At 36.2% G+C, this 144,179-nt stretch overlaps 5 protein-coding genes across 8 annotated transcripts; 1 reads left to right on the forward strand and 4 right to left on the reverse strand.

Annotated features, from left to right (window-relative positions):
• Positions 1-8,054: 8,054 nt before the first annotated feature.
• On the forward strand, positions 8,055-11,305 carry LOC120072801 (UDP-glycosyltransferase 73C3-like). Of its 3 annotated transcripts, none has more exons than XM_039025310.2 (2): positions 8,055-8,116; positions 9,763-11,305. In XM_039025310.2, the coding sequence occupies exon 2, from the start codon at positions 9,779-9,781 to the stop codon at positions 11,237-11,239; it is 1,461 nt and encodes a 486-aa protein (XP_038881238.1). In that variant the 5' UTR covers positions 8,055-8,116; positions 9,763-9,778; the 3' UTR covers positions 11,240-11,305. The 3 variants fall into 3 exon arrangements, with proteins under 3 accessions (XP_038881238.1, XP_038881236.1, XP_038881237.1); XM_039025308.2 differs by lacking the exon at positions 8,055-8,116 and adding an exon at positions 8,392-9,132; XM_039025309.2 differs by lacking the exon at positions 8,055-8,116 and adding an exon at positions 9,117-9,140.
• Positions 11,306-14,587: 3,282 nt separating this feature from the next.
• On the reverse strand, positions 14,588-73,044 carry LOC120074500 (ARM repeat superfamily protein). 2 transcript variants are annotated; one of them, XM_039027647.2, is made up of 51 exons: positions 72,735-73,044; positions 72,503-72,593; positions 72,360-72,414; positions 72,110-72,241; positions 70,680-70,751; positions 70,003-70,093; positions 69,801-69,896; positions 68,724-68,802; positions 68,566-68,629; positions 67,682-67,785; positions 67,282-67,387; positions 65,948-66,034; positions 65,010-65,087; positions 64,488-64,555; positions 64,309-64,408; positions 64,021-64,194; positions 63,812-63,901; positions 63,613-63,678; positions 63,362-63,457; positions 63,209-63,283; positions 62,727-62,786; positions 61,134-61,223; positions 59,730-59,851; positions 59,392-59,521; positions 59,230-59,309; positions 58,564-58,699; positions 48,446-48,527; positions 47,356-47,501; positions 47,196-47,276; positions 47,004-47,104; positions 41,324-41,562; positions 41,102-41,211; positions 40,826-40,954; positions 40,633-40,707; positions 40,426-40,559; positions 40,237-40,309; positions 39,770-39,901; positions 39,214-39,392; positions 39,012-39,134; positions 38,384-38,444; positions 38,218-38,313; positions 36,376-36,476; positions 18,916-19,021; positions 18,042-18,155; positions 17,872-17,946; positions 17,668-17,766; positions 16,183-16,254; positions 16,004-16,089; positions 15,803-15,896; positions 15,205-15,312; positions 14,588-15,122 (listed from the first exon to the last, which is right to left on the reverse strand). In XM_039027647.2, exons 1-51 carry the CDS (start codon positions 72,772-72,774, stop codon positions 14,970-14,972), a joined length of 5,151 nt encoding a protein of 1,716 aa, XP_038883575.1. In that variant the 5' UTR covers positions 72,775-73,044; the 3' UTR covers positions 14,588-14,969. The 2 variants fall into 2 exon arrangements, with proteins under 2 accessions (XP_038883575.1, XP_038883577.1); XM_039027649.2 differs by lacking the exon at positions 72,735-73,044 and having other exon boundaries at positions 69,801-69,888; positions 72,503-72,591.
• Positions 73,045-79,446: 6,402 nt separating this feature from the next.
• On the reverse strand, positions 79,447-80,119 carry LOC120074031 (histone H2B.3-like). The gene has a single exon (XM_039027005.2). The coding sequence runs from the start codon at positions 80,045-80,047 to the stop codon at positions 79,631-79,633; it is 417 nt and encodes a 138-aa protein (XP_038882933.1). The 5' UTR covers positions 80,048-80,119; the 3' UTR covers positions 79,447-79,630.
• A 21,885-nt stretch (positions 80,120-102,004) lies between these two features.
• On the reverse strand, positions 102,005-103,749 carry LOC120074278 (thaumatin-like protein 1b). The gene is made up of 2 exons (XM_039027351.2): positions 103,649-103,749; positions 102,005-102,887 (listed from the first exon to the last, which is right to left on the reverse strand). Exons 1-2 carry the CDS (start codon positions 103,701-103,703, stop codon positions 102,211-102,213), a joined length of 732 nt encoding a protein of 243 aa, XP_038883279.1. The 5' UTR covers positions 103,704-103,749; the 3' UTR covers positions 102,005-102,210.
• A 7,949-nt stretch (positions 103,750-111,698) lies between these two features.
• Positions 111,699-114,580, reverse strand: LOC120074277 (expansin-A9-like). Its single transcript, XM_090311492.1, has 3 exons — positions 114,297-114,580; positions 113,256-113,574; positions 111,699-112,129 (listed from the first exon to the last, which is right to left on the reverse strand). Exons 1-3 carry the CDS (start codon positions 114,535-114,537, stop codon positions 111,820-111,822), a joined length of 870 nt encoding a protein of 289 aa, XP_090167618.1. The 5' UTR covers positions 114,538-114,580; the 3' UTR covers positions 111,699-111,819.
• Positions 114,581-144,179: the final 29,599 nt, after the last annotated feature.

Below are 144,179 nucleotides of genomic sequence, written 5' to 3' on the forward strand. Positions count from 1 at the left end.
CTTTACATTTTCATTGCAAGTGACCACTCGCCCTTTTGCATATGCAAGGGTGCTAGGTGGTTTTTTGTTCAGAATGCACTATATGGGGATAAGACTAATCATCACATCCTCATACTCGGAGTAGTACTCTATAAAGTTGTTGTTGTTTCTTATTGCATTCTAGTCTACTACAATCTTTCTTTCTTTATTCACACTCACAAAAACTGCTTATGAAAACCTTTTTTCCAAACCCGTTTTCTAAAACCGTTTTCCCTAAAACGGGGTGGAGGTTACGAGAGGCACTCGATGTGCCACCGATAGTCCGTATTCGAATTGGTTGACTTGTTCGTGAGCAGGAACAAATGCCGCACAATCGCTAAGAGAAGCTCCCGAAAGAGCGATTGTGACAATTGGTATCAGAGACAAGTCGGCTCATAGAGGGAAAGATCAGTGATCATGTCGGCGACGAAGAACCTGAACAAGTCCCACGTGGATAGGTTGGTAGAGATGGAAGAGCAAATGCTCTACCTGAGAGAGGTCCCGGATAGTATTCGTTTCCTAGAGACTCGGCTACAAGAAGTTGCTGAGAAAGCCGATGGAATTGATGCGGTAGTGGGCCGCCTAAACAGATTACCCGTCAGAGAACTGATGATGAGGGTCGAGATCCTTGAGACCAAAACAGCACGGTTCGGCAGCTTTGAACGTGGCGATAGCTCATCGAGCTCTGTTGCCCACATAGAGGAGCACGTCGAAGAGTTGGACGGCTCCCAAAAAGCAATACTGCAGATGGTAACCGATTTTTCTGAAGACTTTCGGTCGGCCCTTGACGTCGTCAGAGCCGAGATAGTAGATGTGAGCGCAAGGGTGAATCTCACCATCCGAGTGATAGGGAACCAAGCCCCATCTAGGAGAGAAATGGCAGTAAGCAGAATAAAAATCCCAGAACTGAAACCCTTCTGTGGGGTGCGGGAAGCAAAAGCCCTGGAAAACTTTATCTTCGACCTTGAGCAATACTTCAAGGCGACAAACCCGGTGACTGAAGAGTCAAAGTCACACTAGCAATGATGCATCTGGCTGAGGATGCAAAACTATGGTGGAGATCGCGATTTACAGACATACAGGAAGGACGATGCATAATTGATACTTGGGATAGATTGAAACAAGAACTTCGCTCGCAGTTCTTCCCTGAAAATGTTGAGATCCTGGCTCGACGAAAACTCCGAGAGCTGAAGCAAAAGATAACATCAAGGACTACGTAAAACAGTTTGCAGGACTCATGTTTGACATACGAGATATGTCTGAGAAAGACAAGGTCTTTTGCTTTGTCGAAGGGCTGAAACCATGGGCGAAATCAAAATTATATAAACAGAGAGTACAGGATCTCCCCTCTGCCTATGCGGCAGCTGAACGGCTATACGACCTTAGCATTGACTCGCAAGATGTGAAGAAGCAGTCAACTTCCTCAAATGAGGGAAACAGAAACAGTAGTTCCAGCCCTCCCAGACCTGGGGGAGGAGACAAGAACACAGGGGGGACCGTAAACCATCCCAACCGAGATCAGGAAATAACTGGCGGGGGCCGCCGCAACAGCATAACAATTACAATCGCCCCTTGTCTTGTTTCATATGTAGAGGGCCACACAGGGCGGGCGAGTGTCCAAATCGGACCGCATTCAATGCTTTTCAAGCCACATTAGCCTCTAACTCAGAAGATAAGGCTGAATTAGGGGAGACAGTAATCGAGCCAGCTGCAAAAATTGAGAATCCCAGGATGGGGGCATTGAAATTCTTATCTGCGCTCCAGAAGAAAATGGGAAAGGCGACGTAGCCACTAGAGAGAGGACTCATGTATGTGGACTCTTAGGTCAACCAAAGATCGGCCAAGAGCACTATGGTCGACTCTGGGGCCACCCATAACTTCATGACTGAAACGGAAGCCCGCCGCCTGAACTTGACCTGGGAAAGAGATGTAGGGAAGATGAAAGCTGTGAATTCTGCAGCCCTACCGATTACGGGGATAGCGAAGAGAACTCCAATGAAGTTAGAAGACTGGAAGGGCCTCGTTGACTTCGTGATTGTCAAGATGGATGATTTCGACGTGGTATTAGGGATGGAGTTCCTACTTGAACATAAAGTTATACCAATGCCCCTCGCCAAATGTCTAGTCATTACCGGATCTACACCCACCATAGTTCAAGCCAGTATCAAGCAGCCAAATGGGGTGAGAATGATCTCAGCCCTCCAATTGAAGAGAGGCCTAGCCCACGACGAACCCACGTTCATGGCCATCCCGATAGAATCAGCTGAATCCACAGAAGAGAAGATCCCCCGAGACGTTCCATTTGTCTTGGAAGAGTATCGAGATGTCATGCCTAAAAGCTTGCCCAAGTCCTTACCCCCATGAAGGGGGATTGACCATGAGATCGAGTTGTTAACAAGGGCAAAGCCGCCCGCCAAGAATGCATATCGGATGGCCCCGCCAGAATTGGCCAAACTTAAAAAACAGTTAGATGAACTGTTAGATGCGGGATTTATCAGACCAGCAAAGGCCCCGTACGGAGCCCCAGTACTGTTTCAGAAGAAGAAGGATGGGAGCCTCCAGTTATGCATCGACTATCGGGCCTTAAACAAGCTCATAGTCCGCAACAAATATCCACTTCCTATCATTACTGACTTATTGGATCGGCTTCACGGCGCTAATTATTTCTCGAAGTTGGACCTGCGGTCGGGATATTATCAGGTGCGAATTACTGAAGGAGATGAACCTAAGACGACCTGTGTCACGAGATATGGAGCCTTCGAATTCCTCGTGATGCCCTTTGGCCTCATCAATGCTCCAGCAACTTTCTGTACCTTAATGAACCAAGTGTTTCACGAATACCTCGACAAATTCGTCGTAGTGTATCTCGATGACATTGTGGTCTATAGTGCCTCGCTGGAGGACCATCGACATCACCTCCAACTAGTCTTCGAAAAATTGAGGAAAAAACAGTTGTATGTAAAGAGAGAGAAGTGCTCTTTTGCCCAAGAGAGCATAAATTTCCTTGGCCACGTGATTGAGTGCAGTCGGATTGGTATGGAAGAGGGCAAGGTGGCCGCGATCAGAAACTGGATGGTACCATCATCCGTGACCGAACTACGATCCTTCCTCGGACTAGCCAACTACTATAGGCGGTTCATAGAAGGATTCTCAAGAAGAACAGGGCCATTAACCGGACTGCTGAAGAAAGATAGCCAATGGAGCTGGACTCCTAAATGTCAAGCCGCCTTTAAGGGCTTGAAGAAAGTGATGATTGAGGGGCCGGTCCTCGGAATTTCCGACGTGACCAAGCCATTTGAAGTTGAGACTGATGCTTTTGACTTCGTGTTGGGCGGTTTCCTCTTCCAAGACGGGTACCCCATTGCGTATAAGAGTAGGAAACTAAATGATGCAGAACGAAGGTATGCCGCTTCCGAGAAAGATATGTTAGCAATAATTCACTGTTTGAGGGCCTGGAGACAGTATCTCTTGGGGGCCAAGTTTGTGGTCAAGACCGACAACAACTCCATTTTTCAGTTCTTCAACCAACCGAAGTTATCGTCGAAACAGGCACGGTGGCAGGAGTGTCTAGCAGAGTTCGACTTCCAATTTGAACATAGACCGGGGAAAAGTAACCAACGGCCGATGCTCTTAGCCGAAAGAGGGAACATGCGGCCCTGTTCATGTTCGCCCGCCTACAAGTAAGTACGTTGAGTGCAACAGTACAAGAAACCGTCAAAACTCACTTGACAAACGACACAGTGGTGCAGGCCATCATACAGTTGGCCAAAGAAGGGAAGACACGCCAGTTTTGGGTGGAAGACGATCTACTATACACCAAGGGCAATCGCCTCTACATCCCTAGATCCGGGGAGTTACAAAGGTCACTGATGAAGGAGTGTCACGACACACTGTGGGCAGGACATAATAGTTGGCAGAGGACTTATGCCCTCCTGAAACAAGGCTACTACTGGTCAAGCCTTCGAGATGATGTCATGCAATTTACTAAGACTTGCCTTGTCTGCCAACAAGACAAGGTCGAAAAGGAGAAATTAGCGGGTCTACTGGAATCCCTACTTGTGTCCTCTAGACCATGGGAGAGCGTGTCTCTCGACTTCATCACCCATTTGTCCAAGGTGGGAGAGTTCGAATCGATCCTTGTTATCATCGACCGGTTCTCAAAATATGCCACTTTCATCCCAACGCCGAAAATGTGCATAGCCGTGATGACTGCCCAGCTATTCTTCAAACACATCGTGAAATTGTGAAGCGTCCCTACGAGCATTGTTAGCGATCGGGACGGAAGATTCACTAGGACATTTTGGACAAAATTGTTCAAAATATTGGGGTCAACACTGAATATCTCCTCTAACTATCATCCCCAAACTGAAGGCCAGACGGAATGCTTCAACAGTATGTTCGAGGAATATCTGCGTCACTTTATCGACGCTAGGCAGAAGAACTGGGTCCAGTTGTTAGATGTGGCTCAGTTCAGCTTCAATAGCCAGCAGAGTTCCGCGACCGGAAAAACGCCCTTCAAAGTGGTGTGCGGTAGACAGCCACTCATGCCACACTTGGTGGACCACCCTTATGTAGGCAAAAGTCCTCAGGCACATAACTTCACTAAAGAGTGGAGTAAAACCTCTGAGATAGCTCGCGTCTACCTAGAAAGAACGTCAAGAAGGATGAAGAAGTGGGCTGATAAGAAGCAGAGGGCCCTCGAGTTTCAAGCTGGGGACAAGGTTCTGATCAAGCTATGACCGGAACAGTTTCGTTTCCGAGGCCAGAGAGACCAACGGCTAGTAAGAAAATATGAAGGTCCAGTGGAGGTAATTAAGAAGGTCGAGAGAACCTCATATAAGGTTCAGTTACCCTCATGGATGAAGATTCATCCTGTCATCCATGTGAGTATTCTGAAGCCCTATCATCCCGATCCCGAGGGTGAATAACGAAATATGCTAAGGCGCCCACCAGTCACGATGAAGAGTTCCATTGAGAAAGAAGTTGTACAAATCCTGAATAAACGTACGCGCCGTATTGGAAGACCCAGACGAGAACTGACAGAGTTTTTAGTGAAATGGAAGGATCTCCCCAACGACGAAATTAGTTGGGAGTGAGCCGAAGATTTGAAGAATGCAGCTCCAGCCATCGCAGATTTTGAACAAGGTCGGTTGACGGGGACGTCAACCAATTAAGTGGGGGAGAAATGTCACAGTCATGTTTGTCCAGGGCTTGTTGCCCATGGCCGCATGCCCGATCCAACCCCCTTCTAGCATACTTTCATATCATGTATTGTATTAGCTTAGTTAGCTTGCTTTCTTTACATTTTCATTGTAAGTGACCACTCGCCCTTTTACATATGCAAGGGTGTCAGTTGGCTTTTTGTTCAGAATACACTATATGGGGATAAGACTAATCATCACTTCCTCATGCCCGGAGTAGTACTCTATAAAGCTGTTGTTGTTGCTTATTGCTTTCTAGTCTACTATAATCTTTCTTTCTTTATTCACACTCACAAAAACTGCTTACAAAAACCTTTTTTTCAAACCCATTTTCTAAAACCGTTTTCCCTAAAATGGGGGTGGAGGTTACGAGAGGCACTCGATGTGCCACCGGTAGTCCGTATTCGAATTGGCTGACTTGTTCGTGAGCGAGAACAAGTGCCGCACAATCAGTAAGAGAAGCTCTTGAAAGAGCGATTGTGACACCAGGCACTCCATTAAAGACTGACAACTGCACCCTTTGCACTATAGATATATTTCTATGTTTATTGGATATAACCAATCAACAGTACGATGACCCTTCACAAATCGCTCGTAAGTACAGCTGGGCTAAAATACCATTTTTCTCCTATAGTTACATCTAACTCATTAAGTACCATTAATCCCTCTAATGAATAATAGGTCATAGTCCCACTATGACTAAACCTCTCTTGGGCCAAGAGAGAGTATGGCGTCACATTGTTCAAGACCCAGAATCAGCCCTTAAGGGAGCAATTTATCTACTTATCCTTACTTCGGGGAATGAGTGAATTCCATCTTGTGTAGCTGAATTCCCAACTCCTCAATCAGACGAATCCCCAAAATGGTGGGCTTGTTGAGTTGGTGATCTGATCACTCTCACCCATGCAAATCAAAGGATCGCCCTCATAGGTAGAAGTTCACAACTCACTTAGGATTAAGATCATGTTACCTATGGTTATCCTAGTGAACTGAAAGTCTCTATTATGGAAGACATTATATAACGAGACTAAACATTTTGTGGTCCTATCTTATGCAAACTCCTTTGTATAGAATATCCCTAATCGCATGTCTAATATATGAATTATCAAGATCAGATCATTTGTAGCACTTTACAACATTTGTAACACCTACAAAACGGATCATACTCATAGTGTCACCAGGATAAGGTATCCAACCTTATCCATATACTATAGACCATTTAGGTTATCACTTAAACACGATCCCCTTGTATGTCTCCACAAACATGTTTTAAGTTAGAACGATAACCATGGATCTTAGTTTATTGGTTTGTGGTTAATGCAACTAAAACATCATTTATTTCATAGACAATGTGAACAAAATATCATATATTATAAATCACATAATGTTTGCTCATACAAGTGTTTACAAATTACAGGACTCTACGAGATTTAGGGCATCAATCTCAACACCCAGATGGTTCCAAAAGGCACTAGACAGTGCCAGTGCATTCAAGAAAGACCTGGACATGTCTAGAAGTATCCAGCCGGGTCTACACAATGCTAGAATGGGCTAAACTGTCCCAGACAGCCCCAAAAACCTCTAAAAAGGCCTAGACGGTGCCAGAACATGCTGGATGACTCTAGATGGCTCATGGACATGATAGAACGTCCCAACTCCAGCCCACATGTAAATGTTCTAGATTTCTTTGTAATGGTCTAGAATAGCTTAGGAAAGTCTAAAAACTTCTTGTATGTACTTAAAAGAGTGTAGAAAGGCCCAGTATGATTTAAGAACATCCAAGAGGCATTGAGAAGCCTCTAGAGAAAGTCATAACCAACCCTCAAGAGCAGTTTAAGCCTTTTAGGTCGGTGGGACAAGGCTATAAATAACCCACTATCCCTCATTTGTACACAATCAATGAACAATTGAGCATCAATAAAGCTCTTGACCATTCTCTCAAACTGACTCACTTGCTCATCACTCTTAAAACCTCTCTTCGTGTACCTAAATGCCTCCGATAGGCAAAAGCTCTTCATAAGGCTTACTTAGTGCTTCTTTGATAACAAGAAAACCCAAGTGTCGCACGTTCAGTTAGCTCAAACTCTAACCACGTGAGAATAGACTCACCAGTTTCCATGATAAATAAAAGATCTCTAGAGAATTCTCATAGAAACTTCACCATGGTGGCAACAAAAATTCACTGAAAAAACTAATAAAATGAAGACACAAGGGAGGATTGCGGCCACCTTGAAATGGAGAATGAAAACTTCGATACTATCATTCTATTTTTTTTTTTTTTTTATCATATTGAAAATGGACATAGGGCCAAAGAATAACAAAAAAGTTTGTATTTATACTATGAAAAATTGGTAATTACGACGTGAATAGATATATTTATAAAACTTTTAGTTATAATGTAAAAGGGTGTGCCTATATAAAATTTAGTTATTATGTGAAGTGATGCATCAAACCAAAAAGGTAGGATTTTTTTTTAGGAGATGTGTTCGTTTAAGGAATTATTATAAAAATTATGAAGGAATATGAAGGCAAAATAGGAATTCTCAAAAACTTTAGAAACAAAAAGAGAAGAAAAAGATTCTTCTCTTATTGTTTCTTTTAATATAGTATATAGATATAGATTATTGGTATGTTCTTGTTTTTTTTTTTTCTTAACCCTGAAATCTAAACCCTCACAATCGCCAATTAATGATATAAAATCAAAAACGACGGAAGAAATAAAGCACCACCGCATCGGTAATGTATTTCAATATGTTTGCTTTCTTTGAGAAAAATTCTAGTATATATACTCATCTTACTCATATTATGACGCATCATTAAAAAAATATATATTATTTTAATTTATGGGTTCCACACAATTGCTAAATACCTTTTTCTATGGCAAGCAAATAATTAAGGTAATATGATTTTTTTTTTCATATTAGTACTAAATATTTCTCTTTTTTTTTTTAGTCCAACCAGGTGAGGAAATGAATACATTGAAATTGATTACATTTTTTTTTTTTTGTTATCAATACTAATACGTTGCCGATATTTTTTCTAGTATGATGGAGTAGGAGATTTTAAATCATACTGCATATCGGTTGAGCTACTGATTTTGACATATGTAGATAGTATCTAAAAATAAAATAGTTCAACTAGTAATTATATTATAAAGAATCTAGTAATTAGTAACCATGTGACTAAACTTTGGACAAATTTCAAAAACTCATATTCATTTGACACATCATCAAATTATTTATTAAATGATTATTCATTTATTTCATGGATTCAATATAATTTTTAAATAGGACAAACTGAAAAAATCACTCCTCGAATTACAAAAACTACCCCTAAAATGTGGTAGAGTTGTATTTACACCCTCAAGCTTGAATTTAAATATTTGGCTCTTAAACTTCTACAAGTGTTAAAATTGAACCCTCAAACTTATAATAATTGTAGAAATTAAAACCGCAAACGATAAAATTTAAACCCTCAAACTTAGGTTATAATTTATTCAATTATGTAAGTTAGAAGGTTCAATTCAACCCAATTTTAATACTCATATAAATTTGAGGGTCTAATTTTTAAAATTGGAAGTTTAAATATGTAATTACAACTATCACCATATTCTAATGGTAGTTTTTGCAATTTGTCCTTTTAAATACTACTTTCGTGGCAAGCAATGAATGAAGGTAATATGGCGAAGTGAACTTAACACAATAGTAATTGACATGATTTTTCTCCATAAGAGTCGAAGGTTCGATCTCCTGACTCCACAATTATTATAATTGAAAAAAAATAGAAATTTTCTCGTACATTCTCGATTTTGGACGATGTACATGCACATCGAGACAAAAGGGTGGTAAGATTTAAATGAGCTTATGGGGAGTCCTCTTTATATCAAAACTAATCAGCTCTCAGCTTCTTGCAGGTAAGAAGGTCATCTCTTTCTCTCTCTATTTTCTTGTGCGAGAAAATTTATAGCTATTTTTCTCGGAAAATAATTGCCCATTAATGTTAATTCAATATGTTTGGAATTTGGAAAAAAAGCTCTTCATAGAATGGATGGAACAATCAAATAATATATTGTTTTCTTTTATGTGTTTAGATTTATTCATATCAATAGATACAAAAATTTTATCTATATATTTAATGGTAAAATTATATTAAAATTGAAAAAATTCGAAATTTAAAGATATAAATCAAATTGGTAAAGATTTGGAGGTATAATTTGAAACTAACTCACTCCATAATTTAGGTATTTATGATAATTAAACTCTCATCTTTGAATTAGAAACAAATCAATTCTAATAAATTTAATCCATAGACTAAAGATTAGCGACCTTAAAATCACATCATTCTAACAATTCAAATGAACAAGAATGATTTGATATACAATAAAAGTGGTTCTTAAGTAAAATTTTTTTGTACAACCAAAGATAAAAAATTTAAACCACAAAAATTACTAACATAATTCATATATCAATTTGTTTTAGCGATAAAAGTGATTTTAATCCTTTCCAAAGCTAAACCTTTTGTTTAATCATTGATGTTAATGTAGCAACACAGCAGCGGCAATGGCGGCGCCTAGACCTCACTTCCTTTTATTTCCATACATGGAGCAAGGCCACATAATCTCAATGGTGGATTTCGGGCGCATGCTAGCACGGCGGTGCGTGATCGTCACGTTCATCACAACGCCCCACAACGCATCCCGTTTCGAAACCATAGTCGACCGCGAGAGACATTCATTGGGTCTCAAAATCAGCATCATTAAGATCCAATTTCCATGGAAGGAAGCCGGATTGCCGGAAGGGACTGAAAATCAAGACCAACTTCCGCCGTCGGTGCCGGCGATGGAATTCATGGCCGCCGCATCATTACTTCAAAACCCAGTCGAGAAACTGATCGAAACCCTTTCACCACCGCCAAATTGCATAATCTCCGATGGCTGTTTACCCTTCACAATGAACATTGCTCGCAAATTCAGCATACCGAGAATCTCATTCCACGGTTTCAACTGTTTTTACAACTTAGTGATGCGAAATGCCTATCAAATTCTCTACACCGCACAATCCGAAGAAGAAAATTTCATAGTTCCAAATCTTCCCGATCGAATCGAAATCAGCAAAGCAAGATCCCCAACCCCAATTTCTGAAAATCTCAAAGAATTTGAAATCCTCTTAGGCAGAGCTGAAATGACAGCATATGGAATGGCACTGAATTCTTTTGAGGAAATGGAGCCTCAATACGTAGAGGGTTTAAGAAAAACAGTAAACAGAGTATATTGTATTGGCCCTGTTTCACTCTGCAACACGAACACCATGGACAAAGCAGAGAGAGGTAAGAAATCTGCCATTGATGAGCATTCGTGTTTGAAGTGGCTTGATTCACAAGAACCAAGCTCTGTTCTCTATGTCTGTTTTGGGAGCCTCTGTAATCTAATACCCAATCAATTGATAGAGCTGGCATTGGGTTTAGAGGCATCAAGAAGGCCATTCATATGGGCAATTAGAACAGGAGAAAAAGCAGAGGAATTGAAGAAATGGGTATCGGAAAATGGGTTTGAAAATCGGATTGAAGGAAAAGGGGTTCTGATTTGGGGGTGGGCACCCCAAGTTTTGATACTTTCACACTCTTCGATTGGAGGGTTCTTGACTCACTGTGGGGCTAATGGGATTCAAGAAGGGGTATGTTCAGGGGTGCCATTGGTGACTTGGCCTCTGTTTTCGGATCAGTTCATAAATGAGCAGCTTGTTGTTAATGTACTGAAAATTGGAGTGAGTGTAGGGGCGAAGTGGCCTGTGAATGAAGGAGAAGAAGATAAGTATGGGATTGAGGTGAAAAGGGAAGATGTTAAAGCTGCCATAGACAAGTTAATGGATGAAGAAAGTGAAGAGTCGAAAGAGAGGAGGAGGAGAGTGAAAGAGCTTGCAGAGAAGGCAAGAAGAGCTGTGGCAGAAGGAGGGTCCTCTTATCTCAATCTTTCATTGTTGATCAAAGACATCATGGAATACCAAAAATCGAGTGAAGAGTGAATTGACATTTCTTCTATGATATCATATAATAATTATCGATGAAATATAATGAAAATATCTAAGAAATAGTACTAATATGTATTATATAAATGATTCTAGTATTAAAAACTTTAAACATTTTCAATATAAAAAGAGTTAAAAAGGCTTATATTTTTAGTTTGATATATTTATAATTGGTTAAAAAAATACATTCATATTTTCATGCAAGAGAGATTTTGACATTGGTGTCACGTTGACATTTAAAATCTTGAATATAAATTTTAACTATTGTATTATATAGCTAGGTTGAAATGGACTAGTAGACTTCTCTAATAAATTATTTACTTAAACTCAAAATTCAAATATTCCATTGAATTAAACCATTTCCTCCCTCAGCAGTCCGCCTCCACCACAACCACATATTCATTTTTTTTTTATTTAAAGCAAAATGGGTGGAATCGAAACAAAATGGGTGGAATATAATTTACCTGAATGCCCGATGTCGAACAAAATGGGTGGAATATAATTTGGGATTTTCTGTCAAGACCGTCGACGTCAAAAGAGAAGGAGAACTGATCTGATGGAAGATGAAGAGATCATAAGCTTAAACGTGAAACCTGAACGGAGGTAGATGGAATCGGAACCTTCGTCGTTAACATCGAGGGACGGAGGGAGAATTGACTACTGAGGGAAGGTGAAGACTGAAGAGATAAAGATGAAGAGACGGATGGTTATTGCGTGAACGTCGAGTGAGAACTGAGGTCGGCTAAGGACTGAGGGAAGACAAAACCTGAAGTCGAACGAGTGGCTGAAAGCTGAAGCTGAAGTGAAGACGAAGACTCGAAGAGAATCAGAGATGAAATTGAAACGAGTGGCACAGTCCGAATCCTAAACGAATATATATATATATATATATATATAATTTTATATATATTAAAACGGTTCGGTTCGTTTAGTAACCGGTTTTCAAATTTGGAACCGAACCGAACCGTTTAAATTTGGTTTTAACACAAACCACATCAAACCGAATTTTTCGATTTTGTTGATAAATCGGTTCGGTTCGGTTCGATTTTGCAAATCGGTTCGGTTTAAGCGGTTTTACTGCCCACCCCTACTAATAATATGTGGTCAGCAATTGTTAATAGAACAAAAGTTCTCACCTCCAAAATAGCCCATGCCTCTATTATCTTCCTTTCTTCTTCATGACTCGATCTCATGGAAGAATCAATACTTAGAGGAAATTGACATGAAAGAGTGCTTCCACGACAAAAGACTGATGAAATCGAAGAGGAGAGGAGATATCAATCCATGAACATCATTGGCATCCAAATAATCAAAATAAAGAGACCTAAAACCAAAATCAAAACAGAGAAAAAGAAAAGAAAAAAGAAACAATGCGAAAGAAAACTGGGAAGCGAAAAAAATGATGCTAGACACAAAAAGGAGCACAAAACCGAAAATGAAGAATATAAGATGATGCATGATGTTCGCCAAAAGGAAGCAGTCATTAGTGGAAGTTGTAAGCCTTTTAAAACATAAATTCTTTATTCAAAATACGACTTAAAAAACCTAACCATTATAATCTTAGGGGCCATTTGGTTGGAGGGAAAAGAGGGTGGAAATGGGAATGGGTTTACAAAGCCCATGTTTAGTTGGTGGGATTTGTTTATTTATCTTGGAAAAGGAAATTCCAAAGTATCTTTTACTCACACAAATGAAAGAATTGCATACCCATTGAGAAGTGTGGGTTTTCATTTCTTTCGCTTCCTACCACGATTTTCCTTCCTTCCAACTGTGAAATCGTATAGCATTTTGTTACTCAGCGATCGTATAGTATTTTGTTACTCAACGATCGTGTAGCATTTGGTAAGCGGTCGTATAGCATTGGGTAGGTGGTCGTATAGCATTGGGTAGGCAATCGTATAACATTTTGTTACTCAGTGATCGTCTAGCAGAGCCCAGCGATCGTGTAACAGAGCTAAGCGATCGTGTAGCCGAGCTCAGCGATCGTGTAACATTTGGTAAACGATCGTATAGCATTTGGTAGGCGATCGTATAGCATTGGGTAGGCAATCGTATAGCATTGGGTAGGCAATTGTATAGCATTGGGTAAGCGACCGTATAGCATTTTGTTACTCAGCGATCATGTAACATTTGTTAAGCGATCGTGTAGCATTTGGTAGGCAATCGTATAGCATTGGATAGGCGATCATATAGCATTTTGTTACTCCGCGATCGTGTAGCGGAGCTCCGCGATCGTGTAGATAATTTAAGTGGTCGTATAGTATTTTATAAACAATCGTGTAACGGAGCTCAACGATCGTGTAGATAATTTAAGTGATCGTATTGTTACGAAATCGACAATTAAATAACACAAAAAAAGGAAACGTAGAGATAGAGAAGATCGACACACAGATATACATAGTTCACTAACAGTGTGTTAACTACGTCCACGGGTAGAGGGTTAACAGTATCATTAGAGAGAATGTTTTCAGAAAATTACATCATAACGGCGCCTCTAGGATTAGAGAGTTTATATAATAACTAAAAATAAATAAATATGTTGAATACGAATTCTGAATAGGTTTCGGGGGCGTTGCCCTTGAACCCCCACCAGGGTGCGCCGCCCTTGGACCCCGACTCGTTGATCAAGTAGTGAGACCCCCGTACTTGATTGTTTGAAGTGCTAACAAACAAATTCAAGGCATTTCAACAAATGCTTGATAGGGACAATCTCAATTTTTTTTTAATTCCCATATACTATTTCTAGACATTATTTTCTCATGCACAACTAAATATAGTCATCATTGATTCCCAGTAATTTTATTCCCACATATAATTCTTAGGTTGGGTATTGAGAAAACCTCAATCCAAACGCCTCTTAAGATGGTTAACAAGAAGAAGAGATAAATAACTAATTAAATTTAAAATATTAATTAAACACAAATTAATCTAAATTAACTAAACTACATTATACATGCTAACATGAGCCTAGCTCAACGGACATGAGACATACACTCTAGACCAAGACACCGAAGATTCACATCCTTCTATCCCAAATTGTTGTACTAAAAAACCCACATTATACAAATAAAATAACAATTTCCCTATATCCTTCTTCATCCCATCACTTTTACATCTTCTCATTTCTTAATCTCTTGTTCCAAATACTCCTAATTAATACTTTGAAAGAAAAAAAAATACTTTGGAAGATAACTTTGAACTATTTATTAACGAGCTTGTCAAGGTGTATTCGTTCTCCTGAAATGAAAAATTCTCTCACCTTGCACTAAATATACATATATATACAGATACAGATATTTTGGTTACACTAACAATGCTACAGTTGATTAGGGATATCCTTCCAAATGAGATAAAGAGAGTTCATTCAAATAATGACAAATCAAAACATTGCCATTTTTCATTTGTTTCAAAACCACACTTCCCTCAAAAGTTGAAATTCAAAGAATCACTCACTCCAACGTTTGCTTTCCTAAGCTCAATTACAAACAGAATATACATGATTTCAAAGAAAATCATATATACAACTGACCCCACGTACAAAAAAAAAATATTAAAAAGTCCAAATTACAAATTTTACAACTTTGATGACCGGATTGCCACAAAATCCATCCATGCTTTCTAAGGCGTGTGATAATTGTTGTCCTGTCCTTGCTAGAAACCTTAAATCACCATCATCAATCAAGAGTGTTCAGTTTGAGTTGTCAAGATTTATAATATAGCTAATGACCTAGCTCCTAGCCGAGTCTGCACGATCCATTCGAGCTGCTCGCCATGACAGTGAATTGGAAGATTTTAATAACAAGCCCAAGGCTGATAAGCAAGTTGCTCTTACAATTGCTTCTCCAGATCGACTCATCTTACCAACCAATAAACCAAAAACCTAATCGAAGTAATAAAATGATTTTCAGATACTACTGCAATGAATCTTAAACGTACTCAGTAACTGACAGTTGGAGAAAAACCTGCGTGTAGTGAAGGGACAAAATGTGTTGATCATCAGTCAGAGCAAGCATACTACTAGAGAAGTAAATAGCGTTTGCTTGAATCATTGGCCAAGGTGCATCGAAAGCCTGCCACAGCACAGAAACTTTCAAAATAATAACAAAAACTTTCATAATAAAGGTTAAGCAAAAAGACCACAAATGTAGTTTAACCTACCACTAGTACTAATAAAATAATGATATTATATAATTTTAATATTATACATATCTCAGCCCTGCCCTTTCCATGGTCAGAAACAGTCCACTACTCCATCAAAATGCCAGAAGCATTTTGAAAAAGGACCATGGAATTATATTGACAGAAACACAAAACAAGTTCAACAGCAAGAAATTCAAGAATGTAAATTATAATGCAACAAAAGCAAAAGGTGGGAACCGGAGAAATAATAATCACACACACACATATCTAGTATATATATATGATAGCATGGTCAAAGATGGTCTAATGAGATGAGCATGGCTGAAGACAGTCAAATCCCTAGACAGGTAATTGCCAGGAAGAAAATGAATTCCCCAATTCCATATATTCTCTTGAAGATATGCCAGTCAGAATGAAAACCTTTATTGTCGTTGCCATGTAAGAGTCGACCCTGGAGGGAAGGCACTGAGAAACTTGCTTTGAGAAATCACGGACAAAGTCTTCATAGTCATTTCTGAAAAGAGCCAATCAGGAATATATGTATTTCATTCCAATGTAGAAATCAATCATACTAAAATCTATTTCCAGGAGTAGGCAGCCATGTCAAACTTTATCGCTCACCGATGATCTGAATTGAAAAAATGCATATGGAAGAGGATAGGCAGCTCCTCCACTTCCACCAATGGGGCAATCCGCTTAAAAGTACTCTGTCCCCAAATGATAATATCAAATAAAGAGGGAAAAGAAACAAGAGGGTAGTATATGTTAAAATATCAACTAAAACGATTGTTAACCATTACCCGGCAAGCTTGACGAACACCAATATCATCATCATAAACATGCAACACAAGGCGGGGAATAGTTGCATGAACCTGAGGCCAAAATAGTTGCAAATAAATCTAATAGAGCAGGCCCCTAAAATACTCCACCAAAATATTTACACAATAAATGTGATCATATCCGTTACACAATACAAGATAAAAAGTAGTTCAAGAAATCTAGAAAACAAATTGCAATGTGAATAGCTCACACAAGTGATACCATAGAGAAAATGGGCATATAAGAGCTACAAAACAAATATTGATTTCTTAAAATTATTTTTTTCACTGAGAGGAATAAAACAAAGATGTTGCCAATACAAACAAAAAAAACTGTATCAGAAGGGATAAAGTAAGATATTCAAATAGAGAAAAGTGGTTCCTCAAGATTACGGGAATTCTATAGGAAGACAATGCAAGCAAATGCAATTCTAATGAACCTATTGGCCACTCAAACTCCTTTTCTCCGGCCTCCCTTATCTACATTACCCATTTATTGCGTATTCCTCCATCAACTAAATTCCACTTGTAATAAAACTGAATGGATTATAAACTTATAATCAGAACTCTCACCCCTCCTTACCTCGTGGGTCCCATAACCTCATCCATCGATGTGACCTATTTAAACCTCAAATCTTCGGAAGAAATGTGCATTACTTTGAGTTGACTTTTACCGTTCAAAATTTCATAAAGCAATGACCTGTTCAAGGATTGTGGGTGTGGGACTGCCATGGGACTCACATTTCTCTGATACAATCTAACACCTTCCATCATTGTCTACCACCAAAATAACTTTTGTTTCCTCTGAATATTATAATCCCGACCAAGATAACATTGTGGGTGTGGGACTGCCATGGGACTCACATTTCTCTGATACAATCTAACACCTTCCATCATTGTCTACCTCCAAAATAACTTTTGTTTCCTCTGAATATTATAATCCCGACCAAGATGCCTATTCTCCAAACTTCTCCATCATGAACAATGACCTATCTCATCCTCTCCCTCTAACCTCTATCTCGTATTTATCATCAAGTCAAATCACTATTACACAATAACCCCAACCGAAGTAGGAATATAATCCATTAATATGCAACGAAGAAACTGATTTTCATTGAAACCAAGCCATGACATATAGAATAGCTCTGTTAAAGTCTAAATTTTCTAGTAATTATCATAAATCACAAATGTAGAAAACAATAAAATAAGGAACAAATTTGTTCCAAAGAGAGAGAAACCACAGGTAACCTGGGTGGAAAATAAGATGGGAAAAAGAAGGGAAGCAAAAGGCAAGATATCAAAAAATAAGTAGAAAGAGATGACCCAGTGAATTGAGGGATGCTACACCACAAGCAGGAAAATGACGGGAAATTTTATTGAGCTTCAAAACATAAATAAAATTCAAATGCCAAAAGCATGTGATTGTTATCTCTTAATCTTAGTGGATAACTGTGGTGGGGGCAAAACCTGCTCAAGAAAAGCCTCACGTTGCTGCCCAACTCCATAGTTACTTAATACTCCAAATGCAGCAAAGGCATTAGCTCGTATAACCGTATTCATGCAGCTCTGTCAGATACAACTAGGATATTAGTTCGCAATATACAAATTCTTAAAATAAAATTACAAGTGTGTTGAAACACTTTATATTGGTTGAGGAATGCAGGAACACACTTGGAGATGGCGGAGCCGCACAGAGAGATTTAGCAGAATAGGTTCCACTGCATCATTGGGAGATGCTTCAAGTATCTAAGACAAGTAAATGGAAGTTGATAAATAAACAGAACAGAATTCAGAAAATAAGTAAAAAAGATTAGATGTTAAATTGAAAAGGAGCTACTAACCATAAGTAAGCACGACAGTGCAGTTGATTGCACAGATTCATCAACATCATCCAATAATGCTAATATTACACCCAGAACTTGAGCTGTATAGTGCAGAATTTGAATAACTGGTATCTGCAATTTCAAAGTTTTGGAGGAAGTCAACTATTCAAATTTGTACAAGAGAAGAAGCAATGCTAATGGGTTCACGATCCCTATTGTTCCTGTTTAGTCCCCTTCGTTTCGGAAGTGGTTTCTATTTCTACATCTGTTTCTTCCTCGCTTTCCCCCCTTTCCTCCATTTCCTCCGTTTCTGAGGTTTCTTTCAGTTTCCGCAGAGTTCTATTACTATTAATGGGTGGCTTCGCAATTTCTTATGGGCACAGGCATCCCAGATAATTCAGTCTTATGGTTCTTCATTATCTGCATATGGCCTGTTTTTCCTAGGTGCTCATTTTGTATGGGCTTTTAGTTTAATGATCCTTTCAATTGGCTAGAATCCGTTACTTGAACGAAACTAGATCTTGTGGAATCATATTGAATATTTGACAAGACATTCCGTACCTTGCTAAAAAACCAATAACTATAATTACGACAATGGGATGACAGGTTATAACAATAATAAGATAAAATGTAATGTAAACAAAATAATTATGACAATCAAATAAATGCAATATTATTGTATTATAGCCCTTAATCTTATGAGAAAGAAAGATCAGTAAACCATTCGTCTAGAACCAGATTCATATGTTCCAACAGCATAACAAAATTAAAGTTCATATCAAAGAAGTAACTGATAAAAAAAAAAATCACAACTCAAATCAAGATATTGCACGTCAATTCCAATTTCTATAACTGATCCATGACGGAAGTACCTATAAGGAAAATTGAATACCTGTACAAGTCCTCTTAAGCACAAACGTCTAACAGTTGCAGACTCATCAGATACATGTAGACAAAACACTTCAACAATTTGTTCTAACAGGGAGCCGGCCTGTCCACTACAATATCAATAGTATTCGCGAGTTAGAAGGCTGCATCAGATTAGAATAAAATTACTTGATCACTCAAAAATGACAAGTACATGCAAAGTATAAGGAAATGAAAAATCGAACACTCAAAAAATATATTGATTAATTTATGAATCTTCATTAAAATATAAATTTGTTTATTAATGAAAAAACCCCAAACAATTTTCATGAGGAAGACTAACTTCGATCCACAATTCCCTCAAGATCTTTTCTTTCATATGAAATGAATCTTAATGAAGATTAAAATGCAAAACAAGTTTGACCATTCCCTAACTGAAGATTAACAAAGGACTACAATTGAGTACTAGTATTTCAAGACACTCTCCATTTAGTTCATGTCTCATGCCAACAGAATGCTCATAATTTCCATGATAATATCTATGAGAGGTTCTCCATTTAATCCCTCCTCACCCACCTAGACCTAAACTTTTCTTTTTCTTTTTCTTTTTTTCTTTTGACTACATGATGCACCTTGACGGAGATCATAAACTCTATTCATTTCGCAGTATGTGATCATCTTAAACCACCGATCAACCCAAAAATTTAAATTGGTGGGTTATAGTATATCTAATTACATCAATAATTTAACAATTGCTCACTTGTGAGCTGAAAAATTTGTAGAAGACCCAACAGGTATAAATCAATATTAGATGGGAAGAAATGACATTATGTCGATTTGAATACAAAACCTCATGCCCTGATACCAAATAACCAATCAACCAAAAACTTAAGTTAATAAGTTCTAGTAAATTTAATTATATCAATACTTCAACAAATCATATGGTTAGCACCCAGAACCAAAAGCCTCAAATTTACTTTAGGTATTGTTGAAATATGATGCATTAGCTCTAAATTAGGGTTTATCCTCTTCTATTTATATCTGGGTTGGAGTCTCTTGTATGTTTGACATTAAAATAATAAGAAACTTCTCTATCATGGTTTTTTCTCCCTGTATTAGGGTTTTCCACGTAAACCTTGTGTTATCTCTTTTCTTCTTTACTTTCAATATGGTATCAGAGCAAGGTGATGAAACCCTAGCCCCAATAGAAGAAATTCAATCATCAGACGTGGTTGGTGATGGAGCAATAGTCGACGCAACTAATATGGCCATGATCCAAGCGGTCGTGGATTGGTATCTCCAGACAATCTTGAACCCAGTAGAGCAACAGCTAACTGAGCAGCAGCCACTGATGGTCCTCAACCCTACAGCCGTCGGAGCCGCGCCGTCGAGCAGCCGCGGACGACCCAGACAGCAGGCAATCCAATCCCAGCAAACGTGCCAGTTTTCGCAAGCCGCAGCAGGCGTTGGGCAGGTTCGCTTTAGCTTCCAGGTCGGGTCAGTCGATCACGCATCTATCCAGCAACCAACCGATCGTGTCCAAGCAGCTCCCGAGCCAGCTGATTGTGGTTCCTCCCAAGCCGTTCTCGCACCAGCCAGCCGCACACCCTTCAGCCGTAGCAGTACTTAGTCGTACATCTTCCAGCAACAGAGCCGAGGTGTTTGGGCAGTACCCGATTGAAGCCTCTTACCAGTTTTTTGGTTCCTTCCAGTAACAGGGGTCCCTCCCGAACGTGTATCCGGTTCAGCCTCAATATCGAGTGGGTGACTCTATGGGTGAGAATTCCATTCCCATCTCCTATAGGCAGAAACATTGAAGATCAGAGTCCCATGGGGAACTCCAACAGCAATTGGTAAGTCTCCAACAACAGATGGCAGTTCTTCGGACAAAACTGAATGGCCATGAGTCTTCCAGTCTTCCAATCTATTCAGAAAACCCAATAATAGTGTTTCCTACTCTACCTACTGCTAATTGTTAACTGGAACTTTAGGAAACTCTGCAGGAATGATCACGGGAGAGAAGTTGAATGGCCAACACTACTTCTCCTGGTCCCAAACAATTAAAATGGTCCTTGAAGGACGCCATAGATTTGGGTACTTAACCGGAGAAATACCGCGACCGAGCCTTGGGGATCCCCAAGAGTGGGTCTGGAAGGCAGAAGATTCTTTACTTCGGTCAATGTTGATAAGTAGCATGGAACCTCAAATTGGAACTATATTTAGCCACTGCACGGGATATTTGGGATGCGGTCCGAAGTTTATATTCTAGAAGGCAGAACGCATCTCGCCTGTATACTTTATGCAAACAAGCTCACGAGTGCAAGCAAGGAAGCATGGATGTAACATCGTACTTCAACAAAATGTCTTTAATATGGCAAGAGATGGATTTATGTCGGGAGATCGTGTGGAATTGCTCACATGATGGAATTCAGTATTCGAAGATAGAAGAGATTGATCATATGTACGACTTCCTTGCGGGATTGTACCCAAAATCGAAGTCAAATTCTAGGACAAAAGCCGACAACGTCTCTCATGGAGGTCTGTTCAGAGGTCTACTTGGAAGAAGATAGATCAAGTGCAATGAACAGCTCTGTTGTTACCACTACGAAGTCAACTGCTTTTGGGGTGAAATCTTCTAGATCGGATAACAATAAGCAAAACAGTAAAAATCCTCCGATATGTGAGCATTGTAAGAAGCCATGGCATACAAAGGACCAGTGCTGGAAACTACATGGTCGGCCCCCTAATGGCAAACGTCGTCCTCCAAACGACAAATCCAAGTCTGGACGTACTCTTGTGAGTGAATCTGCTGAGGAGGCCACACAACCTCAGGCGACCAACCCGGGTGACTCAGGTACCATAGGGATCGGAACAGTTGCTTAGTCAGGTAATCCTCAGTCTTTTAGTTTTTTGGTTGAAGGGAACGAATTATGGATTTTAGATTCAGGAGTGACCGATCACTTGAATGACTCATCTGATCGATTCCTCTCGTATTATCTGAGTGTTGAAAATGAGAGGATTCGAATTGCAGATGGGTCCTTCGCTCCTGTTGCTGGAAAAGGCCGGTTATCACCGTTTCAGGGATTAAATCTACAAAATGTTCTACATGTGCCAAAAATCTCTTACAACTTATCAATAAGTAAAATAACAAAAGATTTGAGTGGTAGAGTTGTCTTCTCACCAGATGTTGCTTTGTTTCAGGACTTGCTCGTGGAAGACGATTAGCACTACCCGATATGACAAGGGCCTCTATTTCCTTTCCGAAGATGCTTCCTCCAAGAATTTGTTTAGGACTAGTCTTTTATCTTCATTTACTATGCCTGAAAAAGATTATTTATTGTGGCATTTTCGTCTTGGACATCCAAGTTTTCAATATATGAGATATTTGTTTCCCCATTTATTCCATAATGTGAATATTTATTCTTTGTCGTGTGATGTCCATATAGGTGCTAAACAGCCTCGTGTTTCTTTTGTTTCTCAGCCTTATAAACCTATCCAGTCTTTCCACTTTATCCACAGTGATGTGTGGGATCCTTCAAATGTCTCTACCCTGTCCGGTAAACAATGGTTTGTCACGTTCATCGATGATCATACCCAGCTTATATGGGTATATCTCTTTGCTAATAATTCCGAGGACCTATCTACCTTCCAACAATTCTATACCACTATCTTAACTCAGTTTAATACGAAGATTGCCATTTTTCGAAGTGATAATGGACGTGAGTTTGTAAATCACACCCTCCGGGAATTCCTAACGTCAAAAGGGATTATCCATCAAAACTCTTATGCTTATACTCCGCAACAAAACGGGGTGGCTGAACGGAAAAATCGCCATCTCATTGAAGTTGCCCGTTCTTTGATGATTTTGGCGTCTCCCATCGTACCGATGGGGAGATGTGGTCCTTACTGCAGCCCATCTCATTAATAGGATGTCTTCACGTGTTTTAAAATTTCAAACACCCCTTGAGTGCTTTAAAGAGTCCTGCCAGTCTACACGTCTTATTCTTGAGGTTCCTCTTCGTGTGTTTGGGTGTACAACTTTTGTTCACACTCACGGTCCTCACGAACTAAGTTTGCCCCACGAGCTCAAAAGTGTGTGTTTGTCGGGTATCCCCTTCATCAGTGAGGCTATAAATGTTTTCACCCACCGTCCAGAAAATACTTTGTCACTATGGATGTCACGTTCCTTGGAGATAAACCATTCTTTCCTGTTAGTCGTCTTTAGGGGGAAACCACGAGTGAAGAGCCTAACAGTTCCACATACTCTGTACTTATTAGTTTCAATCTTGAGCCTAGTCCTAATGTTCCTGAACCCAATCTACCTAGTCCCAAACCTAGTCCTGCTATTCCAATGTTTGTCCTACCTACTAGACAAGTGCCCCAGATAACATACTATAGGAAGAATCTCAGAAAGGAAACCCAGGAAATCCAGGAAACCTCTGTTGTTCCATCGGAAAGTGTCCAAGCATCAGAACCAGCTCATGTTCAAGATCCTGTTGTTTTAGAGAAGGTCCTTGAAGAGAAGTCTGGGCATATAGAAAATGGTGAGACGAGCTCAAAGAAGGTTGAAATTACAGGAGGTAATGAGGTGCTGGAAGATCCTCAGGCAGAGGAAGAAGTGTCTCAGGAGTCTGATACTAGAGAGAGGCCGACGAAAGCTGACAATTATGATACCACTCTTGATATGCCAATTGCTTTGAGGAAAGGAACCAGGTCATGTACAAAGTACCCTATGCACAGTTTTCTAACCTATAGTAACTTGTCTCCCGTTTTTAAGGCTTTCACTACCCAACTGGATGCTCTAGCAATACCTACCAATGTACATGAAGTTCCCGAGTGGAAAGTAGCAGTAATGGAAGAAATGAGAGCTCTCGAGGCGAACAAGACTTGGGATTTAGTGGCCCTCCCTAGAGGTCACAAGACGGTTGCAAATGGGTGTTCACAATAAAGTATAGGTCTAATGGAACGCTCGAAAGATATAAGGCCAGGTTAGTTGCTAAAGGGTTCACTCAAACATATGGGATTGATTATTCAGAAACTTTTTCTCCAGTGGCTAAGCTCAACACGATCCGAGTTCTTCTGTCTATTGTTGTGAATAAGGATTGGCCCCTACATCAACTGGTTGTAAAAAATGCCTTCCTAAATGGTGAGTTAGAAGAGGAAGTTTACATGAGTCCTCCAGGTTTCGAATCTAAATTTGGGAACCATGCTTGCAAGCTCAGAAAGTCCTTATATGGGTTGAAACAGTCTCCTTGAGCGTGGTTCGATAGGTTCAGAGTGTTTGTGAAATCCCAATGGTTTGTTCAAGGGCATTCTGATCATACATTGTTCACCAAAAAATCACTTTCAAGGAAGATTGTTGTTTTGGTGGTTTACGTCGATGATATCATTTTATCAAGAGATGATACGGCAGAAATTGTTAAGCTAAAACAAAGGATGGCAGGCGACTTTGAGATCAAAGACCTTGGTAATCTGAGGTATTTTCTCGGGATGGAAATGGCAAGATCGAAAGCAGGAATATCCATGTCTCAACAGAAATACACTCTGGACTTGTTAAAGGAAACAGGAATGATTGGTTGCAAACCCATTGATACTCCCTTTGAGGTCAATGGCAAACTTAAAAACATTACGGAAGGAGTTCCTCTAAATAAAGAGAGGTATCAACGCCTTGTAGGAAAACTGATTTACTTGTCTCATACTAGGCCTAACATCTCCTATTCTATGAGTGTGGTAAGTCAGTTCATGCAAAGTCTGTATGAGGAGCACATGGAAGCAGTGACTCGAATTCTAAGATATCTGAAGTCCACCCCAGGAAAGGGCTTAATTTTCAGGAAATATGACACACGGAGCATCGAAGCATATACTGACTCAGATTGGGCAGGATCAGTGACCGATAGAAAGTCAACCTTGGGATATTGTACCTTTGTATGGGGAAACTTGGTGACCTGGCGGAGTAAAAAATAGGGTGTAGTTGTTAGAAGCAGTGTTGAGGCAGAGTATAGAGCTATGAGCTTGGAAGTGTGAAGAAATATGGTTACAAAAAGTTTTGTCTGATCTTCACCAGGGCAGTCCGGGTCCCATGAAACTGTATTGTGATAATAAAGTTGCCATCAGTATTGCCATTAATCCAGTACAACATGATAGAACCAAGCACGTTGAAATTGACAAACACTTCATTAAAGAGAAGTTAGACCACGGGATTATCTGTATTTCCTATGTCCCTTCAGGCCAACAGGTTGCAGATGTTTTTACCAAAGGATTACCAAGACAGACATTTGAAGCTTGTGTAAGCAAGTTGGGTCCTGTTGATATCTACCCCCCAACTTGAGTGAGAGTGTTGAAATATGATGCATTAGCCCTAAGAGCATATTTGTCTTTTCCTTTATGTCTACTAAATTAGGGTTTCTCCTCTTCTATTTATATCTGAGTTGGGTCTCTTGTATGTATGACATTAAAATAATAAGAAACTTCTCTATCGTGGTTTTTTCTCCCTATATTAAGGTTTTCCATGTAAACCTTGTGTTATCTATTTTCTTTTTTACTTTCAATAGGTATATTAACCTTTAAAGTCCAGATCATATGAGGTGGAAGAACATGGCATTTAGTAACCAATTAAGAATTCACCAAAGAAAAGACGAGCGAGGAAAATAACTAAAAGTACCCACAACCCAAATTATATTTCTATGACGAAGGATGAAATCCCATGGAAGGGAAAAATTGAACCTCAAAGTGATCAAATGACAACCTCCATCAAGCTTTACTCCCCTGAAGGAAGTTTCTTAAGAACTGTTGGAATTTCCACTATTTATAAATGATTTTGTGTAAATATTATTTGTCAAATATTTAGCCTTTATTGTCTAAAATCTTTTCCATATTTGTAATGTTTTCTCCTGTATAAGAAGACCTAATTTGCACATTTTTTTTTAAGAAACAAGCAACCACTTTGCATTGATGATATGAAAAGAGGCTATTGCTCAATAGTACACAGACCCCAAGAGGGGAAACAAGAAAGAAAAATGCATAATAAAATAAACATAATACAAAAATAATTTAAAATTGTAGCATAAAGGCATTCCAATTAAGACAAATATCATGAATAGTATATCCTGCAAAGCTTTTGGAGAGAGAACATCAAGAAGAGGCCTTTAGACGAGAAGAGCCAAACTGATCATCCCACAATAAAGATTTATTATGGAAAACTCTCTAATTGCGTCCAAACCATAATTCTGATAATAAAGCTTTCACTGAATTAGCCCATAAAACTTTTGACTTTGAAACTACTATTGGTCCCACCAATAAATGCAAGACATTCTAATTCAGAGAAGACCCAGCCAATGTTAAAAATTGAGAAAAGATTCCACCAACATTGTCTTGAATACCAACAATCAAAGAATAGGTGCTGCAAAGTTTCACAATCCCTCAAACAAAGAGGACACATAGAAGGAGATAAGTAATGTGAAGGAAGCTTTTGTTGTAGAACCTCTGAACAATTCAACAAGCGGTTTCTCACAATCCATATAAGAATATTAATACTTTTAGGAGCTTTGGACTGCCATAAAGCTGTGAGAATTCCTCCTTACATTGGAGAAGCTGCTGTCAAGTGTTTTCTCAAAGATTTCATGAATTCGAAAAGACCAACACAGAGAATCCGGCCAGCCAAAACTCTTTTACCTATTAACCAACCAAGCAACTGTTGAAAATCAATAATCTCATCATCTTTAAGAATTCTAAAGAAAATATTCCAAGAGCATTAAACACCATCCCGATGTTGAAAAGTTGAACCATAAGGAAGTGAAGCAATTTTGAACAATCGAGGAAACGAATCCTTTAGAGATGAACCAGCAATCCAAGTATCTAACCAGAACCGTACTCTTCTACCCAAACCAATCTTGAAAGTTGCAAAAGATTCAAACCGAAGCCAAACTTTATAAATGCTAATCCAGGGGCTTCACAAACTTCTCCCAATTACTCAACCACAACTCAATCTTCTCCAAAATCATATTCCTAAGAGAAACTGACAAGGATATGGCCCTTAATCCAAATAAACTTTTCCCAATTACAATACCCTTTTTGTAACTTTGTTTCCCAACAAGTACCAGTCTTCCTAGCTCTTCAAGTCGAAATCAATTTAATTAGGACTGTATGTGCGGTAAGATAGAGAAAAATGTCTGTTCATAAAAAACAGCACTTATAGTAGCTTAAAATTGTGTTTTATATTATAAAACATTTAAACATTATCACCTTATTTACAAGCACAGCTTCCTGTTCTTTTTCATTAGTTCACCTTTATTCATGATGGTTCGTTCTTATTAGATAAGATGGAGTGTCATTTCAAGACCAATTGACAATAAGAGGAGTAACTTATCTATTATAAAGAGTGAGATTCTTTGAATTTTTCAATGTGTGATCCTCAACATGTCCCTTCAAGATGGTGTCGCTTGGGATCACCATTCTTAGATCAAATCTCAAATTCTTGTTTGGATTGAATGCTTATATGGCATTAATGGGCTTTGATACCATATTAGATAACATGGGGTTCGGTTCCATCTCAAAACCTATGGCCTATGGAGAATGAGAAAAACAACTCATTTATCTTATAAAGAGCGTGAGGCCCTTTGATTTTTATAATGTGGGATTCTCAACAGTTCTTAAAAGAGATATGGGGGGTTGGTTTGGTCCATCAACTTGAGTTGAGTTGGTTAAAATAACCAACTCAATGTTCAGTCCACCAACTTCACAACTCAGTGTTAAATAACACAACTCCACCAACTTTCACAGTATTCACTATTGAAGTTTACCCATTTATGAGGCAGTCCACCTTCCTCCGTCTCTCTCTCACTCACCCTCTAATGTTTCCAATAACTCTACCCATTGATTGCCATCGACGACCAACTTTGACAACAACCACTATCGGCAAATATCGTCGCCTCACACCAGCAACAATCACCGCCAATGATATGCTTCAATGACTACCTTAGACAGCAACTACATCTGGTGAAGACCACACCCAGTGACAACCTCCGACGCCAAAATTCCAGCGACTACCTATGGCAACCAACTTCAACGATCATCGCTGACAACTAACTTCAACAACAACAACAACTGTCGGCGACTACTGCCACCTCACTCAAGCAACAATCATCGGCGATAGCATACTCGAACGACCACCTCCAGTGGCTAACTCTAGTGAAGACCACATTTGCACAATCAAAACTACCTCCGACGCAAAACTCCAGCGACAACCTTCCGTGGCCAACATCGATGACCAATTCTAGGATCAACCACCGTTGGCGACTGTTGACGCCTTAATTTGATAACAAATGACTGTCGATGACATGCTCTAACAAATGGCAAGCAACTATGTCCAGCGAAGACCACATCCGATGATCAATTCCAATGACCACCTCTGCATCAAAACTTTGTTGCTACCTTCGACAGCCAATTCAACAATCACCACTAACGAACAACTATGGCAACCACCACTGTTGGCAACTACTGTTGCCTCACTCCAGTAACAATATTGCTGACAACATGCTCCAACAACCATCTCTGGCAGCCAACTCCAGCGGTAACTACCTCCAATGAAGACCACATTCAAATATCAATATATGTTCTGAGATGTGCTTTTCCATTAGTATTTCTTTAAAACATCCATTCTCACTTTTGGACATGATGACGTTAAATTTCCTATATCATGTTTACACATACGCACTAAACCAACCCAAATACATGCATAACCAACCCTAACCTATAATTTGACATAAAATTTCATAAAAAATCTTGAACCCTTTGATGACCTACTTTTTTTCTTTTTCTCTTTTTTTAAAGCATATTTCACTCACGTGTGAAAATTGTAGTTTTGTTGTCCGTATGAAACAAGGGTATTTTGTCTACCTCAAGTACAATGGCTCATGCAGTGAACTATAAAATATGTGAAGTTTTTAAGTTAACATCTCAATTGAATGTTAAAAATTGTGAGAAAATATATATGTAATTGAATGGTTGAATAAAAAGTTAAGCTAACAAAAATAGCCAATGTAAAACCGAACTTATTTAGGTTGCAAAAAACTATACCGTATATTCCAAACTTAATAACTCAACTTTATACCCCTAACACAAACTTTCTTACTCAGATTAAACAACTTTGCACCTCAAACACATACTTTCTAACTGCACAAACATATTAACTCCAGAAAATTCAACTCAGCACCCCAAATAGCCCGTAAAAGTATTAGATAATATGAGGGTTCCATTTCAAAATCAAATGACAATGAGAATGGTAATCCACGCATCTTATAAACATTATGAGGTCTCTTGTTTTTCCAATGTGGGATGCTCAACATGGCTCTACAAGATTGCTAGGGTTGGCAAAAAAACCCGGGACCCGCCCCATTTGGGCCGGGGATGGGGTCAAACCGGGGAATTTATTCGGGGCCCCGTCCCGACCCCGACCCCGAATTTATATATATATTTTTATCCCCAGTCCCTTCTCGCTCTCTGCAATTGCAACAAAACATCCCTCCCCTCTCGCTCTCGCTCATCTCTCCCCTCCGGAAGAAGTCTGCCACGAATGGGGCCCTGCGGGGACCCCGTTTCCCTGACGGGGAATCCCCACCGGGGGCTAGGGACGGGGACAATTTCCCCTACGGGGCTAGGGACGGGGGATGCCCCCCCCCCCCCCTCTCGGCCCCGTTGCCAACCCTTTGTGCCTATTTGGATTCACAATTATTCTTGTTTCAAATCCCCTTTTTTTTTTTTTTGTTACCGAATATTTTTTCTGACTTCATGGGCTCTGTTACCAATTAGATAACATAGAGTTCCATCTCAAAATTAATTGGCAATGAAAGGAGTAGTTCAAATATCTTATAAACATGATGAGGACCCTTAATTTTTCCAATGTGGGATCGATGTAGTCTAAAGGATAAAAGAAGAGAATTCTCCAAGAATAAAACCAAAGTCTTTACTATGAATCAAACGTTAACAATACAAGAAGACAATTTCTCTAATTATAGTGAATTGTAAAACAAACCAATCCTAATTAACCATGAAAACTAATCCTAATCTTAATTAATCAAGGAAACTAAACCTAATCCTATTCAAACAAGGATTTGACCAAGTTACATTTATTTACCTTAATCCTATTACATCATCCCCCTCCCCCAAAGAAAAAAACGTCCTTGAGTTCTGAAAAAAATATGAAAAAACACAAAACTCTCTTTTCCTGATGATTTGAATCCCAAATAGGCCCATGGAAATCTTGCACGGCATCTACAATGATTAAAGGAGCTCTTAAAAAGATCAAAGAACCTTAAAGCGTGACCATCAAAATTTCTATTTGGTTGCGAAGAACTGTATACACTCCTACCACCAAGATTTTGCTCAACCATTTTAGTCAAAGTTGGAGTATCAAAGCAACCCATAAACCCATTTGAACAGTTGTTGCATAACCCCTAACTTGTGAAAAAATGGGTTGAAATAATCCCACAAAAAGGGAGGCAACAAATTAAAATTGGGGAGGACCAAACCAGGGTCAGGTCATACAAATTCAAAGGGGTTGGATCTCGTGAAACACATGCCAGGAATCGAGCACATGTTCAGTCAAATTGCATGGATCGAGATGAATGAATCATGCGGTTCCACGTATTCTTCCTCGCTATCTTCCAAGCAAATCGACTGCAACCAAAGATTTGAACTTCTTCAAATCAAGTTGCTGATTGTCTTTTTATTTCTTGAACACAACTTCCTTAGCATTTGCTATAGATTTTTCTTAGCTTATTTTTTCTTCCTTGCTCAATTAGTACACATGTGAGCTCCAAATTTCTCTGGGGTGTTTTGTCTTATGTGATTCTTTTAAGATTCCACAACCTTGGTTGAATTCTTGATCTTTTAATCCAATAAGTTTTAGGTTTTGATTTTCTTTAATTATTTCTTTTTTGAACTCTTACCATTGTTCTGAAGGCTAATCCATGTTTTGAGTCATCTTTCTCAACGAATATTGGATCTATTTTATGCCCTCCCTCATTTTCTCCAATACTTCAAAGATTGATGTACATGTTGGGTGTTTCTGAATAAGTTTCAACCTTATAATGTTGTAAGACTGATTCTTGGGTTTCTTGAATATGTTTCAACCTTTCTAGGTGGTGGTTTTTTTTCTCTTCAAAAAGAAACGGTTCATTATTTTAATATATAGAGAAGAGCTAAGGCTCATAGTACAAGAGAGTTATACAATGAGCAAAACGGAAATACAAGTGTGTCTAAAAGGATCAAAAGGTGCACCCGGACGTCTTAACTAGGTTGACACTCCCTTAGCACCCTCATCACTTCCAATTCAAACCCATAACTAGGAAAGACAATAACAAGATTACAAAATGAGGGAACAATAACCGTAGTACAATCGAAAATAAAGATCTAAAAACAAAGGCAATACAGTGGCCTAAAACTTATGGAAATAAATAAAAGGTTCAAAGAAAATGAGGAGGGGGGTGTGAATCGGAGAGAATGCACCAGGAGGCGGCTTGATGACGAGCGGCTTCAAAACGGTCTTGGCATCTTGTAGCTTTGTTATGGAAAATCCTTTGATTTCTTTCAAACCAAAGGTCTGCCAAGAGGGCTTTTATTGCATTACACCATAGCAGACGGGTGGAATTGTGGAGATTAGGGCCGGCTAGGAGTTGTAACACATTGCTTTTAAAATCATTGCACAAGATCCATGAAAAGTTGAAAAAACACAGCAGTTTTTTCCAACACCAATCTGAATAAGGGCATGTAAAGAAGAGGTGAAGGGAGTCCTCACTATGTTGGAGATAGAGCGGGCAAGCTGAGGGAGAAAGGGAGGATACTGGTTGTTTTCTTTGAAGAATTTCAGCTACATTCAGCCGACCAAAAAGCATAATCCAAATGAGAATGTTGACTCTTCTTGGACTCTTTCTTTTCCAAATAGTCGAGAAAAGGGACTTTTCCAAAGTGGAGAATGGTGTTAGGTGTACTTTAAGGGATTTAACAGTGTAGAGGCCAGTGGTTGAGATGGACCACACTCTTTTATCAAAAGAGTGAGAAGGACTTCTACTTATAATTTTCTCCAAGTCGTCTTGGAAGGCCAACACTTCTTCATCTTTGAGCAACCTTCGGAAGCTGATGGACCAAGAAGCTATGCTACTGTCCCAATGATCAGCAACTGAACCATTAGGAAGCATGGTGATTCTGAATAAGCTTGGATAAAGGGTGCTGAAAGGGGAAGATCCTTCCCAAGTGTCTAACCAGAAAGCAATTCGGCTGCCATTACCAAGTTTGAAAGTGGCCAAAGATTCTACCTTAAGCCAAGTCTTTAAGATGCTAATCCATGGACTTTTCAAGCTTCTACCACCTTTTCCTGCTGTAGGCCAATCAAATGCATCTTTACCATGAATACTTCTTATAACTTTGCCCCAAAGAGAGTTTTCCTCATTGAAAAATCTCCATCCCCATTTAGCAAGAAGTGCAATATTCATAGATCTAAAACCACCAAGGCCTAGACCACCATCTGCCATAGGTTTTTGAACCAATTCCCATTTAACCAAGTGATTTTTCTTGTTGCACCAATTCCCATTTAACCAAGTGATTTTTCTTGTTGCCCTTGTTGCCTTCCCAAAAAAAGCTTCGTATTATCCTTTCCATTTTAGATACTACTCCTTCGGGCATGAGGAAGATGGCCAAGTAATGAAATGGAAGGTTTGAGAGGACTGAAGTGCATAGAGTGGCTCTTCCTCCCCTAGATATATTAAATCTCTTCCATTTGTCAAGTTTAGCTTGTACTTTGTCTAGGACTGGCTACCAAAAGGAGGCTCTTTTCGAGTAACCCCCTAGAGGCAACCCTAGGTAATAAAAAGGAAGATGGTCAGCCGTACAATTCAAAGATGCTGCTGTATTAAAGAGGTCACTCTCATCCACATTGATGCCATAGAGGACTGATTTATCCCAATTTACCTTCTGCCCTAAACACCATTCAAAGAGCTCCACTGTATGTTTAAGTTTTAAAAGCATAGAACTGTCATATTTGCAAAACAGTAAGGTATCATCCGCGAATTGGAGTATGGAGACTTGAACTTGCTCTTTACCTACTATAAAACCTTCAATAATGCAGGATTGGTTGAGTCTGGAAATTAAAGCACTCAATACTTCGCTGACTAGGAGATAAAGGAAAGGGGAGAGGAGATCACCTCGCCTTAGTCCTCTTGAAGCAACTACTCTTCCCCTTGGTCTCCCATTAATGAAGATCGAGTAAAGTGGGTTTTTGACACATCCCATGATCCATTCTATCCATTTCTGATTGAAATTCTTGGACCGTAGCACTTTTTCTAGAAAATCCCAATCAACTCGATCAAATGCTTTCTCCATATCAAGTTTAAGGATCCATCCCTTCTTTTTTTGCTCTATACTCTTCAACAGCTTCATTGGCTATAAGGATGGGATCCAAAATTTTTATTCCTTTTATGAATGCACATTGGGGAGGAGCAATAATGCTGGGCATAATCCCTTTCAATCTCTCAGTTAGCACCTTAGCAATGACTTTGTATATTAAGGAGGTTAAGCTAATGGGTCTGTAATCACTGACCTTAATTGCAACTTTCTTCTTTCGAATTAAACAGATGAAGTTCTCCTTTATGCAAGCATTGATCTTACCATTCTTGTAGAAGTCATCAAAGGTATCTTGGAAGCTTGACTTTAGAAGAGACCAAAATTTCAGCAAGAATTCTGAAGTGCAGCCATCGGGGTCGGGAGCTTTGCTTTTGCCAAAGGCTTTTATAGCTGAGAAGATTTCTGTGGCTGAAAAATTAGTTTGCAAGAGAAGATTCTGATTCAAATTCACACAAGGCCAGTCTAGGTTTATTAGAAGATGCCTCTGCCCTGGGGATTTTAGAAAAAGACTGCTGTAATAATTGATTATTAGGCTTTCAATTTCTGCACTCGACTTTGTTGGCACTCCTTGCTCATCAACTAACTCATTTATAAAGTTTTTCCTCTTTTTTGCTGCTAAGAATCTATGGAAAAAGCTTGTATTCTCATCTCCCTGCTTGAGCCAATTTAACTCATTTACAAATAGTGGTGCATTTTATTGAAAGGGTGTAACCACATTTGAGGGTTTCTAATACCGAAATCAAATTTGTGTCCCACATTGTCAACAACCCGCCAGAAACACCAAAAGATTCAACAAAATCCCATCCGACATCCTTGGAACTCCAAATAGATTTAATAAAACTTGCATCAAAATTTTCTTTTTTGGATTCTTAAATTAGCACTATCGAGGGGTTAATTTTCTTTAGGAATCGTTTAAGGACCAGTCTTTTATTACTATCTTTGAGGCCTCTTGTATTCCAGGATACTATCTTCATCTTTTTCGAAATCAGGGTTCAGGGCCAACCGAAGTTCAATCCAGTATTAGGTTGCAATTAGTGATTATGTTCAATAGATGTGCTGGGAGGTTAGAAGGGGGTCGAAGAGGGGGTTGGGTAGGCCGGGCTGAGGGCTTTTACCTCAAAAATAATGTCCTCCTCTGTTTGAAACAGAGTATTTAGGTTAGCAAGCAAGGGTGCTTCTATTTTTGGCTCTACTTAATCTCCTGAATTGCTGATCCAATCAATTTCCTCACTACTAATACTAAAAGAGGAGTCAAGAGGGCAATCCTTCTCTTTAATTACTGAAGCTTCTGGGAGGAAATTGGGAGTTCCTTTCAGGAATGGCCCCTCCGGGTTGGATGAAAGGAGAGAAATTTGGTTTTTTGACCTGGTAAAAAGAGGGTGTTCTGGAAATGAAGGATTCCTGGCTTCTTGGAGCTGACCAGACGCTCATTTGGGGGCGAAGCCGAGGCTTTTGGAATGTTCCTTCATATACTTTCTTCTAATAAAATGCTTGGGGAAAGTCTTAAAGAGGCAAGAGGGGTGGCGTGCTCTGTGCAGTCGCTTATGGTTTGCTTTGCAGGGTTTAGGGGGTGGTTTAGTGCTAAAGGGAAGAGGAGGCTTGTGGGACACATAGGCAGAGGAAAAAGAAAGAGGGATACGGAGCTTGATTTGAAAACAAACAAATCAAGGGCTGCTCTATTAGCCCGGGGGGGGGGGGGGGGGGGGGGGGGGTGGGGTGGGGTGAGGTAAAAGGGGGAGTTATGGCTGCTTGAGGGTAGTAATGGCAGAGAAAACGGGCGATCTGGTAAAGCAGGGAGGGGCAGGGGAGACGTGTTGAGGCAAAGGACGTGAGAAGAAGAAGGCTTAGGGGTCGTTTGGGTTTCGGACGTGGTTAAGGCATGCTCAGAAGAGGAAGAGGTTGAAGGGAGCACCACGTTGCAATGGAGAAGTAACTTTGTTTTCTTTTTTCTTTTGGCGCGAGTGTCTTTTCGGTTTCAAAAAGGGAGAGGTCGGCTAGTAATCCCTTCTTTTTCTTCTTAATGGTAGAAGACGGGTTAAAGTCGGGCCATGGAACACGAGGGGCCTCAGCACTTACACTAGGTGCCTTAGCTGGTGATGCATTTAAGTCATAAGACTTTTCGACTTCCTTTAGTTTAAAAAAATTCCTCTCGGAGGACTGCGGCTGCAGGGCAGGGGGACTTTTCAACTTCCATCCTTAACAGATTTCCTTCGTCAGGGCTTAAAGGGCAGTTTAACTCCTTTTTCGACAATGAAGACTTGAAATTTTGAGTTATTGCAGACTAACCCCAAAGGTGGTGACTTTTCGTCTTCCCCTGCTTCTCCCCTATTGAAATTCGAAGCCTGTGGCTTGTGGAACTCTTTCTTCTTTTCTGCTCTTGTGCTTGGACTTCTTGAGAACTTAGGCTTGGACTTGGATGACTTTCTAGGTTGTTGTTCATAACCAAAATAATGATTTCTGCCCCTAGATGTATTAGTTTTGCTATAAAATTCCACTCTTCGATGATTCTTCAAATTTCTTCTTGCTCTTCTTGAATTTAAAGGGTTTCCTTAGCCAGATGTGCGCTGTTTAGCAACGAGCACAACTCACAAAGCTCCCTTTGCAATCAGCGTCATCAGGAGTTTTTCGATCTTCCTCTTACGGCAAGTCAACGTTGGCCCAAACAACTGCTCTGCTACCAAATTGATGTAGCTTAAAGGATAAAAGGAAAGAGTTCTCCAAGAATAAAATTAGAATCTTTATTATGAATCAAGAGTTATCAATACAAGAAGAAAATTTCTCTACTTATGGAGAATGGTAAAACAAATAATCTTAATCCTAATCCTAATTAATCAATAAAAGTAATCCTAATCCTAATTAACCAAGGAAACTGATCCTAATCTTAACTAATCAGGAAAGCTAATGCTAATTCTATTCAAACACGGATTTGGCCAAGATACCTTTATTTACTCTAATCCTACTACATCAGGGATCCTCAACAAAAAGAAACAAAAATAAAAACCAACAGATAAGTAGGATTATAGTACATGAAGTGAAAAATTGAAATCCAACTAAAGAAAGCAACTCAGGAATAGGATTCTTCTCTTAGTACCTATACCGGACAAACTCAGATAATGCAGCAGTAGCAGCTTCTCGTTGATATCTTTGCTGTCTATCCACTGATTTACTCAGAATCAAGCATATATGTTGGACCTGAAAGATTAACCATAAGATTTGATTTCAATTATGTGACATCTTAGTACGAAAACCATGCCAGTATAAAACCTTGTAAAGTTCTTGTCATAGTCAAAATATACTCTCTAGACAAATTTGGGTCCTCAACGACAGATCAGTACATCTGAACTATTGCTCTGTAAATACAGACTTGAAAGAAATAATACACTAGCAAGAAACTCCTTGCAAGTAACTTAAAGCATCAGAACTAAAAGCCACATGTCCTTAAGAGGTATTTACATATCATGTTGTGGAACACAAGGGACTTCATACTTATTTTCTTAGCAAGAAACAGATCCTTCTCATGTTCCTTTCAGTCTCTACGAAAAGTTCTCAATTTCTTAGCAAGAAAAGTGGGGGGGGGGGGGGGGGGGGTCACAAAAAGGAACACCCAAGAAACTATGAAAAGACACTCCAACAAGAATTCATTTAGATCCAACACATCAAATATTTGCATTATGTTTAGCAGTCTCTAATCATTCAATTTATGTTTTTACCTTAAAAATATGATGGTGCATCTCTGTCCAAATGCCCCCAAAATCGTTTTGACAACATTAATCCATAATAATTTAGCTCTCATTTTCAACCATTGACCACATAGCACTTTAAAAATATTGTTTTTACGGCTAATTTGTAAATTTTACAACTGTAGGAACAATGTAAAAGGAAATGCTGAAATTTCCGATGGGGAATGTGGGTACTAATCGGGATGAATAAATATAAAGGATTTTATAACAAGAATTAATAGGTCAACATTCTAATTTGGCGGGAACTGAGCAAGCCTTCAAAATATTTCTTTGATGTTTGTCCGAGATTTTGATGAGTTTTGGTGAATATAAGAACTTTTCCTCCATTGGATCATGCTAACAACTAACAAGAGAGTGGCAATGGATTGGTGACTAAATTAAATAGCATTGGTCAACAATGATCAAGTTTTGCTCACGGGCTCAAACAAACTATGATCCCTTGAAAGTGACTAGACCATTCTCCATTTTGACTTTCATAGCCAGTAACTTCCAGTTCACCTCAATCGTACCAAATCCTCTAAGCCAAGATTCCACCAAGGTCTAAGAGAAAGGAAGTACCGACAACTACGAAGATTTTAGTCAGTAATACGATACAACTCCAAAGCAATACCCTTTACCTCTAGTAAAATCTTAGTCCTTGTAACCACTTCGTAATAAGTAGTTTACACCTTAAGATAACTCCAAAACAATCATTTAAGTTTCTCCATCCATTTTCAATGTCCCAGGGTCAGCGAGTCCCACAAGTAATTCAAGTGATTTACTCAATAACATCGGCAACTTCCACCAATTACTTGGTTCCCTCATCCTCTATTACCATTTCATCACATTCTTTCCCTGTCGATGACAGATGGTGAGTTTTTATTGTAGTACAAAACAAAATCCCTATAATCTTTCATATTGGGCTATAAAGTGCTCCCCAGGGATTCTTCGACTGATATACAGCTAAACATCAGGGTAAAATAGGAATAGAAGAGAATAACTCTATTTCATGTCAACAATTTTTACTATCTTAAATGAAGAACCTAATAAATAATAATTAAAATTTTCACATACATCCACATTCTAGTTACAGCTAACAAGTATAATAGAATGAATATTAAAGCATAAACCAACTAATAGACTAGCTGTTTTCCCAGAAAAAAAAATAATAAAGAAATAAAAACAAGATCCTAGCTGTCATTCTACACATGTACCTCTTTTGGCCTCTTTATTGAGATGCAACCTGCGAGGTCCCCAATAAGATTTATCCACCTCTCGTTGTCATTGTTCTCTCCATCTCTAGCTAAGATCTACAAATAACAAAATTTCATGAGATCTTCTCACAATACAGGAGGGACGGGATGCTAGTAGATTGTCTACCTTTCCCATTTCTAGATCTCCCACACATTCACAAAATGCCTGGAATGCTGTGAGAAGAGCCCTGCAAAGTAGAGGGGAACAAATACAATTATGATTTCTTTTCAATCAGAAACTTGAATGCAGTCAATAAATGAAAAGAAAGAGTACACAGTAAGCATGATTGCCAATGACTTCAAACTCTAGGGAAAAAAGGAAAACGATGTCTTGGCATTATTCTTCCAATTAAAGTACAAAAAAACAGCAAATGTGGAGCAAAACTTCCATCACAATTCCACTCCACCCATTGATATTGGCACCTTGATTCCTCAAAATACTTGGTTCATATATATCTGCTCGTATTTCTAAGGTTTTACCCATTGCACAAAATTGCGCTCTTCTTTTTCAATTTGGTTCCTATCATTCTTGGAACACCGTCAATGCATCACCCCCAATCACTATTGGGTGGGCCTAACAGCCCTCCACGTTAATCCAGAGTCTTCAAAGTTCAAACAACAATGTGTAACTGGATTATGAATATGTCAAAATAAATCGAAACTGCATGGAGTACATAAAGTTAATGAACAAAGAGGACATGCTTTAGGCTTCATTTCACAAAGATTTGTGCAAAAATACATCTGCAAGTGGCTACCTTAGTTGTTCGTGCTGGCCTAAGCTTGCTTGATGATGGCAACTTCCCAGCTGGAGAATAAGTTCTGCAAGAACTAAAGCATAGTTCTGTTCGACAGCTTTCTTTCCAACTTTACCACCTCCTCTACTCCAGGGGAAAAACTATAAATTATGCAACTGAAAATGGAGGTAAATTCGATGGGATCAGTTACTATTCCACCAACCTGAAAAAGGCAGTTAATGAAACAATAGCCGCCTGAGAAATATCATTCTCTACATGATCTGGCCCATGGCTAGAAAATTCTGCTCTCTCTTGACTTCCTTGACTGACGGGAGTTTGATTGAGGACAGATAGCACATGCTCTAGGAAAGAAAACGAGAGTACTGTGTGCTGAGAGAATACCTGTAGGACAAGAGAATTTAATAGATATAGGTTTTTAACTTTGAGAAGATAGTTCCAGACCATCCAACAAATTCAGTTAGAAACGGATACATATTGCATATTGCATTGCCACTGAAGAATATCAATAAGTCTAAAAGTCCACTAAGGCTTTAAATAAGAACAATACGAGTACAATATTTAAAGTATGAGTCTCTGGGATGTTTTGAAACATGAGCACTACCTCACTAATCACCACCTAATTTTGCTTAAATTTCATGGGTCAAGTGTCAACAACATAAGTCTAAAGCCTTTAGAGAAGTGAAAAATAAGCAGAGTAACGTAAGTTCCAGGGCAAACCAGTAGAACATTCTAAATAATGGAAACTAAATAGAGCTCACATAGAATGCATCCTGAATTGGCCAGCCACCACGGAGCCTAGATATATCTTTTGTGACTATATCTCTTCCAGCAGTAGCCAATACTTCATCAAAAACAACCTTTGAACTTGTATTCTCAGCTAGCGAAGAAATCTAGCTGGGTTAAGGTTATTCTATACAAGGAAAATAAATGAATAAACGGAATATTTTGAGAAGTGATTGTTCAGTATACGAAAATAGGCATAGACCCAGGAAAAACACAAATAAACAGAGATTTACGGAGAAATTTAGTGGAGGAAGGTAGGATAGAAAATAATCTTGCTAGTTTCTAGCGTAAATGGAAAAATCTTTGAAGTAGAAGCTACTGCAAGGAATAGCACGTTATCCTGTACAGGAAACGATGCTTCATTTTTACTGAAATGGTAAAAATACACACTACACCAGTGATACGAAAACATTAATTAATTATTTTTTAAAAAGAAGGATACTGCTCCAAGAGTTTCCAGTCGTATATGCTTCTCAGTGACATGAACCACAGCAGAAAGTAATGCTTGGGTTGTCCTAAACAATAACATATCATAAGAAGATGTTTCATTTGTAAGAAATATTCATGAAAAATGGTTTTCAGTTACTTTCCTAATATTTGAAATATATCACAAATTTTTATAATGTAAAACCTTGCAATCTCCGTCTCACTTAGCTCATTTCCTCTCTTGGTGACAAACTCAATGATAGCTTGAATGGCCCCTTCAGCGGACTGCTTGATCTTGTCACATATAGCCCCTGAACATCCATGTAAGGTAGCAACAAGCTGCAAAACATAAATGAAAAAATAAATTTGAAACTTAGGTGATCAACAACGATCACATACAAATACTCCTTACCTCGTCCTTTGTCAGCAAAATGCAGACAGAGGAAACAATTCTGTTGAAAACCTCAGAAGGATCAATAGATGTATCCTATATGGAAAAACAAACCTTATCAAACATCATTCCGTGACCTTGAAGATGAGCCAATTAGACCAAATAAATAACATGAATGAAACATCTTTGGGTGGAGGCATTAAGACAAACATACACTCCTTAAGATGGCTATAACATCCTCTAAAGATGACAAAGCAGTGTAGGATAGTTCTATATCTTCACCAAATTTAGAAGCTGCTGGCCTTGGCAGTGCAAGAGAGATGCTAAAGAGTTGATCCAAGATCTATAAAAAAAGAATATAAATAAACAAATAAAGGAAAAAGGAAACAGAAAGTAAAGGCAGAAACAAAACTTACATGGTTGCATCAAATCTGTGAGAATATTATAATTTAAAAAACAAATAACAAAAAAGATATCCAACAATTATTACCTGAGCAGAAATTTTTCTAACTTCAGAATTAAAGTCTGCACAACGTGGAAGATAAGTAATAACCCTTTCTCCTAAACACAAGGCTTCACGACTTGGTAACATATATGCCGCTATCAATTTGCAAAAAAGAAAAAGTGAAGAACAGTAGAAATGTGAATAGAAGAAGGGAGACAGCAAGACAGAAGAAGCAGCTTTGAAAGCTAATGCTGGAACAAACTTTACATGGCAGCTTGGGACAAATTCCTTGCAGATTCCGATCAATTTGCCTGTTGTGTATGCAAATTCCATGGCACCCTATAGCACAATATCCACTAATGCAAACTGTTCGAAACTTGACAAGCATCTCATGCACGGCAAGGCAGCCCCTTCTCCTTTGACATTCCACTGGCGATGAAACGTATTGATCAATTTGTCTCAGAATATGCAAGAGCTGCTCTGCACGACTTCGACCATCTTCTCCACTAGTTCGTCAGATAGATAAACAATTAAAACGAATCAAGTTTCAGGCTATAATGATATTTAGGCAACAGGCAAAACAAAAACAAAAAAATTATAAGATGTACTTGAACAAAAAGAATACATGGAAAGACGGTCATTTTCCAGTAAAATCGAAAGAGAAGGATAGCACAGAGATACAACGTTATAGCAGAATCAAGCTTGGAGAAGATAAAATATGGGAGGACTTTTGTTTCAGCACATAATATTGACATCAAAACTATATTTTGACACAAATTGGTGAAGACTAAAGAGTCAAGGGAGAAATCTTGGAAGAATCTTGGAGCTAAAGTTTTTATTAATGAATTAAAATGAGTGATAAGTTCCCTTTAGATAGGCCCAAAGGGAAAGGACTTGTACACACCTAATTAACTAATCTAACCTTCTTTAAATAGACCCAAAGGAGAAGGGTTTTATCACACCTATTCTGAAATTAAAACTGAATTTAAAAAAAAAGAGAATACAATCTCTCATTTTATAAGAAATACCCAAAATACCCTTTTTACAAGAAATGTCCAAAATACCCTTAATATCCCTACATCAACTCGGCCCCCTTAGAATTAAACTCGCCCTCAGTTGAAAGCTTGAAGTCATTTGGGGCTTGATAAGGGAAGATGTCCGCAACATTGAAAGTATTGTTTATGTTGAATGAAGTTGGGAGGTCGACCTTGTAAGCATTATCACAATGGTCCAAACTTTTTGTCATTAAGTTTGTTGTAGGCTCCTTTTGGCAAGCAGTCCTTTCGAAGATATATCATTACAAGGTCACCCAATTTGTGAATGAAACATGTCTTTTATGAATATCCGCTTGAGCTTTGTATGTAGAGGTTGCTTTCTATAGGTGGTCAATGAATTCCGAATGTAGCTCTTGAATACGTTCAGCAAGTTGTTCAGCTTCTTCGCTAATATCTACATTAGAAGGAAAAGTTGTGAGATCAAAAGTCAAACGAGGGGGTCTAGTGTATACAATCTCAAATGGACACTTCCCTATTGATCTTTTCTGCATATTGTCGTAAGCAAACTCCGCTTGTGCAAAGTTAGTGTCCCACGGTTTTGGTTGATTTCCACTTAGACATCGAAGCATATTACGCAATGTTCAGTTTGTAACTTCTGTTTGACTATCCATTTGTGGGTGGCTTGAAGGGCTAAATTTGAGGTTAGTGCCAAAATGTTTCCACAAACTTTTCCAAAAAAAAACTCATAAATTTAACGTCTCTATCAGACACAATTGTCTTTGGAATTCTATGAAGCCTGACAATATGTCAAAAGAAAAGTTAGCAATGTCCAAAACATCATATGTTTTCTTACAAGGTACGAAATGAGCCATTTTGCTAAACCTATCCACAATAACAAATATAGAGCTAAACCTCATTTGTGTCCATGGCAACCCTAATATAAAATCCATCGACAAGTCCTCCCAAATGTTAGTAGGGACTAGAAGAGGAGTATATAAACCGGTGTTTTAAGTGTGACCTTTGGAGATTTGGCAAGTGAAGCATCTTTTAACTAAATTGTTTACATCTTTAGGTCAGAAAAAACGTGTGACAAGGGTTTCATAGATTTTATCACGGCCTAAATGAGCTGCTAGGCCACTCAGAATGGGTTCTATGATGACAACTTCTTGTAGAGATCCTTGTGGGATGCATAACCTATTACCACAAAAAAAAAAAAAAAAAAAAAAAAAAAAAAAAAAAAAAAAAAAAAATCCAAAAGGTGGTAGTCCTTAGGAGGAGAGTTAGAGAAACATTTTTGCCAAATATCATGGAAATCTGGGGCATTCTCATAACAATTTGGTAGGTGGTCAAAGGCGATAATTTTACTCTAGAGCATGGTAAGGAGGGATGACTTTCTACTCAAGACATCAACTACTTTGTTAGTGATCCCAGAGGTATGCTTGATGATAAAATCGAATTTTTGTATAAAAGAAATCCATCTAGCATCCATTCGGTTTATGTTTTTCTGAGAATGAAGGAATTTTAAGGAATAGTGATTGGTTATTAAAACAAATTCCTTGTATATGAGATAATGTTCCCATTGATGGAGGGCTCTTACCGATGCATAAAGTTCTTGTTCATAGGTGGACCACTTTTGTCTAGCTTCGCTTAACTTTTCACTAAAAAACTCTAAAGGATGGGATTCTTGGGAGAGGACAACCCCTATGCCAATAGAGCTTGCATCTACAGCTACTTCAAATACTTTAGTAAAATCCGGGAGGGCTAAAACCGGTGGGCTGGCTAACGTGTCTTTTAAAGCATTAAAACCATCCAAAGTCTCTTTAGACCATGCAAATTTACCTTTCTTTAGACAATGAGTTAAAGAGGTAGCTATGGAGCTAAAATTCTTAATAAATTTGCGGAAAAATGTTACTCAAGGCCACCAAAATCAAACCGTGAGTGTGCCGCTGTCGCTTGGCACGGCTGAGAAACTGTTGAACAAGTGGGCGCCCGATCGATCAACTGTAGTGTGGAGGGCACGTAATATATTAGGCGCGGCGTGGAGCTGATTGGAAACGGCTTCGATTAGGATCTGATCGTGACCGGCGGCGACGTGCTGAGCGAAGACATCCGGTTGGCTGGTCGACTGCATCTGATGGCTTCCCGAACCGGTCAAGGATGCGCAGGTGGCTTCACTTGGATGGGCGACTGCTAGGGGTGTACATGGGTTGGGTTGGGTTGGGTTGAGAGTATTTTTTGGACCAACCCGAAAATCCGGGTTGATTTAATTGGCAACCCAAATGACCCAAATAAAGTTTCCAACCCAACCCTTAAAATTCGGGTTGGATTGGGTTGGGTTGGGTTGGGTTGGGTTGAGGGTATTTTTTGGACCAACCCGAAAATCCGGGTTGATTTAATTGGCAACCCAAATGACCCAAATAAAGTTTCCAACCCAACCCTTAAAATTCGGGTTGGATTGGGTTGGGTTGGGTTGGGTTGAGGGTATTTTTTGGACCAACCCGAAAATCCGGGTTGATTTAATTGGCAACCCAATTGACCCAAATAAAGTTTCCAACCCAACCCTTAAAATTCGGGTTGGATTGGGTTGGGTTGTCGACTTATAACTTTTTTTTTATTTTTAATGAAAAATATGTAAATTTATATATAACACATGACTAATAACTACAATCTCATAAAATTAAGATGCTAAATACCAAATATCTATGATATTTATTGTAAACTTTAAACAAAGACAAATATCATGACAATTTTAAAAGAAAAATATTAAAAATTCAAAAATTAATCAATACAAAGAAATCAAACTTTAAACAAAGAGAAATATATATATATATATATATATATATACACAAAATTCGGGTTGGGTTGGGTCGGGTCAACCCAAATTTTTTTTTAGCCAACCCACAACCCAATAAAAATAGAAAAATTCAACCCAACCCTTACATTTTGGGTTGGGTAGTCCGGGTTGTTCGGGTTGTTAGGTTATTTGAACACCCCTAGCGACTGCATCCGGCTGGCCGCGCGGCTGAAGAAGCTGTACCGACTGTAAATCTAGGTTAGTCTCGGCTGCAGCTGAGGAAGTCGTCGGGTTAAGAAGCTGTGGGAGTGCGGTCTCAAGATACGGCCCTACGACCGCCTGGACAGCAGCGGCTACGTCGGTGGGGAAGGTGCCGCTAATTCCTGCAAAGGCAGTGCTGTCAGTTGGTGAAGGATGTGAGTCCACTGGTTGATTCTCGTCAATGACGGCTAGGGTTTCATCGCCATGCTCTGATACCATGATGAAAAAGTAGGAAAAGAACACAACATTTACGTGGAAAACCCTAGAACAGGGAGAAAAAACCACGATACTAGAATACTTTTTATTATTTTCTGATGATCTGAATACCAGAAAGACTGCTCAAATAAATAGACAAGTAAGAAACCCTAGGGTAAGGCTAAATAACAAAAATGCCCTTAGGGCTAAAATATTTGTTTTCAACACTATGGGATCAAAGTAGTCATTTTGTTGGATTCTTGGATATGTTTCAATCTCGTAGTGGGTATAGAACTCATTCATTGATTTTCTTGAATCAACCTTTCTTGATCGTGTTTCATAACCAAAAGAATAATTCTGAGCCTTGAACATTCTTCTTGGGCTGTAAAAAACCGTTTTTGATGATTCTTGATAATTCTCTAATTCATCATCTAATTCACAATCTTTACATTGATTTCTTGAAAAATGGGTTTGATTGGATCATTAAGCCCTTTTTCGATATTGTCACCTTCTTATTCCATCTCAAATTGACTTAGAAACATCTTCGAAGTCACTAGAAAAGTAGGAAGGGAAAAATTATCCAATGATAGGTTTTTTTGGGAAAATCGAGCATGGGCAAAATTAGTATGTTAGAAATTCTTCTTCTGAACCACTGGAGTCAGAATCCCAATATTGCTTTTGGAAGTAAAATTGATTTTCTTGCCTATAACAACGGCTGGTGTTTTTCTTGGACATCTTCTTTGATCAGCAATAATCCATTCTTGCAAAATCTTGAAAAATCTTTGGTTTCTTCTTTCTTTCTTGGAATTTCAAGGGTTCCCCCTAATTAGATATGGGTTGTTCGGCAACAAGCACAACTCACAAAGCTCCCTCTTGTGGTCGGCATCACCAAGAGTTTCCTGGACTTCTACCGATGGCAGTCAATATTGGCCCAGACGGATGCTCTAATACCAGATTGGTGTAGCCTAAGTAGTCTCAAGGAGTAATCCTCCCAAAATCAAGATTGTGGATTTTTTATTAGAATGAATAATGTGTTTGATACAAGAGAGGAAGGTTCCTATTTATAGAGCTTTATTACAAATGGGGGTAAAAAAGAACTCAACCTAGAATATTAGCTAATTACCCAATTAACCATATTCTTCTTACATCACTAATATCATGGATTGATGCTTCCAAGGCTTTTCTCTCGGATATTTGGTTACCAAATCAAAGTGTTTTTTAATGATAAATGTCTTGATTGGATTGATCATTTTTAATCAAGATTAAGCTTCCTGGTGGTGCTTGTTGTCTAATCTTTTTTATGGATGTCCCCTTAATGGTATTACTAATAGCTGGGGGGGCCGCCTTTTTACAAGGGTAGAGGGTTTTAGCCATTTATGTCTTTGTTCTTTTTCGCTATTTCTGTACCTTTTCCATCCTAAGACTACTGTTTTATGGATGACTGTATTTCATTTCCTTGTTTTCATCCATCAACTAAATTTTGTTTCTTGTTTTGAAAAAAAAAAAAAAAAAAAAATTTTGAAAAAAAAAAAAAAAAAAAAAAAACTATACGTAAGAAACTTCACAGTAAAAGTGACTACATATCTGGGTATGTCAAATTCAGAATTTACAAGATGAGGCATGATTGACTTTACATTAGGGACAAAGGGATGGTTTAACACATAAAAAATCAAAAGAAATATAAGAACTTCAGATTAAATACCTTGTTAGAAGAATTGTACAAAGAAGTGTAATAAGATTGTCAATAAGAGGATTGACTACTTCCACTGGTTCACTTGCTAAAGTAAAAAACCCTAAGGTGGCCTGAAAAATAATTTCAGACATTCATAAAGTCTCAATCATCAAAGTAAAGATTTCACTACCAATTCTAGTAGAAAGCGATAATAAATATTACCTTCATTATAAGATTTCTAGTTTCAATAGTCAGTTTTGGTTCAAGAGAAACCAAAGTAGTGCACGCACTTAAAGCAAGAGCCTAGAAAAATATCCATCTGATCAGTGGCAGTACAAATCAAATATAAATTATTGGCCACCAAATTATTTATAATAGACACCTGAGTGCGCAGAAGTTCAAAATTAGAATCAGAAATGCCACCATTATCGTCTCTACCCATTAATGTCAATATGTAATCAAGCAACTGATCCCTCCTCTTCAGGGGAAACGTTGACCCATTTTCAGCAGCATTAATGACAGCGCGACCTATATAAAGTAGAGATCAACATTCCCTTCATTTCAACATCATAGAACCTACAAAGTAGAAGCCCAGTGTCTACAATGTTCTCTTACTTCAATTCCAACAGCACCGAAGCTATAATAACACAATACCAGTGTCCAAATGGGTAATATCCCACCCATGAAATAAAGACAGTATGGTAGCATAGATGCCACAAGAGTTTTCAAAAATTTTCAAAAACACTAGCATCAACTTTTAACAACACTTGAAGCAATCAAATTTAAAATTTTCAGTGCAAAACATAATCAGCTACTGAATGCCAGCTAACTTTGTCTTGCACCAACTCCCAGTTTGTTCTTGAATTGTAATCCTAGGTTGTGACGATCATTTTTAAGTCTTATCATTTTAATTATAGAAATTATAAGAAATGAAAGTAATGCTGTAAAAATGTAATTCATTATGGATGAATGCTGTCAAATCCATAACTTCAGAAATTTGATTTGAAAGGAATTAAAAGAAAAATTAAGACAAAGCTAGAGTTTGGATGGAGCATTTTGATTTAGCAATTTCAAGGCTTCACGTTGGTGCTTTCGTTCTTGTTTACTATAGTATATGTATGAATTGAGTCTTTCATTCTTTCTGATTAGCTTCTTGTATTTTTACTTCACTTTGCTTCTTTTTTAAAAAAAAAAAACAAAAATGACCTCATTCACTTCACTTTGCTTCTTTATTACTCCTATTAGAAGTTTGTTTCCTACCAACTTTTTGTATTTTTCATTAGATCAATGAGAAGTTCGTATCTTGTAAAGACCAAAAAACTATAAATAATTATAAATAATAAATAATAAATTGTCCCCCTCACCCAAGTTTCTTTACTTCCCTACAGAGTTTCATGGAACCAAAAAAAAAATAGATTGCATTTGTTAAAAACTTGAAGTGATGTCACAAATGTAGTATACAAGATACAAACCTAGTAAATCAATTGCAGTGATGACCGCTTGTTTTGCTGTAGGATGGTAGACATTAAGAAGCCGTGATAGCATATTTGTACCCTGTTAGATAAATAATTAAATAAACATTAGGAAATACGCAACCTCAAACTCATAGCAGAAGGTGATGAGGTAAGAAACATCTAAATTCAATAACAAGGTAAGTGATGGATGTCAAAAAGTGCATGATTTTACCATCTATTTTATTACTTCTCTCTAGTAAAAAGACACTTATCATGCTGTCTTGACCCTAAAATGGCCTAAAAAGAGCAAAATGAGTAAACACATATCCTTAATTAGTTTTAAGCAAGTTTAGAGTGATTTGGACCAATTTTAGGAACATTTACAGCATATTTTGACGTTTTGTGCAGAAACAGCATCTGATGTGACATGATGGGGTTGTATCGCATGCCCTAAACACAAAAAAGGGAATTTTCATAAGTAGTTCGTGTTTTTCTGATTTTTCGCTCCCAAGTCATTCTTTGAGCCCAAAATCAATTAGGTTTCATGGAGCATGGATTTCAGCCATTACCCAACCATATAACTCTATAAAGCACCGAAATCATCAAAAAAGAGGGAAATCAAAGATTTGATGAAAACCCATGAAATCATCTATAATCTCTTCAAGAACGAAAGTTCCTTGAGAGAGATGGCTTCTTCAGCTCAACCCTACTCACGAGAACGTGTTGTAGAGTGGTATTCACTTTGAGAAAGGATTGAATCCATCCTAGAGGACACCTTAGTTTGTTGGCTTGATTCAACGTTGTTTACTGTTTTTTCCAGATATCTTCTTTTAGTACTTTGCTGTTTTTCTTTCATTTTGATTCAAAACACAAATTTTGAATCAAACTGAATTCGAGCATGATCAAGCTTTCATCCCAAATTAAATTCCAAAAATTCTATCTTAGAATTCTATTCCAAATCTAAACCAAATTTTGGATACACTCTTTCACATATTCCTAATTCTATTTGGAAAGACATTTTCATCGATTTCATTCTAGGTTTACCTTGTACACAATGCAGTTTTGACTCCGTGTTCATTATTAGGTTTAGCAAAATGACACTTTTTTACCTTGCAAAAACTAATGATACTCTTAAAACTGATGGAACAGTTTAGCAAAATGGAACGGTGTGTCGCCTTCGTAAATCCTTGTATAGATTAAAGCAGAGCCCACAAGCTTGGTTTGGTAAATTTAAAACCGATGACAAAGAAATTGATTCAGTAAGATGGATGGTTCCTGATCCTAAAACAGGAGTGGAGATTCCATCAGCTATAGTGACATTAGATGAAGAGGTAGATGTACAAAGGTTAGAGAATAAACTGGGGTTACCTATCATATGGTCTGTAGTGCCAGAGTCAATGACCCATTTTGACGTGGAGGAAAGAAGGTATTTAGAAATGTTACCTGTCTCTGCGATGGTCATAATGGGAGTAGAAGATGATGCTCTCAATGACTCTTGATGCTGCTGAAATTCAAACTCAGTTTAGTGGTACTCTTAAAATCCTACGGAATGATAATGCTAAGGAATATTTCTCTCATACACTCAAGTCTTATTTAGATGCCCATGGCATTCTTCATCAATCTTCTTGTGTTGATACTCCATCTCAAAATGGGGTTGCAGAATGAAAGAATCGTCATCTCCTTGAGACAGCCAGAGCTTTGATATTTCAGATGCATGTTCCAAAATCCTTTTGGGCTGATGCTGTTTCCACAGCTTGTTTCTTTATAAATCGCATGCCCTCTTCCATTCTTAAGGGTGAGATACCTTTCCGTACTTTATGCCCCAAGCAACATTTATTTCCCATTCCACCCAAAATATTGGTTGTACCTGCTTTGTTCAGGATGTTCGGCCTCAGCATACCAAGCTGGATCCAAAGTCCTTAAAATGTATTTTCCTTGGTTATTCCCGTGTCCAAAAGGGGTATCGGTGTTATTGTCCTAGTCTAAATAAATAGTTAGTCTCTCCTGATATCACATTTTTTGAACATACCCCATTTTTTTCATCACCGTCTTTCTTTTCGAATAAGAGTCAGGGGGAGCATAAGGAATTAGAGGATGATTTCCTTGTCTACACAGTTATTTCTCCTTCCGATCCTCTTCCTGATTCATCTCTACCTATGGCTACATCCACTTTTCCTCCCATCGTTAAGGTCTATACTCGACGACAACCTCTTCTAGTTCCATGCCCTGTCTTCTTTGTCATTGGATCCAGAAACGGGTGATGATCTTCCAATTGCTCTTCGTAAAGGTAAACGTACATGTGCTCATCCTATTTTCTCTTTTGTTTCATATAACCATTTGTCGCCTTCCACATGTTCATTCATTGCATCCATAGAGTCTGTATCCATCCCGAAAACTGTTCATGAGGCTTTGTCTCATCCTGGTTGGTGTGCCGCAATGGTGGAGGAGATGACTGCCTTAGATGATAATTGTACTTGGGATTTAGTTTCTCTCCCTTCAGGAAAGAAGGCTATCGGTTGCAAATGGGTGTTTGCAGTTAAAGTTAATCCTGATGGTTCTGTTGCTCGGTTAAAAGCGCGCCTCGTAGCGAAAGGTTACGCACAAACTTATGGTGTTGACTATGCTGATACTTTTTCTCCTGTAGCAAAAATGGCATCTGTGCGGTTGTTTATTTCATTAGCTTCAATCAATCATTGGTCTTTACATCAACTTGATATTAAAAATGCATTTCTTTATGGTGATCTTCAAGAAGAGGTATATATGAAGCAATCACCAGGGTTTGTTGCTCAGGGGGAGAATGGAACGGTGTGTCGCTTTTGTAAATCCTTGTATGGATTAAAGCAGAGCCCACGAGCTTGGTTTGGTAAATTTAGTCAGGTGATTGAAAGCTTTGGAATGCGGAAGAGCAGGTCAGATCATTCAGTCTTTTTTAAGAGATCTGAGGGTGGTGTCATCTTGTTAGTCGTATATGTGGATGATATTGTGATTACTGGTGATGATGCTTTAGGTATCCAGTCTCTAAAGACTTTTCTTCATAGTCAATTCCATACAAAAGATTTGGGCATGTTGAAATACTTCTTAGGAATTGAGGTAATAAGAAGCAAGAAAGGAATTCTATTATCACAGAGAAAATATGTACTTGACTTATTGACTGAAACAGGAAAGCTAGGGGCTAAGCCATGTAGTACCCCAATGATGCCCAACTTACAGCTCACAAAAGATGGAGAATTGCTAAAAGATCCTGAAAGATATAGGAGGTTAGTGGGAAAATTTAATTACCTTACAGTGACTCGACCCGACATAGCCTATTCAGTAAGTATTGTGAGTCAGTACATGTCATGCCCTACAGTTGATCATTAGGCTGCATTGGAACAGATTCTTTGTTATTTGAAGGCTGCTCCCGGACGTGGTTTGTTATATAAGGATTATGGTCATACTAATATTGAATGTTTCTCAGACACCGATTGGGCAGGATCTAAAGAAGACAGAAGATCAACCTCGGGTATTGTGTTTTTGTTGGTGGTAATTTGATTTCTTGGAAGAGTAAGAAGCAAAATGTGGTGTCACGTTCAAGTGCAGAATCAGAATATAGAGCAATGGCACAATCTGTGTGTGAATTGATTTGGATATATGAACTTCTTGTTGAGTTGGGATTTGAAATCACCACACCGACAAAGTTGTGTGATAATCAAGCAGCACTTCATATTGCGTCTAATCCAGTATTTCATGAAAGGACTAAATATATTGAAGTTGATTGCCATTTTGTACGTGAGAAAATTCAACAAGGGTTGGTATCTACGGGATATGTGAACACTGGAGAATAATTAGGAGATATCTTCACGAAAGCATTGGATGGAAGACGTATAGATTATCTATGTAACAAGTTGGGCATGATTAACATATATGCTCCAACTTGAGGGGGAGTGTTATAATTCTATAGTTAGGGTTTTCCATTCTTGTAAATATTTTGTGATATTTTCCTTTTCTATGCTTTGTACACTTGTAAATATTCATATCTTTAGTGAATGAATAGAGTATTCTGATTCTTTCTCAAACCTAAGAGTTTTACACTCCTGATATAATATTGCTAACCTCTTTCGTTATGAGATAATTAGACTTCATGGCATTCCGATGACAATATTTTTCTTGTAGAGATGTCAAATTTATGAGCTATTTTTGGCGTTCGTTCTAGAAAAAGTTAAGTACAAATCTATTTTTTGACACTACAAGCACCCTCAAATGAATGAACAAACCAAGGTCACTAATCGAACCCATAGAATGTTACGGTGTGTTGAAGAAATTGACATAAAAGGAAGAGATACAATCTCTTTGCAAGAAAGAAACTTTTATTTAAAATGTGACGAATACTTTTGAGAGATTACTCTTTCACTCCCTCAACACTCACTCACTTTTCTTCATTAACTCTCTAGCTTTTCTTGGCTCACATATGCAGCCACATCCCTGGTTTATAGGCATGAGATCCTTGGAGTCCAAGTAAAAGGATTTTTCTAGGTTCTTCTTGGATTCTACACATATTCTAAATATTTCTAGAATTCCTTGAACCTAAAGAGAGCCTAGGATACTTCTAGATCCTTACTTTTGTGGTATTTATTTAAAGTTTACATAAAATTCTAGAAAAACCTAATTTGCACTTTTATGTCATTTTATAGATGCTTCAAGAATTTTCTCCATTAATTAGTGTTGCTTTATCTTTTAACACTATGTTGTCTTAGTGGATACTCAACTTCCTCGATTAATGATTCATTTGGCTAATGTTCCTACTTTTGATCTTAGTGTTGAAGCTAGATCCATGGCCAAACGAATCCAGCACCTACTGTAGGAGCCAGAGATAATTTGGAGAAGGCTAATGCTTCCTATAAAGCTTCTGTTGATGCTCACAGGCATCTTCAAGAGTCTCGAGTGGGAGATTTGGTGAGGATTCACCTTTTGGAATTCCCATTTATCGGCTGGAGAGCGTAATAAATTGACCAACAAGAAACTTGGCCCTTTTGCTATGCTTGACAAAATTGGTCCTAATACCTACCGTGTGAATCTTCCCCCTTTTTTGCGCATCAGCAACACCTTTAATGTGGCTGGTATATTTCCCTATCATGCGCCGGACGGTTTTTCTTTGCAGCCTTAACTCAAGGAAGAGTTTTATTTTAGGGGGACAGGTTTGATGTAAGACATCTTGTATGATTGGGCAATCTTGCCATTTCTTGTGAATCTTGGTTAGTCTTGTAAATCTAGGTTATTTTCTGAAGGGTAACCCCTTATTTTAACCCTCATAAGTTTCTGTTTTAAAGATCATTAGTTTTAAATGTTCATCTCAGCCGGTTGACGATTCTTTTAGGGAATGTTTAGTCTTTATTCATGTAACTTCCAGCCCTCATCCTAAAATAGATGGTTATTTTGTACTTGACCCAGTTTTGCTTTTCTTTTTCTTTTTTTTTCTTTTTTTTTTTCCTTTTTTTTTTTTTTTTTTTGACGAGAAACACTCAGAAATTTCATTGATATCATGACAAAGATGGAGTGACTTTACACTAAGTAAGAGTTGTATACAAAAGATTATAAAAAAAAGCGAGTGAAATTCGTCTCTTTATTTTTAAAGACCCAATTGTTTCGTTCATTCCAAATGAGCCATAGATATGCTTTGATAATGAAAGTCCACAAGATCTTCCTCTTAGCTTTGAATGGGTGGCCAGTTAGAAGCACATTCAATAAAGTTGGGAACACCATATGGTAGTTGAAGCACTGCAGAATTCTGTCCTATTGAGCAAAGTCACAAAAGATCAATAGATGCATAATGGATTCACTATTTTGATGGCAAAGAACACACCAATTAGGAGCTGATGAAACCCATGGGGCCTTTTCGATGAGAACATCTGCAACATTTATGCTACCGTGACTGACTTCCCTATTTATGCTATTGTCTTTTTGCCCGTTCCACAGAAATTTTTTGTAAAGTTTTTCAATTCGAGTGGCCTGTATCAGAGTAAGCCGGCCTCTTTTGGAGACATGAGTGCCCTTCCAACTATTAAGACGTCTTTCCACCTTTTCAATGATAGGCTCCCAAAAAGTAATAGATAATGGTTTCCCATTCAAAGGTAATCCGAGGTATGTAGATGGCCAAGTGCCAACCTTGCATCCATATGAAGCAGCCACTGTATTAACCGAGGCATTATCTAAGTGAATGCCTAAAATCTCAAATTTGGCATGGTTGATTCGAAGACCGGAGGCTTGCTCAAAAGAACCAATAATCTTAAATAAATTTGCCAATTTTTCATCATTGTAGGATGAAAAGAGAATGGTATCATCAGCAAATTGCAAATGGTTGATGTTGAGCCCAGAATTTCGCACCGTAAAGCCCTCGATGCAGCCAGCAATCATCCCATTGGTGAGCATTCTACTGAGACAATCAACCACCAAGGTGAACAGGAATGGGGAGAAGGGGTCTCCCTGACGGAGGCCACAAGATGCTTTGATTTTACCTTTAGGCCTACCACTGATAATAATGGAGAAGTTTGTGGAAGAAATACAGCCCCTAATCCATCTTCTCCAGGTATTACCGAAGCCTTTTGCAGCCAAGATTTTGTCAAAGAACTCCCAATCAACCATGTCAAACGCTTTCTCAACATCCAACTTTATCACCAAGCCTTTGGTTTTGTTTCTGATGTGGTGATCAATCAATTCATTTGCAATCAAGGAGGCATCAATGATTCAATAATCTGTCGATTAGCCACAAAGGCAAATTGATTTTTGGTGATGGTGGTAAGTAGGACTTTCTTTAATCTTTCAAATAAGACACTCGCAATAATTTTGTAAAGACATGTGGTAAGACTGATCAGTTTATAGTCCCCAACCCTTTTTGCGTCAACTTTCTTAGTAATCAAACATATATACGTCTTATTGAAGTTGGCATTGATAATAGCTTTCTCAAAGAAGTCTTGAAACACCCTTTTGATATCATCCTTAAGGATGTTCCAATAATTTTTTAAGAACTCTGAGGTATAACCATCTGGGCCCGGAGATTTATGAGTTCCCAAATCAGAAACAGCATGCCAAATCTCATTTTCTGTGAATGGGGCTTCCAAGGCATATGATTGCCCCAATGAGATAGGGTCCCAATTGTCAATGGGAGGAAGATCTCTGCTGCCAATCTCTTTTGTGTAAAGACCCTGGTAGAATTCAAGAAACTCAGCCTTAATCTCGTTGTCATCGAGCAAGCTCTGCACCTGTTTAGAAAGAATCTCAACAATAGTGTTCTTTCTTTTTCTGTAGGACATAAATCAGTGAAAAAGCCTACTATTATCGTCCCCCTCCTTGATCCATTTGATCTTACATTTTTGCGTCCAACTAATTTCCTCTGAGAAAGATAGACCAATGAGTACGGCTTTAATAGAAGTCCTTTGCAGATGAGCAACTTGGTCAAGACCTTATGCCTCTTCATAATCATCCAGCCTACTTAATTCGATCATCAATTCTGCCTTTTTGGTTTGTGAGCAACCAAATGTGTCTCTGTTCCATACTTTCAGCATTTGCTTGAGATTTTTTAGCTTTTGAATAAAGTCATGGCTAGCCCAACCGTTTATTCCATTGCTTTGCCACCAACTAGAGAGCAAATTGGTAAAAGAATGTGTCTCTGTTCCATACTTTCAGCGTTTGCTTGAGATTTTTTAGTTTTTGAATAAAGTCATGGCCAGCCCAACCGTTTATTCCGTTACTTTGCCACCAACTAGAGAGCAAATTGGTAAAAGAATGATGTTCCATCCACATATGTTCAAATTTGAAGTAATCAGGACCCCATCTCTGTAAGCCGAGAGTCAAGGGATCAGATAGTGGCCAGATGTTGTGTAAACCCTCGAATCTCACTTAAGCAAGTTAGGTCAAACTTGGATAATAAGGAAAATAAGTGAATACTCTAAAAAGGAAGCTTGAGGATGATTAAAAGAGAGTGCTAAGAGTGAGATTTTTTAGGATTAAACATAAGATATAGTTAAAGCTTGGTTAAGAAGGGTAAAAATTTGACCAAGTATGGGAAATATGCATGGATGCTATGAGGCGTTGGTGTGAGGACTCAATGGGCGATGACCTTGTCATTTGGAGGTTAGGCGAGCACCTAGAAGAGTTAGTCTTGTTGGCCAAGTGTAGAAGCCAAAAGTAACCATGTGTTGAAGCTTGTGAAGCGTGGGTGCATGAGGTATTGAGATGTGCGGCAGCCAAGGATTGTAGTGGTCATGTGAGACTAGGTGTTAGCCGAGTGCTTGCCATGCGCTAGTAATAGGCATGCATTGATCAAAGCCTTGGGAGGTTAGTTGAGCAAGGTGGTGCATGCAGCAAGGCAAGGCATGAGGCAATGGCATGAGGGTGCTGTCTAGGCGATGGTATGAAGGCATGATGTTAGGCAAGGGCGTTGCGGGCTAGGAATGGCCAAGGTGCTGGGCCAAGGCATGCGTTGGTCTAGAGGCATGCGGCCAAGGGTGATATGCAATGGCCAAAGGGAGGATGCGTCGAGGTTAGACGTTGGGTGAGCCATGCGGCTAAGTAAGAGGTTAGGCATTCAATTAGGGCTATGCGTTGGCAAGGTGGATGCGGCCAAGGAGGGCTATGCGTCCAAGAAGGGCTATGCAGACAAGGGGAAATATGTGTTGAGTGAAGTAAACTTGGGAACAAGGTTAGGTTGATAGCAATTGGGGCTAATGGCTAAATCTAGTGAAGTTTGGGTTGAAGCAAGGAGGAGGTGGGCGCACCACAAGGCATGCAAAGGGAGATTATGCGTTGGTTTAAGAGGATGAAGACACTTCAGCCTCATGCAAAGAAGAGGTGGCAAGGTAGATGCGTTGGCACATGCATGGTGAAGGCATCTGGACATGCAAGGCTGGCGAGGTGTCAAGTGTTGAGGACTTTTGGGCTTCTATAAATAAGGCAGCAAGGGGACCTCAGCTCTCACATTTCACTCGTGCAAATCAGGAGATTTTGTGTGGAAGTGTTGAGAAGAGAGTGTACTAAGTGATCCTAGGCAGCCATTCAACTTGGAGAGGTGAGGAGTGAGGAATTTGTGTTGGAAGACAAAAGGCCTAGCTGGACACATAATGCAGGCGCACACGTACGCCCATTGCAATGCGCGCTCCTAGAAGACGCGGACGCCTGTCAGTGCACACGGCCCAGCGACCCAACGCACACCCTTATTCTGTGTTTTTCTTTTTGATTAATAATACATCTTTTTACCTTTGTTTCTTATTTAAATTTTTTTAAAATAAGAAACAAAGGTAAAAGGATGTATTATTAATAAAAAAGAAAAACACATTATAAGGGCCAGGGGCCCCTCTCCCAAACAAAATCTAACGAAGCGCACATCTCAATCTAGGAGGATATGAGCAGGGGTATTTTTTTTTTTCTTTTTTAAAGGAAACAAGTCTCTTTATTAATATAATTAAATGAGACTAATGCTCAAAGTATAAGAGATATATACAAAGAGCATAAAGCATAATACCCAAGGATCAGGAGGCGCACCCGGACATCTCAACTAGGTTGTTAAGCACCCTCATCTTATCCAAAAAATTAATCTGAATGCTAAAAAACAGTCGTTACAATGAACCAATAAAGACACAAAAAGACAGCTTTCAACCAAAACTTCTACAACAGAAAACAAAAAGAAGAACAAACAGCCAAAAGCAAGAGCACACTATAATTATGAGATGTTCAAATCTCTTTTTTTATTTTTTATTCTTTTTTTTTTTCACCCCCGTTTTAGGTCTTTGTATACATGGTAAATCCAATAATACATTCCGGGAGTCATGCTGTACGAAAATCAACACCCATTTCAGATGAGAATGAATCTTTATAAGCTTAGACAGTTGATTATACATTTATTTCTTACTTTTTGCTGCTAACCATCGTATAAAATATTCAAACACATACTAGATTTTTTTGTCTCATACCCCATTGTTCAGTTCTAAAGACATTTTACGTTTTATCGGATTAGAACAGAATTGCATCAAATAAATGGACAGCAGAAGAGAAATGTGTTTTCCCTCAGATTTTACTCTGGGAAGTCAATTGGCATATTATAAAGCAAATGCTGAATTTAGTAATAAACCGATAATAGTACAAAAGAAAGGGAAAAGATTTCTCACAACAAGAGCATCTATCCTGGCCTCGATAACGGTTGATGGAGCATATTTAGCAGCATATCCATACATAAGAGCCAAAGCAGCATGTATGTCGTCAGACTCCTCTTTTTTAAAACCATCAGAGAAAAATGATAGGAATCTGAATTTAAGTAGAAGAAAGGACATCTCTTGTCAGACTCTTAAGTAGTCAGATATATGTTTCAGAAGAAGGAAAGTTCCACACATTCAATTTACTCCTTGAATGGGTGAATGAGTTGCACACTAAAAGTGAGAAGACAAAAGGAGTAAGACAATCACAGAGTAAGAATTAGCTTTACAGGAAGAGGGAAGGAGGAAAAGACATTTGTATTATATTCAATATAAAGTATAAACAATAGCTTCTCTTGCATATGAACAAGCATGTGCAGCCTATACTTAGAATATTAGTCACCACATTCTCATCCATGAAAATAAAATCAGGTTTCAAAGTCAAGCATGTGTGTAACATGCATTTAACTGGTGAGATATGGTAGCTACACAACCATCCAGACTTAACCTTTACCTTCTTAAATATGGAAAACATTTTGAAAATATCAAGCAGTCTATCAGAGAGGAATACTCGGGGGGAAAAGACGACTTATTGATAATAATCCTCAACAATCAAATAGGAAAGCACAACCAAGTACGAACCTCTGGAGAAAACTATGCCCCATATTGTCCAGAATGTCTTTCAGCTTTTCCAATACAGTATCCAAGTGGGATGATGCAACCTGCACAAGCCAATAACAAAGATTATTATATGAACTAGTTAATTGAAATTGAAGAATTCGATAAAGAGCCAACAAGAAATACCAATCCCATTGCTTTTGCCAAGCCAAGCCTATTTGTGGGAACAGCAATATTAGCCTGTTTATACATTAAATCTATCTTATCATGTACGTAGGCCCTATCATTGATCTTCTGAAGAAGTATGCCCAAACACCTACAAGAAAAGTATGAATTAAATAAATATAGATGATTGACGGATAGCATGATATTGGCAAAAGCTAGCATGATGGTGGCAAAAGCTGCCAGAGATTGTAAAGGAAATTACACAGAATGCATGGCATTTAAGAAAATTTTACAGTGGAAAAAAGCACCATCCAAAAAGTCATATAGAATATGCCATCCAAATAACCAAATTCCATCACCTGTGAAGTAGTGCAGAATGTTCATCATCAGAGACATAAAGTTCATATTGATTGCTGAAAGCATTTCCAAGAGATATAACCCAATTTGTGTCCTGAATCACGTCCAAAGATTCTGCAAGAAACTGTGACTCAAAAACAGATGTAAATTGTAAGGATCACGAAGAAGGACCTTTACTTTCACTCTGCATTTATCCCAGCACTAAAAGTCATTTTTACTCATACAGGTGATTAATCTAGTTCCTTTCTTTTTCCCCAAAACAGAGATACTCTTATTCATGTATGACAAGATTACACTGAGAAAGAAAATGAATGAGAGATAAGGAAACTCAACAAATATCTTAGTTATAGAAATATTGGGACTTTTCCTTCATTTCATTAGCTCCTATGTACATATGTGATATATATGGCTCAAATATAATAAGTATTTCCCCATTCTTCTCTTACTCTGGCAGACGAAATACTATTAAAGCACCTTTTTTAACGTTAAAGAGTTCATATCTTTTGAACTCTTGAATTGCCAACACCACCTCCTTTGTCAAGGGATTAGAAGAGCTAAAAGTTCTTTGACAAGGAACAAACAGAAGGATCAATTTTCCAAGCTTTCCAGTCTTCTTCATCCTTAAAGGCCATGAAATCCATCATGGTCCTATTGATCATCCAAGTTAAACAGGGATATTTTATCCATCTATATTCATGCCATAAAACTTCTCTCAAGATACCATGTTTCTAATTGGGCAAGATCTAATGGAAGAGCGACCTCAGGATACCATTTCCACCTTGGAGATAATTTGGCTTCATAGATTAGAAGCTAAACACGATTTCATGCTGAAATCCTTACTCAAAAGATGAAGCTATAGTGCAGGTTATGTGTGAAGTAATATGGATACAATCATCAATTCTTAATTAAGTTGCAATATTACATTTTTGGATCAAATTGCAGGGTGACAAGTTGTCATTTATATTACATCAAGTCCAATTTTTTAAGAGAAAATATAACTGCTATTTAATTTATGAGAATGTGGGTTAGGATTCTAGCATGAGGGGAAACAGTAGAATGAAAATTATTCTATAATAGTGTATATATCTTATTTCTAGAAACCAATTAGTAACTTGTCTTTTATTATAATTTTACATTCTATCAACTTGAGGCTTATGCACATCTATATCTATATATGACTAATGTTTTTCTCTTTTTGACTTTTTATTGGACCACATTAATTAGAAAATTGAGCAATCTACTTGGATTAGTGAAGAAAAATGGCAAACGATCTAAAACTTCTAATTTTGTATCACTATTTCAAAAACCTAGATTAGAACACCGTGAAAATTAAAATTAGAACGGTGCATATCCGAGAAAAAAATATAATAAGTTGAAACGCCCATGTTTCTAAGAGGAACACTTACGTTAATTACCATGTCATCCCATGTCTCTTGATATAAAGGGTTCTGCTTCAGATCTTCTGAATCACTAATATATGCCTTCATTTTAGGTATCTAGAACTTCCCAAAGCAAAAATCAATCAGATTCAATAGCATAATCATTCTTACAGCATAGTAAGAACAATAAAAAAGACAGTCATAGTACGATAGATAATTCATGGTCCCCACAAAAGACATGCTATATTTTATATGTCAACAACTGGTCAACGTTGAAGTTTTTCAATACATTAAGAAGTTTTCATGATTTATAAACTCAACCATCAATCTGCTCCAATTTATAACTTAGTATCCCAATTTCTATTTGACAAATACTATCAACACCGTTTCAGTTTTTTCCTCTTGACAGAATGCAGATACATGAGAATGATGAAAACAACCTAGACTCAATTTACCCATCTCACCAAAAACCATCCTAAGACACAGAACACAGAAAATGTGAGGGATCAAACCTCTATTTGAATCCATTTCATAGTTTTATATCCAATCTCACATGATATTGTTTATTTAAACCTTTTTTATGAGTGTTTGAGCTAGCTTGTCCACACCTCAACTATCCAATCTCACATGATAATGTTAATTTGATATTTTTTAATATCCATGAATATTTGAGCCAGCTTGTATACACCTCAACTCTTCTTATGAGACAATCATGTGTCCTTACTAAATGAGTGAGTACATGGGTGGGTGATAAACATATCGTTGTTATTTTTTCCTTTTGAGCTAATCTAAAGATACTATCTAATAATAGGATTTTCTTTCAAGATTTTTAGTTAGGATCTTAGAATTTCTGGATTCTTCTAAGTTCTAAAAAGAACCTACACGTTGCACATTGCTAAAACATTGCTACGACTTTCCACAAATCCATATTTCGAATCACAACTATAAAACATGAGAAGGAAATTATAAACACATTGCCCCAAACACAGTTTGAAGGTAAAGGGGTATCAAAATCAAATTAACGAATGCATAAAATAAATATGGAGACTATCCTAATTGCAGTAACTTAGGCCCATTCAGTAACCTTTTGGGTTTTTTTTAGTGTTTGAAAATTGTACTTTTTTTTCACCATTTCTTCATCATGGTTTTCATCTTTTCTAAGTAGACATTTGAAATTTTAGCCAAATTCTAAAAATAAAAACAAGTTTTTAAAAACTACTTATTTTAAGTTTTCAAAATTTAACTTAGATTTTGAAAGCACTCCTCAAAAGTAGACAACAAAATAAAGAAACCAATAGGTGGAATTAGTGTTTATAAGCTTAATTTTTAACAACCAAAAATCAAATAGTTATCCAATGGGAACTTGGAAATCCAAAGTTGAATTGGTATAGTACCATTCTTAAAAATTATAAATAAGCTCAAAACAAATTTTAAATACCCAAGCCATTGACAAGAAAGAAACTAGTTATAGTACACCCAAAAAAGAAGGATCGGAAAAAAAAAAAGATGCAAGAATGAAACAAATATACATACATACATACACACATATATATGCGTGTGTGTGAATGTTGAGGATTGCAATGAAAATTATCACCATCGCATGTTTTGATAAAGTAGTACCTCATCTTGCCAAAACAAATTGATATTTTTAGGGAAGAGAGGTGCCAGATAACACAAGACCTGTAAATAAATAAATAAACTTTACCAGTTTATAACACATCAAAAGAGTAAATGAAATCATGATTGGAAAACTATGTAAGAATATTGAAACACAATCAATCACCAGAATAGACCAGCATCAAGATTTGATTAGTTTATAATAATGCATTTCATTAACTCAAGTAAGATTTGATTACGGTCATATTGATCAGTTTAAATTTAAGCAAATCATTTCATTTATAACGCATTCACTCAAGTAAGAAATAACTAACATTTCATTCACAAACTCAATAAAATCACATAAAGTTTCATCCTTCTTGGAATTTTTCTCAAAATACCATCCAGTATATTCATAAATCCTATACCTCGATAATTTTTGTTGACACCAACAATTTTTTGGCAGAAGTTAAAATGGTCGTGTATACAAAATTATGATTACTTACAGTCAAAATTTGTGTTGCTAACTGCTCTCTTGCTAGAGGATCATGCAAAAGAACCACTAAGCGAGCAAAAAGTTCCTAAAACATGGTAACCACCCAAGTCAATAGTCTCATAATATGGATAGATTAAACTCCAGAGGGAAACCTGGCAGTTACCTCAGGATTTGGAATATCAGCACGGGTTTTACATTCACTTAACATACTATCTCCATAAGATCCATGCCTGCATAATTCTGAAATGCATCTGCAGACCTGCAGCGGTGGCATTAATAGAATGCCCCGGACAAGCACTCTATTTTATCTGCAATCACACATATCCTATTTCTACAATCGAGAAGAACATAGAACCATGCAAAGCCAAAATCCCCACATAAGATCAATGAAAGAAAGGTGTCGACAAGACCTACCGTTGCAGCTGCACCAGTATACCTCCTTGGAATGATCATTTTCAATAAAAAGGGCCATAGAATATGCTGCAGTGAGTTAGCCATAATATTTAATTAAACTCAGAAGGGAAACGAGAAACAGGTGAAATACAGAAGGCAGAAAGAGTGAAATTCCATCTGTGAATGTATGAATGTAGGTAAAAAATATCCAGCACAATACCTCCATTTCAGGAATTGTAATGGTCAGTAGAAGAAGACCTTTTTCACTAATTTCTCTCAGCTGTACAGGAGAAACTGTCCCCATCTTCACCTAAAAGAATGATAAGTAAAATAAAAGAAATAATAACTACACATAGTAACATTTTGGAGTCAAAATTTATAAATTACATAAAATACAGAATGGTGGTATTTATACAGTAGTATGTGAACCTCCATTCTCTTGTACTGGAAAGGAATATAAGCACCATTCAACCCAGCTAACTCCTTTGAGTTTCCAAGATCATTTCTATCAATTTTGATGGCACAGTGGCGCACAAGATACTCAACAAACATCTCTCCAGATGAACCAACCAGGTAGCAATGTGACGCCATTACCACAATCAACTACAAAGTAATAAGACATTTTCAGTACCAAACAAAATAGAGCATTTCCCAAGTTCTTAATAAGATCAATATATGTGCGTATATATGTCTGTGTGTTTGTGTGTAACATCATACCTCTGAAAGTGCCTTTCTAACGCCTAGATTTTGTTCATCTAGTAAGGACTTAACAGCTTCAGTAAGTAAAGGCCTTTTACCATGCCAGGCCTCAGATAACCTAGATATCATAACAAAGTCAAATCAGGAACCAAAAGGAATGACTAAATGGTTGGTTGAATATAAGGAAGCCAAAAAACCTTGGCAAGAGGTGCTTCAGAACACAAAGAGCGCCAAAAGTTAAAGGCTCTTCTTTTAACCTGCATTTCTGAGTATGAAAAAAGAGAAATAAAAGGAATTATTAAAACTCCAGAAGTTTCAAAAGTGTAGCAGTAGCACATAACATACATACTCTCAAGCTAATATAGAAATAATTGTTATGCAACATGTACATTTGCATTAACGAAAAAGGATATTATATTTATTTAGATTAGATTTATTCAATTTTTATCTTTAAGTTATCCATCCTTTTATTCCTTTATTTCATAATCTAGATCTTTCTAATAGGAAATTCCCAAGATTGCAGTTAGGTTTTCTTTCCAAAAATTTTAACTTCATTATATTTACTTGTAATTAATTTCTGGTTTATTAAGTTCTTTCAAAAAAATAAAATAATTCAATAATTATTAAAATATATATATATATATATATATCTAAGTGGTGTAAGAATCTGAAAACGAAGTCCTGCCAAAATTCCACAAAACAATGTAAATATCACTCACATTTAAGAGAAACATAAATAAATCCTCCGGATATATCAGGCCAACAGTTAAAAAGCAACGCTGTACTTCATTATATGTCTGCACACAGAGAAAACAAGATTATAATCCAAATAACAGAACTTAGTGACAAGAAGGAAATGAATTCAAAATACTATGGATGGAAAACAGAAAGCGAAAGAAATGTCTTCGCAGAAAACCTCAATACCTCATATCCTACAATTTAGTATGAGAGGGAAAAAAATTATTTTGACAAGAAACAGAATTATATTCAAAAACCATCCCAAAGAAACGACCTGGAGGCTGGTGTAGAGGGAACATCCACCCAAAGAACTACAAAAATTCTTGAAGTACACCAGACCGATAACTGAAAAATTACTAAAATAAGTGGCAGAAAACAGGAAAACCTCACAAACATCCCCCCGAACAGTGTAATATGTAATTTCCTACAGTTATCAAGAAAGAAATACTAAACAAATAACCGTGTCCAGCTAGTAGAAAGAAGTCAGACAGTCTAAGCTCTTCCTACAACAATTTTCAATTACAATATTCCCCAGTCAATAGAAAGTGAAATCTTATAATTTAAATTACAATATTCCAAGAACAGGAAAACATGAGAAAAGGTGAGAGAGAGGGAGAGAGAAAATAATGGACTATGTTCCCGAACAGTCACTTCAGTTTTACAGTTGCTCTGTCTGCAAACATAGTCCATTATTCGCCCTCTTTCTCTTCAATTTTTCTTTTTATCGTTGGATCTGGTTTTCTTGATGTTCATTATTAATTAATCTGGCTGTTTTTCTCCTTGTTGAGCTAGTTGTTTTTTTTTTCGTTTTATTTCTTCTCACACCCTTGAGAGTTTGTATCCTGAACCTTTGTTTGTGTTCATTTCTCAATGAAAATTTATTTATGGTCAAGAAAACGTGCATAGTTGCTGGTCATACCTTTAATCCTGTTGAGAGATCAGACTCTTTGCTTTCATTATTAACGCACACCACTGGGAGAAGTGTTGACAGAATAACAGTGACATCCTACAATTGATCATGAGAGTAATTTGCAATAGAATTAGACACACCATGCAGATTGAGAATATACATACTCAGATATTAAATCACACTTATTTTTAACCTCGCTTCTAGAAAGTTGCATAAATCACACTTAATTGTTCGAAATGCATGAAAGTCATGTTTGTTAAATTTATACCCATAAAAAGTTACTTTTTTGCAATGAAGAATTGTACAAGTATTATATTTCATAAAATTATAATGTGTATTTATGTTCACATAATTATATATAATGAAACAATAATGAGAACAAACAACCATGTGATGAGGGCGAAAATAGGAGGCAAGCCAACTCCAACTTCATCAAAGCCGACAAGAAAACCAGCAACCCATAAAACCAAAACCATATTGGGAGACCAACTGAACTAGCGCATTCTAACCAGCGATTTCATTGAATTATAGGTAGCCAAAAAACCAGAAGAGTCCAAAAGAACTTGGAGAGGGAAGAATCCATCCACCAACTTTGACAGCTTGGTAACAAGGCCGCTCTCATGATCTCACCAAGTTATTACCATTTAGTGTGTATTTACAATTATGAAACAATAATAGTTATTTCTATTTGTATACAAACATATTAGCATATATTTGGTATTTATTTTGACATATAGTGTTTGTTAAATTTCTAAACCAAACACAATCCATTAAAACGACAAATATTTTGCAATGACAAACAATACCTTCACCACCACCATTATGATATATTGCAAATTAATCTATATAAGTTGGTATAATCAGATTTGAAACTTTCAATTAGAGCAATTATCCTTCAAAGCAAAATTATGAAATTGTTTCAATTGAACCAGAACCACACTATTATAACTAAAATATAAGAGTCATTATAATTAAACCCTAAACCACATTTAAACTAAGGGATTGTTGCTCCATGGTACCCAAATGTTGTAAAGTCAGGCGAGTTTTCCCGTGAGATTAGTCAAGGTGAGCTTACATCATCAATGTAAAGTTCTTTCTTGATATGAAAAAAGAAACTATTATCCCAACATATTGTAAATACACACTAGTGAAAGATCCCCAATTGTAGAGTTTACAGAAGGGAAAAAGCTGGAAACTAAGTAACGTGTGAGAATGCATAAAATACATTGAATGACCTTTGTCCTGGAGAACAGAATGATCGTTAATTGCGAAATTCAATTGAAAGCGCACCTCAAGTGTTAAAATGTACAAAATGAATGTGGAAAGGAGACAACATGCATTACCTCAAAGTCAAGGAGAGGAGGACCACTTTCTGAATGTAAAGAAGTGTTTAGGACATTATGCAGACTGCAAGTAGTTACAAATGCAACATCCTGGCCTTTCTTATATCTGATTAGCAAGGTAAAAAGAGATCAAACAATTATCAGTATAACTACTATAAGATATTTACTTCAAAGGGTTGTTGCGCAGTTCTCAAAAACAGTTTCCTATTTTTGTTTTCAAATCAGTTTTTGGGAACAATTTTAGGTGACGTGGAAAAATAAACATAAGTTATAAAAGAAATAAGAGAAAAAAATGTGGTTAACTGTATTAATTTCAAAGAAATTTGTACTCTAAAGAGAAACTATTTTCCAAAACAGTCCCAAGCAACCCTTTACTAGTTTAAACATCAATTTATCTTACAGTTCCAACATGGTAGGGATAAGTCTGGGCAAAGCAGCCTTTAGTTGTGCCCTAGTAATAAGACTGACAATTTGACCTAATGCTTCCACAGAAGAAATACGAACCTAAGCCAAAAAAAAAAAAAAAAAAAAGAAACACAGAAAAGAATATAACATTTAGAAGATGTAATGGTAATAAAGATAGACTTTCATATCCAAGAAAGAGAAAAGGAAAAGGTAACATAGATAGACAAAATTCAAGCAAAAAATGGGGGAATGTATATCATGCAGGTAGTCCTTTGTAGTTATTAGTTAAGCAACTTTTGCAAGACCAATGCAACTGAAAGTACCCTTACCGTCAAGGAGTGTTGTAAGGGCTTTTTGATGTTTGGGAGAAATTCCCCGAAGTCCTAGTTTCAAACTTTCCAAGTAGAAAGTTCAATAAATGAAAACCCTTACCGTCACTAGGAGGTTGGAGCTAGTGTTGGGATGTATGAAGTCTCCCATCGATTAGTGGGGTGGACCCAATACCAAGGACAACCCTTTTTGAGAGAACCAAAGTTTTTTTTATTAAAAAAAATAAAAAAGATAAAAAAAACCAGAAATAAAACTTTTCATTAAAATAAATGAAAAAAGACTAATGCTCGATTATACAAAATCCACAAGGGAGTGAAAGAAAAGTAATTAAAAGGAGGCAAAAATAATAAGCCACTTATCTACATCATAAATAATGAGCAATCCAGGGGGGAGGGTGTTTCCTATTTGTTTTGTTATTAAGCCACTTATCTACATCATTCAACAAAATATTTTTCAACTACTCCACAAGGTAAAGGCTAATTAGTGAAATAAGTATCAACACATATTTATCTTATTGCAAGCAAAAAACAAAAAATAACATTTTCTAACCTTTAAATCACTAGAAGCAGCCCAAACTCGCAATAAAAGCTCAAAAGCAGAATTCAGAAATGACCTGCAATTTGACAGGAACCCGATTTTTTTAAAAAAAATATTTAATTGAAATACAGAATGTAAAATGATACCGAGCATGATAGAGCTTGTCTCACATAACATCACCATCAATTGACGAATGTGAAGGGAAGTCCACACTATGCTGCCAAGCAGCTTGACACCAACATTTAATTGCTGCAGAAGTAGAATGTGTCACAGGGTGGCAGCAAGAAGAGAAACTGAAGATGAGCTATAAAAATCAACAATTTTTCACAAGATTGATTAATTTCACTAAAAAGAATAACGACAATAATTGATTTTGAAAAATAAAATGAATGTCAAAACTTTTAGAAATTTGATATTAACATTTCAAAATGTCAAGTGCATCCAAATTATATTACCTATTAACCTCAATCCTTTTAAATAATAGAGTTAAATTAAGCGCAAATGTATTCTTTGAATTTTGAAACAGGAAGATAGGTTTGTTACCCCCCGCACCCCACCCCACTATATTCCCTCCTCCCTCTCTCCCTCCCAATTCTCTAAGAGAAACCTCCCAAAAATCCATATTCCCATTCTATAGAGCTCCTTCCTACAAAGGCAAGCAGAAAAGAAAAAATGGTGATAGTGATAACAACAAAATGAGGCATGCTTTCACATCATGGTTTTTTCCAATGAGAAAATTTTCTATTAAGAATGAAAGATAAACATTTAGGTGCCTTGAAAAATCCATTGTCACTAGAAAAGGGTGAATTCAGCATTTAGGTGTCTTTAAAAGAGCCATTGTGACTAAAAAAAGGTACTGTTAGTGACCACATACAAGAAGTTTGGAGATTGAAACCACAAACAAAAGGTTGGGAGTTAGACCATAAATGTTGGTCATTCTAGCAAGTCCTAAATTTATTATTAAAAATATGGAGAGAAGAAGAAAAAATCCCACCCAGATGTATGCTATGATATGTCAAAATAAAGAATTCCTCAATTAAATTGAAAAGCAAAACAATCCAATCCATATCACCTCTAACACAAACACCCCCCCCACCCCCCCCCCCCCCCCCCCCCCCCCCCCCCCCCCCCCCCCCCCACACACACACACAAAGAAATCCACCTATAAGATGGTAAAGATGATCAATATAGGGCCAACTTAGGATCAGATTTTGTTTTTTTCAATAAGGTATAGAAAGTCTCCAAACCATTTGCAAAAATAGGTCTATGAGCATCTCGAACATTTCCAAGGATGGGTAGAACTCTGGAAAGCACATCTTTTAGCCGCGGTGTGAACTGTAATGCTTTAATGAAAAGTAAAATCACAAAAATCATGTTATACAAGTGGGCAAATAGCAGTATAGCACGGAAAATCCAAAATAAATAAATAAATGTTGTTTGTTAACAAACCATCAGAAGAAGCAAAATCTGCTAGAATTTGAACCATAGCTGGTAAAGCTGAACTAGGCCCTCCCAAATGAAGATATATTTCTTCCATCATCTTCCACATCCCCATCAAAGAGATTAGTTATTACAAAATCAATAAACAATCCACAGTTGACAGAGTATGCATCCTCATACAAACACACAAACATATTTGTACAAAGATATGTTGTAGTTGTATGGTTTTTGTCTTGACCGAGCTGGAAGCTCAAAAATATAGAATTATTTGGCAGATAGTAACTTATGATAAAGAGGACATTGACAAAATAGGATCTGAATGAGTTGGTGTGATCACTTAGTCAAAAAGGATTTGGAAAATTGGTCAAGCATACTTCTTAAATATGGTCAAGCATGCAGTTACTTTTATAAATTTCTCCCCTCTTCTTCTTTCTCTCTTTCTTATTGGTTGCAGAAGTTTCCTCATGGAAGTCAGTTAAATGATTTTAAGATAATTTATCAAACTTTTCTGGTTGTAATTTTATGTTACTTTTGGCTTCAAGTTTCCTTGCGATGAACAATTTAGTCTGGTCATGTAATTAAATGTAGCTACATGATATTGAATGCAAGCATTTATGCTAAATACATGTTTTACTGATCATATTTACCCCGCAACTCATAAACAACATGAATTACAACAAACTTACTAGGTCAGGCAAATGTGAGCCTATCGAAACAAGAAGCCCTGCAGCAGCTCTTTGCCACTCAGTATTAAGTTCCTACAACATGGACAATAAAATAACAACTAACTTGACCACACAAGAACTTTACAAAATGGAAAGTAGTTTCACAACCAAAAAGCAAATAACAATTGGTGAAATCCAACCAGGTTTCACACTTTTAAAGGAAAAGTTCAGTTTGTGGTCAAAGATGAACATCAAGATCGATGGGTGGGATATTACTTATTAGACTACAAAGGCGCTTCAATATTATAAATTAGGACTAAATGGTTAAAGTATGTTTGTGTAAAACATTTTGGAAAGACTTAAATCATTGCGAAGACTACAGTGCTCAATTACAAAAAAGTAATATAACAAAGACTCATTCATGTAATACTTATTTAGCACATCCAATACAACACATAAACTGTCAAGTGACAGTTTAGTGGTCTTGATAGAAAAACTAGTCTAGTACTTCGATCTGGTTCCAGTGCTAACTCCGACATGAAAACTGCAATAAGCATGAACTTCTATGGCAGCACACCTAATAATTCTGGATTTTAGTGGGAAAAGAAATGGAAATGATAATGGTAAAGGAGGAAATGATAACTCCAGTCTCCAATAATATAATAGGCCCCAATGCCAAGTATATGGCAATTATGGACATACTATACTGACATGTTATTCTAGATTTGATCCCACATTTCATGGAGTTAACTCTAATTTCACTTTTCCCTCTGATTCTTTAGAATTCAGATATGTCAGTTATAATGCTTGCTCTAACCTTATTGTTGATACTAATCAGTATCTTGATTCCATTGCAACAAACCATCTGATAAATGATCTTTCGGATCTTGCTATCGGTTCTCATTGTTAATCTGGTATAATGAAGCAGGTTTATCCGCTCCTAATATTGGATCTTCGCACTTTTTGTCACCTAATAATTGTTCCTTTATTCTCAAAAATCTACTCCATGTTTCTCAAATAACCAAAAGTTCGGTTAGTGTCAGTCAATTGTCAAGATGTTTTCTTGTAATATCAATATAACGAACGACCTTACTTGAATAAGATCTGTTTTATAGGTCATATAACTGTGTCTGTGTCCTTGAGTTCTAATATCAACATAAGGAAGATATAACAAGGCGCTAGAAAGGAAAAAGTAAAAAGTATCATAAACCATGAGATGACGTGCCAATCTTGCAATTGCGAAATTACAGTAGTCAGCTCCTAAATGAAAATACTAGTTTCCGAATTGAAGCTTCTATTTCAGACATTAATATATTTACAAGCCAAATAAAATGTCATTTCTTCTTTTGGAAATAACTTATGGCTTGTAATTCCTAAACATGCCTCAATGTAACGACCAAAAAGATTGGAAAAAAAAGAAACCGAACCAACAACTTCAGTATGAAAAAGACCTTGGAAGAGATTATCTCAGTCGTTGAAATCTTTGCAAGCTTGGACATGAAAGCTGGATCAACATCTTCTTTATCCAAGGCTCGCACTCCGAATGACATTACTAGAAAAGCCCCAGCCATGTTTCCAAAACGCTGAAAATGACCACCAGTTTTTAAATCGCAATTTCAATAAACAAAATTGAAACAAAACTATTAACTACCATGTCATGATTTCAACGAAGCATGACAAAGAAGTAAATACTGTGATTACCCGGCGACCTCCTCGCGAAACAGCATAGCAGCAGTCGAGAACGAGAAGCGGATTCCTGATATTACAACAGAAGTTCCAATTCACAACTTACTACAAATGAAACCAGACTCAGATAGCTAAAGATGACAAGTGAGAGAGAATACAATGTAGCTATGTCCTTAAGCGAAGCCATGGACGCCTCCCTCACTACGGGCGATTCATCAGCAAGAGAAGAAACTAAAATCTGAACAGCCTCTGCAATTAGTGAACACATGCACACAAAATGATCGATAACGAATTTCCAGAACATGTCAACGATCGTTATATCCATTTAAGAAAATCAAACAAACAAAAAAAGATTGATTGTAATTAAAACATATAGAAAAGTGAATGAACCTGGTGCTGGAATTGAGTTCCCGGAGACCGACGACGCCATGGAAGGATGGAAACAAAAGCAAAGCAAGAGCCTAGAGAGGTTGGCACAGCGATCCTGCTGCTTCGTTAAATTTCCATGGCGAGTTTGCAGGGAGAAGAAGAGGCAATCAATTCTCAAGTTTCAACGACCGTGGATCTAAAATTCTTTTGACATGAATTCTTCAGATTCTTATATGCAACAGAAAATTCCATTTTTATTTCTTTCTACCATGCTATTAAGAACAAACGGTGGCACAAGGGATTTAATCTAAAGCACAGGCAGAAATTACCCTTCCGAACGTCCAAAAAATTATAATAAATAAGTAAAAATTTAAAAATAATAATACTAATAAGGTAGCATAAGGGAGATAAAAAAAACATAATATAATATTTATAATTATCTCGATGAATAAAACAGCTTATTACCATTGATGATTTCATCCTCATTTCTCAATTGTTTAAACATGATAATAATTTTAAAAGAATGGTCAGTTGTGCTAAAAAAAATTAGGGATAATATTTTCATTACACATTCAATAAATGCTTTTAAATTAGGGACATTTCCAAATATAATAAAATGAATCAAAATATTTATAAATATAGTAAGATAACAATCTATTAGTGATGTACACTATCATTTATCATGATATTGATAGATTCTGATAAATGTCTATCAATGTTTACCCATAGATTATGATATTTGGCTATATTTATAAATATTTATAACAATTTTGTTATTTAAATTAATTACACTTTTAAATTATATTGATTTAGAATCAAATCATCAATTTTAAATTATTTAGCCAAAAAAATTGGAATGGATGTAATAAAATGTTTAGATGTTTAATTAAAGAAAAGTAAGAAAATCATTAATGTAGATTTTTTATCTTCATTTATTAATTAAAAATTAATATAGGACCCATTTTTTTAGTTCATGCAATATGATGTTTTAATTAATGGAGTTTGCTTAAATTGTCTATAATTTTTTTTAGTTAAATAATATGTGGGTGTAAGAACAATAGATTCAAATATTCTATATTGTCAAAATGAGCATAATTTAATTCACATAGTGCTTGTTTTCTACCTACGTATTTAATTCAATACCTTTATAAATATATATATATATATTAATCGAGGTTGTAACGCTAAGCTTAGGTTAGTACAAAATTTGATTCTTTACTAAGTTATTTGATAGCTGAATTTTTTTTTAAAAAAAATAACAACTATCAATTTTGAATCTACATGATTTATAAAAATATCATATTATATTTGAATGAACCTAAAATAAACGAGTTAGTCACTAGATGTAAGATTTTCTTTATATTATATACATAAATTAAAATATAAAGATTAGTTAGAATATAGAAATATGTTCAAACATATGCTCGTTCCCTACGTAAAGGACAAAAGAATAAAAGGCTTACATTGACCTTCAAAACAAAAGCGGCAAGTCTTTTGTCCATTGCATCATTTGTAAATTACAATTTTAATTACACCATGTTTTGGTAATCTAAAAAATAGTCACAATCTATCCGGGTCACTAATTACACCATTAAGAAAATGTTCTGGCTTAGAACTCTTCTACTGTAATAGTTTTAACTGAATAATTGTCGTTCAAATAATTTTGGTCGGAAAAAAAAAACTAAAAACAAACCGCTGAAAATAAGGAAAAAAGATGAATTATTCCATTTAAATTTGTTTAAAACTTGATATTGTTAAAATTAGTGAGTACATTGAGACTATAACGTTGTTTCATGTTAAAAATAGTACATGAAGTAGTGGAAATTGAATACATAATAAGGATCCGTTTTAATTGACATGTTTTTTAAAGTCCCATTTGATAATTATATGGGGTTTTTTTAAAAAAATTATGCGTATTTTATCCACAATTCTTACAATAATTTGCATCTTTAAGTGCAATAGTTGAATTCTTAGTCAAATTCTAAAAAGAAAAACAACTTTTTGAAAGCTACTTTTTTTAGTTTTCAAATTTTGGCTGAGTTTTTTAATCCTTTGATGAAAAGTAGATAACAAATGAAGAAATTTAGAGTGAAAGTAGTATGCATAAGCTTAATTTTCAAAAACAAAATGGTTATCAAACGAGACCTAAAAAATCGTTTTGATTTAAACGGTTTAAAATACACTTTAAAAATGTTTCAAAAACTATTCTGAGTGGTTGTCGTCAAACACTTAACTTTTTTCTAAAATGACTTATTTTCAAAATTTCAAAAACTTAAAAAGTTAAATCAAACAAACCCTAAATATTACAACATCTAAATAAGTCCAGAGTCTAATTCAACAAAATGGAATATATATTGAAAATTGATATGATGCTATTGATTTAAGGGTGCAAATAGAACCTTTTCCAAAATAATTTAATTATTAAACTTTTTTTTTTTTTTTTTGAATCTGTTTCTACTTTTAGGGAATTATAAAACATATGTCTACTACAAAATTGATAAGATTTTTAAAAAGATTGGTTAAAATCTGTGAGTTTTGGTAAATTTATTGAATAACTAATTTGTGTATTAATCAAACTTGAATTTGTAAAAAACTTGATATTATGAAATTAACGAGTTTAGAAAATTCTTTCACTATTCACTGCTTTTTATTGAATCAAATAAATGAATAGCACATGAATAGATACTAGAAATTACAAAATTTAAGAAGCCTCACAAAAGTAAGGTCTTACTTGATGAAATTATAAGGTGAAAATTTAAAATTGATGATCACTAGTATTTAATCTATTAAACTATACTCGAATTAGTTAACCTTCACATTCTCAAAATCCACGAGTACATGGACTTTGAAACTCAAAAAAAAAAAAAAAAAAAAAAAAAAAAAAAAAAAAAAAAAAACATTTTTAAAACTCATATAGACAATTATTTGATAGTGAGTGTCATTTTGATTTTGGTAATTATTGGATGAATGAATACAAGCAAGAAAGTGTAAAATAATAAAGTGAGACATTTGAGTTGATCTCATTGTCCGTATAGAAATCTTGAGGCAAGAAAACATGTCATGCCTACACAAACCTCACGAATCTCACTTATTTGTAACCAACAAAAACTAGCTTTCGAGATTAGGTGAAAAAGCTTCTCAAAGATTTAACTCTTATAAATAGCTCTATTCAAAAAAATTAAAAACTATACTCATAAATATTTTCCTTCTAGGTTTGAATTTCCAACATGTAAAATAGATTAAAACACTATAGTTTTAAAGAGTAGTTAATAAGTCTTAAATTTGAATCTCTAATTTCAATGTCTATAATGTAAGTTTTATGTCAGTTAGTTATCCTCATTTTAGTTTGTGTACGTATAATTGACTTGAACATTAAAAAAGTATTTAATTTCTCTTTGTTTTATCAAGAATCTATACGATAAAAATCAAACAAACTTAATGAATACAACATAATTTACAAAAAAAATAAAATAAAATAAAATAGTACAACCATATGCATTAAGGGTGATCATTGAAATCGCTAAAATCGAACCGAACCGAATTAGATTCAGTTTGATATATATTAAAACCGAACCGCTTTTTAATAAATATATTAAAAAATAATATGATATGATATGATATGATATATATAAAAGTTTTTTTTCATTTTCCTTAGCCCTTAGGGTTTTAAAACTCCTCTCATATCTCATCTTACATCTCACTCTCCGTCTTAGATTCTTCACTGTCGTCTCGTGAAGACAAAATGTGAAACTTGAAATTGGGACCCTCACGTAAAACATTTTTATCTTGAAAACAAATCGTGAAACTGAATCGAACATACTGTTTGATTCGAGTATCATAATAAACACTTTCTGAAATTTGTGGTTCGATTCAATTTGGAGTCAAATCGAATTGAATCGAATCGAATCGAATCGTGAACACCCCTAATATACATGATGAGAGATTCAAATTTTGACTTTATTCAAATTACATGTTTTATGAACGGTTGAGTTATGTTCGCAACAACATAATTTAAAAGGTGATGACATAATATATACTTTCTAAGGTAAAAAGATAAGATTCCATGCATCAGACTTGTAATATGATAAATATTATACATCTTGCAGATAGCTGGAGTGAAATGGAGACTTACTTTACTCTGCCAACCAAATGGTGTTATTCACTCCCTTGCAAATTAAAACTACGCCCTGTCACCTCTTCATTGCCCATTTGGACCAAAAAGGTTCCGACATGAGCTCCCATGTCCGAGTTGTGTTTCACTGTTTTCCTTTATTTTGTTCCTTTTTTGGTTATTATCTGAAAATATAATTAAAGAATTAACATTATATTTTTAAATATCTCATACATTCCTAACTGCAACGGCCAGCTATTCAACCCCTTGAATTATTATTGGACCATGGGTCCACAAGATATATCCGCTAAAATCGTTCTTCCCAGTTTCAAAAAAAGGTTACACCCAATTCGACACTTCCTTTTGTTAACATAGTAAAATTAAAATTAAAAAATCAATTAAAAATTGTCACATGAGATATATTTATTGGGTGTAACTTGGGTTAGGCTATAGGGGTATTCAAAAAATTCAATAACCCGAAAAAATCGATCAATCCAACCCAATCTGTGCGATTTGGGTTGGGTTATCAACTCATCTAGATTGGGTTAGGTTCAAATAAATGAAAATTTTATGGATTGGGTTGGTTCATGGGTTCACCTAATATAACCCAAACCAATTCGAACCAACCCGAATTTATTATTAACTTTAAAAAATATATATTTTTGTTACTTATAACACAATTATTTATACATATATTGATTTAATTTTATTTAATTCCCATATTTTTTTAATAATTTATTCTTCAATAACTCTTAAAAGTAGTTTCTTTGTACTTTAGAAAAAAAAACTTTTTACTATATAAATTGAAATTGAATAGTTAATCTTAATTCAATATATGAAAATAATTAAATTAGATTTTTACATATTTACGATTTGCTTCTTTTTAGAACAAAATTTTAGATAAATGACCCGATTAATCGAATCAACCCAACCCAACCCAAATATTTCATGGTTGGGTTGGGTTAGGTCATTTTTTAATAAGGGTTATTTGGGTTGAAGAAATTTACTACCCGAACAATTGGGTTGTGTCTAAAAAGTCTTTCAACCCAACCTAACTCAACCCATGAATATCCCTACTAGGCTACACACAAGGTTTTTTTTTTAAAAAAAAAAATGACATTGTTTACTTTGCTTTTGCTATGTGAGCTACCTTCACAACTATGAAACATTTAGATAATTATTGTAGTCATGAGGGTGACATGATTATATCTCAAATATTGAGTATATAAGGGTTTTCTACTACTAAGATGAGTATACCTCAACCTCAAGGTGAGAGGTTTGATCCCTCACCTCACATTATTTAAATAAAAATAAAATCCCTATTTGGGTTGGGCGTTGAACAATTCTATTGACCTTAATGCTAGTTCAACTGCTTTTTGTTCGCCAATGATATATTTAGTCCACTAGGTCCAAGAGGTAGCACTATCAACATCTTGTGCCTCATCTTCTTGAATATTTTCCTTGAAATTTTATTGTGTCGTTTTTTAGTCCATTACATTTTGTGTCTTGAAATCATATTATTGTGTTTACAATATTTGCATTGAAATTATATTATACTGTCTCTATTTAGCATAATTTAACTAATTAAGGCATGTTGGGTTGATTCTCTCAATGTAGAGGACTAGAAAGAGTTGTTCATGATTCTCTTTTGTCTCCTCTGCATGTTGACTTCAAACTCATTTTTATGTATCATCCTATTAAGGTCCTTGAGGCTCAAGTTATTAAGGAAGAGATTCATCTTTGGTCCTCACGGTCAATTCTTCATACTAATATACTCGTGGTCAAATCGGATGCTTCAAATGTGGTGAAAATTTTGAAGTGTGAGATTGTTGACTTGTCAAAGATCAATTTTGTCATTAATGATATTATGTTTTTGATCCAATACTTCGAGTGTTAGTTTCTCTTTTTGTAATAATGTTGGGAACTCGATTGTGCATAGGTTAGCTCAAGTTGCAATTGAGATAGAAAGTATTATTGAGTTAAACAAGTCTTCTTCTATGAAAGCCAATGATATGTGTTTGTTTAAAACATTTTTAGGATGGATATCTTCGGAGTTCATCCTCGATACTTTGTTCATTTTGGTAAGTTCTATCTTTATTGAAAAAAAAAAAAAAAAAAAAAGAAAAGAAAAAGAAAAAAAGATTAAGATATGTTTTTTAATACAATATGCACTAGTGATTAAAAAAAAGTCAATGATCTAAATATCTCACCATCTATTCAACTTCAAAAACTAGTTTTAAAACGCTCAAGAATTGAAATCTCCCCACTCAAAAATGTGTGAGAGTTTGGCTTTGAATTTTTTTTTCTTGTAAAGAAAATGACTTCAATTTTCTTCCATTCATAAATTTTGATTAAAATCAAACTTCTCTTTGTTTTTAAATTGAACTGAAAAATCAAATACTTATAAAAAAGAAATTTAATAAACAAGAATAAATTGTAAAAATAGAAAAATAAAAACAAAATCGCATTAAATGCTACTCAAATAAATTGGCATAAAACGTACCAAACTTGATCAAGAAGTTAAAAACCAAATCCTCTCCCTAAGTTTTATACTCTTAAAGCAAATTCTTCCAAAGTGTTCAATTCAATTTGAATAAGAAAGAAAGTGGAAAAGATGATAAGTTTCGAACAAATCTAGACTTTCCAATCGCGAATCTTCAATGTTACAAAGACATTGCATCAAACTATAAAATTCACAATCTGAGAATTTCCGTTTCATACTATGAGAGAAAGAAAAAATTGCAGTTTATATCATCAAACACAATCAAAACTAATTTCTAAACCCTAAAAGATACGATCAAGATTTCTAAGAACTGGTGAATTTGGTAACCGCTTTCGTCCCCTCTGATACAGCATGCTTCGCAAGTTCACCAGGAAGCACAAGTCGCACGGCCGTTTGGATTTCCCTCGATGTGATCGTCGGCTTCTTGTTATACCTAGCCAATCGTGATGATTCCTGAGCTAGCTTCTCGAATATATCGTTAATAAAACTGTTCATAATCCCCATGGCCTTGCTCGAGATTCCGATATCGGGATGAACCTGCTTCAAGACCTTGAAGATGTAAATCTTGTAGGTCTCAACGCTCTTCTTCATCTTCTTCTTCTTCTTTTCCGACGAAGCATCTTTCGGAAGTTTTTTCTCCGCTCGAGGTTTCTTCTCGCCGGCGGGAGCCTTCTCCGCTGGTTTCTTCTCGGCGAGCTTCTTCTCAGCCTTTGGAGCCATTTCAATTAGACAAGCCTTCGGGATTGAGATTTGAAATTGAGACGAGGGAATTCGTATGAGAAAGATGGGGATGGGATAATTAGGGTTCTGTTTATATAGGAGTGCTGGGAGCAACGTGATTGGTCCATCTCTTATGACGCGAATTATTAGGTTTAAACCGTCCGATTGAGAAAAAATAAGTTGAACGGGTGAGATGGTGTCCGAAAATAAAATGCTTTTCGCGGGTCATGGTGCGTCTTTTAATTTTAACTATTTTAAATATTATGGCGCGCAGCATCTCAAAATAATTTTAATTAAGTCACGGTTACTTTAAAAATTGAAATTTTAAAAGTTAAATAAGCATCAACATTGTTTTAGATTTTTAAAAATATACTATTCCGATAACTAAGACCCCTTTTATGTTTTTTGGTATTTAAAAGTTAAATTCATAACCTAATTCCCTGTATTCTTATTTTCAAAATTCAAATTAAGTTTCGAGACTGAAAATCGTTATTATTTAATTTCGTTTTTGAAATTTAACTAAAATTTAAATATTTTATTTAGAGAAAAAAAATGTATGAGGAATAAATAATGAATTCAATGGGCCTAAATTATCTCTCCTCTCCTGCTGACAATTTTTTAATTACTTTTATTGTGATTATACATGATATACAAATTTTTGTTGTTTGATGATTTAGATAATTTGATATATTTGAGATATGTGGTCAAACATTTGAATATATGGATATTAGATGATTTGATGGGTTAATTATTTTTCTCATCTAAAAGTTTTAGAATTTAATTCAAAAAAATAATAATAATAAGTTTTAGAAATTTATTTTTAAATGCTGTTTAATTTAAAATTTAAAGAAAAAAACATTTAATTCAATTAACTTCCTTGACCCCGATAACTACTCGTCAAGCAGAAATTATTTTTAAAATTGCATTCCCCTCACACTTCAATATAAATCGTATAGAAACATTTAATAAGTTAACTAGAAGATACATTCTCAAAAAATGTTAACTAGAAGATATATGTGAAAGTTCAAGCGAAACAAGTATGTATTATTAAGTAGAGGGGAAAAAAGCAAAAAAAAAAACTATGTAAATAAATAAATAAGGACAAATGGCAATAATCACCCTTAAAATATGATGGTGGTTGCGATTACACTCTCAAACTTATACAAAACTTAAGATTAGACCCCTAAATTTATATAATTGTGGAGATTGGATCCCCAAAAATTTAATTGTAACGATGGAACTCCCATTCTTATAAAACAGTTAAAATTGGACTCCAAAATTTGTAAAGATAGAGAAATTTGACCCTTGAACATTTACTTGTAAAAACCAAACTTTTAATTAGTTAGATAATTGTTAAAATTGTTCGGGTTTATGTCATAAATCCCGTGGTCCTGTAGTTTGTAAATTGTATTTGTACAAATAAATTATTTATTTAATAAAATAAGTTGTAATTTTATTGACATTTAGTTGCATTAACTCAAAACCAATAAATTAAAATCCAAGGTTATCTGATTAAGCTTAAACATGCATGTGGAGATATACAGGTGAATATTGTTTAAGTAATAACCTGAACAGTAGAGGTGTTCAAATAACCCAACAATCTAAACAATCCCAACTACTCAACCCAACATATAAGAGTCGGGTTGAGTTAGGTTTGTTCTTGGGTTGGGTTAGATTAAACTTTTTAATTTTTGTTGTGTTGGGTTGGGTTGCGGGTTGGCTAAAAAACAAATTTGGGTTGACCGAACCCAACCCGAATTACATATATATGTGTGTATACGTATTCGTATATGTATATGTCTATGTATATGTTTTTCTTTTGGATTAATTAATTTGTGAATTTGTAATTTTTTTTAGAATTATTGTGATGTTTATCTCTATTTAAAGTTTGTAATAAATTTCATATATATTTGATATCTAACATTTGAATTTTATAAGATTTTAATTATTAGTATTGTATTATAGATAAATTTAATTTTTTAATTAAAAAAAATTATTACCCGCCAACCCAACCCAACCGGGGTTGGGTTGGAGTGGAGACTTTATTCGGATTTTTTAGGTTGCCAACCCAACCAACTCGAATTTCGGGTTGGTCTAAAAAGCACATTCAACGTAACCCAACCCAACCCATGTTCACCCTTACTGAATGGTCTGTAGTAGATGGATAAGGTTGGGTACCTTATCCTAATGATACTACGGATACGGCCTGCTTTGTAATTGTTACTATTATTGTAAAGTGTTACAAATGACTTGATCCTAATCATTTATGTAGAGACATGTGAGTGAAGGTATCCTATACAAAGAGTTTGTATAAGATTGGATCACGAAATAAATAATCTCTCCTTATAACACCGTTACTAGATAATACGTACATTTCACTAGGATATTATCCCTACATCATTCCCAATGAGTAGGATATTGTCCACATAAAGTATTAAAAAAGCAACTTTATCGTTTATGATTTTCTTGTAGATATGAGATTCAACGTTTTGATCAAAATCAAAAGATTTGATCATTGTATCAAATCTAATGTTTCAAGATCTGGATGTCTATTTCAACCCATATATGGATCGATTCGGCTTGCAAAATTCTTGCTCCTGACCTTGAACTATGAACCCCTCGGATTGAGACATAAAGATGTTCAATTCAAGACTGTCATTTAGAAAAGGAGTCTTAGCATCCACTTATCATATCTCATAGTCGTGATATATGGCTATGGACAAGAGGACTCTTATAGACTTAAGCATAGCAACAAGGGAATAAGTTTCCTCATAGTCGACCTCTTCCCTCTGGGTATAACCCTTTGCTACAAATCTAGCTTTGAAGGTTTGTACCTTTCCAGTTACATCTCTCTTTCTTTTGTAGATTCACTGTACCTTTCAAACTACGTCTCTCTTTCTTTTGTAGACTCATTTACACCCTATGGGTTTGACCACTTCAGGTGGATCTACAAGCTCTTATACAGAATTGGAGTATATAAACTCCATTTAAAGGTCCATGGCTTTGACCCATTGGTTATTGTCTACGTCATTCATTGCCCGTTTTATAGGACAATGGATCCTTCACCCATGATTTAGTATGACAACCTAATTTTCAGTTAAACTCAAGTAACGTTAAGGTTGTATCCCTCCCACTGCGTCGAGGCACTCTCAACGATTGAGAAGGACGAGATTCACTTGAAGTGTTGGCTTCTTCACTAACTTTTGACGAAGGACCAACTGCATTAACGATCGTTGTTGATTCTTCGGTAGCTTCACTTAATACTATTTTGCTATATGGCTTATGATCTCTTATCTGGTCTTCCTCCAAAAATGTAGCATTTGTCGATACAATTACCTTATTTTCTTGAGGATCATAGAACATACCACCTCTGATTTATTTAGGATAACCAACAAATTAGCATAACCTTAAACGAGGTTCCAACTTTTTATGATTTGTCACCAGCATATGTGTAGGACAACCCCAGATTTTGAAGTATATAAACTCGATATACGCCTCCTCCATAACTCGAAAAGTGTTTTGAGGACACTCTTTTGATGGAATACACAAGCATGCAACTGAAGCAAACAGAATCAATAAGCACTCTAATTACATTTAATTTGAGTTTTAAAGCATATTATTTTAGAAAATTGAAGAGGGTTTCAAGATGAACATACCTTTGATTATTTCTCCCATAGTCCAAAGGCACTCGATCCATGCTTCATCGCATAGTCCAAAGGCATTCAATCCATGCTACACGATCATTTACCCTCGATAGGCGTTACTCGCCGACCATAAGCAACTGTTACACGATCAAGTGACGAGGTTTTGCCCGGGTGGTTCAAGACCTAGTTCACTTGTTTGACCGATTGACTTGATGTTTTATGTAATAGATAACCTTTCTTTTCGGTTTTGAGGCTAATTATCCCAGTCCATTAATTTTTATGAACGTACATGTGATGTATGTTTAACTATATGTCATAATGTATGCCACGTAGTTTTAACACCTACCATAGGTTATGCATTTTATTCATGCATCATCCTCATATTATAAGTGTTATAGTATAGTAGTTTGCATGATTAAATTACATCAAATCATGCTCATGCATCATATAATATAAGTGTTATAATATATGCATGCATTAAGCATATCCATGCATCATCTTTATATTATAAATATTACAGTATAAGGGTGTATGAGAGCATGTATACTTAGTTCATTACAAGTTATATATAGTAATCAATGAACATTGCATGAAGCATGACACTTAGGTTTATTTATAAAAGTTAAAAATGCCTTGTGGATGTCTAGCTTAGCAATGTGGTTGATTTTAGTTATTTCATTTTTTATAAAAGTTATAATTAATGAAATTAGAATTAAAATCATTAAGAAAGACATGCATGCACACTTAGGCTTTGATTGAGATAGACCTAAGATCACGGTTCTAATGAGATTAGATACCTAAGTTTAATCTTTTAACTCGGTTTAATGGGATTAGATTGACTAATAAAAGATTAAATATGTACCAAAACTATCTATAAGAGACCTATTGTCTAAGGCGGATTCTGACTAGGCTGGGGTATTTAAGCTGACAGAAACGGAACATCCCTACTTGAGAACCTATCAGGAAAGGTGAATTAGATGGATTTTATGCATGCATGCAAATTTGATGATAGTCTGTTAAAATGTTTAATAAGACTTTATTCAAACTTGTTTGAGAATAAAAAACAATAGTTGTTTTTTTAGCAAATTAAACACACATTTAGTTCAAATCAGTAGTCGGATTGACTAAGTTAGTGAATTCCTAGGTAGAACATTCAATGGGAAGTACTTGGGGTTTATGTTAATTCACTAACCTTTACACGTTTCTCCCTACAAGTTCACACTGTGAGATCTATCATCGGCCTCGAGGCACCCTGGGAGTGGCCCCCTATAGGATGGTGTTTGGGTAGGTCAATACCAAGGTGAATGGAGAGAATGTTCATAGTAAGTGGGAGTGGGATGTGTGACAACATATCCCACGGTATCTCTTATTAGGTTGGATAACGTTTTCGTTCATTGCCTCGAGGCACCCTGGGAATGTCTCCCTAAAGGATGGTTGTATTTGCACAATTCTTTATCTGATCTCCATAAATGGATAGGGTTGCTTTAATCTCGTCTTAATCTACTTTTTCTCTCAGTGGGCGCATTAGGGCGGGACACCAGAACCTAAAATGAGGGGTTACACTTACACGAATTTTTTAAGGTTGTTAACAAATTCTGAACCGAATAATGGAGACTATTATAGTCAGTTACAAGGAGTTGTTTCTGTCTAATGGTTGAAAATGTCTCATCCTAGTGAAAGGGCACTTGATCATCCCAACGGTGACTTTTGTCCTGCCTCGTTGGGGCATCATTGCAAAATAAATGTCACTTAGAGTATAATAGAACTATTTTGCTAAAACTAAAATTGGTCTTAAAAGTAGTAATGCAAATAGACACATTAAATTTGTTATTGTTTCAGCAACTTTATTTAAATGGCTACCGCTACACTTGCTTTATTAGCAGCTGATAAAACAACCAGCGAAGACTACGTTAGTAGGAAAAACACTATAAACACGATACTTATCATTGATGACCTTAGGTTTGTCCTTATGCAGGAGTGTCAATATACAATGCCTGAGCCTGAGACAGTGCTAACATTTTGTTGTTTCGACCCCGAAAGATCTTAATCCCAAGAACAAACTGAGTCTCTCCCAAATATTTCATTTGGAATTGGGTCGCTAGCCAGTTCTTAACTGTAGTCAGTAAATCTACGTCATTCTCAATGAGTAAGATATCGTCTACATACAACACTAGGAAAACTACTAGACTGTTGATGATTTTCTTGTAGACACAAGGCTCCTCAACATTTTGGTCAAAGCCATAAAATTTGATCCCAGTATCAAACCTTATGTTCCAAGATCGAGATGTCTGTTTCAGTCCATAAATGGACAATTCAGCTTGCAAACCTTTTGCTTTTGACCTTGGGTTATGAATCCCTCGGGTTGCACCATATAAATGGTCTCCTGAAGATTGTCATTCAGAAAGGCAGTCTTGACACCCATTTTCCATATCTCATAATCATAATATAAGGTAATTGATAGGAGGATGCGGATAGACTTTAGCATGACAATAGATGAGAAAGTCTCCTCATAGTCAACTCCCTCCACTTGAGTATAACCCTTTGCCACAAGTCTAGCCTCGAAGGTTTGTATCTTCCCATCAACATCCCTTTTCCTCTTGTAGATCCATTTACAACCTATAGGTTTAACCTCATCAGATTGATCTACAAGATCCTAAACTGAGTTGAAGTACATAGACTCTATCTCGAGATCCATGGCTTTGACCCATTCATCTCTGTCAACATTCTCCATTGCCTTTTTATAAGACAACGGATCCCCAACCTCACCATGGGCTACCATAGCCAGGATATCAGTTAAACCCACATAGCGAATAGGTGGGTTTGCAACCCTCCCACTACGTCGAGGTTCCCTCAACTCTTGAGGTGGATTTTTCTGACTAGATGAACTCCCACCGATAACTCTTGTTGATGTAGCAGGTTCTTCAACAACTCTTGTTGAAGTTTCAGTTGTTTTTTTGGAAATCTCTCTCAATACGATTTTACTTCTTAGGTTGTGCTCTCTTATATGATCCTTTTAAGGAATGTAGCGTTTGTCGACACAAACACCTTGTTTTCATTAGGATCATAAAAGTAACCCCCTCGTGTCCCTTTGGGTAGCCTCAAGCACATGTGCTAAGCAACCCCAAATGCAGAAGTGATGCAAACTAGCTTTACGCCCATTCCACAACTCCAAAAATGTTCTAGCAACACTCTTGGAGGAAACACAGTTAAGGATGTAAGTTACAGTCTCTACTGCAAAACCCCAAAACGAGTCCGGTAAGGAAACATATCTCATCATCGACCGAACCATGTCCAATAGGATTATGTTTATCCTCTCTGATACACAATTCTGCCGAGGTGTACCAGGTGCTGAGAGTTGGGAAGTGATTCCATGTTCTATCAAATAGTTATGGAAGTCATAATCCAAAAGCTCTCCACCTCGATCAAATCGAAGTGTTTTAATCCGTTTATCTAATGCGTTTTCAACTTCAGCCTTGAACTCTTTGAACTTTTCAAAGGATTTTGACTGATGTTGCATTAAAGAAACATACCCATACCTCGAATAAACATCAATAAAAGTGATGAAATACTCGTGGCTTCCCCTGGCTCGAACATTCATCAGACCACAAAGGTCTGAATGTACTAACTCCAGAGGTTCTTTGACCCTATAGCCTTTTCCAGTAAGAGGTCTTTTAGTCATCTTGCCTTCAAAGCATGACTCGCATACAGGTAAAAATTTTTCTTCTAACTCGTTTAGAAGTCCATTCTTTACCAACCTTTCGATCCTATTGAGATTGGTGTGCCCTAAATGAAGGTGCCAAAGTTGGGCTTTTTCTTTAGGAGAAACTTTAAATCGTTTGTTTGGAGTTACGACAGTTTTAAACATCTATGTTATAGAGGGATTTTTTTGCTAACGACCTTAGCACAGACAAATTATTTTCCAGTTTAGCTGAACATATCTCAACACCATATTTTAGAATAAACACCTTATTAACTGAAAAATTAATAGTGTATTTACATTCAAGCAATGACTTTACATAAATCAAGTTATTCTTTAACTCATAACTATACAGATCATTCAAAATGATAAATCTATTATGTAAAGTCAACTGGAGGCCTCCCACTGTCACAGTTGAGATGACGTGCCTAGTGCCAACTCACATCAACATCTCACCAGCCTCAAGCTGCCGCTAGGATCTAATCCCCCAAAAAGAAGAACAAACATGGTTATTCGTCCCATAGTCTGTAATCCAGGCAGAATCATCATTCTCCACTAAACAAATCTCCAAAACTAGTAAATCACATTTACCTCTTTTGGCATTGGTTTTCTTCTTCTCTTTCAACCAGTGTGGGCAGTTCCGCTTCAAGTGGCCATCCTGGTTGCAGTGAAAATATTTTTTCTTTTCAACCGGCGTTGATCGCCTACCCTATAGAGCGATAGGTTATGGGTTAGCATGCGCTTTCCCCTTCCCCTTACTACCTTTCTTCTTCTTCCACTTGCTAGTATCGAATGTGCAGACTTAGTTCCTGAGGGCAAACCTTGGAGGAGCTTTTTAGATGATGAAGCAACATTTGCCTCACCAACTTTCTTCTCCTTGCTTTTCAGCAAGCATTGGAATATCTGAAACTCATTGAGGAAAGTTGCAAGGGTGTAATCAACCCTGTTCTGAACAACGTTACTTAAGTGTAGAAAGCTTTTTGGCAACTCCTCCAGAATAATGCTAACATGGCTTCCCTCATCGATGTGAGCCCCATTCATCTCTGCCTTATTAAAGAGGATCATTATGTTTAGAACATGTTCTCGAAGAGATGTACCCTCCTTCATTTTGGAGTTGAAGATGAACTTTAGACCTTCATGCTTAAGCTACCCGAACGGTTGTCTGAACATTCCCTTCAGGGACTCCATGATCTCACATGCAGTGATCATGGGCTCATACTTCTTGGCCAAGACATTGTTCAGGTTGGCCAAGATGTAAGCTCGGGTCTTCTCGTTTGCTCGTGTCCATTTCTCATAGGCCTCTCGAACATTTCGAGTGGCATTTTGAGTTGGAATAGGATAACACTCCTCCATAAAGATGAACTGAAGGTCATCGATGATAAGTATTGCGTTTATCGTGTTCTTCCAACTAGCGTAGTTGTCGCCAATCATTTTGTCGGTGGCTAAAAGAGCTAAAGTAGCGGTTGCCATGTTGGAGTAAATCAGAAAGCAGCGGAAGCAACAAGGATCAATAAGAACTCTAATTAATTAATTTTGGCAGTAACTAAAACATGCTGATATAATAACAATAGGGTTTCAAGCCATACCTTTGTAGAATTTCTTAAAATCTTGATTCTCAGCTGCAAACTTTTCCAAACCTTGTTGTAGACCACCTCAAGATCTTCCCCACTATTCTCTTGAAGCTTTAGATTGAGTTGTGAGACTCAAAATAAGCTTGAATTAATGAGAATTTGGAGATTAGATTACTACATTACCATGGTTAAAGACCTTCTTCAACCTCAAGTTTCTTCAGTAAAAAAACTACGAATTGCCTTCCCGATTCTTAACCCAATCTTCTTAATTTATTGCATGATTATCATGAAAATACCATTACTACATGCATTGCAGCTCATGCTTGGAAGAGACTCAAATTCATGGTGGAACCATGAACATACTACTTGAATAGAAAGTGGAAAAATCCCACTTTTTGGGATTTTCCATTTTCTATTCTTTTTCAAAATGAATTTCCAAAATGAATTTTCTTTTCAAAAATGAAATCTTTATTAATTTTGCAAAATTAATTCAATGATTAATTTTTCTAATAAAATTAATAATAATTAATTTAATAATTTAATTAATTCTAATTAATCATATATTAAATTAATTTTGCACAAATCTACCTTCATATATTTAAATCATATTTAAATATTAATTCTCTTATTTCATTTAATTCTTAAAATAAAACCTGTAATTATATCTCATATAATTACTAATTCCTTTAATTCTAATTTTAACTTTTAAAATTAACTTATCATGCTACTCTAAAGTACCATTTACGAGCTAGTAAGAGAACCTTATGGACCTACAGATCATGGGCTCCAACGATCCGAGATTTATTGGTTAAACTCATTACACCGAATTAACCCTCATTCGTTAACTAATGGATCACTCCACTAAAGCCCATAGTTGAATTCCTCTCACTGTAGATATATTATGTCCACTTGATATAACCATGATTAATAAGTTAACCCTTCACAGGTTGTTTGTAATAATGGCTGGGTCAAATGTCTGTTTTATCCCGAGATTACCTCTTGTTCCTCAAGTCCCATTGATCCTCTAATGAACAATTGATCTGTGATTCAATCAACAAACCGAGTCTTTCTCGGGCCAATGAGAGGGTAGGGTCCCTTGTTCAAGACCCGGAGTCAGCACTTAAGGGAACAACCTCTATACTATCCCTAAAAGCGGGTAGAAGTGAATTCCTTCTTGTACCCTATATCCCCAGCTATCTACCCAGTCTTACCCCCGAAATGGAGGTTTATTGAGTCGATGCTGTTGAGCCAACTCTCACCTATGCAAATCTAAAGATAATCCCGAATAAACAAGAGTTCATAGTTAGCTCAGGATTAAGGTCAAATTACTTAGGTCATCGCTTTGAAATAGTCAGTGTTAAATAGTAACGTTATAAAGTAAGAATGACTTATTTCGTGGTCCGATCTTGTACAAATCCATTTGCACAGGACGCCCCATTCTTCATGTCATAACATATATGAATCAGGATCACTTCGTTTGTAGCACTTTCCAACTCTTTGTAACAACTACAGTGTAGGCCGCATCCAATAGTGTTATCAGAATAAGGCACCCAACCTTTTTTATATACTATACATCGTTTTGACTATTTACTCGAACTTGATCCACTTTTATGTCTCCACATAAAGGTTCAAGTACTCATGTAATAGTTATGGGTCTTTTAGGTTTATTGGATTTCAAATAAGCAATACATATACTCAATAACAACTTATTAAATGTTCATAATAATTTTTATTGTTTACAAACCACGAGTTTTAGGACATATTCAATAACAGTTGGGCCAATTTACCATTTTACCCTATAGTTACATCTAACTCTTTAAGTACCACTGATTTCTCTAATGAACAATACATCATAGTCCCACTATGAGTAGACCCTTATCGGGCCAAGAGAAGGTATGGTGCCACATTGTTCAATCCCCGAAATCATCCCTTAAGAGAGCAATTTATCTGCTTACCCCTACTTTGGGGAAAGAGTAAATTTCGTCTTGTGTAGCTTAGTTCCCAGCTCCCCAATCAGACAAATCCTCTTAGTGGTAGGTTTGAGTCAGCAATCTGGCCACTCACAAGGACCGTTCTCATAGGCAGGAGTTCACAACTCTCTCACGATTAAGGTCATGTTACCTATGGTCATCCTAGTGAAATGAAAGTCTCTGTCAAGAACAACGTCATATAACGAGACTAAACATTTTGTGGTCTGATCTTATACAAACTCCTTTGTATAGAGCACTTCGCTCGCATGTCTAATACATGAATGGTTAGAATCAGACCATTTGTAGTACTTTACAACAATTGTAACATCTACAAAACGGGCCACACTTGTAGCGTCACGAGGATAAGGTTTTCCTCCTTTATCCATAACTAAAGACTATTTAGTTATCACTTAAAGCACAATCCACTTGATGTCTCCACATACATCCTTAAGTTACAACAATAACCAAAGATCTTAGTTTATTGGTTTGTGGTTAATGCAACTAAAATATCTCATATTTCATAAACTAAAGTGAATAAAATATCTCATATTATAAATCACAAAATTGTTTGTTCATATAGGTGTTTACAAACAACAGAAACTTACGAGATTTAGGGCATCAACCCCAACAAGCTCATTATCGAATGAACAATATCTTATAATGTTCTATTTCTCCATTCTGATATACCGTTTTGCCGAGGTGTACCAGATGCTGAAAGTTGGGATTGAATTCCACGTTCTATCGTATAGTCCTGAAATTCTACGTCTACGCATCTCCACCCCAATCGGATTAATGTGTTTTTAATTGTTTTACCTAATAGGTTTTCAACATCAGCCTTATACTCTTTGAACTTTTCAAAGGCTTCAGACTTATGTTCCATTAGGCATAAGTAATCATACCTTGAATAATCATTTATGAAAGAAATGAAGTATTTGTACCTTCCTCTAGCTTTTACATCCATTGGACCACAAAAATTTGAATGTATGAGCTCTAAGGGCTCTTTAACCCTATAACCTTTTCCACTAGAAGGTTTTTTAGTCGCTTTTTTCTTCAAGACATGATTCACACAGAGGTAATGAATCATCTTCTAACTTGCTTAGAAGTACATTATTTACCAATCTTTCAATCTTATCGAGATTTATGTGACCTAATCTCAAATGCCAAAGTTACATATCATTGTTCTTCGCCTTTTTGTTTGAGTGTTTGCAGTTTTAAACATCTCACGATTTAAAAGTGCTTTTGATTAAGTTGGCCTTAACACATATAAATTGTCTTCTAGCTTAGCTGAAGAGATAGTCACACCATTTTTCATAATGAACGCTTCATTAGATGGAAAAAAAAAAGACAGAGTACAATTGTTCAACCTTAAGCATCATTTCACCCTCCTCAAACTACTGGAAGGAACTAATTCCTTCCTTCTCTTTCTTCTTCTCGGTAAGGTACTTGCGGCAATTATGGTCCAGTGACCATCCACAATGCAGTAGAAGCACTTGCCCTTGTCAGTCACTTTGGCCTTGTCCTTGCCTTTTCCAACAGTGGGAGCCTTTCTTCTCCCTCATTTCTTTCTCTAGATCTTCTTAGAACCAAAAGATGATTGAGCAGACTTAATTTCTGAGCATGAACCCTTGTAAAATTTTTTGGAATGGACAACATTTTCCTCTCCTTCTATTGGTCCCTTACCTTTCATAAAGGACAGATAAGTCTGTAACTCATTCAGGAAGGTAGTTAGAGTGTACTATATTTTATTCATAACCATATTGCTGCAAAATTGAAGAAAACTCTTTAGAAGAGATTATAAGATAAAGGACACCTGACTCTGTTCGTTGATGACCGTGCCCTCATTTTAGCAACATTGAACTAGACCATTAGGTTGAGAACTGACTGGTTTTCCTTCATATGCGCATTGTAAATGTACTTGAGGGCTTTGTGCCGGAAATGTACTTGAAGGCCTCGTGTCGGATCTAAATGGATGGTTGTCTAAACATCTCTTGGAGACTCCATGATTTGACCCGAGCTTGTGCTTATTAGTAAGAACATCAAACAGACTTGCCAAGATGTAGACTCGACTCTTGTTATAGGCCTTCGTCAAATGGTTATAAGAATCTTTCAATGCTTGGGATGCATTACAAGAGAGGATCGAAGAACTTTTGTGAAACCCGGATTTCCATTTTTCCTACTTAAGTAGGTGAAAGTTAAATTCTATGTTGAAATGAAGGAAATTTCTAAGTGTTGAATAGATTTTCCTTGAGTAGTTTGAGATAAGCCTTAACTAGTGGAAATTTGGTTAAGTATAATGCCAACAAGGAACTATTCGTTGGAAGCAAAGGCAGAAAAATGACTAAGTGTTGGACAATGCGTTGGTGTGGTGTCATGTGTTGGCCATGAAGTATTGAGAGGTTACTTGGGCATGGAGAGAGGCTTAAGTATGGCCAAGGACAATGCATGTGGCAACCACTATCTTGAGAGGTTAAAACAATGCATGCGGTGCGATGGATGTGATGGTTGTGGCAGTACTACGTGTGTATGCGGCGCGATGGATGCAATGGACATGATGATATGTGTGTATGTGACCGAAGGAAATGCGTTGGTAGTATGTAGTGATGCAGTGCAAGGGCATGCGGTGATGCAGTACGAGGCATGTGGCGATGAACGCGACAGTGCTATGCGATGGTATGCAGCGATGGATACGATGGATGCGATGGCATGTAGTGATGCTGCACGATGGATGCAATGGCATGCAACGATGGATGCGATGTATACGATGGATGCGGCGGCCTTGCTAAAGTATGAGCTAGGCGATGGAACGAGCTAAGGTGGAGGCATGATGAATTGTCCTTGCGTTGCTAAGGCTTGCGGTAATAAGGTTCATGACGTTGGTTGCGTTGGTTATAAGAGATGCATTAGCAAAGAACCTAGGCGATGGTGAGCTATGACTTGAGGTGTTGAGTTGAGAACCAAGTTGACCCAAAGGTTTCTATGCATTGGACATGTGCTATGCGTTGGACATTCGAAGGCATGTGGGCACATAGGACAAGCTAGTAGGATGCGTTAAAAGAGTATGGGTCATAATCCTAGTTGAGTGCATAGGGTAAAGGTAACCCGTGCAGTAGAAGGCATGCGACCAAGGAAGAGCCTTACAAGCATCTAGTATATGCGAGCAAGTTGCGTTGATGGGATGCGCAAGGTAAGGATTGCGTTAATTGGGAATGGAATAATCGAGGTTAATGAGGCGCATATGGGGAAAGGTGCTAGGCGGCAATGGCTTGAAGGGTGACACCGCAAGGGCACAAACATAGGATGGACGCATATGAAGGATGGACGCATTTAAGGACGTCATTCGTACATGTGGCTTGTTAGGAAGAAACCTTAGGCCTTGAGAAAATGAGATGGGTGCATAAGAAGACATGCAAAGTTGAGGGCTATGCATTGGTAAAAGGGGAGCAAAACACCTTGGATTGCGTTGATGCAAGATTGCGGTAATAGTGTAAGGGAAAGACACTTGGACATGTGACCAAGTAGGAGGTGTCGGCCTTAGATCAATCTTAGACGCCTATAAATAAGGCCAAGGACTTCAGATGGGAACTCAAATTCTCTTTAAAGGACATAAAGAAGAGTGTGTGAGGACTTACGTTGGTCAAGAGGTTCCAAGAGGGGAGATGTTGTTGGACAAAAAGGAAAGGAAGTAGCATCAACTTGGGACGAGAAGTTCTCCCAAAATACTTGTGCGTTTGGAGTGATTCCAAAGCCATCTGAAAGATATGAGAGTCTAGTTTTCAGGGTAAGACTTCTGGACCGAAGAATGAAGACAAGACAAAGGGGTCGAGATATCGGATAAGTTGGGCCAGTCTTGATGTTTTTATGTTTTCGGCCAAACCATAAGGATTCATGAGCTAAGATTTTGAGGTAAGCTTCCTGAGACATTTTAGAGCATATTTATAGAAGGAAGTATCTCGAGATAAAACCTAAAACTATGAGTAATCTGAGCTTTAAATTGAATATGGATCGTAGGGTTCAAAAGGGAACCCGAGGTGACCAAGGAACTTCTAGAGAGAAAGGTTCCTAAACGATCAAGGTGAGTGACTAAAATATTTACAATGTTTTAAGAAACCATGTGCTAAAGAAAGATCTTTCAGATAAAGACATGTTTTCTAGGTTTTATTAAAGAAAGTCATTGTATGACTAGTTTTACTTAAAACTCGATACTGAAGGACAGTTGAGAAGGTATCCAAGCAGCTCGATACTGGAGGACACAGTTGAGAAGGTATCTGAGAAAAAGTACCCAAGCATGGGGTACTTCATTTTCATAAGAATCAGTTTTCTTGTCACTCACTAGGCTAGCAAGCTCATCCCGTTTTTCAAATGTTTTTCTTCCCAAGTAGCGGAATGTGAGGAGTTCCAAGGTGCTGCTAAGGTCAAAGTCTGCCATAAGCCACAATTACACTTCCAGAGGGTTTTAAAGAGTTGTTGATTGTAAACTTTGTTGTTAAGTCTTAGAGTTGTATAAACGTTACATTGTTGTAATATAAAATGGGCTTACGTAATCAGTTGTTGTTTGCCTCATTGACTTAATCAGTTGGTTGTTGAATTTGTTCGTTGGTATCAGAGTATTTCCGTAAGAATTATTAGGCAGTAAGTGTCAACAAAAGGGTCGATAACTACTGCAGTCATATCCTTTCCGAGGCTCAGAGAGTAGTCTGGGACGAGGTGTGACAACATTCCTCCATCAAAACGAACCATAGATCATCAATAACCAGAATCATATTCAGGTTAGATTTCCACATCGCATAGTTCTCTCCAGTTAGTTGTCATTTTTAATCAAAGTAATAATTGAAGAATTCATGTTGAAATAAATAACAAACAAATAATTGTATTGGTTATATTTGTCTTAACTCATCACACAATTATCCAATTAATTTAGCAAAAACCAAATGTAGTCATAGAATCCTAATTAAACTATTGATTTAGTCTTTACAGTGATACTTCAAAGGTTTAGAGCAACAGCCACCGAAGGGTGATCAACTCCTCCTCCTTTGAATTGAGAGCTAGGATAACTCTTATCCCTATAATTTTTAGCTACCGTTGTTTCAATTAAGGATTCATTAACTAGCTTAATTCATACTGTGACCCTCTCATTTTCGAATCCTATAGGTACGCTTCAACGGGCTACCAAAAGGAAAGGCAACTGTTGAAGATTAATCTAAGAAACTCTATCCATTACTGGAGTTTGCGTTGTTCCGGCTCCTATGATTAGGCCTTTTGAAGGGATGATTGCTACAGGATGACACACAGGCAGACCATAAGACTCTCACAGTGCAACCTAATGGAACAAGACCGTAAAATACGTTTACACGCGTCCTTCTCCTACGTATTATGAACACTTTCTCTATTCACCTTGCTATTGACCCATGCAAACACTTTCCAAAGGGAGGTTGCACTGAGGGCGATACGAAACCGATCAAAGATCTCACAGCGTGAACTCTTAAGGACGTGAGAGCTAAAATTTGATATATCTCATATACCAGTTTCTCCCACTAAAATATTCTAATATTTTTAGGGTTTTATTATACTTAGTTAACAACCGGCTAATGGATTTATCTAAGTCATTTTAATTTGCTCAACATAACACTTATATTGAATGATTTAACAATACTTGATTTCATTTATTGAACTCTTTAATAAAATCAACCTATTTATTGCATACTTATAAAATATTTGTCCAATTTACCTTCCAGGTTAGTTCTCATGTAGATGTGTTTCGTTTCCGTCAGCTTAAATACCCACGCCTAGACAAAACGTTCCTTAGATAAAGGTCTCTTATGGACAATTATTTTATAAATTTACCCTTTTAACGAAATTCAATTTAATCCTATTAAAACAAATTAAAAAATTAACCTATTTCTAATCTCACTAGAATAACTTCCAACATAAGCTAGGTGAATTAATTTTAAACTATTTAAAATTAATTTGGACCTACGTTTGCATGCAACTCTTGATTATAGATTTTATTCTATTTCATTAAAAACATAATACTTATATGTTAATGCTTTATTAAAACTTAAATATTTGCATCTAATGACATTAACTAAATACAAAAATTATATTTATCTAAGTAATGTCATGCTCAATGCAAATTCCATATTCATTTGATAAATATAACATATATATTAATCATTTATGAAAATTAAGCATGTACATTCGTCCATCCATCATAAATTATAACAATTATAACATTGCATGATGCATGAATATGCTTAATGTAATCATACATTCTTATAACATAACACTTATATTATGATGCATGAGCACGCTAGTTTAATTATGCATCAATAAAATATAACCCTTATACTTAATTATGATGCATGAACATGTTTATCTTAAGGTGAGAATTTTGAACCTATAAGACATACAATATGTAATATGAATTCAAACATTAATCTCATCATACATCAAATGCATAATTAAATTAATTTAAACAACAAAATTGGACTAAATTTTTGCACCATAAAACAAAATTAATTAATTAAGTTGATATAACTTTTATATCAATTCAATTAATTAATTCTAAAATTAACAAAATAACAAATTAGGTAAAAGAAACCCACTTCAGCAGCTTCATCCTTCACGCTCTGCTCTTCTCCGTCACCCACTCAGAGCATCACAAATCTGAGTGGCAACGTTGCGATGTTATGACTCCAAGCGTTGCACCTCGTCTTGCAGCATTGCAATGTTGCGATTGTAGTGTTATGACGCTGCAAGGTAGAATGCCTTTGTTTTGTGTGTTTTTCCTCCAAACTTGCATTGATCGTCTTCATTCTTCCCCAACCTCTTCAGCAACAATTGGTTTTTCAATCGACATGAACTTACAGACTCGAAGCAAAAATTAAATGCCCAAAATACAATGGACCCTTACATTTTAATTTCATAAAGAAAAAAAAAAAGAAATAATCTAACTGCCACAAATTGTAAACATCCAATTTTGCAAACCTTCATTCAAATTGCAGATTTAAACACACCTCTAAACTAATTTTTGTTTAAAAAATGTGAAGAACGAAGATACAAGAAATTGACTATGAATACAAATTGTAGGGATTGAATCCCAAACGGAAGCATGTGAACACCTTGTATCTCGAAAACTGATTTTTGAATAAACAAAAATAGTGTTCTAAAATAGAATGTGTGAAGGGTAAACATATGAAATAGCATGAGATGGAGAAGGGAAACTAAGCAAGAACTATTCTTACCTTTGAAGAGTCTCGAGTTCCATGAAAAATCCTCTCGATCTTGGTTAAAACTTCTTCTCAATTGAACTTAAACACAACCACGAGAATAACCTTGTTATTCTAAAGGATTCCAATAGAATGATAGGTATCATCCAACTAATTGGAAGAGGAAGAGGTAGAGAGATTTCTCTTAGAGAGTGAAACAATGATTTGAGTTTTGATGGCTAGAGTAAATTCACCAAATGAAATTCTTGCCCTAAAAGGGCCATAAGTAGAATTAATATGGAGAAGGGTTAACTGTTGTTGTTTTTATTGTAATTGTCTTGTTCTTTCACAATGGGATTTGGAACGATTTGCTTCCGCTCATTAGTTCTCTTGTTTAAGAGTTCTTTCAAGGCCAACATGGGGAGGACTGTATCAAGTGATTAGAGTGGTCAGACCTGGCACATACACATTGGTAGATCAGGATGAGAAGGCTTTTCCTCGCTTGTGGAATGCCAAGCACCTGAAAATTTATTATCATTGAGATGTCTATAGAATAAATAAAATGACTATTGATCAAGTTGTTATACAAAATCTATCTCATCTTTCAGCATTATCTCGATGGAAGAACGAGACATTTAAGTCAAGAATAAAGCATCACTTTAACTAAAAATGATCGCCAAGAATCAAGAATAGCTTGAAAAAGGGACTTGCTAAAATCCTAGCTCGAGCCAACATACTTGGCCCTAGCTAAAGTCGAGGTCCAGTCTCATAAAGTTCTTAACTTGACATCCTGAGCCAAAAAAAAAAAAAAGGAAAATGTGAAGGAATGGAATTCCTCCCAAAAGCGTGTGAGCTTCGTACCATTGTTATTCAATTTTGAAAAACTCAAAAATAGGGAAAATAAACAAAGATAAACATCAACATCTAAACATGCTTTTTAATAGGAGGAAGACGAAATAGAAACAACAAACCCTTGAGGACTGTCTTCTAGGTGCTTCCTCTAGACGCATGGGACAACATGATCTTGATTTCCATCTAAACTCAAGTACAACAAAACTTTCCACGGACATAATAGAACACGTACAGAGAACATTGCCAAGAAAGTTTCCTTGCTATTCTCCGGCAAGGAACAAAGGATTGTGGGATCCTTGTGCTTTTTTGGAGATGGAAGGGAATTTGTTTTACAAAGAAATTGAGAGAGGGAACTTGAGAGAGATTTTTGTTTTTCTATCGCTCTTCCAGAACCCTGACACCGAGTTCAACCTTTGGAAAGGAAATGATGGAGGAGGAGTTACAATTCCCCTCTGGTTCACGTAAAATAACTCTCGTCCAGTTTAACCTTTAAAAGTATTCTTATTAAATTTGATATATTTAAATATCGTATGTTCAAATTTTCATTTGAATCATGTTCAAATGACATCCTCCTACATAACCTATGGTTTTCATATGAATCTCATTCATATTAATTTTAAGCTATAATATTTATATGAAATACTAAAAATTTAATATGAATCTCATTCACATTCATTTTAATCTATAGTATTTATATGAAATACCATTCATAGTTTTAATATGAATCTCATTCATATTAAGAATAACTCCAGTCCAGTTCAATTTTTGGTAGTTATTCTTATTAAATTCAATATATTAAATATCATTTAATATAATTAAACTAATAATATATTTAAATATCGTATATTCAAATGACACATTCTCTCACATAATCTATAGTTTTTATATAAATCTCATTCATATTAATTTTAACCTATTGTATTTATATGGATCATATTCATATAATTAATATTTGAATCATATTTAAATATATTACTATCATATATTATATAGTATTAATTACAAAACACGTTTATAATTAATTATATATTAAAATGTATTATATCAATTTGAATCTTGTTCAAATATCTATCTCTCTTATTAATTATAAATTATATCTTAATTAACCATAATGTATCAATGTACATTATATTAATTTGAATCTTATTCAAATCTTTATCTCTCTTATATACAGTATCAATTATAAATCATGTTTATAATTAACTATGTATTATAATGTATCAATATACATTATATTTTATAGACAACATTTTTGTCATTTGAAATACTCTTCCTTAACTCTAAATTACTTAATTTTCAAATATTTATAATTAAAGTAACTATTGGTTCTTAATTAACTAATTTATTGATATTTATTGTTTAATTAATTAATCTATTAAAAATATGTAAGCTTGTCGTACTTAATTTCATAAATTCAATACAAACATAAATTTTGTTTATGAAATTTTGATAGCATTTTCTACACACAACCAATCATAGTAATTTTTTTTATTCCCAAACATCCTATTTTTATACATTATTTATTCGGGTACATTTATAAAACATTAAACCAAATGATTCTTCAAAGAAGTTTATACATGTAAAAATTGAATGTATTGACAATTTTCAAATATATTAAATAAAAAGTCTAACTTGACTCACTTAGAAGTTTAGTTGAAATAATTACATGTCTTGAATAATATTTTTCAAATAAAAATATAAAGAATTAGTGTTGATCTATGCACTTATGAAATTTTAAGATTTAAATTAATATAAATACTAGCTAAGAGGTTAAATGGATACGATTTCGAATAATTAAGAATAAAATTTAGAGTTGATTTGGAAATTATTTGTAAAAAACGAGTTGTTTGAAAAATATTTACAAAAATGGGACTGATTTTTTTGTCTGATTAGGTTCAGTCTAGTTGACTGAACACTATGGAATTCAGTGTTTAGAAAAGACTGAAACAGTTGGCAGATTGGCAGACGTGAACGATAGCGTGGCGGACGTTGAAGGACAGCTCGATTCAGTCTCTTTCGTGGGAAATACTGTATTACTCCGGATAGTTAAGGTGTTAAAAAAAAAATTGGATGATCCGAAAAAAATTAATGGGTTGTGTTGATTCATGAATTTATCTAATATAATCCCCCAATCAACTAGAATAAATTCAAATATATTTATTAATTTTAAAATATATTTTTTTATTACTTATAACACAATTATTTATACATATATTGATTTTAATTTTATTTAGTTCTAATATTTTTTTCGAATAATTTATTTTTTAACAACTTTAAAAATAAAAAATTTTCATTATATAAATTGAAATTGAGTTGTTAATCTTAATTCAATATATGAAAATTATTAAATTAAAATTTTACATATTTACGTTTTGTTTCTTTTTAGAATAAAATTTTAAATAAATGATCCGATTAACCCAAATCAATCAAACTCAAATATTTCATTATTGGATTAAGTTCATTTTTTTAATAAAGTTATTTGGTCGAAAAGTTGGATCTAAAAAGTCTCTCAACCCAATTCAATCAAACCCATGAATATCCTATTGATAACACATCCTTCCGTTGTAACGATTTGAACTGGTATTTTTCTTTCCTTTTTTTATTTTTTTTATTATCTCTCTTTCCTCTTTAAAACAACCTAAATAATAGCATTTTAAAATCACAACTCCTTCAAATATTCAACCCTTAACCGATAAACGAAAAATAGCCGCCTCTAAATATCTCTCATCAGTCATTTGAACAATATTTGTAAAAATGGGATAGATTCACCCCTTAACTGATAGTTGCATATTTTTCCGTCTTTTTGAAATTCAATCTTTCGAATAGATTGAATCTATCCCAATCTTACAAATATTGTTCAAATAATTTTTATTTTTATACTTAATTCTAATTTCCAACCTTTAATTGAAATTTTGATATGTGATCTAAAAGGAATCTATTTAAAGTATGGCAACATTAGAAATTGGATTGAAAAAATACAATAAAAAATTGAGCACTAAATTGGGAAAAAAAAACTAATAGATTTTAATGAGTATCTCTTTTATTTTGAGGAAATATACATAGATACATCTTGTGAATCATAATCATAAGCTTTTAAGTGACAAATTTTGTTTAATATTTTTTTGATATGAGTGATGAGAAAGTATACATAAAGAAGAGTATATCTTGTGATGCACCACTGAATGTTACTTATTTTCGAGTTAAGGTTCCCGACCATCCGCACATCACGGACAAAATGTGATGGCATAATCAGCTCCACCCGTGCAAGTAAAAGTACTCGTCTTATCATCATAAGCGTAACTATAAGCTTGCGGACACTGATTCTTGAAAATTATTGAATAATTTGTCGGCGGACAAGTTTCCGGCAGATTATGGTCGCCACTGCAGCAATATTCCGGCTGATTGAAAGCCATACAAGCACTTTTACAAGCGATCACAGCGCCACCTTGATCTGTAATGGCTAATTCCGATGGACAGACAGCATTTACATTTCCTAAACAGAGTACCGTTTGGCAGCCACCCGAACCACCCATGGGGACCACTGCGACGGGCAAATTGAAGCCGTCGACGAGGCTGATGTCGAAGAAATCTTGGCCGCCGTTCGGCGCTATGGTGAATTCAACGAGGCTGGCTGGCGGAATTGCGCCGGCACCGTTACATGTGACTTGGCCACTGCCACAATCGGCGGTTGCGCAAGAGAACTTTCCACTTGCATCTGTGGAGCAGAGAGTTCGAGCCCAAAATCTGCCGGACCACGGCGGAGAAGTCGTTATCGTCGTTGTCGATCCGGGGAGTAATTCGAAGCCAGTGGTTGAAAGTTGGTTGCCGGCACCGGTTAAGGCTCCCGGCCAAATTGGGAATGAACAGTTGTTTCTAATGGCAAAATTAACAGAGTAAACCCCTGCAAATATAATATAATTAATTGATTTGAATTCTGATGACGAATCATCCCATGGTCCAATCATAATTTATGAAAGTCAATTGAATAATTTGTTATATTAAAAAAATTTATACTGGAGCATAACTTCTTTTACAGTTTTCTAATTAAAAAAAAGAAAGAAAGAAATAAAAGAAAAGAAACATTATAAAAAGAATTTATAAAAAAATTGAATTATGATTAAATATTTGAGTAGAAGAATACACAAATACAAAAATAACTTATAATGCACGTAAATATTTTTCTTTAAAAATCTATTTGTTTCCATATATATAAAAGGCACGGGTTACACTAGAAACACAACAAAAAATAAATAATAAAATAACATACTTTTTTTTTTTTTTAATACAATTGAGATAGAAGATTCAAATTACAGATTTTGTGATTATTAACACAAGCGTATGTCAATTGAGCTGTAACCATCATATTTGAAGGTTCTTAGTTTACATTTTTAATTGGATAGAGAAGCCAATTTTAAAAATGTCAAACTATTTATCGAAGACTTTTTTATTGGTGTCTAGATAGACAGTAGATTTCTATAAACCACTCTATCAAAGAAGATTAAACTTCTGCTATTTTGTATAAATAGTTTTCTTATTTTTCTATTTTTAAAAATCCTCATTTTAAATCTCAATTGGAATTAAAATAATCATTTTAAATATTTTTAAAATCCTAACAAACAATAGGGAGATTTAACTTATTGAAAAAGGAAAAAGAAAATGCACCTGAAAAGGAGAAGATGATGAATGAAAGTCTAAATAATTGTATTTGGAATGCCATGGACTCTATTCGTAAACTTGAACTTTCTAAAAGAAAAAAATTATTATCTTTGTGATATATGAATATGTTGGTAAATAGAAAGGCTATTATATATATAGTCCATTCATTGAACTAAAATAGGTAATTCAGAAATTATTAATAATGCATGTCTTTTATATGTATATATATTAAAAGAAAATATTTGGCATGCGTTATTCATAATTTGCGTTATTCATAATTTCGTATTAATTAGGGCAAGTCCAGGTTGGACCCTCCTTCTAGGGCAAAGTTTCCTTTCTACTTATCATCAACAATAAATGCGAAAAAAAAAAAAAAAGACAGCTATAAGTTATAACTTATCCCTTTTCTTACGGTTTGGTTTCAACAATTAATTTTTTTTCTTTATCCTCTTTCAAATTTTCACTCACACTTAAATCTAAGACAAATTTGCCAAACCCAATGGGGCAATTGCAAGGTTGGCAAAATAGGGTATAACAATTAGACCCATAGCCCAAAAGTTTAACCCTTGCATAAATGTTACATTCGGCCAACCCAAACCAAAATTGTAATGGAAAAGTTAGAACTACACTTATCTTACCTTCCGCCTTCCAGACTACCACATTCGAAAAAATTAGTGGAGCTGACGAATGTGGGATTTTCTATCAGTTTCCCTCTCAATTGTCAACGATTTGGGGAAAAAAAAAAAAGGGGGTCAAATCTAGAGAAGGCAAGAAATAAAAATAAATAAAATTATTATAATAAATAAAAGAACATGGCACTATGGCAGCAATTGACTTGAAAGTTGATGAATATTTGATATACGGCTGATATGTTGATTGATATGTGATGTGCTACTGATATACTATCGATATGCTTAGCAAGTTGATTGATATATGATATATAACTGAAATGCTATTGATATTCTTGAAAATTGTTTGACATGTACTGATATACTGTTGATATACTTTTGATAGACTTGAAAGTTATTTGATATATGATATACTGTTGATATACTATTTATATTCTTGAAAGTTGATTAACATGTGAAATATTTGATATCGGCCGGTGGTTGGATGTCATTCTCATAACCCGAATGGGCAAGCTAAAACGAAAGTAGTCTTTCTGAAAGGTTTCCTCTCTAATTGCTTAGAAAGAAAGGGAAAATAAAAAAAATGGGTAAGGAAGAATTGAAGTTGGTTTTCCCTTATTGCATGTCACTGTCACTTTAGGTCTAGGAAGTTTAATTTTTGATATTTCGAGCCAGAGTAGGGGGAACGAATTGAGGGTTCTATAAAACTAGCTTGGGCTTTGTTTAGGCTTAGGTAGTGTGGTTTTGAACTCATTTATGTACGAATAGGTTTGAAGATAACTTTCTTAAATTGTCTCAATTGATTGCTTGTCTTTGAAGTACATTGTTGATTGCATGTCTGATCTTTATAGATTGTTAAAATGTGAGTAACGAGCATCATAACCGCTTGATTGTATGTGATCAAGCATTAAGTTGGGGGATGTTTGATAGCACCATACTAATGCTATTTTTCCTTGCTTAATTCAGACTCGTTTGTGGATTTTATGTGTTTATTATGCTATTTTGTAGGTATTCGAGCAAAACATGCATATTGTAGCTTTCGAGATCAATTGGGATTGATTTGAAACTGACTAAAATGAATTTGGACATCCGGAGCTTCACGGATGCAAAATGACCAAAATACCCCTAAAGCCAGCATAATTACCCTCTAGAGAGCATAGAATTACGCCAAAAGGCATAAAGGATGCTTACTGAGAGTGTAGCGCCCTTACCCTTACACTCCAGCCTTACACTTAAATGTAATGGCCAATGTAACAGGGCGGCATAATTACACTACTCACAACGTAGTTACCCTACAAACATTAATGAAATTTCAAAGAAAGGCGTGCGTGCGAGAGCGTAAAGCTCAGCGTAGCTAAGCTGAAGCCTTACGCTACAACAACCAAAAGGCAACGTAATTACGCTCCTTGCAGCGTAGCTACGCTCTGCATTGTGTATAAATATGTTCTTCGATTTTTAGGGTAGAGATGATATAGTTTTTGCAGTCTCCACACAAATTTTCTTTGTATTTCTCACCTCCCAGCTCTATTCTTGTTTATTTGATTAATTTTTTACATTGTAACTCATCTTGCCACGTTACGAGTGGCTAAGGTATGTTACTTTCTCGCTTAGGATAAGATTGAAACTTGTCGATTCTTGGTTGTGATACTTGATTAAACTTTTAGTTGTTGTTGTAATTTTATTTGTTCTTGAACAATTTTAACTTCTCTATGCTTAAGAAACGTTTATGGTTTGATCACCCATTGTGATTTTCTTTGATTGCTAAAGAAGAATGCATCTTTGTGTGTGATCTCATTAAGGCGATGTAACAACCCGACCTTTTGAGTACTCTGGAAAAGGCCATTATGACTAAATACACATTTAAAACCCAGATATTTTGTTAAAATAATTCATTAAGACAATAAGGATAGTTTTTCCAAAATAAACTCGAAAATAAATAAATAATAAATAAATAAAATTTTTATTCGGGGTCCCCTAAAAAAATAATATTCATAAAGAAAACATTCAAAACGTTAAATTTGTTGTCTCACATTAAATTCTAGTTTCAAAACATTCAAATGAAAAAAAACATAAACTGAGCCGAAGTGATTTCTCTTGTCCTCATATGGCTCTGTCACTGGTCCTTTTTGTCATTCGTCAATCTGTTCCTGTCATTCTCTGAAAAAATATAAAGGAATAAAGGATGAGTATAACAATCCCCAGTAAGTGATCCTATTACCGGGATCAGGCTGTGCATTCACATACAGTGAATGCTTGTGGTTAGTGGAACTTTCATGGTGAAGCTGTTCTGGAATGGCTAACTAAGGGGATAACTTGACTCGCCTTAACTTGCATGTCTAGTGGCCTAGTGGCACATCATCAATCATGGGAAAAGAAACATAATCGTGTACCCGTCGGTTCATGCATATCTAGTGGCTTGAAGGCACACCGTTAATCATGGGAAGAGAAACATAATCGTGTACCTATCGATTCACGCATGTCTAGTGGCCTGAAGGCACACCGTCAATCATGAGAAAAGAAACATAATCGTGTACCTGTTGATTCATGCATGTCTAGTGGCCTGAAGGCACACTGTCAATCATGGGAAAAGAAACATAATCGTGTACCTGTCGGTTCACGCATGTCTAGTGGCTTGAAGACACACCGCCAATTATGGGAAAAGAAACATAATCGTGTACCTGTCGGTTCACGCATGTCTAGCGGCCTAAAGGCACACTGTCAACCATGGGAAAAGAAACATAAACGTGTACCTGTCGGTTCACGCATGTCTAGCGGCCTAAAGGCACACTGTCAACCATGGGAAAAGAAACATAAACGTGTACCTGTCGGTTCATGCATGTCTAGTGGCCTGAAGGTACACCGTCAAACATGGAAAAAGTAACATGAACATGAACCTGTCGATTCATGCATGTCTAACGGTGTAAAACCCAAACCCTAATTACTTTAAGTAGGAATAAGTACTGAGATGTCTTCTAATGAGTTAAATGAAACCATGTTTTAAAACAGTTAAGGATGGAAGCAAGAAGAAATAAGCTCTTGTGTAGCTAAGTGTAAACCCCGAATTCTAAATTCCTAAACAAGTATGTTTAGCGAAAGGAATAATATATTAAATATTTTTAATAAGTGAAAATTCATGTTATTTATAGAAGTTGTGGAGAAAGGAAAGAAAAACATATTAAATAAGGAAATTCACTTATTGATTTGGCACGTGGTGGTTAATCCTTGAATTCGGGAGGCAGCAGGAAGATTAAAAGGAAGAAGAAATCCAAAAGCTTGGTTTCGGCAATCTACACGAGAAAATTTAGTAAAATCGGTGTCATTTGGAAGCTGGGAGAATCTAGTTTTTAAGGTTATCTTGTTGAAGAAAGATTGCAGGAGAAGAAGAACATAAAGTGATGAAATTACAGAAGAGACGGAATCTCGGGTTAATCAGGGCTCAAGGTGAAGATTGGAAGCTCTAGGCTAAATTATAATGAACTTTTGGCTGAAATTTTAAGGTAAGAAACTTAACTCAATTATAAACATGTTTGTAGGAGGAAGTTTCTTCAAAAGAGGTCTGGATTTTAAGTTATGATTTTTTAAAATTGTAAAAGAGAATTGTATATAAGCAGACAGCTGCTTGAGAAAAACAAGCAAATAGCTCACCGTGGAGATTATAGCAAGATTTTGTGATGAGGATCTCGCTAATGAAAGAAATCTCACTAATTTTGTGATGAGGATCTCGGTCTAGAAGGAAATCTCGCTAGAAATTGGGCTGAATCTCGCTTGAAAGGTGAGTATCGCTAGGATGAAAGAATCTCGCTCATGAGGATCATCTCGATGAAGAATTCACTCATGATGAGTATCTCCTTGGTAAAGTTGTCTTTGATGATGAAAGTTCTATTTGAGGTATTTTGCTAGGAATTCTAAGTAGTTTAACCGGGAATTATGTCCTTTCAGGCCAAGAAGAGCTAGGAGCGGCGTATAACTCGTTAAGAGGCCAACGAGCTATGAGTGACTATGTGATGAATTGATGTTTTAATGATTTATAAACCATGATTTCCTTGAAGTTATTCTCATGCTAAATGTTAGAAACTATTATTTCTTTGAAGATATTCCTCATGCTAAGTGTTTAAATGAAGTGCCAAGCAACGTATTTGTGAAACTGTTTCTCATGTTAAGTAAAACATGTTTTCCATGGAATCGACATGATTTAAATATGTTATCTTGTCCAAATACTTTTAGTATGTTTAAGTAACTTCATTTTTATGATAAACTAGTATGATAGATGAACTAGTATGATGATTTGAGCACTAAGCCTTAGTGTTCAACTAAATGTTTATGACTAGTTTTATTTAAAACGCGATACCGAAGGATATTTGAGAAGGTATCTAACCAACTTGGTACCGAAGGACATTCGAGAAGGTACTGGATCAACTTAATACCGAAGGACATTTGAGAAGGTATCTTAGCAACTCGATACTGAAGGACATTTGAGAAGGTATCTGAGTAGAAGTACCTAAGGTATGATGGTACTCAGTTATAACCAGGTGCACGTAGGTAATACAACGTTGAGGATTGAGCAAAAGGGTTCTCCCCAACTAAGGTTGACGTTGAGGGTTAGATCTAGTAGTTCACTCTCAACTAAGGATAAAGGCAGTCATATCTTCTCCTAGGCTATAAGGATAGTTTGGAATTGTTAATGCTTATGAATGCTTATCACCGCATGATGTTACTAATGTATGAAGTTTTCCAAGTATGTTTTCCATATCTAACGCATGCTAATAGTTTTTATAAGCTAGTTCCACACGATTTAAGCCAACTTATTTTATAAAGTATGAAGTATCCGTTAGGGTTAAAACTAAGCTTGATGTGCTATGTTTATATTTATATACCTAAGATTGCTAAAGTACATGCGTTGATATTCCTAAACACAATGAAGTGGAGTACTGAAGGTAAGAAAGGTATCTGAATAAATGTACCTAAGGTGTTGACGGTACATAGAAACCTCTACGTACACGTGGTAGTTTTGAAGGAGAGGCCGAAGTATGGGTCTCCTAGACCATAAACCAGTAAAGAGAGGCTGAAGCATGGGTCTCATGGCCGATAACAGACGTTGGGAGCTAGAGCGAGATATGCTCGTTCTCAACTAAGGAATAATGATGTTTATAGTGTTTAAGAGTAGTTATCAATGCTAATGTCTAGAGGAAGTTGCTTGAGATGCCCATCGATATATTTTTAAAGAGATCGACATAGGGGTCCCTCTTAGCTATAGTTCGATATGAAGAGCTCGAAGTAAGGGTCTTAATTAAGATTCAGGTTTCAGATACAAATGGATGTAAAGGTTTTATGTACACGTTTGTTTGATATATTTTAGTCCAGTATTATGTTTTCGAGCTTTCAGTTTAAGCATGAGGTTTATGTTTTTATTAGTCACCCACTGGGCTTCTAGCTCACATTTTCAAATGTTTTCTTTCAGGTAGCAGTTCCCAAAAGACTATCCTGCTGCTACTCTGCCACTCAAAGAAGCAGGTTGAGGGAAGCGCAATTGAAGACCTATGTTAGTTAGTACACATGTGTCTATCTAATGACTAGTATTCTTGATGGGGTCACTAGGTTGTATTATCTAATGACTAGTATTCTTAAAGTAATTGGGATTTGGGTTTTACAAGAATAAAGAGAGTTTGGTTTTTGGGAGAGAATTCACAAAGAACTCCTTTCTCTGTGAACAAGGTTTCTGAGAGAAATAGAGAAGGGAGAGAGTCCTTACAAACCCTTATTGCAGAGAGCCACCCACTTCAATAATGCGTGATCACTAAACCCTTGCTCCCAACTTCATATTTAATTAAATTAATCTATCAAATTAAATTAAATTATTAATTACATCAAATAATTAAATAAATAAATAATTTACTAAATTAAATATCTAATATTTAACTAAACATTTGAATCTTATTCAAATGTTTGTCTCTCACATAATTAATATGAATCTTATTCACATTAACATTTAACATATAAAACTATATGAATCTCATTCATATTATTTTATTATTCGAATCTTATTCAAATACAATAAATCTCCTTTTATTATATAGTTTAGTTTCAAATCTTATTCAAAATAAATTTTAAATTTGAATAATTCATATTCTTTCAAAACTCTTGGTTCCTTTTTACCCGTTACGAACTAGTGGAGGACCTAATGGATCTACATATTAGAAGCTTTAATGATTCAACATTAACTCATTAAACTCTTTGATTATGTTAACAAACATTAACTTTTTGATATTGTATATATTAGCTTATTGATACATTTTGGTTACTATACCCGCAAAAGTCCATTTTGGTTAGTTTAGTTAAGATATCAATTATGTGACTGATATAATTTGAATATATTAATCGTTATCTCCTTGAACTTGCAATCAATCAATCCATTAAACTCTTTGAAAATCGACAATGTTCACAACTAGAATTTTCTCATACCTTTTGCACCGATTTTCATCTCAAAGCAAATTGCCGCTGCAAAACTTGAGGATACAACGACGGTGAAGTGCCCAGAGTCAAAGTGCACAATGGTGTTGGAGTCGAAGATGTGCGTACAAAATAAAAATGCCAAAATAAAATATAAGAGGATAAAATTGAAATTTATTGAAAACGAAAAATAGTATTTAAATATTTTGTTATATTTGCAAAATAAAAAAATTCAAAATCACGGTTGCATTTTTCTTAACTCGTTTTATCATCTACTACAAATTTCCTAACCTATATCATAGTGCTTATACTTGGATTCCCTACGACCCGATCACACATATTGTAAAAAAAAAAAAAAAAAAAAAAAAAATCTAAGAGAAAATTTTATGCCAAACTATATGTCCATCTCAACTAACATCCAAAGCATCTAGCTAGTGACAAAAAAATATGTGTTGAAATTCTTCCATCATTTGTTGTACTTAAAAAAAGACATTATTTGCTTGTGAAATTCTATCATATCTATTTCAATAACTAATTAAATAAATTCAGCAAGGGCGATGTTAATTTGTTAAATTATTTTATTAGAAGGAAAATGATTTTTTTTAATAAAAAAGTTCTACTACTTCAATCCTAAAATATATATGTATACACAAACTATTCTAGAAAAAAAAAAAAAAAACTTCCAACAATTAAAATTGATGGGGAACCACGCCATTTACTTCTTGCAATGATTCTCAAAAGTTGAATTACACACAAAATTAACAAAAATGTAAGAGTAGGAATACACAAATTAATTAATCACCTTTAAAGTAGGAAATTAACACAAAAAGGTTCATGAAAGAACCCAAACTGAGGCTTTTTGAAACAACTTTCATAAAATTACATAAATACAAATGTATTTTAAATTCGTTTGATAACCATTTGATTTTTAGGTTTTTTTTCAAAAAAATTAAGTCTATCAATATTACTTCCACTTATGATTAGTTTCTTTATTTTATTATCTACTTTTAAGAGTATTTTTAAAATTGAAGTCAATTTTGAAAAAACAAAAAAAAATTAAATATTAAAATAAAAAAATCAAACGGTTATCTTAAATTTTCTCTACTTAAAGTTTTTGCCTTCGAAGGTCTGACCAAACTGCCAATCGGGGGGAGCAATGTGCCATGAAGTGGAGAATCTGCCATCACTGGTTCGAACCCTAAAGGTGAGAGACTCGCCAACCATCATGGCGTTGGTGACCCATTTTTGACCCCACGAACGAGACATGGTTGTCCATTTGAGCTTACGGTGACCCTTGACTTGGACACTGGTCACATCTCCAGCTCCTCCCACGTTCCACACTAACACTTGGTTGAAATATGGATTTCCAGTTATTGTGAACCGGATTCCTCCTTGCTTTTTGCATGGAACCCTATAATCAATCACAATTCATGATTCATATACCACGCCCATTAATTTATAACCATTAATACACACAAAAATTACAAAGTAAGAGGTGGGAAAAAATGCAACATAGAGTGAAAGTAATTAGATGTTAAATAGTTATGATTGGAAATGACTTCTGGACTTAGATTCATAGCAAAAAGTCAAACGGAAATAAGAGAATGTTGTCCCATATTGGAAAATTAACCAATGCCTAAAAGGTATAAATATCAAGACATGCTTCAAATATTATAAAGTTTGGTGGTGGTGGAAGTATATGTCCGTTTTTCTTCCTATTTAATGAACTTTTGCATCTATTTTTATTGGGATGGCCTAAACTTCATCATTTTAACCAATTATTCTAATATTTGTAGACAGAAAAGGTACAACTAAGACATTGTTTGGACCCATTTGATAATTAGTTATTATTATTTTTTAAAAAAAATTGTTTTCTATTTTTAGTTTTTGAGAATTAATTAGCCGAATTTTCTTATTTGTTACATTGATTTGTATATTTCTTAAATACAAGACTTGAATTTTTAGCCAAATTTTTTAACAAATTAAAAAAACTATTTTTTTAGCTTTCAAAATTTGACATCATTTTTTTTAAAACATCAACAAAAAGTAGACAACAAAACGAAAAATTTAGATGTGACAAAAAGTAGATAACAAAACATTGATAGACTTAATTTTAAAAAATAAAAATAAAAAACTAAATAATTATCGAATGAGGTTGTAGTTTTTTGTTTGTTTTTTTTTTAGGTTTTAAAACGTAAGTTCTACTTCTACTTATAATATTTATTCTATTATCCACTAACTATCCAAGTTTAAAAAACTAACCAAGTTGGGAAAGAGAACAGAAAGGAAAATAATAGTTTACGAACTTTTGGAATTTAACTAATAATTTAATTATCTTTTCAAAAAATAAGAAAATAATGGATTGAAATAAATTTAAAAGACAGAAATTAAAAATGAAATGTTGTTATAAAATAAAACCCAAAATAAAAAATTCAAAACAAAAGTAATTTAAAATGGTTCGAAAAATGTATGGGTAAATTGGAAAACATACGCACGTGCGAGAGGTGAAAATAATTTTTTTTTAAAAAAATGGTTACCTGCGGTAAGTGATAGGAATAATGCCAGCCTTGAACTCAGCAATGTTGGGGAAAACAGGCTTGGCTATATCGAAATGCTCGAGAGGGGGATTGCACCATCCGCCATTGTCACTAGCAAGGTTGTAGTTTGGCGGGCAGTGGTTGGTGCCCGTTACTATCAGGGACGGCTGCCCGGGCTTGCACCATTGAGAATCCTCCACACATCTGATTTCAAAGCAAGCCCCACAACTCTGTCCGTTATTAAATAGCGCCATGCTCAGCGCCGCTGTCCGCATCCCATACCCTTCCTTTTCCACGTCGTCATACCCACATGCACTACCTATACATATCCATTCCTTACACGATAATGTTAAATCAACCAAAAAAAACTTAATAGTGATAAGCTATAGTAAATTTAATTAAAAAAAAAATCAATGTTAGCTGGATAAAAATTTATCGTGGGGCAATTTTTAAAAAATAAAATTTATATTTTTATATTATCTTACAAAAAGGATGCATAATATATATTACCCATATAATTATATCACTTTGATACCATCTTACGTTATTGATTGACTTGAAAGGTTGATGGATTATGATAAATTTAAAGTTAAAATACTATTTGGCTCTTTGTACTTTGAAGCTTATTCAATTTTAGTCAATAATGTACTTTCAAATGTTTGTTTTTAACTTCTGTACTTTCAAGAAATCTTAAATTTAATCCTTACTGGTTATTTATTTATTTTTTTGTTATTTATCCTCGTATTCACTTTAAATATTTATTTTTGTTTAGCCAATTTCAATAAAAATTAACTGTGAAGAACTAAATTTAATAGATATTGCCAAAGTGAATTTAACTCAACGATAATTGACATGACATTCATCTCTAAAGGTCAGGGATTCAATTCTCGTACCTAGAAAAGAATTTAAGTTTTATTGAAAATATAAAAACTAAAATTGAATATTTGAAAATATAAGGACTAAAATCGAATAAATCTTAAAATATTGAAACAAAAATGATATTTTTAGGTAAAGAGAGAAATCAGATCTTGATGGACATACCGAAGGTTCCTGAGCCACCTTCATAGAAGGTAGCATGAGCGTGCTTCCAAGGGCCGGGCTTAAACGGCGGCCTATGATGCTTTTTAATAAACTGCGCGGCTCCCAATTGCCTACGCGCTTTTGCATAAGGTGGGAAACGTCTCAACGAGGCTGCTGCATTTGCATCAGAAATTATATGCAACAACACGATTAGCACAAATGCCCATAGCCCTTGCGTTGACAATGATAATGGTTTACTCATTGGCACCTTAAAGAAAACACCCAACAAATTTTATTTTATTATTTTTTTTTCTTTTCTTTTGTGAACTATTGGCCTTTTCTTCTTTTTCTTTTATAATGGTTTTAAAATGAATTGAATTTAATAATTCTCTCTCTTAAAAGGGTAGTGTGATTTCTAAATTTAAGGTGGTCTGTTTGTTATATTCTATATATACGTTAGGTTATTGTTGAATTGTGGGTAAGAGGATGTGAATGAGTTCAGGAGTTAAAATAAGGAAATTAAGTGTTTTGTTTCCCTTCCTTTTCTTTTGTCTCTTTGTTTTTTGTTTTACTTTGTTCTTTCCAAAATTGGGGTTTACTTATTTATTTTTTCCAAGAAAAGGAAGTAGGCAAGTGATTCTAGTGGTTATTATAGAGCATGTAAGTTTTTTAATTTACACCCAGTAGTTATTTTGTGAGTTTGATTTTTCTTCATGTAAAGTTGATATCTATTGGACAAAAATGTCCCTATTTTGTCTCTTCAATGTATAAGGTTAGTGCATTAGCCGTTAGATCCTAAATTCTAAGACAATGTGGCTAGGTTGGATAGGCCTTTTGCGAGCCGACAAAAATGGAATAGTGTGTGAGACAACACTAGAGAGCAAACATAAGGTTGGGTTGTAAAAAGAAGATATAGGAATTAGAATAAATTACTAAAATAAATAAACTCCATAAAATCAAAACACGAGAAAGAAAACTCCACCATAACTCAAACGCCTCTTTTACTCCACTTCCAAATGTCAGAAAGGTCAAAATTTTCTCGCTTCTTGAAAATGTGAGGATTAATGAATTTTTTCTCCGTATTTTAATGCATCCTATGTGATGATGCATAAGATTAATTTACTTTTTAATATTTTATAATTTTTCATATTTTCAGAATGTAAGGATCGTTATAAAATACATCTCTGCACTTGAAAGTACGAGATTTGCAAAAGGACATCAATATTTTTCAAATAAGTTTCAATTATATAATTATAATACATTTAAAAAATATATAATTAATAAACAAACCCCATTTGGGTAGGGGAGAGGGGAGTGCTGGTGAATGGTCAGCCTTTCCAAGACCAAGAGACCATGACCATGAGGATGGCCATGACAAGATGGACAAGCGGGAAAATGTCCTATGCTATAAACTATGGGAGTATAAAAAAATTTTAAACTCCGATTTCTAAACTTCCTTCATTCCTCTACTGTTTACCACGTCAGCATACTTTTAATATAATAATAGATTTTAATATAATACTAAGGGGCCGTTTGAGGTAATGAGTTAGTTATTATAGTACTAGGTTACTATAATTAGGTTATGATAATTTGTGTTTGAGGTGTAGATTATTTTAGTTTGAGTTATAATAATATGTGTTTGAGGTGTAAACTATTTTAGTTTGAGAATGAAATAGTAAACACTGTAGCAAATAATAAAAAAATAATGAATGTAAAATAGTAAAAACTGTAGTAAATAGTAAATATCTTAGCGAATTGGGGTTTTGAAATAGTATTGACTGTAGCCAATTGGAGGTTTTAAAATAATTTTTATTACAGCAAGAGGTGGTTATTATATTTTGATGATAACCCTTATTCGAAATGCCCTAAGAAAGTGATTGGAATTTTTTCTATAGACAAACAAGCACTAGTGAGTGGGTTGAACATTAAACACACCAGCCATAGTTGGGGTATGTGTGCATGCACGTGCACGTCCAGTCAAATGTGCAAGGGTGTGTAATCCAAGTTTTAATATAATTAATCCAAATTTTTCATAATTATGAAATGAAAATTTTAAATTAATTTTGATAATGATGAGAAAATAGTAAAATTTAATGAATTATATTTTGTAAATTTATTAAATAAACATTAACACTAAAAACTAAAAAAGAGTATTTACTAAAAATTCAAGGTTAAACGTGTAAATTTCTATGCCTCGTTTTGGTGAATCATTTAGAACGAATACCTATTTGACTTATATTAGATAAGACAATAAGAGTAGTTCTTTGATGGAGTATATCAGCAAGCAGCGGAAGTAACAAGTATCAATAAGCACTCTAATTCATTAATTTTGGCAGTAACTAAAACATGCTCATTCAATAAGTGGGTATCAGACTTTTGTAGAACTTCTTGAAATCTTGATTCTTAGTTACAAACTTCTCCAAATCTTGTTGTAGATCACCTCAAGATCTTTCCCACTATTCTCTTGGAACTTTAGATTGAGTTGTGGGACTCAAAATAAGCTTGAATGAAGGGAACTTGGAGAAGAACTCACTGCTCCAACCCACTTGAAGAAGAACTTCTTCAACCCGAATTTTTTAGCAAAAATCCTATAGATGCATGTCTTAATTTCACTCCAATCTTCTCAATATATTGCAGGCTATCATGCAAAGAAGATGGCTGCATGAGATACAGCTCATGCTTGGAGTTATTGAGGCCAAAATAGGTAGGTTTTGTGTGAGCTAGTTAAAAAGTGTTATTGGAAAAAAGTATAATTCCATTTTGTGTTTTTCAAATTTTTCAATTTTTACCAAAATGATTTCAAAAATAAATTTGATTTCTAAAATTGAAAATATTATTAATTTTACAAAATTAATTTCATAAATTAATTTTCTTAATAAAATTAATAAATAATTATTTAAACAATTTAAATAATTCTAATTAATTTAATATCAAATATTAAATTAATTTTACACAAATCCACATTCATATATTTAAATCATATTTAAATATTAATTCTCCTATTTCGTTTAATTCCTAAAATTAAACGTGTAATTATATCTCATATAATTACTAATTCCCTTAATTCTAATTTGAACTTTCAAATTAACTTATCACGCTACTATAAAGCTAATCCATTTACAAGCTAGTAGGGGGACCTCGCGGACCTACAGATCATAGACTCCAATGATCCGAGATTAATTGGCTAAACTCATTACATCAAATCAACCCCCATTCGTTAACTAATGGGTCACTCCACTAAAGTCCATAGTTGAACTCCCCTCACAGTAGATATATTATGTCCACATGATTTAACCATAATTAGTAAGTCGACCCTTCATAGGTTGTTCGTAATAACGGCTGGGTCAAATGTCTATTTTACCCTCGAGATTACGTCTTATTCCTTAAGTTTCTATCGATCCTCTAATGAACAACTGGTTTGTGATCCAGTCACTAAACCAAATCTCTCTCAGCTCAGTGAGAGGGTGGGGCCCCTTGTTCAGGACCTGGATTTAGTACTTGAGAGAACAACGTTTTTTCTATCCCTAAATCGGGTAGGGGTGAATTCCGTTTTGCACCCTATGTCCCCAGCTATCTATTCGGTCTTACCTCTGAAATGGGAGGCTTATTGAGCTGGCGCTGTTGAGTCAACCCTCACCTATGCAAATCTAAGGATAATCTTGAATAAACAGTAGTTCATAGTTAGCTCAGGATTAAGATCGAGTTACGTAAGTCATCTAAGTGAAATAGTCAATCTTATACAGTAAACAACATTATAAAGTATATAATTTCTCATTCTCCGAAGATACTTGAGAATGTTCTTAACAGTAGTCCAATGATCATATCTAGGATTGGACTGAAATCTGCTGACTATTCCTACGACATAGCATATATCGGGACGAGTACACAACATTGAATACATTAAACTCCATATTGCTGATGCATATGGAATTCATTTCATGTCCTCAACCACTTGAGGTGTCTTAGGACTTTGTTCCTTAGACAGGTGAATTCCATGCATTCATTTCTTGGAATTTTGCATTTTATACCTAGACAACATCTTGTCTATATAAGATGGTTGAGATAATGCTAACTCACAACACTTGAAACCACAACAAAATGGTGTTGCAGAAAGGAGAAATCGAATCTTGTTGGACATGGTTTGGTCTATGATGGGTTATACTCAGTTACCTCAATTCTTTTGGGGGTATGCAGTACAGACTACAGTATCTATTTTAAACGTTGTTCCATCAAAAAGTGTTTCAGAAACACTGTATGAATTATGGAAATGATGCAAACTAGTTTACGTCATTTCCATATCTAGGGTTGTCCAACACATGTGTTGGTACAAAATCCTAAGAAATTGGAAACACGTTCAAAATTATGCCTATTTGTAGGATACCCCAAAGAAATAAAAGTAGGATTGTTTTATGATCCTCAAGAAGACAAAGTATTTGTATTGACAAATGCTATATTCTTGGAAGAGAATCATATAAAAAATCATCTATCTCGTAGTAAACTAATATTGCAAGAATTGACTAAAGATACTACAGTAACATCAACAAGAGTTGTTGATCAAGTTGGTCCATCAACAACGGTTGTTGTCCCATCATGTCCATCCCAAGAGTTGAGGATACCTCGACATAGTGGGAGGGTTATTCAAACACTTGAATGCTATATGGGTTTAACAGAAACTTAAAATATCATATATGATGATGGTTTAGAGGATCCATTAACCTTTAAAAAGGCAATAGAAGATATTGATAGGGAACAATGGATAAAAGCCATGGATGATGAAATAAAGTCTATGTACTTCAACTCTGTCTGGGAACTTGTAGATCAACCACATGGGGTTACATCTATAGGTTGCAAATGGATCTATAAGAGAAAATGAGACCAAACTGGTAAGGTACAAACCTATAAAGCCAAACTCATGGCAAAAGGATTTACCCAAAGAGAAGGAGTTGATTATGAATAAACCTTTTCTCCTGTTGCCATGATAAAATCAGTAAGAATACTTCTTGCCATTGCCATATATTATGACTATGAGATATGGCAAATGGATATCAAGACAACTTTTCTGAATGACTATCTTAATGAAAGTATTTTTATGTCTCAACTAGAAGGGTTCATCGGAAAGGACAGGAACAAAAAATCTGTAAGCTTAACCAATCCATTTATGGATTAAAAAAAGCGTTCAGATCCTAGAATATAAGGTTTGACACTGCGATCAAATCTTATGGCTTTGAACAGAATGTTGACAAACCTTGTGTATATAAGAAGATAGTCAACAAGATTGTAGCATTCTTAGTTCTTTATGTTGATGATATCTTGCTCATTGGGATTGAGACAAGTTTTCTAGCTGACGTAAAGAGATGGTTAGCAACATAGTTCCAAATGAAAGATTTGGGTGATGCTCAGTATGTTATAGGAATACAAATCTTTTGAAACCAAAAGAATAGAACATTGACACTATCTCAGACATCTTACATTTATAAGATGTTATCAAGGTATAATATGAAAAATTCCAAGAAAGGTATGTTACCTTTTAGACATGGAATTCATTTGTCGAAGGAACAGTGTCCTAAGACACCTCAAGAACTTGAGAAGATGAATCGAATTACATACGTATCTGCAGTTGGGAGTTTGATGTATGCCATGTTGTGTACACTCTTTGACATATGCTTTGCAGTTGGAATCCTTAGCAGGTTCCAATCCAATCCAGAACACAGTCATTGGATTGCTGTAAAAAACATCCCCAAGTATCTAAGGAGAACGGGGGACTATATGCTTGTTATGGACCTAAGGATTTGATCTTTACAGGATACATTGATTTTGATTTTCAGACCGATGTAGATTCAAGGAAATCTACTTCAGGATCGTTTTCACTCTTAATGGAGGAACTATAGTTTGGAGAAGCATTAAGCAAAGTTGTATCGCTGACTCCACAATGGAAGCGGAATACGTGGCTTCGTATGAAGCTGCTAAAGAAGCAGTATGACTATGCAAATTCTTGGCTGATTTGGAAGTAGTTCCAGATATGTACCTACCTATCACACTGTATTGTGACAATAGTGATGCTGTTGCCAACTCAAAAGAACCCAGGAGTCACAAACATGAAAAACACATTGAAAGAAAGCACCATCTCATTCGGGAGATAATGCACAGAGGAGATGTGATCGTCACAAAGATTACCTCTGAAGACAACCTTGCTAATCCATTCACAAAGGCCCTCTCGGCTAAAGTGTTCGAGAGCCTTCTAGTTGGACTAGGACTCCGAGTAGAGTAATCTAGGGCAAATGGGAGAATATCTATGGTATTAGAGCTGCCCTAATTTATTGTATTTTTCTCAACATTATATTGTATATATTTGTTCTCATTGGAGTTTTAGTCCAAGTGGGAGATTATTGGGAATGTCCTAGAACTCACAGTTCGTGTTAAACATTATATTAATCAATAATAATAACTTGTTAATTTTGCATTCTATTATGAAAATCCAATAAACATATCCATGACTATAGTTTGAATACTGTAACTTTATGTAGTGGCATAAACAGGATCAAGTTAACGGTATATAGCCTAAATGGTCTAATAAGTATATGGATGAAATTGGGTATCTCATCCTGGTAACACTATTGGATGCGACCCACTCTGTAGTTGTTACAAGAGGTTGTAAAGTACTACAAACAAAGTGATCCACAAATCGTTCATGTTGAGACATGTGAGTGGGGACATCCTATGCAATGAGTTTGCATATAAACTGGACCATAAAAATAGTCAATTTTCTTTATAACGAACGTTTACTGTTAAATTTGACTATTTCATTTATTACATAACCTAGGTTAACTCGATCTTAATCCTGAGCTAGCTATGAACTCCTGTTTGTTCAGGATTATCCTTTGATCTGCAAACGGTGAGAGTAGTCCAACAACACTGCTTAATAAGCTTCCCATTTTGGGATAAGACTAGAAGAATAGCTGGGGACATAGCCCTGCAAGATGGAATTCACTCCTACCTGATTTCAGGTCTTGAACAATCGGGACCCTGCCTTCTCATGATAGAGAAAGGACTTGATTCATAGGTGTTATAAATCAGAGTTATTCATTAGAGGGTTAATGGGAACTTAAGGAATAAGATGTATTCACAGGGGCAAAACAGTTATCTTGACCCAGTTGTGATTACGAACAACCTGTGAAGGATCAACTTATTAATTATGGTTATATTAAGTGGACATAATATATCTACAGTGAGGAAGTTTAACTATGGGCTATAGTGAAGTGACCCATTAGTTAACGAATGGGGGTTAGATCGATCTAATGAGTTTAACCGATTAATCTCAGATCGTTGGAGCCCATGATCTGTAGGTCCGCGAGGTCCCCCTACTAGCTCGTACATGGTTAAGCTTTAGAGTAGCTTGAGAAATTAATTTGAAACGTTCAAATTAAAATTAAACGGGATAGGAGAATATATATTTAAATATGATTTAAATATATGAAGATAGATTTGTGCAATAATTAATTTAATATTATTTAAAAATTAATTTATGAAATTAATTTTATAAAATTAAAATTGAATTTAGAAATCGGTTTTGATTTTTGAGAAAAGTTGGAAAGTTGAAATACATGAAAAAATGGAAAATCAAGATTTTCCACTACCATCTTCTTCATGCTCACATAAAATCCATTTCCTCATCTTCATTAACTCCAAGCATGAGTTGTAAGTCATGCAACATTCTTCTTTGTATGTTCACCTGCAATAAATAAAGAAGAATGGAGTGAATTTGAGGTATGCATTCTACAGAAATTTGAGAGAAAATTTTGGCTGGAAGAAGAGTTCTTCAAGTAGTGTGTTGCTGTGAGCTTTTCTCTGTAATTTCATTGCTTCAAGCTGTTCTTGAATCCCACAACTCGGTCTAAAGCTCCAAGAGGATAGTGGGAAAAATCTTGAGGTGGTTCATAGTGATCTTTGGAGATGACTGTTGCTGATTGATCAAGATCTTGAAGAGTTTTACAAAGGTATGATCTAAAACCTTCTTATTTAGATGAGCATGCTTTAGTTTCTGCCAAAATTAGTGAATTTGAATGCTTATTAATCTTATTACTTTCGCTGCATGTTATTACACTCTTACAATTGATATCAGAGCATCATATAAGCATTCAATTCAGTTTAATTTTGGTGTGGTCGGTGTTTTTCATGAGATATCTGAATCTGATGCACTGATATGGTTTTCTGAGGTTTGAAATTTTATTTCTCTTTAATTTCTCCATTAATTTTGTAATTGGCTCTTGTTTCATGAACTTTTTATCTGTTAGAAAGAGTCTGTAATTTATTTAGAGTCATTAGAGTTGAAATTAAGATGTAATTGAAGAAACAAGTGAAGGAGGCCGAGCTATTGTTCCAGTTTTTCAGCTTTTGCTCAAAATCGTTGTTGAGGTTCAGTTGCTAAATGATCATCTAGTTCCAAACGTTACACGATGTGAAGAAAAGCTAAACGATCGTATAACAATGGGCGCTGGTCGTTGTGATGTTGGACGCGAGACGATCATGTACCTGCTGGAGCTAAATGATGCGTTGAAATACTATACGATAGCACTACGCAATCGTTTAGCTTTGCGTGGGAACTAAACGATGCGTTGGGAGTGCTATACGATGGCATTACACAATCGTGTCGCTGCTTCCCGTGCTAAGTGATGCGATGAAGTGCTATGCGATGGCGCTAAGCGATCGTTTAGCTGCGCCGCTCAACGACGCGATGTAGTTCTATGCGATGGAACTAAGTGATCGTGTAGCTATGGCGGACATTAAATGATGACATGAAGCGCTAGACGATGGTGTTAAGCGATCATGTAGTTCTACCTGAGAGCTAAACGTGTGAAACCCGGATTTTCATTTTTCCTACTTAAGCAGGTGGTTAAAGAAATTAACTAAGTAAAAGTTAAATCCTATCTTGAAGTGAAGGAAATTTCTAGCTGTTGAATAGATTTTCCTTGAGTAGTTTGAGTTAAGCTTTAATTGATGAAAAATTGACTAAGTGTTGGACTAGGCAGTGCTATGCAGTGGCCATAAGATCTTAGAAAGATTACTTGGGCAAAGAGAGAATTTAAAGTGAGAGTGACGAATGCTTTGGAGGTTAGACCAACGCATTAGACTCAATGGATGCGTTGGAAGAAAGTTGAAGGGATGCGTTGGTGAAGGAAGATGGTTGTGTGGGATGCGTTGGAAGAGACTAATACATTGGAAGGGTTATGTTGATAAGTTGGAAGGGTTTTTGGTGATGGCATGCGGCTGAAGGAAGAAAGATGGAGGTGATGCATTGGAAGGCACAAGGGAAGGCAAGGCATGTATTGGAAGGTAGCCCATTCGTCGAGCGGTCGATGCACAGTGTCACGATCATGCTTGTCCAGGGCCTGTTGCTCATGGCCGCATGCCCGATCCAACCCCCTTCTAGCATACTTTCATATCTTGTATTGTATTAGCTTAGTTAGCTTGCTTTCTTTACATTTTCATTGTAAGTGACCACTCGCCCTTTTGCATATGCAAGGGCACCAGTTGACTTTTTGTTCAGAATGTACTATATGGGGATAAGACTAACCATCACTTCCTCATATCCGGAGTAGTACTCTATAAAGCTGTTGTTGTTGCTTATTGCTTTCTAGTCTACTACAATCTTTCTTTCTTTATTCACACTCATAAAAACTTCTTACGAAAACCTTTTCTCCAAACCCGTTTTCTAAAACCGTTTTCCCTAAAATGGGGGTGGAGGTTGCGAGAGGCACTCGGTGTGCCACTGGCAGTCCATATTCGAGTTGGCTGACTTGTTTATGAGCGGGAACAAGTGCCGCACAATCGCTAAGAGAAGCTTTCGAACGAACGATTGTGACACACAATGCCCTTGCCTAATGCGTTGAGTAGCCAGCTAAGTGCCCCTGCCATGCGTCGAGCGGCCATGCCCATGCATCGAAGCACCCTGCCGAGCATCAATGCGTCAAGCATGCCCATGCGGTCGAGCATGCCCATGCGACCAAGCAAGCGAGCGATGGTCAACCTATGCAGCACGCCCATGCGTCAGTCACCAGCGCCTATGCCAAGCACCATGCGTCATGTCGAGCAAACCTTGCGATGACACCTAGTGAGCTATGCGTCGAGGATGAGCAGCCATCCTATGCGTTGGTGATGTCTAGCTCTTACAATGGCTAAGTTGAATTGCGATGGTAGTGAATTGGCTTGCTATGCGTTGATTATAGGCTATGCATTGAGTATGGACTATGCGTTGAACATCCAAGAGTTGGACGCATATAAAGGATGAGATCACCTAGAAAATGTCATCAAACCATGTGTGTTCTTGGGAGGAAGCCTTAATTGCAGTGATCATGTCGGTGACGAAGAACCTGAACAAGTCCCATGTGGACAGGTTGGTAGAGATGGAAGAGCAAATGCTCTACCTGAGAGAGGTCCCAGATAATGTTCGTTTCCTAGAGACTCAGCTACAAGAAGTTGCTGAGAAAGCCGATGGAATTGATGCGGTAGTAGGCCGCCTAGACGAATTACCCGTCAGAGAATTGATGATGAGGGTAGAGACCCTCGAGACTAAAACAGCACGGTCCGACAGCTTTGAACGAGGCGATAGCTCATCGGGCTCTGTTGCCCACATAGAGAAGCGTGTCGAAGAGCTGGACGGCTCCCAAAAAGAAATACTTCAGATGGTAACCGATTTGTCTGAAGACTTTCGGTCGGCCCTTGACGTCGTCAGAGCCGAGATAGCGGATGTGAGTGCTAGGGTGAATCTCACCATCCGAGCGGTAGGGAACCAAGCCCCATCTGGGGGAGCAATGGCAGTAAGCAGAATAAAAATCCCAGAACCGAAACCCTTCTGTGGGGTGCGAGAAGCGAAAGCCCTGGAAAATTTTATCTTCGACCTTGAGCAATACTTCAAGGCGACGAACACAGTGACTGAAGAGTCGAAAGTCACACTAGCAACGATGCATCTAGCTGAAGATGCAAAACTGTGGTGGAGATCACGATTTACAGACATACAGGAAGGACGATGTACTATTGATACTTGGGATAGATTGAAACAAGAACTTCGCTCACAGTTCTTCCTTGAAAATGTCGAGATCTTGGCTCGATGAAAACTCCGAGAGCTGAAGTAAACAGGTAACATCAGGGACTACGTAAAACAGTTTGCAAGACTCATGTTGGACATACGAGATATGTCTGAAAAAAATAAGGTATTTTGCTTTGTTGAAGGGCTGAAACCGTGGGCAAAATCAAAACTATATGAACAGAGAGTACAGGATCTCCCCTCTGCCTATGCGACAGCTGAACGGCTATACGACCTTAGCACTGACTCACAAGATGTGAGGAAGCAGTCAACTGCCTCAAATGGGAGAAACAGAAATAGCCGTTTCAGTCCTCCCAGACCTGAAGGAGGAGACAAGAACACAAGGGGGGACCGTAAATCATCCCAACCGAGATCAGGAAAACAACTGGCGAAGGCCGCCGCAACAGCATAACAATTACAATCGCCCCCTGTCTTGTTTCATATGTAGAGGGCCACACAGGGCGGGCGAATGTTCAAATCGAACCGCTTTCAATGCTTTTCAAGCCACATTAGCCTCTACCTCCGAAGACAAGGCTGAACTGGAGGAGACGGTAATCGAGCCAGCTACAGAAATTAAGAATCTCAGGATGGGGGCATTGAAATTCTTATCTGCGCTCCAGAAGAAAATGGAAAAGGCGACGGAGCCATTAGAGAAGGGACTCATGTATGTGGACGCTTGGGTCAACCGAAGATCGGCCAAGAACACTATGGTTGACTCCGGGGCCACCCATAACTTCATGGCTGAAATGGAAGCTCGCCATCTAAACTTGACTTGGGAAAGAGATGCAGGGAAGATGAAAGTTGTGAATTCCGCAGCCCTACCGATTACGGGGATAACGAAGAGAACTCCGGTGAAGTTAGAAGACTAGAAGGGCTTCATTGACTTCGTGATTGTCAAGATGGATGATTTCGATGTGGTATTAGGATGGAATTCCTACTTGAACATAAAGTCATACCAATGCCCCTCACCAAATGTCTAGTCATTACCGGATCTACACCCACCGTAGTCCAAGCCAGTATCAAGCAGCCAAATGGGGTGAGAATGATCTCGGCTCTCCAATTGAAGAGAGGCCTGGCCCACGACGAACCCACGTTCATGGCCATCCCGATAGAATCAGTTGAGTCCACTGAAGAGGAGATCCTCCAAGACGTTCTATTTGTCTTGGAAGAGTATCAGGATGTCATGCCGAAAAGCTTGCCCAAGTCCTTACCCCCACGAAGGGGGATTGACCATGAGATTGAGTTGTTACCAGGGGCAAAGCCGCTTGCCAAGAATGCATATCGGATGGCTCCTCCAGAATTGGCCAAACTCCGGAAACAGTTAGACGAGTTGTTAGATGCAGGATTTATCAGACCGGGGAAGGTCCCTTACGGAGCCCTAGTACTGTTCCAGAAGAAGAAGGATGGGAGCCTCCGGTTGTGCATCGATTATCGGGCCTTGAATAAGCTCACAGTCCGCAACAAATATCCCCTTCCTATCATTACTGACTTATTTGATCAGCTTCACGGTGCTAAGTATTTTTCGAAGCTGGACCTATGGTCTGGATATTATTAGGTCCGAATTGCTGAAGGAGACGAACCTAAGACGACCTGTGTCACGAGATATGGAGCCTTCGAATTCCTCGTGATGCCCTTTGGCCTCACCAATGCTCCAGCAACTTTCTGTACCTTAATGAACCAAGTGTTTCACGAATACCTCGATAAATTCGTCGTAGTGTATCTTGATGACATTGTGGTCTATAGTGCCTCGCTGGAGGACCATCGACATCACCTCCAACTAGTCTTCGAAAAGCTGAGGAAAAATCATTTGTATGTAAATGAGAGAGAAGTGCTTCTTTGCCGAAGAACGCATAAATTTCCTCGGCCACGTGATTGAGTGTGATTGGATTGGTATGGAAGAGGGCAAGGTGGCTGCGATTAGAGACTGGAGGGTACCATCATCCGTGACCGAACTACGATCCTTCCTCGGACTAGCCAACTACTATAGGCAGTTCGTAGAAGGATTCTCGAGAAGAACAGGTCCATTAACCGAACTGTTGAATAAAGATAGCCAGTGGAGCTGGACTCCTGAATGTTAAGCCGCCTTTGAAGGCTTGAAGAAAGTGATGATTGAGAGGCCGGTCCTCGGAATTGCCGATGTGACCAAGCCATTTGAAGTAGAGACTGATGCTTCTGACTTCGCGTTGGGCGGTGTCCTCCTCCAAGATGGACACCCTATCGCGTATGAGAGTAGGAAACTAAATGATGCCGAACGGAGGTATGCCGCCTCCAAGAAAGAGATGTTAGCAGTAGTTCACTGCTCGAGGGCTTGGAGACAGTATCTCTTGGGGACCAAGTTCGTGGTCAAGACCGACAACAACTCCATTTGTCACTTCTTCAACCAACCGAAGTTGTCGTCGAAACAGGCACTGTGGCAGGAGTGTCTAGCGGAGTTCGACTTCCAATTTGAACATAGACGGGGGAAAAGTAACCAAGCGGCCGATGCTCTTAGCCGAAAGAGCGATGCGACCCTGTGCATGTTCGTCCGCCTACAAGCAAGTACGTTGAGTGTAACAGTACGAAAAACTGTCAAAACTCACTTGACAAACGACACAACAGCGCAAGCCATCATACAGTTGGCCAAAGAGGGGAAGACACGCCAGTTCTGGGTGGAAGACGATCTACTATACACAAAGGGCAATCGCCTCTACATCCCCAGATCCGGGGAGTTACGAAGGTCGCTGATGAAGCAGTGTCACGACACACCGTGGGCAGGACATAATGGTTGGCAGAGGACTTATGCTCTTCTGAAATAAGGCTATTATTGGCCAAGCCTTCGAGACGATGTCATGTAATTTACCAAGAGTTTCCTTGTCTGCCAACAAGATAAGGTCGAAAGGGCAAAATTAGCGGGTCTGCTGGAACCCCTACCTGTGCCCTCTAGACCATGGAAGAGTGTGTCTCTCGACTTCATCACTCATTTGCCCAAGGTGGGAGAGTTCGAATCGATCCTTGTTATCATTGACCGGTTCTCAAAATATGCCACTTTCGTCCCAACGCCAAAAATGTGCACAGCCGTGATGACTGCCCAACTGTTCTTCAAACACATTGTGAAATTGTGTGGCGTCCCCGCGAGTATTGTTAGCGATCGGGACGGAAGATTCACTGGGACATTCTGGACAGAATTGTTCAAAATATTGGGGTCAACACTGAATATCTCCTCTAGCTATCATCCTCAAACTGACGGCCAGACGGAACGCTTCAACAGTATGCTCAAGGAATATCTGCATCACTTTATCGACGCTAGGCAGAAGAACTGGGTCCAGTTGTTAGATGTGGCTCAGTTCAGCTTCAATAGCCAGCAAAGTTTCGCGACCGAAAAAACGCCCTTCGAAGTGGTGTGCAGTAGACAGCCACTCATGCCACACTTGGTGGACCACCCTTATGCAGGCAAAAGTCCTCAGGCACATAACTTCACTAAAGAAGGGAGCAAAATCTCTGAGATAGCTCGCGCCTACCTAGAAAGAGCATCAAGAAGGATGAAGAAGTGAGCTGATAAGAAGCGGAGGGCCCTCGAGTTTCAAGCCGGGGACAAGGTCCTGATCAAGCTACGACCAGAACAGTTTCGTTTCCAAGGCCAGAGAGACCAACGGGTAGTAAGGAAATATGAAGGTCCAGTGGAGGTAATTAAGAAGGTCGGGAAAACCTCATATAAGGTCAGTTACCCTCATGGATGAAGATTCATCCTGTCATCCATGTGAGTATCCTGAAGCCCTATCATCCTGATCCCGAGGATGAACAATGAAACATGCTAAGGCGCCCACCGATCACGATGAAGAGTTCTGCTGAGAAAGAAGTTGCACAAATCCTGGATAAACGTACGTGCCGTATTGGAAGACCCAGATGAGAACTGACAGAGTTCTTGGTGAAATGGAAGAATCTCCCCGACGAAGAGATCAGTTGGGAGCGGGCCGAAGATTTGAAGAATGCAGCTCCAGCCATCGCAGATTTTGAACAAGGTCAGTTGACGGGGACGTCAACTAATTAAGTGGGGGAAAATGTCACGGTCATGCTTGTCCGGGGCCTGTTGCCCATGGCCGCATGCCCGATCCAACCCCCTTCTAGCATACTTTCATATCTTGTATTGTATTGGCTTAGTTAGCTTGCTTTCTTTACATTTTCATTGTAAGTGACCACTCGCCCTTTTGCATATGCAAGGGCGCTAGTTGGCTTTTTGTTCAGAATGCACTATATGGGGATAAGATTAACCATCACTTCCTCATACCCGGAGTAGTACTCTATAAAGTTGTTGTTGTTGCTTATTGCTTTCTAGTCTACTACAATCTTTCTTTCTTTATTCACACTCATAAAAACTTCTTACGAAAACCTTTTCTCCAAACCCGTTTTCTAAAACCGTTTTCCCTAAAATGGGGGTGGAGGTTGCGAGAGGCACTCGGTGTGCCACTGGCAGTCCATATTCGAGTTGGCTGACTTGTTCGTGAGCGGGAACAAGTGCCGCACAATCGCTAAGAGAAGCTTTCGAACGAACGATTGTGACACACAACGCCCTTGCCTAATGCGTTGAGTAGCCAGCTAAGTGCCCCTACCATGCGTCGAGCGGCCATGCCCATGCATCGAAGCACCCTGCCGAGCATCAATGCGTCAAGCACGCCCATGCGGTCGAGCATGCCCATGCGACCAAGCAAGCGAGCGATGGCCAACCTATGCAGCACGCCCATGCGTCGAGCAGCCAACCTATGCAGCACGCCCATGCGTCAGTCACCAGCGCCTATGCCAAGCACCATGCGTCATGTCGAGCAAACCTTGCGATGACACCTAGTGAGCTATGCGTCGAGGATGAGCAGCCATCCTATGCGTTGGTGATGTCTAGCTCTTACAATGGCTAAGTTGAATTGCGATGGTAGTGAATTGGCTTGCTATGCGTTGATTATAGGCTATGCATTGAGTATGGACTATGCGTTGAACATCCAAGAGTTGGACGCATATAAAGGATGAGATCACCTAGAAAATGTCATCAAACCATGTGTCTTCTTGGGAGGAAGCCTTAATTGCATCAGATTGGAAGCTCATGCGTTGGCTACATGGGAGAAAGACACTTAGATTGCGTTGATAAAAAAGATGTGTTGGTAGTGTGAGGGAGAAACCCTTGGACATGCAGCCAAGTAGGTGGTGTCGAATTTAGAGAAGGTTTGGACGCTTATAAATAGGGCTAGAAGACTTCATTTTCAGATCACAATTCAAAATATAGTAAAATGAGTGGGAGTGTTGAGCAAACCTTGCGTTGAGAGCAAAATCCATGCGTTGATCATAGAGTTTCAAAGAGGACGCATTGGATAGTGAAGTCTGGAAAATAGCATCAACTTGGGACGAGGAGTTCTCCCAATTTAATCGTGCGTTTGGAGTGATTCTAGAGCCACCTGAAAGCTCTGAAAGTCTAGTTTTCAAGATAGGGCTTGCAGAGAAAAATCTCGAAGGAATCAGGCTGGAAACTGGAAAGAAGATAGAAGGGTCAGGCTATCGAATAAGCTTGGGCCAGTCTTGGAAATTTTGAGATTCTGGCCAAACCACGAAGATTTTTTAGCTCCAATTTTAGGGTAATCTTCCTGAGATAATTTAGAATATGTTTGTAGAATAAAGTATCTTAAAATAAGTTTATAACTATGAGTAATCTGAGCAGTAAATTGAATTTGAATTCTAAGGGTGAAAAAGGGTGCCCGAGGTAGAAAAGGAACTACTAGAGTGAAAAGTTCCTAAGCAATCGAGGTGAGTGACTAAAATGTTTGATTTACAATGTTTTATAGAAAGCATGTTTTAAAGAAGATTATTCTCATGCCAGCTAGTTTTACAAAGTGATTTCCAAGCAAACCATGAGTTATGCTTTAAACACATGCATGTGTGGGAAGTTTGTTGAAAAGCTATTTATATGTGTTAAATATACCCAACATGCGTTAGTATCTTTAAAGCTATGTTTTTATATGTGTTATACTTTACATGCTTTAAAGAAAAAGTAATTTATGACTAGTGTTACTTAAAACGTGATATCGAAGGACATTAGAGAAGGTACCCGTTCAACTAGATACTGAAGGACATTTGAGAAGGTATCTATTGGTATTGAAGGATATTTGAGAAGGTACCAAACCAACTGAATACTGAAGGACGTTTGAGAAGGTATCCTAGTAGCTCAATAATGAAGGACATTTGAGAAGGTATCTAAGCAGAAGTACCTAAGGTATGACGGTACTTAGTATGGCCACGTGCACGTAGGTAGTTAGATTCAGAGATTGAGTAAAAGGGTTCTCTCTTGACTAACAGTCGATGTTGGGATTGTTTTAACCCACAGTAGGGTTATTCTCAACTGAAAAATAGTTTTACTGTTTTATGATTAAAACAGCTTTATATGCTTTATGCTTGGAAAATGTTTATACTGCGGTACAAGGTACTGTAGAAAGTTTATATTTCAGTTAAACTCTATATTGAAATTTTGCATAAGAATCAATTATCTTTCTTAAGTCACTCACTGGGCTAGCAAGCTCACCTCATTTCCAAATGTTTTCCTTCCCCCCCACACAGGTAGTGGTCAAATCCTCAGAAGATGAGCTCTGCATCTGCTTTGCCACTAAAGGATAAAGATATTGTAATCCGTCTATTAGGTGGTTACTATAACTATTGTACACATGTTACTATTATTCATATAGGGACTAGGGTTTTGGGCTTTGGGACTTATGAATCTGGTGTTGTAATGACTCTAAACATGTTATATTTCTGAATTAATAATTTTTGGCTTAAAGATATTTCGTTGTATATGAGTTATATTTTGGTATCAAAGTTATTCCACAAGAGTTATTAGGCAGTAAGTATCAACCAAAGGGTTGATAACTGCTGCAATCACGCCCTTTCCTAGGCTAAGAGGGTAGTCTAGGGCGGGGTGTGACAAAACGATTACACTATTTGATAGAAAAAAGACACTAAGCGATCGTGTACCTCAGTTCAACGTAAGGCGATGGTGTTAGACGATTGCCTTTAGTATGCCATGTAGATTTAAAATCCCACCGTAGGAAGCATGTTACATGCATTGAAAGTATGTTATAATATATAGTATATTAGATATTGAATATACTATATATTATATTTAGGGTTATATTTAATATAATAGTTATATTAGATATTGAATGCCTTTGTTGAATGTTATGGATGTTTAACATGTCTAAAATTTTGTAAGCTGTTATAAAATTAGGTTAGACGTTTAAAATTCATAACAAAGAACAATTGCATGCTCATTTAGGTTAATAACTAGTTTTTAATCGTTAAAATAGATTATTACCTTATAAAATACGGTTACAAACTCATATCGGTTCATAAACCTGTCTAAGGCTGGGGGTACTTAAGTTGAAAGTTTACGGAACACCTCTTACATGGGGATTATAACCGAAAAATTGAGCGTTGTTAACTGTTTTTATGAGCTTGTGCTTGCGATGTGAGGTAATAAAATGGTTTATCACCTAGACATTGTAGGTTAAATCCAATTATAAGCATTATACTTGGATAAACCACTTAGACTTAGGTTGTTTAAATTTAGTCGTTATACCTAAGTAAAATATCCAAACATTTAGAATACTTCGTTGGGAGATCAACAATATATTTGATATATAGTTATTAGCTCTCAAGTCTTCAAGAGTTCATATTGTGAGATCCATGCTCAACTTCGTGTCGCTTTTACCGCGACTGCTCCATTTGGAAATTGTTTGCATGGGTCAATAACAAGATGAATGAGGGAGGTAGTTCATAGTAAGTGGGTGAAGGAAATGTGTCAACACTGTCCTACTGTCTCCTCTATTACTTTGAACTGTGAGATTCTTATGTTGCGTCTGCTGTCTTTTTTGTTGAGAATGTCCTAGAACTCGCAATTTGTGTTAAAAATTCCATTTTATCAATAACAATGACTTGTTGATTTTTCATCTTATTATGAAAATCCAATAAACGCATCCTTGGCTATAGTCTGAATGCTGTAACTTTATGTAGTGACATAAACAGGATCAAGTTGACAGTATATAGCCTAAATGGTCTAATAAGTATAAGGATGAAATTGGGTATCTCATCCTGGTAACACTATTGGATGCGGCTCACTCTGTAGTTGTTACAAGAAGTTGTAAGGTACTACAAACGATGTGATCCATAAATCGTTCATGTTGAGACATAAGAATGGGGGCATCCTATGCAATGAGTTTGTGTTGGATTGACACCATCACGTAGCGGAAGAAATCAAGATCCATAAGCATTCTAATTCATTAATTTAGGTTGAAAAGAAACATGCTAAAAACAGAGTATAATGGATTTCATGAACATACCTTGGCCGAACCAACGAAATCTCCATTTTCAGCTGCAAAATCCTCCGAATCCTTGTGTAGACCACCACAAGATCTTCTTTACTATCCTCTTGGTGCTCTAGATTGAGTTGTGGGACTCAAAATAAGCTGGAATCAAAGGGAATATGGAGAAAGCTCACTGAACAGAACCCATTGAAGAATACCTTCTTCATTCGAATTTTTAGCAAAAATTCAGTCGATTCATCCCTTATTTTTCACTCCAATCTCTTCAATATATTGCAGACTATCATGCAAAGAGATGTTCTGCATGGGATGAAACTCATGCTTGGAGTAAACAAAAGGAGAAGGTGGGTTCATTGTAAGCTACTTTGAAGATGACTTGAAAAACCCATTTTTTTCATGTTTGTGTAATTTTTCAATTTTCAAAATCTATTTTGATTTTTAAAAACATATTTTATTTCTAAAATAAAAATTTATTAATTTTACAAATTAATTTCATTAATTAATTTTCTAATAAAACTAATAAATAATTTAAATAATTCTAATTAATTTATATCCAATATTAAATTAATTTTTACACAAATTCATCTTCATATATTTAAATTATATTTAAATATATTTTCTCCAATTCCTTTTGATTCTAATTTGAATGTTTCAAATTAACTTATCACGCTACTCTAGAGCTAATCCATTTCCGAGCTAGTAGGGGGACCTCAAGAACCTACAGATCATGGGCTCCAACGATCCGAGATTAATCGACTAAACTCATTAGACTGATCTAACCCCATTCGTTAACTAATGGGTCACTCCACTAAAGCCCATAGTTGAACTCCCATCATTGTAGATATATTATGTCCTCTCGATATAACCATGATCAGTAAGTTAACTCTTCACAGGTTGTTCATAATAACGGCTGAATCAAATCTCTGTTTTACCCCCGAAAGTACCTATTGTTCCTTAAGTCCTCACTGATCCCCTAATGAATAATTGTTTTGTGATCCAATCACAAAATTGAGTCCCTCTCATACCAAATGAGAGGGCGGGATCCCTTGTTCAAGCCCCAGAATTAGCACTTAAGGGAACAACCTCTCTACTATCCCTAAAGTGAATTTTCTCTTGCACCCTATGTCCCCAGCTATCTATCCAGTCTCACCCCTGAAATGGCAGTCATATTGAGCTGGCGCTGTTGAGCCAACCCTCACTTATGTAAATCTAAGGAAAATTCCAGATAAACAGGAGTTCATAGTTAGCTCAGGATTAAGGTCAAGTTACCTAGGTCATCGCTTTGAAATAGTCAATATTAAACAGTAAACAACGTTATAAAGTAAGAGTGACTCATTTCGTGGTTCGATCTTGTACAAACTCTTTTGCACAAGGACACCCCCACTCCTCATGTCCAACATGAACGAATTAGGATCACTTCATTTGTAGCACTTTACAACTCCTTGTAACAACTACAGAGCAGACCGTATCCAATAGTGTTACCAGAATAAGGTACCCAACCTTATCCATGTACATAGATCATTTTGACTATTTACTCGAACATGATCTACCTTTATGTCTCCACATAAAGTTCAAGTACTCATCCAATAGTCAAGGGACTTTTAGGTTTATTGGATTTCTATTCAAACAATAGATGTATTCAATAATACCTTTAGTGAATTTTCAGAATAAGTTCCAATGTTTAAATACCACGAGTTTTAGGACATAAAACCCAACAGTTTGCATATAGGTTGGACCACGAAAATAGTCACTTTTCTTTATAACGATCTTTATTGTTAAAACTGACTATTTCATTTATTATATAACCTAGAGTAACTTGATCTTAATCCTCAGCTAGCTATGTTTGTTCGGGATTATCCTTTGATCTGCAAATGGTGAGAGTAGTCTAATAACACTGCTCAATAAGCTTACCATTTTGGGGATAAGATCGGATGAATAGCTGGGGACATAGCCTTGCAAGATGGAATTCACTCCTACCCTATTTAGGGTTAGCAGATAGGTTGTTCTCTTAAATACTGACTCTAGGTCTTGAACAAACGGGACCCCGCCTTCTCATGATAGAAAAAGGATTTGATTCATAGAGATTATGAATCCGAATTGTTCATTAGAGGATCAGTAGGAACTTAAGGAACAAGATGTAGTCACAGGGGTAAAACGGTATTTTTGACCTAGCTGTGATTACGAGCAACCTGTGAAGGATCGATTTACTGATTATGGTTATTAAGTGGACATAATATATGCACAGTTAGGGAAGTTCAACTATGGGCTATAGTGGAGTGTCCCATTAGTTAACGAACGGGGGGTTAGATCGGACTAATGAGTTTAGCCAATTAATTTTGAATCGTTGGAGCCCATGATCTGTAGGTCCACGAGGTCCCCCTACTAGCTCGTAAATGGATAAGCTTTTGGGTAGTTTGAGAAATTAATTTGAAACGTTCAAATTAAATGGAACAAGAGAAAATATATAAAATATGATTTAAATATATGAAGATAATTATTGTGCAAAAATTAATTAACATAAATCATATTCATAAATAAATTAATAACTGTTATTTTCAACTAAATATAGCTAGTATTTTTTGTATTCCAAAATAATAAAACTTAAACAATTGTTTAAATTAGAATATAATTTCTGAATCTACTACCAAACACATATGTAAAATTAAACATGAAATGCAACGATATTTTTATTGAATCCTTTTCAATTCTTTACCAAATAGGCCCAACTACCTAGATCTTATCATCTCATCATCAATCAATACATAACTTACATTAAGTTCCATGTGCTTATGTTGTTACATTTCTACTTTAGAAGACTCATATAATAATGTTTTATATGCGTAAGCAAAGTACTCCAAATCGTCGGTCAAGAAATTCTATATTGTACTCTCAATTTGAATCATACAAATCCTTCTGACGACAATGGTTCAAAGCTCCAAAGATTACTTCAATCCCTTTCTGAATCTTTAGAAGCTTTGGAAAAAAATAATCCATTCACAGATCTAATAGGTGAAAGGTTGTTGGATGCCTTAAAGGCAATTCACAAGGTATGTATTCAATTTAACTTTCATTAGTTTCATCAAAGCTTTTAATTCTTTCCTCATACTGCCTCAATATTATTCCTTTTATTTCACTTCAAAGATTGAGAGTAGTACTAAAGTTGTATACGAGTAACTAATACAACACTTTTAAGGACTAACTCAAGACCCCATACATTAAAAATGATGTTTAATGAATAATTCTCATCGAATAAGAAGTCAGAGATTCAAAATCTTTTCCACTCTTATGTTGAGAGCTCAAAAGGAAAATTAAATAAAAATATTTATAAGAATCTTATTATTATTATATCATCATCATCATGAAGAAAATCAAAGATCTTATTTTCGCTCAGCCACTTTGCCTACAAGACTCAATTTTGCTTATGCACCTTGCAAATGTATGAATAAGAAATGAATCTCCTATTGTATATTAACTTTTTTTTTTCTCTGTCAATAAAATGTACCAAGAGAATGATGCATTATTGGTAAGAATCAAGATAGGAAGAATTCGTGGCAGAGGCAAGGAAAGTAAAGAAAATATTGAATTTTGGGGACTATTTTTCAAATTAAAAGGTACTATTAGAATATTTCTTTTTTAAAAAAAGTTCACAACTTTTGAAATATTAATGGATATTTGTAAATGGTCAAGTGGTTGCAAATAATTAATTAAGTTTAAGGGTTAGAATATACTTTTGGTCGGTCCCTTATGTCTAAGACATAGTTTCTATTTGGTCATAAAGATTTTGTAATCTAAGGTTTGAAAAATGATTCTTGGACTATTAAATGAGTAATGGAAAATTTATATAACTATATTAGAATGATTAAGAAAAGGGTAATACTTGGGGGTTTAGGGTTTAGGGTACATCTTTGTGCATCACATTTTATTACTCATACCAAAAAAGAATTAAAATATTTCAAAAAAGAAATAGAATGAATTTGTCACGTGATAAATTATAATTAAATAATTTGATGGAATGTATAAAAATAGATGCTTCTTAGGATGTGCCAAAATATTTTCTCCTTTGAAAGTATATAATAAGAACTAAATAAATAAATTGAAAAACTTAGTACTTGAGCCATATACAATCCTCTTCCAAGAAGTTATGTGTTCATGTGGTAGACCTGAAAATATTCTTTAAATCCTAAGATAAATGGATTAATTCTCTGCCAAACTAAACTATACATAAAATGCTCGAGTTCAAAAAGATTGTGCTTACACAAGAGAGTGCAAGTAAACAGAAAATACTTAGGATTTATTTCAATTGACTTTCTTAGTACTTGAAAATACTTTATAATAAAATATTTGGAAAGTCGTTCCAAATATGTCATTGTTCTATTGTACCATTGAAGTTTAAGGTTAAAATTCTTTGATTGATAGACCTTATCCAACCATTTTATTCACGATCAAATAGCAAAATAACGAGGAAGATTTTATTATTTCTATTCAAAATAACTATATAAGGGAGATTTTCAAAAAAAGAAAAATAAAGAAAACTCTTTACACAAAATAGCAATAGTTAATTCTCTTTGATAGAGGCTGATAGATGTCTATCAGTAATAAAAATTGATAAAACTTTATCATTGATACTATGTGATAGGTGTTGATAGAAGTCTATCAGTGTCTATCAATTTTTTTTTTTTTTTTTGCAATTCTTGTAAATAGTTTGACACATTTTTCTATTTGTGAAAATTTTCCTAATAATAAATTATGCGATGAAGTGAGTGCTATGTGAAATCTTGTTAACGCATTATTTTACCTAGTTAAACCCAAGTATAAGCTTAACTAGAGTCCTGGTGAGTCTAGGGTCGAACTCAAGGATTGTGTTCTATATATGCATTGACAAATATTGTTTCGATTTTGACGCAAGTTGTTACTAAATATACGATGGTTTTCTTTTCTTAATCTAATACTAAAATAAGGTGATGTATGCAATGAAGTTACACCCTTGAACGAAACAGTCTATGCGAGCAATGCGAAATTCGAATCAACAAAAGTAGGGTTGAGAAAAATATTCACTAACATTCCTAAGTAAATACATAACTCATGCGTTCAAGCAACTTACTCATATTACAACCTACACTTCTCAATGTATTTAGCCACAATATTCTATCTTTAGGATGCATGCGATGAGTATTTGATAAAAAAAGATATTTCTTTATTTCTAAAGATGCTCCCTCTTCATGTTTTATGAGGTCTAAATCTTTGGTTTTTTCAAACCTAGATTTCAATCTACTTAGAACAATCTCTCGACTTATAAAGTGGTTTATAAAGCATGCATAAAATAAGTTGAATGCATAATTAAGCTTTACTTAGCTCATGTTGGCTGCAATATTTCTCAACCCATAAAGAAATTAATTGCTCATAATAAAATTTGAGGAGAGGGATAAAAGATAGATTGAAGATGCATTCATATTGAGAAAAAGAAGTCTTTCAACGTTTACACAATATAGAGGCAACTATTGAAGAAAAGAGATAGAGATAAAGAATCAAGCCATGGAATGCAATTCCTTGCTCCCTCCGGCTCTGTAAATGATTGCTTCAAAAGAGTGTTGGAGTTGAAGTTTCCTTTCTGCTTCTAGAGAGAAATCCTAAGTTTTCACTTAAGATTTCACGAGGGCTTGAAGAGGACATGTTTTTTGAAGTGAGAATCTGGGCAGTGTTTTTCCCAATGTCTTCATTCTAGTTTTTGCATGGAAGTCTTGTAGGGTATATATAGGCGTCAAGGGGCAACTTTTATTCTCTTACTAATGATTATACTGATAAGGTGCATAAAATTTCATAACCTAGTGTACCGCCTGCTCCACATCAGAAGTTTATTGGCTCTGTCGTGGAGCTTTCTTATCAACCACCAACTTGGTCTTTGATTTGACTTCGACTGCATGTTGTTCCCAATCGCATGAGGTTACCAAGTATGCAATTCTTATATTGGCGTCGAGAATTTCTTGCGATCGCATAAGAAGATTTCTTGCACACAAAAAATAATAATTTTTTTTTTTTTTTTTTTTTTGTAAATAGAGAGAGACTTTGTGCGTGTGTGATGGTATGATATAGTTATTTACATGAATTCCTCATCAAGCTATCGCCTTTTCAAAGCTTTTTCCTAATTGTTTCAGATAAAAGAGGTAAGATAACTTGTTTTACAAGTTATCACACCCTCAAATTTAAAACAATGCTTGTCCTCAAGCATATATTTAGAGTCTTAATGAATCTTAATGTTTTAACGCATTGCCTAGTATTGGAGTTGATGCCCTAAATCTCATAGGGTCTTATAGTTTCTTATTGTAATGTACAAACTTTTTATTTATATAATGAAATATTTGATGTTTTATTTCAAAATTAATTGCATTAACCACAAACCAATAAACTAACATCCAAGATTATCTTGTAGCTTAAACATGTATGTAAAGACATATGGGTGAAACATGTTTAAGTGATAACCTAAATGGTCTGTAGTAGATGGATAAAGCTAGATACCTTATCCTGGTGACACTACGAGTATGACTGACAGAGCCTAAAACTTACGTTATTAATAAGCTTCAAACTTGATCAAAAGAAAATTTATATATACCGAACTACTTCTATTACTACTGAAACGTAGTAACAATGGTAAATCCGAGTCAATCCGCTGAGAAGCGCGATTTGTTTCGTCAAGTTAATTTTCTAACTAGGGCGGTAAATGAGGGGTTTTGTGTGGAAGATATATATGCGTGAAATTAAAAATAAAAAGGTAAATGTAATATAGAATACGAGTCTATTTAATTTCTAGAGCAAGAGAGATTTTCCTAAGTAATTTCTTTCATTAGGCATAAATTAATTATACTGAATCTATCAACCCCTCAACCTATTAGAAAATCTAATAGCCCAATTAGCCAAATTCGATATTAAACCAAATTAGCTCTAATTCAATTTACAACTCTTTCTTCTTAACGACATACAAGTTAAAATTGAATTGCATTACGAAAGGGTTCAATTGTTGAGACATACTACATGCCATAAAAGCCATATCTTATAGCATAATTTATTTGGAAAATATTATATTAGAGCATACATGCATTTGGTCAGAAAAAGTCTAGACTTTACACATGTGATTCTAATATATGCAACTAAATCAATCAATATATACATAAGCTATGAAGATTTTGCAAATGAGAATTTCAATAAACTAATTTGTCAAATCAATTTATAAAAATTCCATTAAGATTCAATCAAATCATCCCAAAGAGTTCATGACAATTCAGTTAAATTAATTAGAAACCTTCAAGAAATTAAATATAGGGCTCTTGTTCAAAATAAATTAGATAGGAGTTACCTCTTAATTCATAGATAAATTTGAGATACACATCCAATTCATCAATTACAACCCAAAACAAAAAGAAAAACTAACCTAAAGATACTAAAATTTGATGAAAGGAAGAAGATTGAAATTTAACTTCGGCCTCCATCAGTGTAGCCTCCAAAAGTTAGCATATTTTGACCTAAAACCAAAGATGAATATTTATAGAAAATCAAGACAGCGTCGCAACGCTAGAAATAGTTTTGCAATGCTGAAGCGGTTGAAGGGAAACGTTAAGGCAAAAGTCCAACGCTAGGGGTAATGTTATCTCGTGCATGCGCTTCACACTCCCCGCAAGAATAGGACGATAGCCTTATCTTAGGCATCTTATATAGACAAGATGTTGTCTTGATATAAATGCAAGATTCCAAGAATGATATGTTGCCTTTCAGACATGAAATTCATCTGTCTAAGAAACAATGTCCTAAGTCACCTCAAGAGGTTGAGGTTATGAAACGAATTCCATATGCATCAGCAGTAGGGAGTTTAATGTATGTCATGTTATGTATTCATCTCGACATATATTATGCAGTTGGAATTGTCAGCAGATATCAGTCCAATCCTAGATATGATCATTGGACTATCGCTAAAAATATCCTCAAGTATCTTCGGAGAACAAAGGATTATATGCTCGTGTATGGTGCTAAGGATATTATCCTTACTAGACACACTGATTTTGACTTTCAGATCGATATAGATTCTAGAAAATCTACTTCGAAGTTAGTATTCACTCTGAACGGAAGAGCTATAGTATGAAGAAGTATCAAGCAAAGTTGTATTGTTGACTCCACTATAGAAGCCTAGTATGTACACCGAGGAGTGATTGTCACACAGATTGCCTCTAAAGACAACTTGGTTGATCTATTAACAAAGACCCTCTCGGCTAAAGTGTTTGAGGTCACCTAGTGGGATGATGACTGCGAAATAGATAAAATCAGGGCAAGTGGGAGAAGTATTGGGTATCTGATGCCTTAGTTTATTGTATTTATTCTCTCGTTACTCAGCGTTGTGTGCGTGTGTATATATATCGTATATATGTAACGACCACTAGAGTTTTAGTCCAAGTGGGAGCTTGTTGGGTTTTATGTCCTAAAACTCGTGGTTTGTAAATGATAAATTTATTTTGTAAATCGATAAAGTTGTTATTAAATATATGAATAGCTTATTTCGTCTTAGAAATAAATCAAATAAACTAAAAGATCCATGACTATTTCATGAGTACTTGAACTTTATGTAGAGACATAAGAGTGGATCAGGTTCGAGTAAATAGTCAAAAGGATCTATAGTATACGAATAAGGTTGAGTGCCTTATTTTGGTAACACTATCGGTTGTGGCTCACTCTATAGTTGTTACAAGGAGTTGTAAAGTGCTACAAACGAAGTGATTCTGATTCGTTTATGTATTTACATGAGGAGTGAGGGCGTCCTATGCAATGAGTTTGCATAAGATCGGACCAAGAATTAAGTTACTCTTACTTTATAACGTTGTTTACTGTTTAAGACTAACTATTTCAAAGCAATGACCTAGGTAACTTGACCTTAATCCTGAGCTAACTATGAATTCCTATTTATTTAGGATTTTCCTTAGATTTTCATGGGTAAGGGTTGGTTCAATAGCGCCGGCTCAATAAGCCTCCCATTTCAGGGGTAAGACTGGGTAGATAGTTGGGGACATAAGGTGCAAGACAGAATTCACTCCTACTCGTTTTTAGGAATAGTAGAGAGGTTATTCCCTTAAGTGTTGACTCTTGGTCTGAAACAAGAGGCCCCCACCCTCTCATTGGCCCGAGAGGGACTCAGTTTAGTGATTGGATCACAAACTAATTGTTCATTAGAGGATTAGTGGGACTTAAGGAGAAAGATGTAATCTTGAGGGTAAAATAGCTTTTGACCCAACCATTATTGCGAACAATCTGTGAAAGGTTAACTTACTAATCATGGTTATATCGAGTGGACATAATATATCTACAGTGAGGGGAGTGCAACTACTGGCCTTTAGTAGAGTGACCTGAGAGTTAATGAATGATGGTTAATTAGGCTAAAGAGTTTAGTCGGTTAATCGCGGATCGTTAGAACCCATGATCTGTAGGTCCATGAGGTTCTCCCTTACTAGCTCATATCGAACTAAACCTTAGAATAGTGCGAAGAACGAATTTAAAGTTTCAAATTTAGTTTTTTTTTGGAGCAAAGCATTAAATATATATGATATATTTGTTGAGGTTGATGCCCTAAATCTTGTAGAGTCCTGTAGTTTGTAAATACCTGTATGAACAAACGCTTGTGATGTAATAATATGAGATATTTTCTTCACTATTGTCTATGAAATATGAGATATTTTAGTTGCATTAATCACAAAACCAATAAACTAAGATCCCTGATTATCATTGTAACTTAAGCATATATGTGGAGACATATAAGTGGATCATGCCTTAAGTGATTAAGAGTTTAGTCAGTTAACGGATGGTGGATTTCGTGATTAAAGAGTTGTGTGGATCATGCCTTAAGTATATAAGTTTACTCAGTTAAGCATGTATCTTTAGTGGAGTGCCCGGAAGTTAACGAATGATGAATTTCGTGATTAAAGAGTTTAGTCAGTTATTCACGTACCGTTGGAGCTTCAAATTACAGGTCCATAAAGTCCCCTTGGTAGCTCAATGGATTCAAGTTGAGAATCAGTTTTTGGGTTAGTTTGAAGTGTTCAAATTAACAAGAGAGAATTTGATTATATATGATATAATTAATTGATTCAATTATATGTGATATAATTGATTTGATGTATGAGATACATTAATTAGAGGAATTGATATAAATATGTTTTATATTAAATAAAGGAGAAAAGAACTATGGTTTAAATGTTACATGCGATGTGACATTAAAACCATAGGTTATAAATATAATATGATAAGTTACTTATTATTTTTATTTATAATTAAAACAATTAGATGATAATTGTAGTTGGTTATTTTCTCCATGAACTGTGAAAGTGAGAGGTTATTTTCAGTTTTGAATAACTGAAGGATAAAATGAAATGAAAAGTATTTTCATTTTATAAAGAGATCGCTTCATTAGTTGCACTACTAATCGTTTTGCTCACGAGAGACTACATGATAGCCTTCAAGCGAGAG

This window comes from Benincasa hispida, chromosome 3 (assembly GCF_027475165.1).
Source record: "Benincasa hispida cultivar pf3 chromosome 3, pf3_genome.v1.1, whole genome shotgun sequence".
NCBI lineage: Eukaryota > Viridiplantae > Streptophyta > Magnoliopsida > Cucurbitales > Cucurbitaceae > Benincasa > Benincasa hispida.

What these genes read in the sequence shown, in the direction of transcription:
- LOC120072801 (XM_039025308.2), top strand. Translation starts at nt 9,083, where the DNA reads ATGGGGAGTCCTCTTTATATCAAAACTAATCAGCTCTCAGCTTCTTGC. An exon ending in CAGCTCTCAGCTTCTTGCAG is followed by an intron (nt 9,133 to 9,762) that starts GTAAGAAGGTCA and finishes ATGTTAATGTAG; the next exon opens with CAACACAGCAGCGGCAATGG.
- LOC120074500 (XM_039027647.2), bottom strand. Translation starts at nt 72,774, where the DNA reads ATGGCGTCGTCGGTCTCCGGGAACTCAATTCCAGCACCAG. An exon ending in CTGATATTCCAAATCCTGAG is followed by an intron (nt 63,284 to 63,361) that starts GTAACTGCCAGG and finishes ACCATGTTTTAG; the next exon opens with GAACTTTTTGCTCGCTTAGT. An exon ending in GTGAGGCTTTTCTTGAGCAG is followed by an intron (nt 16,255 to 17,667) that starts GTTTTGCCCCCA and finishes TTTTGGCCTCAG; the next exon opens with GTTCATGCAACTATTCCCCG.
- LOC120074031 (XM_039027005.2), bottom strand. Translation starts at nt 80,047, where the DNA reads ATGGCTCCAAAGGCTGAGAAGAAGCTCGCCGAGAAGAAACCAGCGGAG.
- LOC120074278 (XM_039027351.2), bottom strand. Translation starts at nt 103,703, where the DNA reads ATGGCATTCCAAATACAATTATTTAGACTTTCATTCATCATCTTCTCC. An exon ending in CATCATCTTCTCCTTTTCAG is followed by an intron (nt 102,888 to 103,648) that starts GTGCATTTTCTT and finishes TTATATTTGCAG; the next exon opens with GGGTTTACTCTGTTAATTTT.
- LOC120074277 (XM_090311492.1), bottom strand. Translation starts at nt 114,537, where the DNA reads ATGAGTAAACCATTATCATTGTCAACGCAAGGGCTATGGGCATTTGTG. An exon ending in AGGTGGCTCAGGAACCTTCG is followed by an intron (nt 113,575 to 114,296) that starts GTATGTCCATCA and finishes GGATATGTATAG; the next exon opens with GTAGTGCATGTGGGTATGAC. An exon ending in ATTCCTATCACTTACCGCAG is followed by an intron (nt 112,130 to 113,255) that starts GTAACCATTTTT and finishes GATTGATTATAG; the next exon opens with GGTTCCATGCAAAAAGCAAG.